The sequence below is a fragment of the Protopterus annectens genome, chromosome 7.part0 (genome assembly GCF_019279795.1).
Source record: "Protopterus annectens isolate FY-2018-M chromosome 7.part0, PAN1.0, whole genome shotgun sequence".
Classification (NCBI taxonomy): domain Eukaryota; kingdom Metazoa; phylum Chordata; order Ceratodontiformes; family Protopteridae; genus Protopterus; species Protopterus annectens.
In genome coordinates, this window is record NC_056739.1 from 74933615 (window position 1) to 75077793 (window position 144179).

General features: G+C 41.2%; 1 protein-coding gene across 1 annotated transcript; it reads left to right on the forward strand.

Moving 5' to 3' along the window:
* Positions 1-22833: 22833 nt before the first annotated feature.
* On the forward strand, positions 22834-117940 carry APOBEC2 (apolipoprotein B mRNA editing enzyme catalytic subunit 2). Its single transcript, XM_044076492.1, has 3 exons — positions 22834-23223; positions 98275-98818; positions 117567-117940. The coding sequence occupies exons 1-2, from the start codon at positions 22937-22939 to the stop codon at positions 98810-98812; spliced, it is 825 nt and encodes a 274-aa protein (XP_043932427.1). The 5' UTR covers positions 22834-22936; the 3' UTR covers positions 98813-98818; positions 117567-117940.
* Positions 117941-144179: the final 26239 nt, after the last annotated feature.

A 144179-nucleotide genomic window follows, 5' to 3' on the forward strand; every position in this document is an offset into this window, starting at 1 on the left:
TTAGGCTTTGAAAATCTGATATTTTTCAATAGGTCACTGCAATGGGGTATTTCCTTTGTTTTTGTAATGTATCTGTCCTGCATTTTATTTAACTGCAGTGGTGGTGCTGCGGTAGCATTGTCGCCTCACAGTAAGACGTCCTGTTCGATTCTCAGCTAGAGCATCTCTGTGTGGAGACATGCGTGAATGGGCGTACCTTCATTGAAGGTTGTGCATCAGAGCTGGCAACTCGGCACGTAAAAATCTGCTGCCAATCATTAGCGGACCGGAGTTCCGCTGTGGCGACTCCTAACCAGGAAAAGCCGAAAGACTTACTACTATCTGTCCTGCATTTTATTTAAGTAGTAGGCTAAAGCCCTCTGCATAGGAATTATGAGGGGCAAGAAAGAATGTGACCTTTATAACTGGCCAAAGACCATGGTGACCTTTTTTTCAACCAAAACTATATGTATTAGCTGGCCTTTATGCTACCATCCTACAGACAGAGGTAGATCAGCTTGTGGAGTGTTCCACTTTTGTAAAATTGAAGTTCCAAGCATAAACTGCACCTCAGTGTGTCCACAAAGGTATTTGATTCCTCCAAATGTAAACTCTCAGAGAATTGTGCCCCAAATGGTATCTGATGTATCGCATATGAGCTTACCTTCTCAGAGAAATGTGCTCCAAATGGGATCTCATGCATCACATATGAGCTTACCTTCTCAGAGAAATGTGCCCCAAATGGTATCTTTATCAGATATGAGCTTACCTTCTCAGAGAAATGTGCCCCAAATGGTATCTCATGTACCACCTATGAGCTTACCTTCTCAGGGAAATGTACCCCAAATGGTATCTCATGTATCACATATGAGTTTACCTTCTCAGAGAAATGTGTCCCAAATGGTATCTCATGTATCACATATGAGCTTACCTTCACAGAGAAATGTGCCCCAAGTGGTATCTCATGTATCACATATGAGCTTTACCTTCTCAGAGAAATGTGCCCCAAATGGTATCTCATATATCACATACGAGCTTACCTTCTCAGAGAAATGTGCCCCAAATGATATCTCATGTATCACATATGAGCTTACCTTCAGGCAGGAGTGAAGTTAGTCCTCAGTGCTCATTCAGGTGCAACATTCATGATTCCCAAGCTCATTAAAAGAGTAGTAGGTTTCAAGAATTCCTCCACAACCTGCAAAATCATCAGCACCACCACAGCTTTAAGGGTGAAGCTCAAGCCAATTTTCTGTGATGCTAAACCACAACAGACCCAAAATGGAAGCCTTGCCCTTCCAGAGGTCTGAGGGCTAAAGGAAAAGCCCATATCCAAGTTGAAATCCACCAATGCCGGAATCAGCAAAAATGGCTCAAAACAAAGCAAGAGAGCCAGGTGCAGATAACTGTAACATTTTTGTATTTTTTTAATGAAGTAAAGACATGGACATGAGGTGATGTGCCTCTGACTCATGGACTTTAATTTTCAGACTGCAAAGAGTATAGAGAAACAGACTGTGATTTAGTACCTGTTGTTATTCTTAAAGAAACAGTAGCATACATTATACCCTTAGTTTTCTGACAATAAAACTATACAATATTTTGAGGTAGACATTTGCATTAATATATATTTTAAACATTTTTACACTGTTTCATGTATACATCTAAACAGAATCTAATATATAAATACAAATTGTCATACTGTAGTTATGCACTGATAATATAAGAACACATTTATGTTATTTCAGCAGCACTGAACACATTTTACTGTCAGTTAATTAACTGACACACAGATGAGCTTGCACTCGCAAAGGTCTTTTAATTATGGAGTAGCTCAGAGATAAGGAAGCTGATATGTCAACGAAACCTGCAGCTGAAGATGGATTTGGACTCTTATCTGGTGATCCCATAAATACTGATGACACTTCTGGGGGAAGGTCTCTCAAAATACCTGTCATAAACACTTTGGTGGGCACCACTCAGATCTGAGGTGTCACAAAGTCTGTGCCCTTCGCTGTCATTTTAGGATTCAATACTAATTTTCAAGAGATGTCTCACATTTGTTCTTGGTACTCTGCATTTGAGGTTTAAAAAACTGCTTCTGTTTTGTCTTTTTTCCAGGACAACTTCATTCAAACCAGAAAATGTTCAGTTTATCTGCTGTAATAGAATTTGTACCCTGACTGATTCTTCTTCAGTCTATAATGTACCTGAATAGCAGTATAAATGAGGGGCACATAGGGAGTTTGACTTTCTATATAAGACCCATTGGTATTTGATAGGGACATTGAGCAGTTCCTTACAGTGGAGAATTTATGTACTCTGGTAAAGCAATATGACAGCCATCATTGCCTCTTCATGGCTTCTTCAACAAGCACTTTACTGTTTGAACAGCTCCTTCAGCATGGTCATATAAATGTGCATAATTAAGATTCACAGTAAACACTACACAGATAGTTCTGTGAAGGACTGTTGAATTCTTCTCTTGGGTACTATGATTCATCATTGCCTGATGTGAAAAACAAGAGGAAGATTAATAACGCTCTAACCTTAATATGTAGTATGACTAAAATTCATGACTTAGAAATACAGAATAACAATAACAATCACTACACATCATGTCTGGAAAAGCTCCGTGCCAGCTCTGAGTCACTGTCTTCCTGATGGCAACACTGGTTCCCTTGGATTATTATTGTGACACAGAATACACAAAGCACAGTTTTGCGTAACTTGTTATATCTGCATGGACATTTCAAGACAAAATAATATATCACATGCAGTTTCTAGGCATGTGCCTTCTCCCAATTGGGACTCATGCATTCTCACTAACAATTTTCATCAAAACTGAAGTGGAACTATCAGTTTGTCTGCTTCGAGCAATAAGTCTTCCATGTCTACTCTATGAACAAAAAAGTATGACTGTTCTTTACAAACGGCATTTATCTGTTCTGCCCAACCTATCATAGATGCACTTTTTTGCAAGTTCTTCTGGGGTTTCCTGAGTGAATCTCAAACTCTTTAAGCTTCTTTTCTAGCATGGATATATTTGGTATAAGCCAGATGACTTCCATTTTATCTCCCAGCAGATCCTCTTTCTGGTCAATTAAGTATGAATGACTCAGGATAAGTAAACATGAATCAGTTAGCATGTACCTCTCAACTGTACAGATTTTCACAGCATGTCCAGATTTTTGGCAAATCACTGGGATGATCTGTAGATTGAAGTCACTAAATAATTAACTGCATTTGAGTTTCATACTTCAAATCCTTCAGAAAATGTATGTCAAAACAAACCCTGTTACTCTAGCAACATTTTAAGTTTATAAGACCAACATTTAAAATATGTTCCTATTTTTGGCCTTTGTCCCCCCATTTTGTCAGGCTTTGTCCAGATTTCTTGCACTAAGAGGTTGAGAGGTATGAGCATGTTTACTGTATGCATCTGACCTCCCAGCTTATAATTCACTTGCAAGTCATATTTCAGTTAATATAGAAGCATTCTTTGTAAACTTTGGGGCACCTTATGCAAGAGCTTCTTTATTTCAAAAAGAAACGTCTTTATTAAATTATCACTTTTGACATAAGCAATCATGCATTTATACAAATGAAAACAAACCAAACTGACATATTTTCAGTTACAAACATTATATATCACTTATAATCTATCCAGTCATTGTCACTCAAACTTACAAAGCTCATTCAATTTGTGCCTTCCCTTAAACCTCATTCATCCTCCAAAACATTATGCTGCATGTATTGCCCCCACAATTCCGACTTTTCTATATAATTTGTTCCTACCCTTTACTAAAGATCCCAATTCCGGCAGTTTTATATCTGTTGTTATATTCACTACTTCTAGCGCAGTCGGTTTGGACTTTGATTTCCAGTTTTGAGTAACTGCTTTTTTTGGCAACCACCATAATTTAAATCAGTAAGGCCTTACTGTCTAGGGAATTCTGATTTTGTATCACAACTCCAAAAATTCATTTCTTTAGTTAACATCAGTTTGCTCACCCAGTATTTCTAATAGTGCAGTCCTGCAGGGATTTTTTAAAGTCTGTCAACTCATTACACTCCAAAAAAATATGTTCCCAGTTACCACTTTCTTCCCCCTTCAAACCTACAGCATTTGCTGTTTAAGAGGAACACTTGCTGTCTTCCTTGTACCTGAGGAAAAATTCTTTGGAGTGTACTTGGGGTACAAAAATACATATGTAAACACTTTCTAGCAAAGATCCTAAATTTTTTAGACTTTGTTGCATATTTGGGAGACATACATATATTCCCCCATTGTTTATTTGTGAATCACTTATCCAGTCTGTCTTCCCAATCCTTTCTAACCTCCTCGGATTGATTCTTATATTTATCATGCAATATTTTGCATGCTCTACTAATTATTCCTTTAACGGCAACTTCTATTCTACATTCTATTAAAAACTCTACCAGTGCCAGTCTTTCATTTAGGACCCCACCCCTATTTCTTTCTCTTTACCTATGCTCTGATATCAATCCTTGATAGGAAAGGCAATCTCTAACCTGCAGTCCAAATAAGTTCTTGGCATCATCCCATTTTATTACTGTTCCCTCTGTAGTTATTTGCTCCCAATACCTTGGTTCCTTTGCCAGTTTTCTCCAATAAATTCCAGCCTCCTCTTACCTATTGTCTATATCCCTAGTTGCAATCATTCCTATCAGCAGAGGCTCCTTTCTCCATTCCCGTGTTGGCTTAGTTCTTAGAATACTTTCTGCTACTTTAATAGTACAATATTCTTTATGATTATTGTTATTCTCCTTAAAGGTCTGCATCCAAAATCCCAGTCTCTCTCATTGTTTCTTGAGCTTCCCCTGTTTCATCATCAGCTCTTTCCACCACGAATTATAGTTTTCTGCTTGTGCTATGTATAGGAGCCTTAACAACTGTGTTGCTCTCAAATGCCCCTTCAAATTGAGTAATCCCAATCTGCCTTGTTCTATTGAAAGAATAGGCTTATCCCCCTTGAATCTTGCCGTCTTCCCCTCACAGATAAAATTCTTCAGCTCTTTGTTAATTGCTATCGACAACCTCTCGGACTGATAAAAATATGCCTGATCTCTGTATAACACGAAAGGGACTAAAACCATTTTGACTGCTTGTATCTTACAATCAATATCCATATAACACAGCTTCCATTTTCTCATTTGTTGTATTGTCTTTTGTTTAGTCTCTTCCCACATATCCTTAGCTGCCACACCAGAATCATTTATAATCCATACTCCTAAATATTTCATTTTATCATGTCCCCATAAATATGGATATTGCTGAGCCAATTTGTGTGTGGGTACATAATTTACTACTGCCTTTTTTAGCTTCATTAATTTTGTATCCAGAAAAGATTTGAAACTGCCTCAATATGTGGCACAACACTGTAATTTCCCCTTTCTGGTTTTGTCAGGTATAAAGTAATACCATCTGCAAATAGAGCCACCTTTTCTTGACTATCATATCAGTTATATCATTGGATTCCCGAGCTCCTAATTTGCTTTGCCAATGGTTCTACATATAATGCAAACAACATAGGGGAGAGAGGACACCCCTGCCTAGTTCCTTTGCTCAATCAGAAATTATCAGAGAGAACCTCACCCACTTCAGTTTTCGCCTCTGATCCCTCATATATCCTCCTAATCAAGCTTATAATTTTATCAGGAAATGCAAATACTTCCATTGCTCTGCTCATAGAGTCCCAGCACACTCTGTCAAATGCTTTCTCTGCATCAAGACCCAACAAAAACAGTGGTATTTTCTTACATTTTGCTTCCCTCTGGATCATCAATGATCTGTTAATGTTGTCAAATGTTTGCCTCCCCTCCACAAAACCACATTGATCCATAGCTATCAATTTTGGCATCAAGTTTGGCATTCTTTTAGCCATTATTGGCATAAACACTTTATAATTATGGTCTAGTATTGAAATGGGCCTGTATAAAGCTGGATCTGATGGATCTTTTCCCTCTTTAGGTATTACATATACCACTGCTTTCTTCTGGGATGTTGGTACTTCTCCCCCTCCTTTTAAAATACTGTTAAACAAAACCTTTGAGATATTTATCAGTTTTTTCCCTTCCTAGCTTCTAAACCTCCACAGGAATACCATCTGTTCCTGGGGACTTTCCTGTAGATTAGTTATACATCACCATTTTTATCTCATCTCCTCCTGTCCTAACTGTTAGTAATTGAGACTCCTATACCTTTAAGCTTGGCATATTTAATTCTTTGATAAGCATTTCCATTTGCACCTTTTCTTGGTTTCCATATTTATCTGCTTTATACAGACTTTCATAGCATTTCTGAACTATTTCTAATACTTCTACTACAGGGTCCCTTGTTATAGGCTCCCTAAGCTTGGTGACAGCCCTTTATACTTTCTATTGCTGGAGTCATTGTGCTAAATGTTTTTGTGCTCTAGAGTTATTATCAAAAAACAGTTGCTTAACAATAATCCTTCCAAACTCATGCACATTATCACGGTAACATCACTCTAAGTAATCAGCTGCAATAACACCTTTATCTTTCACCCGACCGTTGGATACATTGTTATATGAAAAGCGCAGTCTGGGTCTGAACTGCCTGCAAACACAAACAACTAAAGTTAACTTTGTGTATGTGTCTACCTGTTTGAGCTAATATTCATTATCCCCTAGACAGAGCACTCTGCTTTGGCTTGTAAGCAGCCCCCCCACGACACACACACACACACACACACACACACACACACACACACACACACACACACACACACACACACACATTTTCCATTTCTCTTTTATTTCCTTCTGTTAGCAAATAGTATCCTTAACTGATCAAATACTGTGTGTGTTTGTTAATTTAATTGAGAGCACAGTAGCCTACAGATACAAGGTTATGCTGTTTTTTCCAACTGGTAAATGGTTAAGAAATGACTTAAGCTTCACAGCAGTTCTTGATCAATTCTGATTGTTTTTCTTAAACACCAGCTTGCCTTTGCTTGGATCTTGGCTCGTCCCGCTCCGTTCGCCGTCACTATGCTCGGGCTCACTCTGCTCCCCTCCCTGCCCCTATATCCTACCCACCCCCCCAATACCTGTAATTTAAACTTGACCAAACTACACCCACCAGAGTTCAAACCACCCAATCTGCTATAGTAATTACAACTAACCCCTCCCATTACAAATTACTAGCTATCTACAATACATTTGCACACACACACAGAAGTGACTACCCAATAGAAACATACCCTGTAAACACCCCAGACATTTCAGACATAACTTCTAACATTGAATATGTGACATAAGACACCAATACCTTAACAAACAAGAATTTATCTTCCCTCAATAGCAATCATTTTTCAACGTCCACACTTATAGCCATAGCACCACTCCCACACCCAAAAGGTCCAGTCACAAGCTTATCAGCCTCACCCACACAATCCCCCCACTCCCCTTAGCTATCTTCAACTAGAACTAGCTTGACTTATCCCATAGCCACTCTACTTTCCACTACAATTTCCCAGTACCACAATACTCAATCACCATTGTGCCTCTAAAACCCACCTCCTTTGTACTCCTTCCTCTTCCTCTTCTCTTCCTAACCTACCTTCACCTTCACACCAGTCCTCCAAATTCTAATCACTCTCCCTCCTTTCATATAACTTCTACATACCCCACATAATGTTAAACACCCCACAACCACTATATTCCCTCATCTCTATTTCTTCAATAGCAACCTCCTATTCCCTTATAAACTCATTTGTGTTCACTGCTTCTCATTCCCCAATCCCTAACAACATGGCTATAACACAACATCCAACTCTCAAACAGGACACTAAGCACTCTAAATTCCCCTTTTCCCATATTCATCAACTTATTACCAACCTTCCCTCTGGTGACATTTACCCAAACCTTGGTCACGCTCCCTCACTTCATTCAAACCCACCCCTTCCCTCTCCCCCCTCATCTTGCAAATCCCTCTTTTTCACTACATTGAATGGTCGAAGCTTATGTAACTAGATTCCAAACTTCCATGCCTGGCTCCCACATAACCACCCAGATATCCTATCCATTACTGAAACCTGGTTAAAGCCACACATAAAAGATCCTGAAATCAATCCCCCTAACTCCAATATAATTAGAAATGACAGGACCCTCAAAAAAGGTGGTGGAGTAGCTCTTCTCTACTCCTCCTCCTTTACAATTACTCCCTTTACCAAACCCATACCCCAATTCACCAATGCCGAACTAACCCTGGCCCTCCTCCAGATTAATAGAAATAAACACATATGTATAGCCACTCTTTACATTCCCCCAGGAGAAAATATCCCTATTCCTGAGGATATGCTTGTCTGGTTCTCCTCTAACATTACCAATGAGACCATAATCCTTGGTGACATGGTGATGTTAATATTAACTGGACCGATATTCAATCTCCTTCTCCACACAACATAAACTTATATAACTTCTCACAACTAATAAACACTACTACCAGGCCCTCAAAACACTTCTCCTCTGGTACTTCTCTTGACTGTATTCTTGTTTCCTGCTCCCGAAACATCTCTAACAGCGGTATCCTACCTGACACTCTTAGCGATCATCTTCCCTCTTTCGCTCGTCGCCTTCCCACCTCCTTACAACTATCCCACACATATCTCCTCCTGCTCTCTCAAAAACGTCAACCCTGAAACCTTCTCCATCTCTCTAAAACACACAAACTGAAGTCCTCTGAAAACCCTCTTCCTAGATAATGCAGTAGCCTACATTAATACTACATTAGACCTGTTCAATATCCTTGCTCCCTCCAGAACCAAAATAAGTAAAAGTAAAACTGTCCCATGGTTAAGCAAATAAACTACAACCATTATGCATCTCTGTGACAAAGCCTGGAAACATTACCAGAAAAATAAAACCCATACCACTCTGACTGAATACAAGCTACTATGTAACAAAGTAAAAAAATGTATTGCGTCCGACCGCAAATCCTACTTCATCCTTCAAAATAATCACAAGACCAACCCTAAAAAATTCTGGAATGGCATCTCCACCCTCCTCAATTCTGCCAAAAGAGACAACCCCTGCCCTGACCCAAATGTCCCAGACCTCTCCTTAGCCACCCAATTTAACTCCTTTATTGATTCTATAGCCAAATTATTTCCTTTCCCAACAAAGCTTCACTTCCACCTCCTACGTCTTCCTCCTCTAACACTACCACCTCCCAACCCCCTTCCCTCGCTGTCAAACCCACTATCTCCACCATAAAAAAATCCTTTGGAAACTGAAACCATACTCAAATGCCCCTGATGACCTTCCTTCCTACTTCCTTAAAATTGCTGCTGATGCCATCGCCTTTCCCTTCTAATAAACCACTCAATCCAAGAAAACTATGTATCCCTACTCTGGAAAAAGGCCTATATCATTCCCCTTCACAAAGGAAGTAATAACAACATTCCTAAGTTCCAACCAATTGCTGTCTTATCCCCTATATCAAAACTTCTAGAAAAGTGTATCCACCTTCAACTTCTACCCTACCTCATGGACAACAACCTACTTACCCCCACACAGCATGATTTTAGACCTGGCCACAGTGCCGCAACCACTCTCCTCTCCTTCCTTGAAACCGTCAACAAAGCCCGGGATTTCAGCTGTCTAGTGTCCACCCTGCTTCTGGACTTATCCAAGGCCTTTGACACGATCTCCCATAACCTTCTCTTATCTAAACTCTCTAATCTAAACCTATCCCACTCTTCTGTCAACTGGTTTTCTAGTTACCTCTCCAACAGACAAGCTGTCAAATGGAAAAAAGTCGCCTCGTCCTTCCTTAATACACCTACAGGCGTACCCCAGGGTTCCATATTGGGTCCCCTACTGTTCAACATTTTCATAAATGACTTCCACCAAAACATTCCTAGTGCTAAACTGATTCAATACACAAATGACTCTACAATCATCTGCTCCGCCACTTCCACCTCCACTCTCTTGAAACTAACAACTCAGGATGCTTTCTCTTATACCGAAAATTGGATGACAGACAACCACCTACCACTGAACGCATCAGAAATTAAAATGATGTTATTTTCCCCTTCAAAAAGTACCATTATAGACAAGAACTCATTCTCCATTACTAGTCAAAACAATACCTCTCTCAGGGTAGCCTCCTGTGTAAAGCTTCTAGGAGTCCTTATTGATGAACAGTTAAAATTTGATACCCACCTACTAAACAATATAAAGAAAACCCACCAGACATTAGGCATGCTCTACCGCTATAACTGCTATATCACTCCCACTATTAAACTTGTACTCTCTAACATCTTCCTCATTCCTTCTTACCAACCTTCAATATTCTCTAAAAACAAAGCTATCCTCCTGTTATAACAAAATTTCTAAGTTTGCTACTGGTTATAATTCCTCCTCCCACCACTGCAATGCCCTACACAAACTAAATTGTCTCGAACTTCCCAACCATCTTACCTACATTCAACTTACTCATACCCATAAACTCATCTTTAATCCCTCCATCTGCCCCTCACTTGCCTCCTCCTTCAAAATGTACCTACCCAACAGACTTCTAAGATCCAATAAGCAGAATTCGCTTGAACTGCACAAGCCTGCTCATCCTTGAGGAAAACACCTGCTTTCCTTTTCCCTAGCTTGCCTCTGGAACTCCCTGCTACCTCTTATTCGTAATATAGCTAACTACTCTACCTTTAAGACCGTGCTTCATTCCCATCTCAAAACCCTCTGGGAATGTTCCTGTGCTCATCCCACATGACTCACCTCTTTTTTCCCCATTTCTCACACTCCTTTACTTCTCTCTTCTCTTCGTCCTACTGAGCTTCTCTGACTACTGCCATCTTTATTTTTCTCATTTACTCCTGCTCTTGCTCTACTTTTTTTTCTTATTGCCAACCCTTCTTACATTTAACAATTAACACCTCTTATCCCCCTATCCTACTTTAACTCTGATAAGATTTCACGTAAAACTGTAATGTCAACCCTGTGTTATTTCACATTGTAACAAATCTAACAGGATCATGCACCAATGGATTTTTCTTATTTTAATTGACTTGTGTGTGTGTGTGTGTGTGTGTGTGTGTGTGTGTGTGTGTGTGTGTGTGTGTGTGTGTGTGTATAATTTTACCTTTTGCTTTTCTGAATGTATTTTCACTGCAATCATGGATTTTTTTGTCATTGTAATACCATCATTCATCAGTAGTATTACATAAATGTAAATGCATTGTCTTCATATTATATTGTTGTTCATGGAACATTTCTCCCCGGGACTCCATTGAAAACTGGCTGTTCTTGGCCCAATGGACTATGCCGGTAAACAAACTGTAAAATTAAATAAAATAAATAATCCCTTATTTTCTGTTTAGCATTCTGAAGGTGCTTCTCTTCTTGTTCTATGTGATTCCCCCCATTTTGCAATACTTTAACATTTGTCAGTGTCTCTAAATAATTCTTGTTACTTCTTAACCATATCTTCCTTTCTTTTATGTCCACCTTACTTCTAAACTCCACTTTAATTCTATCCCACCCTAGCTATATTTTCAGAAGAAATTTCTATCTTTTCTAATAGCTCCTGAATGATTTTCCACTACCTATTCTTTAAATTCCTCTTTCTTCAACAGATAGGTGGGAAAGTGCAAGCGTCTCATTTTTGTTTCATTACCCTGTGTGTTTATTTTAGTTATTATTAGTACATGATCTGAAATATTTACTGGGTGCATATCACAATCTTCAATTAAATGCACGTTCCTGTGAAATGCAAATTCTGCCTAGCATAGACCACCATATTTCCCTTTTATTTCCACCCTATTTTTAAACTCCACTTTAATTTTATCCCACTCACTAGATATATTTTCAGAAGAAATTTCTATCTTCTCTAATAGCTCCTGAATAGTTACCACTACCCATTCCTTAAACTCCTCTCTTTTCATCGGATAGTTGGGAAAGCCCCAGTGTCTCATTTTTATTTCATTACCTTGTATTTTTATTTTAGTTATTCTTGGCACATGATCTGAAATAGTTACTGGGTGCATATCACGATCTTCAATTAAATGCATATGTTCCTGTTAAATGTAAATTCTGCCTAGCATAGACTGCCATATCTCCCTTTCTTTTATTTCCACCCTATTTTAAACTCCAGTTTAATTTTATCCCTCTTTCAAGTTTTCAAGAAAATTCTGTCTTCTCTAATAGCTCCTGAATAGCTTCCACTACTCATTCCTTAAACTCATCTCTTTTTAACAGAGAGGTGGGAAAGTGCCAGTCTCTTACTTTTATTTTATTACCCTGTGTTTTGATTTTTCTAGTAAACTCTTGTGCTTTTTTCCTTCTCTCAAGCATTTTCCATTGAAACACTGGAAGAGGTTTCACTGGCACAGTCTCTTTGTGGTCTTTATGACCAGAAGAAGAAGCAGAATCTCCTCCTGTTTCACAGCTCACTTTTTGTTGGACAAACTTTTGTATTTCTTCCTTAGCATGTACTGCATCAAAAAATGATTTTGTTCCTCCAAGGAAAGTATTTTGAAGATAGCTAGGTATAGCAGTTTGAATCTCATACCTGCTTCTCAACATTCCCTGAATAACTGAATACATTTATGCCTCTTCTTCCTGATGTACAATGAGTAGTCATTCTCCACAAAGACTCTGCTGTCTTCTGCTTTTAGTACTTTGTCCTTCTGCCAAAGTTTTGTCAGAATAAAATACTTCTGCTTGTAAGATTGCATCTTTACTATTAAAGGTCTACATCACTTTCTCATAGCCAAGTTTGGAGGATATTCACAATAAGCCCTTTCAATTAACAATTCCTGTTGTGGAATACCAGTCCAGTTGCTTATTTGTGCTTTCATAAAATTAAAGCAGTCTGTTCTTTCCAGCTTCTCAGGTACAGCAGAAAATCTCAGGTTTTCCCTAAGTGCTCTGTCCTCTAATTCTATTATTTTTTTAAACATTTCTTCTTGTACAGTCTCATATTCAGCCAGCCTTTTCTTCATTTCAGCCTCTGTGTTTTGCAGTTTTATTAACTTATCTGACCGTTTAAAGCTTCTTCCATTTTTTCCAGCCTTTTATTGTTTGAGTTGATATACTATATCAGAGTTTCATTTATTTTAGTCAGGTCTGTATGCAACTGCCTTATACATTCCTCAAGGTTACTGGAAGTCATGTCTGGAGTTTGCAGTTTTTTTTTGCTGAACAGCCACAGTATTTTTCCCAGTCAGTGATTTTTCCTCATCTTTTGTAGCTGATTTTCATTCAGGCCCTCTGTATTTTTTTCCTGGCATCCAGGCAGTGCACTTACTAGCCAGTTACTGAAATTACCCAGAATTTAGGTCCATGGGCTTTCTCTACTAAGTTTCTGTTTTCACACTAGGAGAACTAGAATTAAGTTGTTACTCAATGTGCAGCCATCTTGGAAGTCCCTTTATCCATTGCTTTTGGTAACTTTTTTGAAGAAGTTGACCAGTTTAAGTAAAAATTGATTTGCCCTTCACAAAACTGAACTGGCTCAGGTTAAGAGTTTGCAGGCTGCCTATGTCCTTATTTATCAATTCCATAATGTCCCCTTCCATAGCCTTACAGATGAGGCTGGTCAGGCTTATAAGTCAGTAGTTGCTCGGGTCAGTTGACACCTAGTCTTTGTGCAGGGGATGTCTGCTGCAGTCCTCCACTCATCCTGTACAAACCCTGATTGGAGGCTGAGAGTGAAGAGCCTCTATAGGGGATTTGACAGGTTCTGCTTCAGGTTGACCAGTAGGCATCCTTTTATGTTACCAGGCTCCATAGAAACAGTACTCTTGGCCATGGATAGTGCTTTGAGAACCTGTTCCTGGGAGATTTTGATGGGGTGTAGCTGCTTGTATTTGATCTGGGAATGTGGTAGGGAGGGGAGATGAAGTTAGCTAATATATTCATTGGTTATTTCTTCAGGATTAGAGTATGTAATATCATTTACTATTAGCTGTAAGAATCAAAACTGAAAATAGAGTCACATCAAGGAATGCAGACAGAAAAAAAATGGGAAGAAGAGATATATTCTGGTACCTCATTACCAGAGTTAGAAAACCAACCTCAATTTTGTTTAATCTTGTTTTATTTGATATGGATTCTTACAGCATGACAACTCTGGTCTCCACTCTCTATATAATGCATGTATATATTAGATATATATATTTTTTCCCACTCATTATTGCCTTTATTCCCTGAAGCCAACTCCGACAATCACTTATGTATACATATATTGCATTTTGTCATTCACTCTGTATGTAATGTCATGTAATTATTAAGTTTTCTCTGGGCTAAGACTGAAATCAGTCAAAATGGATCAGTGCTGTATCTCGGTTAACAAATTCAAAATAAAATAAAATATATTTTGCTTGTATATCTCTGAAGAAAGTGACATTCACTGAGTGTGCAACATAGCACAGACAGAATTACTCCAGCAGGATGTAAAGTACTCAAAACAGCAAGAAGAGCTGAATGAAGCTCCTGGCAATGTTGACTTTATGGGTCTAATGGACCTATCGAGTTTGGAAACAGTGCTGGCCTGAGATCATACCTGACTTTCCTAGGAAGTGAAGCACAACAGCTGGTGAAATTTATGGCTGGAATTCGAAGACACAACTATTAGAAAAACCTGAAAACAAAAACAGTTACTGTACTGATGAAATGCAGCCTTATCTAAGAATGGCTGTCACTTTACTTACCATATTAGTAATCTCTAACTTTTGGCATAGTACCTCTCTGTAGCATAAACATACCAGTTCCTAAAATTCTCAGTCCAAAAGATGTTAATGATTATACACTATCTTAGTTTCTTGAGCCACAACAGAAATTCTATACAGAATAATTTAAAAGCAACTGCTGATCCGAGTTTCAAAATATGACCTACCTGCTTATACTCAGTTTCAGAAAAGGCTTGTAACAAAAAAACAGCTTTTTATACCATTACTGACAAAATGTGCACAAATATGAAAGAAGGTCTACTAATTACTGCAGTATTTTTTGTCAAGAAGAACATTTGAACAGATGAATTATGCTTCTGACAGGAGTCCACAGCTATGCTGTTTTGTATCACTCAAAAACTTTTGCCTGCATATTTTATTACTTGTGCGTCAGGGCCGGCAACTTGGCATGTAAAAATCTACTGCCAGTCATTAGCGGACCGGAGTTCCGCTGTGGCAACCCCTAACCGGGAAAAGCTGAAAGACACAACAACCTAACAGAGTCTCTTAAATACGCAGATAAATAGTTTAAATGCTTAGGCTTGTAGTTAAACCTCAAACTATCCTTTAAATTGCACACAAAGACTATTGTAGGAAAGAATAAAATGCAGCTTAATGTGTGCTAAAAAATACCTAATCTTGTAATACTGGAAGCTAGGAAAGCAACTAGAATCAGTCCATTTATTACAAGATTTGAATACGCTCTTCTACTACGCAGGATATGCCACTTTGTCACGCTTTCAGAATCAATGGAACATCAATGTTTTTTCTTGAAAAAGTAAAACTGGCTCCTTATCTCAGTTACAGACACTATTATTATTATTATTATTTTTAAATATGTTCACATTTAAATAATTAATACACATGCATCGACTTCCTGTAGCCCAAACAGTAAAATGGCAACTTTATGCTATCCACTTAGAGCAGGCACCCTTAATCTGAGAAGGTCCACATTTATTTACCCTTGCACTGAGGGAACAGTCTTTCAGGAAAGCTTTAGTTTTAAGATGGATATGTCCACCTGTTAATACTAGGAAAGAGCAAACCTGTTTACATTCAAAGACCATAACTAAGATATTATAAATGGCAATGCTACAGACATAATAGCTATGGTTGGGTAACATAGACCACTATATTGATACAGACAGTATTTTCAAGGAATATTGTTACATATGAATTGTAGTGCATTTTATTACCTACATCTATTATAATGTGATTTAATAATTCTTTGTTTTATTATGTGTATGCGAATGGGTGGCAAATATATAGATAGATATATTTTTCTGACATTTTATTTCCACTTGCCCAGTTAACAAATAATAATAAATATAGATAAAACCCTAATGTTATCATTTACCATCTCAATGACCCTTACTGGCTAACATTATGAAGAGATAAACACAAAGTGATATGCTACTAGTTCACAGACTTTACTTAGACTTCAGTAGCACAGAAAAACAGGCACCATGGCTGAATACGTCCTGGTACTCTGAAACTACAAAAGGTGGTTATCTCTTAAAGAAACAGTACTATTTTTGCATTGCAGAACTCATGTATGTAGACAGGTCATCAAGACAATGAGCAATGTTACTGCCATCAGCCTGAGAAAATATGTCTGTACCCATCTATGTAATCCCCTCAGGAGAAGAGATCCCTATCTCTAAATTCTTAAGCCATGTCTAGGAAAATTTAGCCACAGCTCCAGTAAGAGTCCAAAATCATCCCTATAAAAGGAGTGGACTGCACCTGGAGCAGGGAGGATTCCTCTCATTTAAAGGCAATACCCAGACTAGTACAGCCATCATGCAGTCTTGGGTAATGGCCACCAGCAACCAATCTTCTATGTATGGAGACACAAAAATGCTTCCTTCTTGGGAGACCTTTATCATCATGGGTAACATCATAGAAGCAGGTGAAATCACAGATGACAACACTCTATGCTTAAAATGCTGTCTACCCACTGCAAAGTGCAGCAATCTCTTGTGTGGCTTGTAATGGTTATGTACTAACAGATGTTTGTCATGCGTACTGCAACAGCACAAAGGTCCTGTGAGTGGAAGCAAGCCCTGAAGACTAAACCATGCAAAACTTCACATAAATGATTTGGAGGTTTAAGACTGTCAGATCCAAAACTGGGAAGGAGGTGCAAACCCCACAACTTCTTGAGGACTAGGAAAAGGCAAAGGTAGAATTTACTTTCCTCTTTTGGACAGTTTTTACAGTCCGCTTGACATGAATGGACTGAGATTGTGCCATAATCTCACCTAAAAACAAATGCTATTCTAGATGAGAACACACAAGGGGTGGTCAGAACAACTTCAGTATGTGTCATCTTTTCATAATGTCTATTATCCAGGTCTATATCACATCATCGAACTTCCAAAATATCAAACACCATAAGCTCGAACTTGGAAGTTCAAAATGTGATATCATCGAAAGCTCAGAACAGTGAATTTCGCCCCCCACACCCCTGACATGGGGGGGCTGTGCCCCCACACACACCCCTACTTAAATATACCAACTCCAAGATCACACCACAGTGGAGGAAATAGCAAAGCCACGGAATGGCCCACCGAATTCTTGTCCTGGGTAAGAGTTCGATGTTCCGCGGCTTCGATATTATCAGCATTTGCAGTTTCGTGTTCGATGCAATGCCATTCGAAATTATGCACTTTCACAGTTATGATATACACCCTATTATCCATATGTCTAAAATTCCAGCTTTTCAAGCTGGAAGAAACCCAGAGAATCAATCTATGATCAGCATGACCTCAAAGTGATAGGACTGCTGGAGGTCCAACTTCATTGAAGTCATCTTGGTGGAGTTGGTGTGGTACGTAGCAGGCTTAAAAAAAGACCATAATAAGGGAAAGGCAAAAATGGTACTTAGCAGGCACATTCTCCTGCACTTGCCAATTTTCTTCCTCCTAAAGTGCTTGGGAGCTACCGAGAAGGAAGATGAAGGAGGAGGATTATATATAATCTATAGGATAAAAAGGCCTTGCCCTTCTTTGATCATATAAAAATTCCTGATGGGGTTTTCTAAAAGAGTACCTCACCCTTAAAAGAAGCACCAAGGATAGCCTACTACAGCTATGTGGTCATTAAGGAAGTCTGAGTCATGCTGCCATGTGCAAACTGTAGCAGTGGTTGCAGGCCTGACAACTGCATCTGTGGTATGAAATGTACAGCAGGTTTGTAGAACCATGCAGAAGATGCAGTGTTAAGGGTTTTTCAGAAGCCTCCCACTCATCTCAGTAACTAAGAGTGAGCAGTTTGTTCCATAGCTTATTCAAATGAAGTCTGGAAATGAGACATGAGACACACAGTTAAAATTCCACAGAGCCAAGGAAAGAAAACAACAAATATTTTTGGAAAACCTGTCCATAGCCTTTCACCCAACTTCAAGGGAGTGGCCAAATGATGGGACTTCTGTGACCTATCCAGCAGAGAAGGAGAGCTAAGTGTCCCTGTCATTTTTCAACACTGGAATGGCTACCCCTCGCATTCATCAAAAGTTAAAGATCTGGAGAAACATTGGTTAGCACCTGTAAGCCCACACTTAAGCTCCTACCACATGGGCAACAGAGTAAGTATAAGCCAAATGTTGCATTATACAACATGCGGTGCCAGCTGAGCGTGTGAGGGGAAGATATACACATGTTACGCTATACAATATGCATTGCTAGCTGTGTGTGTGTGTGGGGGGGGGTATACACTTGTTACACTATACAATATGTGGTGCCAGCTGAGTGTGAAAGAGAAGGTGTACACATATGATACTACACAATATGTGGTGTCAGCTGAGTATGTGAGAGGAAGGTACACATATGTTACACTGTACAATATGTGGTGCCAGCTGAGTATGAGAGGGGAAGGTGTATACATTTTACACTACACAATATGTGATGCCACCTGAATGTGTGAGGTGAAGGTATACACATTACACTACACACTATGTGATGTCAGCTGAGTGTGTGAGGGGAAGGTATACACATGTTACACTATACAATATGTGGTGCCAGCTGAGTGTAACAGGGGAAGGTGTATGCATGTTACGCTACACAATATGTAGTGTCAGTTGAGTGTGTGAGGGGAAGGTATACACGTTACACTAAACAACATGTGGTGCCAGCTGAGTGTGTGAGAGGAAAGTATACACATGTTGCACTATCCAATATGTGGTGTCAGCTGAGTGTAAAAGGGGAAGGTGTATGCATGTTACACTGCAAAATATGTGATGCCACCTGATTGTGTGAGGGGAAGGTATACACATTACACTACACAATATGTGAGGTCAGTTGAGTGTGTGATGGGAAGGTATTCACATGTTACACTATACACGTGGTACCATCTGAGTGTGGAGGGGATGGTATACACGTTACACTATCCAATATGTGGTGCCAGCTGTGTGTGTGTGTGGGGAAGGTATACACGTTACACTATATAACATTTGGTGCCAGCTGAGTGTGTGAGGGGAAGGTGTACGCATGTTACACTACACAATATGTGGTGCCAGCTGAGTGCGAAAGGGGAAGGTATACATGTTACACTACTCAATATGTGGTGTCAGCTGAGTGAGGGGAAGTTATGCACATGTTACACTATACACGTGGTGCCAGCTGAGTGTGAGGGAAAGGTGTACGCATGTTACACTTCAAAGTATGTGGTGCCACCTGAGTGTGTGAGGAGAAGGTATATGTATCTTACACTGCACAATATGTGGTGCCTGCTGTGTTTTAGAAGGGAAGGTATATGTATGTTACACTACAAAATATGTGGTGACAGCTGTGTGTGAGGGGAAGGTTTACTCATGTTACACTATACAATATGTGGTGCTAGCTGTGTGTGTGAGGGGGAAGGTATACACATGTTACACTATACAATATGTGGTGCCAGCTGAGTGTGTGAGGGGAAGGTATACATATGTTACACTATACAATATGTGGTGTTAGATGAGTGTGTGTGAGCTGAAGTTATATGCATGATACACTGCACAACACAATATGGGATACTATCTAAGTATTAGAAGGGAATGTATACGAATGTTACACTACACAATATGTAGTACCAGCTGTGTGTGTGAAGGGAAGGTGTGCATACGTTACACTACACAATATGTTGTGCAAGCTTGTGTGTGTGTATGTCGGGAAGGTATACACGTTACACTACACAATATGTGGTGTCAGCTGAATGTGTGAGGGGAAGGTATACACATCTTACACTACACAATATGTTGTGTCAGCTGAGTTTGTTAGGTGAAGGTATAGACATTAAACTACACAATATGTAGCGCCAGCTGAGTTTATGAGGAGAAGGCAGGCACATGTTCTGGAGCCAGGTGCATGAATGAGGCAACATGCTCTCCAACACTTACTCAGCCACCTTACAATGTCAGCTGAAATGGTTTACAAAGTCCATTGTGGGGACAAGGAAAGCTGAATGCCCTTCAATGTTTGTGGAAAGGCCTTATGGGGTTGTCTCAATCCTTACATTCAAGAGTAAGGAGTCAGCTATTTATATCAAGGCAGTGAAAGGAATCAGTCTTCTAGGCATAATTTCAGGTCAAGAAAAATGTCCTGGGCTGCATACTTGTGAAGCATCAGTTTAGCAAGTTGGTAAAGCAAAGTTGCAGCCAAATCTGAGGTATTTTTCTCAACAGAAGCTGGTCAGGGTGTCTCTTTCTAACTGACATTGTGCCAATCTCTATCTGTAACCAGTTAGTGCAGAGAAATAAAGATCCGAACTGTTAATAAGCCACTTCTTGCACTCATAGTACAGGGTTTGCGTCCTTCCACCTTCATTTACCTACTGTCCAGTGGGCTTACCTGAACAAATAGATAAAATAATAAATACAATCATATCTCTCTAGATTTGTAGGTAGCCTCTGGAGTTGCGATTTTGGAAATGAAGCCAGACCTGAGCTCACACCCAGGCTGTAGAATCTAACTTAAATGAAGCCAGTTCTGAGCTCACACCCAGGCTCTAGACTCTAACTTTCGGTCTTTAGAGCACCTGCACAGGATGACAAGCTGAGCCCTGCAGTTGTCCTTTCTGCAGGTTCACTTGCATTAGTGCTAAGCAGTGTGCATTGAAGACAGCTACCCACTTCCCTTAGACACTGGTGAGTTGTGAGGTCAAAGCACTGCACATCCAAAGAGGAAAAGCACCTCCTCTGGTGGTCCTGAGATGTAATTTGTTGACCACAGCTACACTTAGAAAGCCTGTGCTATCTTGGCATTGAAAGCAAAAACTTTCCAATTATACATACTATAAGGAAATCAAAAACTGAAAGACCAACCAGAAGAAAAGTAGGAATCCTCGCAGCACACATGTCCCTTTTTCATAAGCATAAGGACATAATGCATATGCCAAATGGAGTGTTTGTTTACTCTGACAGTAGGAGCTCTTTTTTTGGTCGTTCATTGTGCCCACTGCCACTGACCTCAAGACCCTGTCTACAACTATTGCCCCTCCTCTTAAAATCCCTTACTTGGCAGCTCCTTGGTGTGAGACACACCACGAGGGTCTTCCTAGAAGTACAGCACCTGATCATGGAGTCCTTCTTTTCCATTTCAGGCTCATTGGGTAACAGACTAGCTAGGAAAGTGGAATGAGATGAAACAGACAGACCACCATACTAAGGCTCACGGTGTTTTATTAGCCCTACATAGCCTTCTGCCAGATGTTGACATCAGTACATAAGACTTTGGTGGGCAACAGGGAGCAACTCTGGGCACGTGCCTGTCCCAGGCCGACAGGGATGCCAAGTCTTCTCAGTCCTCCCACCTTCCCTGTCCAACATCATCTTGCTGAGCTTCAGACTACACTAGAACTCGACTAGAGAGCTGTCCGGCATGACCCCTGCCTTGTAGAAGAGGCACGGGCATTTTCCCTGCTTCAATCATCAAGTACCTGAATTGCTGATTGAACTTGAATTAAATGGGTCAGAGTCAGAGCTTTATCCCTCAATGCCACTGGTGAGGTGAAAGACGAGGCTTATGACTTAGAAAAGAGCTACAAAAAGGGGCATAAATAAGTACCCAAGTGTTCTGTTTTGTTTATTGGACCTGCTAGAATAAGACCTGATGTTTCAAGAAAGCTATCCCTCACTGAGCTGGAAACCAAAATGCAAAATGAATACATCAGTGTTCCAGTTCTTGAATGTTTTTTGCTTTTGAAACTGCTCTGAGTAAGAGCAGACACATCCTAGCTTATAAAGCCTCTCAATATACTTGCTGCCAGGTTGTGGAACAGCCTGCTTTCTCAAGTATAAAAAGGAAAGCAAAAAGGTAGAGTATATCACCTATTTTCTTAAGTATAGTAAGAAAAAAATAACATGGAAGAAAGGGTATTATCACCTGCTTTTACAAGTATAGTAAGGAAACATGAAAATGGAAAGGTGTCTGTTTATGAAGGGCACATGTTGCACCAGCAGCTAATGCCCCTGCACAATGGGCACCATTTTAAGCCCCTGATATAACCTGCTATATCTGCTACTCCACTGTTGGATTATATTCACTTACTTCCATGGTGTAACCCATGTTTTTTAAATGGCCTGTGTCCTAACTGTTGCTATTAAACTGCTTATATTTATTGTGATGTGACCTATCATATGACTGTCTCTGTTAGAGCTGTCCATGTTATATAACATAATGTCCTGCTTCATTATTGCTGTAGTTATTGGTTGTCAAATGTCGGTGCCTTCCTTAACCATTTGTACCTCTGAAGTCAGGCCTGAAAAAAAGAGTTCAGTGGGGTCAGTAACTTGTCAGAACTGTATAATTAAAATCAGTACACCAACCCAGTTACTAAAAGAATGCATTACAAAATACTACTTAAAGAAATACAGCGCCATGAGATCAACTTCCAAACAGCTCAGAGTAATAAACAAATAAAGATAAAACACCTGTCATTTAATTTGAATAACAAATGTAGTAAGGACAAATAAGATGCTTGTAACATGGTGCAACAAATATTTTCTGGTGTAAAGCACAACTATTTTCCTGGTGACTACAGCACCTCTGCAATGTCAAAATCTACGCCCACTCCCAATGTCCCTGCCCCCTGCCCCCTGCCCCTCCTCCTTTCCCTGTTCCTTATTTAGGTCTACAAGTGATACAGAACAGTTGGTCAAAGACATCAGGTTTTCAGTCTCTCAGAGAGGTTTGGTCTGCACTCACCCGAGCTGTCAGGAACATTCACACATATAATCTATATCTAAAATGGCTGCAAAACAAGACAAAGTTAAAGTGGGTGAGAAATCAAAAGTAGCAGCGAAACCAAAAGGAAGTGAGAAACAGAAGGGCAGTGAAAAAGCCAAGGTAACTGAAAAAATGAAAGGTACTGAGAAATCAAAAGGAAATGAGAAAGCAAAGGTATCAGAGAAGCCAAATGCGAATGAAGTACCCAAGGCTGCAGAGAATGCTGAAGTTGTGGAAAATTCAGAAGGCACTGAGGAGACTGAGAAGAAAGAAGAGCTGGAACTCCCTCCATTTGAGATAATAACAGGGTATGTGACCTTTTATTTTATGTATGTATTTATTTACTGTATTGAGGAATTAATCCTGTACCCCCCCCCCCCTTTTTTAAGGTATATGTGTTGGAGCACAAAGTTTAGAGTATATGACTGTGAACAAGCAAGGGATACAAGTATGAATCCCACAAGTGTGCTGACACAAGACATTTTACTTGCGTAGTCACTACACCTCAGGATGATATCCTGCACTGTATATTCAGGATTGTATAATAAACACATTTATCACTGCCTATGAGTACACTAAAAAGGGAGCATGATCTGTAAATGGCCAATGTATTTGCCCCTGCAGTGACATGCAAGAAAGTGAGGCAAATGTCTGGAGCACTGGGGAGCGTTCATTTGACATCTGTTTGTAGACAGTTCTTAAAGGGTAGCAGATGTTAGCTGGAGATAACCAGCAGTAAATCCTAGATTTGCAGTATCCCTGGGGGAATCAAGAAGGATATGTATTCCCACTCACTGTGCACCATCATAACATGTACCCACATACTTACAGAAGCTCCAAGATGGTAAACAAAAGTGTAAAGGGTCTGCCATCTGTAGAAGAGCAGACAGTGGTCAGCCTAATAACACAAGCAGCTGTATGAACAAATTCTTCTACTGTTAACTTTTATGCTGGTGTGAATCTGTCAGAGAGAGTGGATGGAACTCACTAGCTCAGCGCCACACAAAAATACTTAAATTACTGTCAGTGTACATTAGTCAGGCCAGAGATCTTCTGATAAAAAGCAATACATTCTTTTCCTGTTTTCTTGTTATTCTGGAATTAATATACATAATTATGCATATTTAAAAATGCCTGCACCTCTGTTATTATGGTTAGAGAGAAAGTACTAAAAAGTGACAGTACAACTTGTAACTTGGTAATTACAAGTCTAAGGCAAGTATTTGCTCCGACACTGAGCCCACACTGTGAAATCAGGGATGTGCATTCAGACTGCTGAGAGGTATCAATTTTCAGCGATCTGTCTCACTTTTTTCGGTACATTTCCTGGAAGAAAATCTACAAAATATATTGCAAACATACCTTATGAAGTTCAAAATAACTGTGGATGACATCATAACATACAGAAAATTAGGTTCCCTATTACGCCATCACAGACGCAGGTTGTTGAATGCATCCTTGTCGAACAGTAAAGTGCGAAAAGGCAAAATGGCTTTTGCTACTTTGCCTTTTCAGCACTGTAGTGCGATCTCAGAGTTGATATATTTAAGTAGGGGGTGTGCCCCCCACGACGGGGGTTGGGGGTGAAGCCCCTCACGTTAAGTAATGTTTTACTGTTTTTTTTTTTTTTGTTTCGGAACAGCGATTGTTTTCCATTGGAAAATAATCATTGTTCTGAAGTTTCGACATTGTAAGCTTTTGCTTACATGGGGTCGATTATCTGTCGTTAGCTCTTCTGAGCGTGCGATATGATAAAATAGACCTGAAAATTACACATCAGGACACTTATGCAAAGATATGTCAGACACACAGCTTGCATACCTAGTAATCATGTGGTAAACTTAACATTCAAGTCTGTTCATTTGCAGTACAGATTGCTCAGATACACATATAAACTGTATTGGTAATATGAAAGTAATAGTTACAATGTAGAGCCAGTACAAAGAATATCAGCCAACAGGTGTATCAGAAAATATTATGGTTAGGCACGTGGGTACGGGGCTTCTCTTACCTCAAAAAGGTGTGGGGCATAGCCCAATGTGAAAAATCCTGTACAGCGCTGTTTTGTTTGCCAAAGTTCAGTGTTCGGTGTACAGACTATATGAAATGTACCATGTAAGACATGCCACAAGATCCCTCCAACCAGCAGACTACTAGGAGACTAGGTATAACCATGTGCCAGTGCAGAGTCTGTCCTGCCTTACTGCCACTTCTGCACGGCAGGTGTGTATCTCTTACAGTGTCTGACTGCCTCAAATGCTATAGCATCACCTGACAATCCATAAGTTCCCTCCACTCATGTTTGACAAACTCCTAGAAAAAATGTTTTCCCAGAATTCACATAAGTATAGCACTGCTCCATCAATCAACATCACTGTTCTTAGCTGTCTAATGATCACTCCAACACCCTCAAAACAGTTTATCAGTGAAGTAACTACCCCAACTAAACCTCCAACTAATGCAGTTTGTCAGTGCTACAAAGTGGTATATTGATCCCAATAGACACCCCCACAAACATACACACACGCACGTACACAAAAAACAAAATTGTCTTTAAGGGTGCAATGATCCACCAACTACCACAAGTAACACGTTGTCAATACTTCTAGCAATATAATGATCCTAACAACTTTGCCCAAAATAAAACAGTAGTGTCCCTAGAGATGCAAAGTTCCACCAGTGTCTTCAAACAGTATAGTTTGTCAATGCTCCATGTGATGTAATGATGTCACTCTCCCCTCTTTCCCAACATCCACAGTCTAAACATACAAGGTCCATGGCAGTTTCCCTGTCACCCTCCATCCAAGATGCAGCCAGCGCACCTATACATTATGTAAAAAATGCAATAGCTAATGCATTCCTTACTTTGCCATACTAGCTGAAACTAAAACAGCTGGCATCAGCTGTCGACTGCTTCTGAGGACAGTGTAAATGGTTTAAGGTAAAGTCATTCTGAGCTGATATCACAAGAATATCCTGAACCTGCAAAATACTTATCTTTTTTACACTCGCTCCTTAAAGCTGACCATCAGCTGCCACCATCTTCTCTTCTTCTTCATTGGATCTACTGGGTCCACTCTAACCTCCCCCAGGCTCTGCCCAGAGCTGCTGAGGAGACAGGGGACACTGTTGCAGCATCATACTGCTTCTTGGGAGGAGGTTTGCCCAAATTCTTCCCTCTGGTATGACGTTGCAAACTCCACTATGCACAATCTCTGAACCAAGAGGCATACTGCTTTCACCATGGACCACATCTGGATCTTCACAATGAAACTGCAGTGAGCCAGGCGGCCTCCCTCCCCCAAGATGGGTGAGCCTATGTTGGCTGCTCACACCCTTCCTGCCACAACTAGTCCTTCCAGTCCTCATGCTGCTAGCCAAGCATGAATAATCTGTTGTGCAGTCAGAACTTTATCCCTCTGAGCCATGAGACTGGGGATTTGTAAAACACCCACCCTGAGGATCAGAGAAACTGGGTGAGATTAGGGAAACTATATCTCCAGGGAATGCTGATAATAGTTATCAGTTTCATACACCAGTGACAGTTAGTGGCAAAAGCCAGGAACTCTGACAAACAACTTTACAGATCAGGGATATCAGGTATGTGTGTGGAAGGGACAATCAGTAATGTGACAGGAAATGTGTTTTAGTAGTTCATGAGCACATGCAAAGGCCTATAATTACTATTAAGATAGCTATGCATTCCCATACGTATGGACTCCTAAGGGTTTACAAAGAATGCATATGACTTTCACTGCTTCACAACTGGCCAGGGCATCTATCTGCAAGGCATATCTTTATGTGTCTCTGAGCATGTCTATGAATCACTCCTTCACAGTCTTGTAACTTAATGGTGATGAGTGATACCAAACTTATCCAGAAATCTACAGATCTGAAAGCGTAGAATTACGAAAGTTCAGTTTAGCAAACTACACAGCACCAAATAAAAAGCAAGCAACATAAAAAAGTAAAACACACACATTCTCCAGCATATTTGCAGGGGGGCAAGCCCCCCCCCTGCACCCCTCATACCCCCTGCAAATTATATATGCCAACTCCGAGATCGCACTACAGTGACAGCAAGGGTAGATTTCCCTGTGTGTACTGTAGTTTGATCTCCATTTGAAACCAAGGAGCAGAGTTAAAGTAACATACCACAAGCTCAGCATTGCTGACACTAACAACACATCCATCATGCCTCAAAACTGCTACAGAATACAGAAAGTCACATATACACTTCACACTTCTACCTCTCGCACTGCCAGCAACACAGTGCCTCTATCGATGAAACATAATTCACTAAACTGAACTTTCGTAATTCTGCGCTTTCAGGTGAGTGAGTTTAAGTAACGTCTGGGAAACTGTAAATTTGTTCAAATAAAGTAGACACATACAAACATCCACAGAGAGACGGAATGAAAATGTGGTGTAGCCAATGAATCAGCATATTTTTGGGAGGTGGGAAGAAAGCTGTGTATTTGGAGAAAACCCACAAAGAAACAGGGAGCAAATGCAAAAGTTGTGACTGAACCCTTGATTTTAAGCCTTGAGTTTTTAAAAGTACCAATTTCCAAAGCATTTCACCTGCACTAATACTGATCTGAAGTGCAAGCTTATTTGTCCAATAACTGAAATCTTATAGTGACATAAGCAGCTACATAAATTGTATAGTGTAAGTAATTCTTTACCAGCTACAAAATGCAACCTCTTCTAAATAAAAAGTCTCAAACATAAGACAGCATGCACTATGACTGGTTGAAAACTCTTATCTCTTTCATTATCGCTGGTTAAAAATAGTTAAGACTATCTGAGGTGCTGATTGTATTTACTAATGTGAACACCAGTGAATAAGAATTGAACTTGCACTTTTTTCATACGGTGTTGGTCTACATGAAACAGGCAAAGACACTAACAAACTGTCCTGTTGTAAGTATTGAACCTGTCACTACAAATTAATGGCACATATATCCCTTTAAATGCAAAACATGAGAGACAGGGGTAATATAACTGAACAGGAGCTTGTCTGAGGCTTGCATCCAAAGATTCCCTTTCAGAAATGTAAAACGCTAGCAAAGGGGAAAGGGGAAGTCTGATAATGCAGAATACAACTGGCTTTTCTCTCTCAGAACATATTTGAAATGATTCCAAAACATATCAGTGAGAAATTCCTGAAGCAGCTGCAGTGTGGCAGCGTTCACTGAGCTAAATATAACTAGCATGAATGCCCTGACTGTTGCCCTTGTAGCAGTGACTAGAGGTCAGATTCCTGACTCTTCAAAAGACTGCACTGAAATCCACAATAAGAAAGGGTATAGTGACAAGTGATGGACAGAAGAAGTAACAGAAACAGAGCATTGCCTGCTCAGACTTACAGTTTGTATGAGTTCAGCACAAACCAGGAGCATAAATACCAGTTACCACCTGCGACACAATCTGAGCAATGACAGTGAAAGGTACTATTTTGGGATGTCCCTACATGTAATCCACAAAACAGTGTTTAAAATAAGGTTACATACTCTTACTGGCCATTTGGACATAATAGCTGCTAACAAAACAAAGGAGAACACTAGTGTTCTCCTTCCTAAACAATACACTGCCTGGCATAATTTGTTTTTTTAACTTAATTTCAATCTGTAACATGGTATTATATAGGTCTATATTAGAAGGATGAAACAGCTTTTGAGCGAACACGTAAAAGACGACACATATTCATCGAACTGTATTTAAGCGATTCAGTGAATATGTCACAGGACAATGAGGTAGTTGGCCAACTACATGGAGTTGCCCTTTCCTTCGCTATAGTGCAATCTCAGAGTTGGTATATTTAGTTAGGGGGGGTGGGGGCACAGCTCCCCTACATTGGGGGTTGGGGTGGGACAAAGCCCCCCACCTGATGGTTTTTAATTTTTATTTTTTCTGAACGGCCATGTGAATTTTTTCAGTAGGAAAAAATTTGATTTTGTGCCCGTTTGCTATTTACAGGTTTTGCGTATTATGTCTCAACTTTTATGTAGTCGCACATATGCACTTTCGTTATTCTGATATAGACCCATTATACACATTAATTGAAAAGAAAACAAACAGTAATAAGTTTTAGTTCTTATTGTCATGTAATATACATATGTATTTTCTATTTAACAATTTTCATTCACTCCAGCATTTCATAAGTTGCTCAATTTCTGCCTTCTCTTAAACCTCACTTCTCTTTCTGAACATTTTTCTGCATGTATTGTTTCTACAAATTCCATTTATTTGTATGAAAAATTGCTCCTTCCCTTTACCAAAGACCATATCACCATTTTTTTCCCCTTTTTCTATATCTAGAAGTTCCTTGATGTAGAAACAGATTTTGACCATAAGTTATTTCCTTGAGAAGTAACAAAAGACACTAGGTTCACAGTTACTATGTTCCAAGAGCCTTCTTTCCCTTGTAAAATGAGTGGGAAGCTCCCCAAGAAAAAATGAAAATATGAGGGCAAAAAAGAATGAAAAATAAGACATGGTTCCAAAAAGTCAGCCTAGGTTCTGTTCCCATTGCCAAGTTATGTTATACATGGAAAAGAGTAACCAAGACACTAGCAGAATGTTAACTTCCACTAGCAAAGGAAGACTCTGATACAGTATACAAGGAGAAACAGAACACTGCCAGAAAATTAAGGGGAAGTAGCTGTAATATGGTCCACAGGAGCAGTTTAGTGCACAACATTAAGGCTTTGAGCTGCAAACAAGCTTAATCCTATAATCTTGGATTTGATTTCCTCAGTCTGCATTTGTCTACTATGTGACTCTGATATGTTTCCTTAACCAGACAGTATTCAAGGCCTCCACTTAAAATGGGCTTCAGCCCAGTTGGACAACTAAATTAACAAAATCTGTAAATATAAATTGTGATGATATGAGGTAGCGCCATCTGTGCCAGGGAGACTAGGGTAGTGCATGTGTAACATATGCCAGCATAGCTAGCTGGAGTTTTGTACAGAATTTTATGTCATTTGACTATCACACTGACTTGTACAGATGCTTGTGTTAAAATGTATTTGTAAAGTTGCTTGTGTTAAAAATGCATCAACAGTGGGTTCTGCTGGACAGAAGAAAGATATACATGTATGTCAGACAATATTATAATTGATTAAATGTATATGTTTTAACAGAGAATTCTGGAAGGGAAGTGGTTAATCTCAGTCCAGCTAATTCTGAAAAAAAAATGATTAAAAATGACATGGGTTGGTTTAGGTCATAAAAATTTTATCTTACAGGTCTGATTGCAGCCAGAGATGAAAATGTCTGGGAAAACCATGACTCGGAATTTTACTGTATTGTCCTTAGGTGTGAACTAATTGCTACCCTGGAAGGGTGGAAGCTTTTGAAATTGTTTTATAGCTTTCAGATTCTGCAACACATCTTAGCAAAGCTATGGGCGTGTATTGCAGTGATCAGATGTGATGTCATTCTATAACCAGCACTGATTTAGATATTAGTGAGAGATATGACAGAACTGTTGCAGCAGTACTTTGTTCTTCAGAACCTGACAGAAAAGATCTCTCACAAATATCTCATACAACCTCACACCTCATCTTGCCTTGCTGTAGTAAGTAACTTAACGAGGGAACAGACATTCTTTAATCGGTCAGGAAAATATAGTGAAATTAGTAAAGTATTGCTTTTCTGCATCTGTGTGAACTTAACTGTGTTATTTTTTATATCTCCTGTGATTGAAACTCGGGTGTTTATCGTAACTAAATATTCAGTATTCTCATGTTTTCTATTTTATGTATTATTAAATACTTCTATATCTTTCATTGTGGCTGGTCTTTTAGAGAATACTTTTAACATCTTAAGAGTACTTATGCTTATTTTAGTGATACTGTGGCTGCTCCTGAAAGCCTTGCTGCATTGGTCCAACTCTGCCATTTGTATTAGTATTAATTTTACTCAGTATAATTGGGTACCCATGTAAGAGCCTTAGAGCAGCTGGCTGGTGGCAGCGTAATTACCTTATAGCTTGGGCAGAGGGGGAACAGCTGGTAAATCTGTGCCAGCCTTTCACAGGTGTGTGTGTGTGTGTGTGTGTGTGTGTGTGTGTGTGTGTGTATGTGTGAAGATCAAATATCCAAGTGTGTGTGCCAGCTACTTGAAACAGGGACACAGAACTCCAAAGTGGTCAGTGTGGGGTCTTGTTTGGGGCCTAGAGAGAGGGAGTCCAGCCCCCAGGTCTGGAGTGTGCTCCCTGTGTGCTCTTAAGGGAAATCATGCTTGGTGCAGAGAGCTGCATCTGAAAATAGTGTGTATCTAGTTTTGTTCCTAGTGGCCGTCCCTCACCGGTGTCAGTGGTGAGGATTGAGGCTCCTTGATTACTGGCCCAGAGTAGGGACCATCACATAAATAACTAAAATCAACAAACACTGTTGACTCTGCATTGCAGGAATCTACAGGCCTCCCCAGTACAGGGAAGGAGTTTACCACATTACTCAAGAATACAGGGAGTACACATAGGAATTCTCTTGACAGTATGATTTTAGGTATGTAGGGTTCATACTTCAGTTGTCTCTGATTTTGCAGAGCATCCCTGATTTTGCATCATATTTCTTCCCTGTCCTTGTAATGTTTTTGATTTTCTAGCAAATCATTGAAGATTATAGTTAGTAATGCCAGACACTGGAGTTTCACACTTTTTATTATTCATAAAATGTTGGTTGATGGAAAACCTGATGATTAACTTTTTAAGAGAGTTAAAGTAATATTTAAAAACTGTCCCTGATTTTGGGCCGTTGTCCCCCAGTTATGTTGGTCTTTGTCCAGAATTATTTACAAAGGGACATGGGTGCCAAACCCAGTGTAAATTTCCTATTCCCCATCCACTTGTTTAAGCACAACCTAGACAAGTGAATGTGTAACAGGAAATTTACATGGGACCTGGCACCCATGTCCCTTATGGACAGAGGTAGTTTATAAATGCCTGGTCTTCAATGTCCTATTTGGATACAGGACATCATTATTCTTTGGGGAAAACTTGGCTAGGCTTAGAAAGGTCCCCCCCCCCGGGGTTGTTAGCTGAGTCACAGTCTATGAATCTATATGATACTATGGTTTGCATGTTATCAGTCAGGTATGAGAAATGGACACAATGGGTAGGCCAAGAACCCCATGACTATTGCCACAGTCTATGTTTCTACTCATAGATGGCATTGACAGAGTAGCATAAAATCAGAATTATCACTGCTTGGAAAAATAGGATGCATTGCCTGTATATTTGTGTGTGTCTACTTATTTCTGTGTCTTTATCGATAATATTTATAGTAAGGTCTGTTTAGTACTATGTTCTTTGACCTGTTACAAGCTCTCCTAGCAGTACATTCCGGGCATAACTTTTCAAATAAAACGAGATTACATAGGGCCTTATATGTTAAACAGAGGTGAACACTAAGTAAACTATAGGAATCAGAATGTAATAATTCCTGAAGACTTTTAAGAATTAATTTTCCAACCTAATGATTTTGCATATAATATGTCATTATACCACTTTATTTAAAGGTTGCAAACTTTAGTACTGTAATCATTAAAGGGCCAGATCAGTAAAGTATAAAACGACACAGTGATCTCCCGAGAGTGACTAAACAAACCCTATACAAATTAGAGGGCTTGCATAATATGCTTTCCTTACTTTGGTAGATACACAATGGTCAAAGTCCAAGACTCAAAGGTATTTGCTGCACAGTTATACACAGGATATACAGGAAGGAGGTATGATGGAGCATTAGAAATGCTAATTACACAAGAATGTATAGCCCCTAGCACTGTACAGCATTTAGTCCTACTCAGTTTCAATATGATAATTAGTAGCAGTAATGCAGAACAACAGTAGGTGACAGTGTGGCTGTTATGGCATGTATCAGAGCAGTGCATCTTGAACAAGTACAATAGGCCTATACAGCTGTAACACACCTGACTCTTGCAATGTACCAATACTGGAAGGTGGGATTGCATACAGTACTTCACTCCACTCCACAGTACCTCTGGTCACTAAGCACTAAAAAGTGCAGTGTCCCTGTGAAAGGCAGTGTATGAAGGTTGTCTGTGAAGTGGCTAAATCATATGGTCACTTTTATCACTAAAAAATGAGGGGGAAGTGTGGTGCGTAGAACAGTAGGAAGGGGAGAAAAGAACAAGGGAAAAAATAGGACAGTGCTAGGGGAATGGGTAGGTAGGGCACAGTTTTTTTGGGGAGGGTAGAGCTGCTTTCATTTGCATAAAGGGAGAGGGAACAGGGTACAGCATGCAGAGGAAAACAGGTATGGAAAGAGGTTGTGGAATAGTTTGCAGAAACAAAGCTGAACGTGAAACAGTACAAACAAGACTGATTTAACACACAGATAAGGATGGGGTGAAAATGGTTGTATACACACACTATTAGTGGACAAATGGCGAGAGGGAGAATTGGACAACACCAACACAAGCTATGGGGCAGAACACACTAGAAAGAGTATTACACCCTGTAGTGTCACGTTAGAGGCTGACACTGATGGTGGGGGGGGTGCCAGAGCAATTTAGAGGGCAGTGTACATAGAAGCATTACCAGCTAATGATACCATGTAGGGCTGTCAGGCAGTGATGGACCCACCAATGGCCAGGGCCTGCTGCTCCAGTGAATTGTCTGCCTGCTGCAGGAGGACCTGTATATGACCAATTGGCCAGCCTGAAGCTTGAATGCATCCTCAACCATCTGCTACAGTCGTAGTTGGTCAACAGGTGTTGGGACATGGATGCCCACCTTGTAGGTGTCTCCACCCCCTCACCAGTGAACCACCCACATCTCCACTGTCAGACTAACCACAAGTTACAGTAGAATGGGGTGATGATAAAGATACTTGAGCTTCCCCATCCTCATCTTCCTCATCACCTGGACCTGCAACGTAGAGACTCCATGGAGAAAGTTCCATAGATGTGATAGGTATTTGAAACACACTCAGCTCTGAGGTAGATTTTTGTATTTTGTCTTTATTAACTGAAAATATCTGAGTGAGCAAGGCCCACTTTCAACAGTGCCCAGGGAAAAAAGTTCCATTAAAAATACAATAACATGCAGTACATGATACAATAGTCATTTTACATGAAGAAATGTAAATATATTGGTTCATAATTAAACAGAGATTTACATATGTTGACTAAACATAAAACAGTTTTTATACACTTCTAACATGAAAAGTAATAAATAGGTACAGAATACTGCAGTAGGTATTACAGCAGATAGGAGTAACTGATATGAAGAAATAGGAGTAGTTAGAGATTAAGGTAAGGTATGCAAAGGGTGGCAATTAGTGGAACAGAGGGAGAGCATATAGAAGTGAAGTGTTTCTCAAATGCTGGATGTGACTGAAAGTGGGTAATGTATCATTCTGTGAACTTCTGAGATATCTAGAGACTGGCACAGTACTGAGGAGGGCTGAAACGCAAAGAGGTAGTTATACTGATGGCAGAGAGCTCTGCACAGGAAAAGAGGTAGTTATACTGATGGCAGAGAGAGCTCTGCACAGGAAAAGAGGTAGTTATACTGATGGCAGAGAGAGCTCTGCACAGGAAAAGAGGTAGTTATACTGATGGCAGAGAGAGCTCTGCACAGGAAAAGAGGTAGTTATACTGATGGCAGAGAGAGCTCTGCACAGGAAAATAGCTAAGTGAGGAGGAGACCCTATCCAGTCAAACCTATTACACATCCGCAAGTCCAATGGTATCATAAACACCCACTCAAGGGTCTCAATCTATTTTGCAATCTAAATGGAATATGTTGGAGGGATAGGTTTGTATCCTAAAGAGTATCACTTCTATGGAACCGTATTCCACTCCACATAAAGCAGACCACTTCTTTTACTCTATTTAAATGTAGTAACTACCATGGGAATGTATGACCACACTTCTTAAGATCCTTAGAGATCAACAGACCAGCAAGTACCTATGAAATTATTAACGTGTGTATCGTTTAAATGTTTTGGACAGACAGTGAAGTCGTAGAACGTTTGGCAGGAGAGTAAATGTGGGAAGGATATCAGTTTTAGTTAGTGAAATGTATAGATAGGAGCAGATTTATTAAGGAGGGTTAGAAAGCAAAGTAGAAGTTAGAATGGTTTGTGGAGAAGACCAGCCAGGATCATAACAGAGCCAGGCTTGGTGTATGCATTCTTTAAACATGATTTTGCATTCATTTACCTTTTCTACCTATTTTGAATGTGTATGGGTTTTGTTCCAGAGTTCTGAGAAATAGTGTTAGTAGAGAGAATCTCAAACAATGTTAGATGACTCACTGGTAATTACTCGTAGTAGTAGTTTAGTTTTAGGTCTCTAGTCAGATGTTAGTACAACAGTGTGTACTGTAATGCAGGGCATCAGACTGAGGCATATAACAGGTTAAGTATAGTGATTAATTATGGGTAGATAAGCTGGTTAGGAAGGATGAGCCCCTTTAGTTGTTTTAATACCAGGCAGTGATGTGCTAAGTACATACTGTGGGGTTGCAAAGTTTGCTACTTTGTAGTAAGAGATGACCAGTTTAGTGTGAAGTATGTGATGGTCAGACTTGACATCATCATTAATTATGACTCCATGTAGTTTTGTTTAACTTACAGTTACCGTTTTAAGTATTGTTACTTGAGATAATTTGAAATGTGTGTTTCTGGTTCAGGCATTGCTTTGTAGTCAACAGCATTTATTTATTTTTTGGACTGAGAAGTTTAAAAAGAAGTTATGCTCTTACCATAACATTCCATGTGAATTGTTCATCTCGCCTTTGTTCTTACACACGGGTTCGGAGTCGACTCTCAGCTCCGAGTCGGCCACATTGCAAGCTCTGCATCTAAGAGAAGCTCGAGGCACAGTCCCTATCCCATGATCCCCTGCTGCTATCCCTCAGATCTAGTTTGCTAAGAAACCAGACTTCAGGAACATAACTGACCCCCTTGCCTACGCTTCCATCCACACGAGATCGTAATACTCAAATTATATATAGACAGGCATACAGTAATGAGCACACCTAAAAAGAAGCAGGTAGTGCCAGGTAACCCCAAGAAGGTAACCAGACACCAGTCGTACTCGTTCTTCCAGGACAAGGAAGGGGACGGAGGGAGGGAATGTAAGAACAAAGGTGAGATGAACAATTCACATGGAACATTATGGTAAGAACATAACTTCTTTATGTGAAATTGTTCGATCTCGCCGTTTGTTCTTACGCATGGGTAGCGTCCCTAGCACCGCAACCCTGGGTAGCTCACGGAAGAACATTCCTGAGAACCGTGGAATCAAAGGAAGCCCTGTCCCTGGAGGTCCTGTCCACTTTGTAGTGAGTAATAAACGTATGAGTCTTGGCCCAAGTCGCCGCTGCACATATGGTATCCAAAGGCAAACGATCGGCGTGGGCCAGAGAAGTGGAAACAGCCCTGGTAGAATGAGCTTTAGGTTTGAATGGAAGAAACTGCTTGGAGGATGAATAGACAAAATTTATACAGTCTGACAGCCACTTAGATAACGTGCATTTTGTTACTGCCAGTCCTTTCTTATTGTCTGCATAGGAAACAAAAAGTTGATCTGATTTCCTACATTCCTTGGTTCTGTCCAGATAAAATCTCAGCTGTCTGTGGACGTCCAATTTGTGCAACATGTATTCCAATTTATTAGAATGGTTCCTGAAAAAAGTGGGAAGCTCAATGGATTGATTAATATGAAACACTGAACATACTTTCAGCAGAAAGGATGGATTAGTATGCAAGGTGTCCCTGTCTGGGTGAAAGACTATATACGGGGGTCTAATCGACAATGCCTGTAGCTCTGAGATTCTGCAAGCTGAAGTGATTGCCACCAGAAACAGGGTTTTCCAGGATAGATACTTAAATGGACACATCGAAGCTGGCTCGAAGGGTTCCAACATGAGTTGAGACAGCATTAAATTCAAGTTCCAGGGAAATACTGGGTTTCGTATGGGTGGCCTGAGATGAAAGGTACCCTTCATAAATGCTCTACAAAGTCTGTGGGACATAACTGTAGCTCCTCCTTCACCCACATGAAAATTTGATATGGCAGCTAGTTGAACTCTTATCATGGACGTCGAGGCCCCTTGATGAAAGAGTGTGGAGAGAAATTCTAAAATTTTGTGAATAGGGGCCACCAAAGGGTCTATACCTTGTCTGGAGGCCCAACACGCAAAACGTTTCCACTTGCTCCTATACAGTTTTCTTGTGGAAGCTTTGTGGGAAGAAACTAAAATGTGTTGCACTGCCAGGGATAAAAGGTCCGACCTGGCTAAGTTGGGAAGTGGAGCAGCCAAGCTGTCAGTTGTAGGAACTGAAGAGATGGGTGAGGAACTCCTGACGAGTGGGTCAGCAGGTCTGGCACTGGGTCCAGAGTCCAAGGTTCCTCCATCTGGTGAGCTTGAAGAAAGGGAAACCATATCTGTCGAGGCCAAAATGGTGCTATCAAGATGATCGTCCTTCCCAGACCGTTGGCTTTCTGTAGAAATTTGGGAATCAATGGAACAGGAGGGAAGGCATATAGGAGACCCGGGGGCCAATCGTATACCAGTCGTCCTGGGGCACCCCGCGGAGGAAGTAGGGCGAAGTAGCTTCTGCATTTGGCGTTCAAGGGGGAAGCAAAAAGATCGCAGCAAGGCTGGCCCCATCTGCGGAAGATCTTCTCCGCAACTTGATTCTTGAGGGACCACTCGTGAGGCAACAGGATGGCTCTGCTCAACCTGTCCGCTATGACGTTGGATGTTCCCGGGATGTGCATTGCTATTAGAAAGCGTCCGGTGGACACAGCCCATTGCCAGATTCTCAGGGCCTCTCTGCATAAGGGGTAAGACCTGGTTCCTCCCTGTTTGTTTATGTACCAGACTACTGACATATTGCTCGTCTGAATTGCCACTGTTCCCAGAGGTAAGGAGTCATGAAAGTGTTGCAACGCCAGGAACACTGCTCTCAGCTCCAGGACATTGATGTGCAGATTGTACACTATTTTTGACCACTCTCCTTGGACTGTTCTCCCCTGAAAAAGTCCCCCCCACCCTATCAGGGAAGCGTCCATGGTTACTGTGGCTACGGGGGCAGGGAGCACAAACGGACACCCTATCGTCAATTCCTGATTGTTTATCCACCAACGAAGGTCCCGCTTGCAAGTTTCCGTGATCAAGACTCTGTGTGACAACGGTAACCGTTGGAATGACCACTGAGCAAAGAGGAGCCACTGGAGGATTCTCATGTGCATACTCCCTAGGGGAACCGTAATAAGGGTAGCTGCCATCATGCCCAATACTTTCAAGACCTGTAATGCGGGAACTTTTTTGTTTTGAAGAAGAATAGAGACCTGATCCCTCAGGACTGACACTCTTGCCTGAGGAAGTCTTATCAGTGCTACGGAGGTATCTAACTCCACCCCTATGAATAAGATATGCTGTGAGGGCGACAAGGTAGATTTTTCGAAGTTCACTGTTATTCCTAAGCTGGAACAGAGATTGATTGTATAGTCCCTGGCTTGTAATAGGTGATGCTTGGTGGTGGCGGTAAGGAGCCAGTCGTCCAGATATGGAAACACCCGGAATCCTCTTCATCTCAGGTGAGACGCCACTACTGCCATGCACTTGGTGAACACCCTGGGGACTGAGGTGAGGCCAAAGGGCAGAGCTCGAAACTGAAAATGACTGGCTCCCAGCCGGAAGCACAGGTGATCTCTGGATGGCCTGGTCATTTTTATGTGGTAGTACGCATCCTTGAGATCTATAGAGCACATCCAATCATTCATTTGAAGAAACGGAAGAATCGATTGCAGCGTGACCATCTGGAATTTTTCCTTCTTCACGAAGGTGTCGAGTCTGCTGAGGTCCAGTATTGGCCTCCAGTCCCCTGTTTTCTTTGGAACTAAAAATAACCTTGAATAAGTTCCGGATCCTATTTGGTCCGCCAGGACTGGCTGGATAACTCTTTTTTCTAACAGCCTTTGTATTTCTATGGCTGCCTGATCCCGCGGAGTGGGTGGACTATCTGGGAATCTTTTTTGCGTGGGTGGATTGTTCAGAAAGGGGATATTGTATCCTCTGGTTATTATGCTTTTTACCCAGGAATCTGATGTGAGATTTAGCCAGGCCTCCGGGTATAAAGCCAAGTGACCCCCGACTGCCTCCAGAGCAGGACAGCCGGGCCTCCACTCAGGAGTGCTGAAAAGGCTTCCCAGGGACGGTATCCCTGTCGCCCTGGTTTTGCGGACCCCCTCTGCCGCCTGGGCGGCATCTTCCATTTCTTCCCCCTCCTCTGCCTCTGGAGGAGTTATCACTAGGTGCAGACTGGAAAGCTCCGAGTCTTCCGGAACCACATTTTTCCGCCTCTTTGCCCTTTGGGGTATGGTCTAGAGGGGGTGGAAAAATGAACCCCTACGGCAGACAGGGTCTTTCCTTCTTGCTCACACCTAGTGAGTGTCTCCTTCACTTTGGGCCCAAACAAGGAGGCGCCATCAAAGGGGGCATTAGCAAAGGAAGACTTAAAGGCTTCCGCAAAGGAGCAGAGGCGCATCCAGGATTGTCTCCACAGAGCAATCACTGAGGCTGCTGCCCTACTCAAACCCTCGGCTGCATATGAAATGAGCCTCATGGACGAGTTAACTATTGAAGTAAGGGTGTTGAGCTGTGCTGTCACCTTGTCTGAGACAGCAGCATCTGTGTTACCCTGGAGAGTATCTCCCAACTCCTTAATGAGATCTCTCTGAAGGCGCGTAAAATGCGTAAGGTAGTTCAGTGATCGCATGGCAAAAGTCGCTGAGCTAAAAATGCGCTTCCCATACCTGTCCATAGTCCTAGTATCCTTGTTAGGAGGATGGACAGAGGAAGATGCTTCGGACATTTCCTTCTTGGTAGCTGTTGCCACCACCATAGCATCAACTGGGACTCCCTTGGCAAGGTAAACTTTATCTTGGGGGGCAGTAATATATTTATTTGGTCTCCGAGGGACTGGTTCCATGGTACCAGGAGCCTCCCACGCCGTTCGAGCTATTAAATCCATTAACTCGTCGAAGGGCGGAGTCACCCAGGAAGTGGAAGGTTGAGTGCCAAAGGCCTTCAGCAACACGACTCGTCCTCAGTGGGGGCAAGTGTCTGCCAGCCACCCCTCTGTTTAAGAATTTCTAGGATGTCCGCAAATGAGACATCCTCGGGGGAGGACCATGGGGACCACTCTGACTCATCCAGGTCGGTGTCCGATGTCAATGATTCCTGTGGGGAATCAATGTGCCTCCTCTTGCACAATTTCTTCCTCGGGACTTCATCAGAGGTGGCATCTGGTGAAGCTTCCGAGGAACAGGGTACACCCTCTGGGGCTGGCTGAGGCATTGGGTCTCTACACTTGGTGGGGATCGAAGGTGCAGAAACAGAACTCGGTCCCTTCAGGGAAGGAGCAGAGGTATCCGATGATTTGAGTGTCTGACCAGACAAAACCTTCCTCATGGTGTCAAAGGCACCGGAGCCCCAGGCTGAGGACTACACCGGATCCGAAGAACATGGTAGCTTCCCAGGCACCAGAACCACGGGCTCTGACCCAGAAGACGGAGCTGAACTAATCTGTGCCGAGGCCCCAAGGGGGAGAGTCAGCACCGAAAGCTCAGTTCGACTCTCCACCCCCGAACCCAGGAGAGAACGTCGGCTCTGAGACCCCTTGATGGGCTCCGAGGGTGTCGAGGTTAGTGGTGCCGAGGATGGCTTCGGCTCCGGGGGATCCACAATTATCAGCTCCTCATCTCCTGGCTCCGATGACTCGATGGGTCTCGAAGGAGGATCTATAGATATGACGGGGAGGGCTTCAAGTTTCCAAACCAACTGGGACGAAACCGCAATAAGTCTAGATAGAGCCGTGTTCTCCATAAGCTTCTGCACCACTCGATCCACATCAGTGTCCGACATCGCCCTGGAAGAATGGGTCGAAGGGGCCGAAGAGGTCACCGAGTGAAGGATTGAAGACGGAAGTACCTCTGACACTGGCTCCAAGACTTGGGCCTCGAATCGAGACAACCGTTCGATGCTCGGTTCCAAGGTCTGTGGAGCCGGCGACTGAATCTTAGCTGAGGTACTCAGAGTCGAAGACCTGGGCTCCGATACCTTCGAAGACTTCGACCCCTTCGAAGACTTCGATGCCTGGTCTGCCTTATCTAAGGTCTCTTGAAATTCGGGCTTTAGAAGGCCCCTCTCATTGAGCTTCCTGCGCCTCTCCATCATGACCCTTCCACTAAAGGAGTGACAGATGGAACAATCCTCCTGAAGATGGAGAAGGCCAAGACAGTAGATGCAGGAGGTATGATTGTCCGTAATGGACATTTTCTGACCACATTGACAGCGCTTAAAACCTGATTTGGCTTTCTCTGACATGTTTAAAGCTAAGCACTAAGAAAGTATAAATGTATCTATTATTGCAAAAACAACACCACAAAACACACTAAACTGTAGGAGTAAATACAAGACAGCAAACACCCTGAGTAAATATATATATATATATATATATATATAATATATAGCAAATATATATAAATCTAAGAAAAAATTCTGCCAGAGCCCTGACAGAAATAAATGGCCTAAAGCCTAAGAGCAGTCACTCCTACAACTAAGACTAAATATCAAGGAATATATATATATATATATATATATATATATATATATAAACACACACACACTATCTAATCTCTACTAAACTTTTACAGTTTTACTGGCCCGAGCTTTCTCTCGACGTGACCTGTTGCAGCGGCAAACTAGATCTGAGGGATAGCAGCAGGGGATCATGGGATAGGGACTGTGCCTCGAGCTTCTCTTAGATGCAGAGCTTGCGATGTGGCTGACTCGAAGCCGAGAGTCGGCTCCGAACCCGTACGTAAGAACAAACGGCGAGATCGAACAATTTCACATCAAGAGTTTTTTTATAATTTCTTGTAGTTTAGTTATCAGTGGGGCAGAGCACATAAGGGTTGAACTGCTGGCAAATTTCCCGATAGTGGCCAGTTCAGTAGCTGTATGAAGTTTACTTACAAAAATGTTAAATAAAAAAGGGGTCAGTTATTCACCTTTGGGGGACAGACAGACAAGTTAAAATGCCGAGAGACCTTGTTTCCATTTAATTGCCTACTACCAATGATACACTCCATCGTGAAGCCAGATTCCTGCCTATTGAGACATATCTTCCAACAAGCTAATGATAAATGTGCACACACCAAAAGTACTTGATGGATGGGTATGCATTCAGCTTGGGAAAAAAAATTGCATTTACAATATAGCTCAAGAAATTATCTTCACACTTCAGCCTCCCTTTCCTATGTATCAGTAATATAGCAGCACAAGTCTTCGTAATGATGTCTCCATTATTGTGCAGACCACTGGATACCTGTAGCCTTGGTAAGCATACGGTCCAGGTCATGCTAGGTATGGTACCTTTCTGATGGGTCCCTTATGCTGACCCTGAGGTTGCTGCCTGAAGTAGTAGTAGGAAGAGGCATGCAGAAGTAGACTGTTAAGGTACTTAAAAGGAAGGACTCCCCAGGCTTACGGTCTGCTTCTGCTATTATGCAAATACAATGTAATGTAATGCAAGTGCATTGATGGTCTCTGTATACATTGTACCTTGTCTAGAATCTTGACTACCCATCCAAGTTTCATGGGTCTTGGTCCCTGTCTGCCTGACCTCATCTAAGTCTCACTCATCTATCCTAGGACTTCGTAGCTACAGACAGGTAAAACTAGTTTCAAATTTCACCTAAGTTTAACTTTATGGAAACAGATATAGATTCATAGAATGAGTTACCATGTACATCACAAGAATATACACTTCCTTATAAAGGCATGGGAGGCTTGAAAGGGGAAGATGGGGTCATCATGGAGGGGCAGTTAGAAGGTGTTAGCTGCATGCATCAGTTAGCTGAGACATTTAAGCCAAATGCATCTGCCAGGTGACATATATACATTTTACACTGGCCTTCTTCTTCTGTATTTCTTTGACGAATGTGATTTGTGTGAAACATTCTGGAATATTTTTGGGACTGTTTTTGTGAATTGCATAGCTCCCGACTGGCCCTAAGTTTGCAGAATGTCCATGCTTTTGCCTTGTATTTTTGGTCTGTTCTTCATAACGTTGTGGGTTTTCCTTCATATTGTTGAGGATTGCAATCACTAAATAATGACAAGCATTTCCGATTCAGACTCCATTTCCTTCAGAAAATGCATGCTAATACAAAAAACTGCTATTTTATCAACTTTCTAAATACATTAGAGCAATATTTAAAATCTGTCCCTGATATTGGGCCTTTGTACTTCATTATTTTTTACTCTGTCCCTCAGCTTAGACATTTGGCTTCTTAAACAGTGTCTGTGATTCAACAGGTTGCACTTTTATGTTTGGTGTTGGCAGATGAGAAAGCTGTAGGTTCTATTCTCAACCCTAGTGACCGGATTAATTTGTACATTACTAACACTTCAGTGCATCATGGGGGGGGGGGGTGTGCTGTACTCCTGAATGTACTGTCCTTCAAATGACACATTAAACCAAGGTCCATCTGCCTGCCTGAGTTGGTGGTAGATGAGGTAAAAGGGACAGAAAAGTCTCTCAGCGCTTATTGAAAAGGCGAGGGGAAGAAGAAAGTATGAATACCACCTTGATTCTAGTGGGACTAATCTAGATAACAAAGTTGAATGAAAGAAAGAAAAATATTGTTAAGATAAAGTACCATTGCCATTATTTTGTGCCAAAGTAAGATGTCTAAGGTGCTGAAAATCAACAAAGTAGATGTAAGTACTGGGTGTGTTTAGGAAGGTGCTGTCTGTTAAAGAAGCTAGTAACAGACTCTTTTGCCACTTATTCGGTTTAAAGAGTCATTCAGCTGACTTTTTAGGAATAGTGCAGGGGGTGCCTGTGTTGCAAATGATTGAGCTTGCTATCGTGCTCAGGTTAAACAGTTATTCAGATTTTGCAGGACTAATGTGTATTGTTGTGAAGCAATTTGAAATAGTTTTACTGTGGTCATTTTTATCACTAAGACATTTGAGGCATACATAGTCCAAAACTTGCATAATTCATGGCTTTGGTAGCCACCTGTGGATAAAATGGACTTATCCCTGGTATTGTTGTTAAGCAGTCACGGATCTGGTATGTAGGGTGTCACATGTTCCACTGTACTTAATGAAATCAGTGTAAACCTATCACTACTGTGGTTTATGATTATATGTACATTTGGGTGTATGTCTGTAGGGCTTACTCTGATGCATTTAAAAGTAAGAAGTTGGTCATAATTTCTTTCACATTTCATCACCTCGGACATCAGCACTATATACAATAAATCACTAATTGTGCTGGTCCGGGCAGGATGTATATGAATGAAACTGATCACTGGCACAGCACGTTGCTGTATTGCAGCACTTGGTTGTCTGGTTGAGTTATTGGCCATGGCTTCTTATGTGTGGATTCTGCTTGTTCTCCCTGTATCTATATGGCCTTATTCAGGCAGTTTGGTTTCTCCAGCACGCCAAAGACATGAACTGGAGTTTCTCCAATTTGTCTGTAGGTAAGTCTCTAGTGTTGTATCTTCTGACAGATCTAGTCTGCCAAGGGCAGTATAAGAGGAGCATCCGTGTGCATGCAAAATCAGTGCACCTTGTATGTGCATGAGAGAGAGTGTTTATGTGCAAAATAATGTCGTTGAATGTCACCTGAGGGCACACACAATATTGACATTATCCAGTTGAGCATTTGGTGTGTTTCAACTTAACAAAGTGTACTGAAGCCTATGGACTGCACTGCCTACCCAGTGTGACCCTCAGTACCGCCTCTCTTCCTTGTTTGGTTATCTGTGTTGCTGCTTTGATCCTTTCTCCTGTGTAGATATTGTATTTTACATATCCCCTTATTTTCCATAAACCATGCAGACTTACTGTGTTGGCCTCCTAAGCCAGGGATTGTGGATTTAAGTCCCATCTGGGGTGATATAATCTTAAAGGGTGAGTTTGGCATAATGGTGAAGTTGTTGACCTTCTAGAAAGAAAGTACAGGGTTAGAGTCTAACCTCAGATTATTAACTAAGCTTATAATAGCCCTTCAGGACAGTTAGCCTATTATTCACCTATGAACTTGATATTTGTATACCACACATTTTGTGTTCATGTTTCTGTTAATGCTACAATACCAAGGCTATGTCCTGCCACAACACTTTCTACAGCCTATTGTTCAGACAACATAAGGATTAGATAGTGAGCAACAGTATTCCAGCCTCTAGTTTTTTCCTTGCCTTTATTTACTGTATCCATGTATGTATCACCTTTACCTTTTCCTTATTTCCACTTATTTATTCCTTATTCTGATTCCATTGTTGAGGTATCACTAAAAGGTCAAGTTTTCCATGAAGAGTTTCCATGCTTCCTTCTTTCCATTTTAAATACTTGTTAATTAAGCTCCGAATCCTCTCACTTAATATTCTAGATTCCCTCTTAGAGACAAAGAGAGACATCTACCACTCCAGGCTAGTATCTTTCCAAACAGATTCACAGTCACTAGTTAACTCAACACCTTGAGCTTGGCACTAGTTCTTCAGATACTTTATGAATCCTATGATAATGTGAAGGGCCCTTTCCTCACCTATGCTACAGTCTAGCCAAGGAGCTCAAGTGAGAATTTTACAGATCATGTTTTTTGTCTTGAGCCCTTCCCAGGTTTTCCAAAGTCTTTGTACACCACTGTAGCCCCTTTTCCAGTGTGGACATTTATTCACACATTACATATTTACTTACATATATTTGTATGCATGTATTATTTGGTTTTGTTTACTGGAAAATTCTAAATGGGGGATGAAGTCGATTTTCTTTGAAGGTTCATTGGGAAAAGCTCCAAGTTTTAAAAGCAGAGAACAGTTTACATTTTGCAGACAAAATGGTAGTACAGTTAATAACAAAGTTGTCAAGGTTATTATCTACAAACATATAGCAAAAGGTTAGAATACAGAAATACTTAAATTAAATAATTAGAAAGTAACTATATTTAAGAAGAGGGTAGGAGAGAACTTAGATTCAACCATTTTGAACACATTTACAGGAGAGTTAAAAACCCTATATGCTTCGTCAGTTAACAATTCCATAAAGGTAATCAAATATTTGGTAACTATAGCAGGCTTGGAGAGTAGCTGGGGGAATGGTGGTTTAATTGCACAGCAGTAAGTGGTGACGAGAGCGACTTACTGATTCATTAATGCAGTGGATGTGGAAAAAGTACAGTTGTGTACACTTACCATAAATGTAGATGTTCGAGTGTATTCACTGTTGCAGTCATTACATTTGGGGTAATCTGCTGGCAGGTTGCCCTCAGCCTGAATAACAAAGTTTTGGGTCCTGCGTTGGTTGCGGTCTCCTCTTTCATGACGTCAGGTCATCAGGGGTATAAAACATGCAGCCGTTGCCATTTTATTCAATTTTCCTTGCCCCAGATGTCAGGTGCCCCCCAAATGGGGAGCAAAATAAATAAATAAATACAAATACATATATATATATATATATATATATATATATATATATATATATATATATAAACAGTAAATATTTATAAATGCACTTTTAGAAACATAAACTTTACCTTCATCTAAAAGCAAATACACCACAAAGGCTTTTGAGTATAGTGAAGGAAAGAAAATGTATAGAAAGGGGGATAGTGGGTGGGTAACCCGGACTGCAACAGTGAATACACTCAAACATCTACATTTATGGTAAGTGTACACAACTGTACTATGTTCTTCGTGTTTCACTGTTGCAGTCATTACATTTGGGTAGAATCCCAAAGCTATGGATGGGAGGATGGAACTAAACAGCATTAGGAGCGGCTATAAGGCCCTGCAGAACTGCAGTGGCAAAGCCTGCCTTGGATTTGGAGAACAGAGGCAAATGATAATGCTTTGTGAAGGTATAAACATAGCTCCAAGTAGCAGCTTTTAGAATGTCTTTGGTTGGAACCCCTCTGAGAAAATCTGCTGAAGTAGAGGCAGCCCTGGTGGAATGTGATCTGATCCCCTTGGGCACAGGTTTACCATGGTGCAAGTAGCAGAAACGAATGCAGTGGCTTATCCACTTAGAAATAGTCTGCTTTGATATAGCCTTTCCCTCTGACCCTGCAGCAAATGCTACCAGTAGTTGCTCAGACTTTCTTAGAGATTTGGTTCTGTTTAAGTAGAATCTTAGCTGTCTGTGTACATCCAATGAATGCAGAATCTGCTCCCCCTTGTTCTGCGGATTAGCGTAAAATGTTGGCAGGTGAATGGTCTGGTTAAGAGCCACACTGGATACCACCTTAGGCATAAAAAAAGGATTGGTCCTGAGGGACACCCTGTCCAGGTAGAATATAATAAAAGGCTCCACTGCCATGAGAGCCTGTAGTTCTGAAACCCTTCTTGCTGAAGTGACTGCCAAGAGAAAAGCTGTTTTCCAAGATAGAAATTTTATATCTGCAGTAGCTGCTGGTTCAAAAGGAGGCAGGGTGAGTTTTTCCAGCACAAAATTGCAGTCCCATGCAGGAGTTGGTGATCTTCTGGGAGGCCTTACATTTTTGGCCCCTCTAAGATACTGCTTAAGCAGAGGATGACAAAAGAGGGGAGGCTCTGTGTTGTAATGAGCCGAGATGGCAGAGGCATGAATTTTTATTGATGAAAAAGATAGGCCCTTGTCAAGCATCTCAGTCAAATATTGTAAAATCTGAGGAATATTGGGCTTTGCTGTGTCTGTTCTTTGTGCTTGCTTCCAAGCACAGAATCTCTTCCATTTATCAGCATAAGATTTTCTAGTACTAGGCCTTCTGGCTTCCAAAATGACATCCATTACAGATTTACTGAGAGGTGTTGTTTGAATAATTAGTTGATCAGCCATGCTGCAAGATTAAGAGTTTGGTGCTGAGTGTGCAGAATTTTATAGTTCTGCTGAGACAGTAGATGAGGTATTTGAGGCAAGTACCATGGAGGAAGCTGAGACATATTCCTTAGAAGTGGGTACCAGTGCTGGCGAGGCCAGTCCGGAGCAACTAGGATCATTTTTGTTTTTTCCTGTCTGACTTTTAGTAAGACCTTGGAGAGAAGAGGCATAGACTGATAGGTTTTTCCAGCTGAAGGATAGGGCATCCACTTTCCATGCTTTTTTGTGATGAGTTCTTGTGCAGAATTTGTCCCACTGATAATTTTTGGGGGAGGCAAATAGATATATGTCTGGGCTCTCCCATTTCTGTGTTAACATGCTTAAGATTTGTGGATCCAGTTTCCATTTGTGCGGGTCCATAAGATTTCTGCTTAGGTCATCTGCCAGAATATTTTGCTTTCCTGGCAGGAACTGAGCTTGAAGATGTACTTGGTAAGTCAAGGCTGTGTTCCATAAGGCCATGGCTAGTCTGCAAAGGGGGTAGGAATGTGTACCCCCCTGCTTGTTTATGTACCACATAACTGTGGTGTTGTCCGTCTTTATCAGCAGTTGTTCTGGATGAAGTAAGTCCGTGAAGGCTGTCGGAGCATTCTGAACAGCTAGCATCTCTTTCTGCTTGATATACAGATGCATTTGGTTTGGGCTCCATTTGCCCTGAATGCATCTCCCTGCCAGGTGGGCCCCCCCCAAGCATAGTCTGATGCGTCTGTAGTTAGGGTCTGGGTGGCAGGGGGTACAGTGAATGACAGTCCCTTGTTTTGGTGACATGTCTCTGCCCACCAAAGAAACTCCTGTTGAAGGCAGGGAATGAGAGGAATCATTGTTTCCAGACTGTGACAATGTTAACTCCATAAACTTTTTAGGTATCATTGAAGTTTCCTCGTATGCAGTCTCATATGGAATTAGTAGAATGCAGGATGCCATGAACCCCAAAGCCTGCAGAATTTGTCTTGTAGATAACTGGGTTTTTGTTACCATTTGTTTGAAGTATGTTGTCAGTTGCCTTTGTTTGTCTGGCGTGAGGTAAGCCAGCTGGGAAGTTGTATTCAAGCTAGCAACCAGGAATGTAATTATTTGAGAGGGTACCAGTTGTGATTTCTTTTCGTTTATGGTGTACCCTAGGTATGTTAGAAGCCTTTTTACAAACGCCAGATGTTGAAGAAGCGTGTCCTTGTCCTCTGCTTGAATGAGACAGTCGTCCAGATAAGGATAAATTTGTATGCTTCTTTGTCTGCAGAATGCAATTACTGGTGCCAGGCACTTTGTAAAGACCCTGGGTGCAGTAGATAAGCCAAAGGGCACTGCAGAGAATTGGTAATGCAAAAAACCTGCTTTGAAGCAGAGGTATCTTCTGCATGATTCCCTTATTGATATATGAAGGTATGCCTCTTTTAAGTCTAGAGTTACTAACCAAGCATTCCTGCCTAGCATAGGCAGTAGCTGTTGTAAAGCCAGCATTTTGAATTTTGGAATGTCCAGGAACGTGTTCAAAATTGTTAAGTCCAGTATTGGATGCCATGTATTGTCTTTTCTGGGTACCAGGAAAAGTCTTGAATAAAAACCTTGTCCTTTTTCCTTTTCTGGTACCGGTTGAATAGCCCCCATATCCATGAGGGACATGATTTGTTTCTGGGCCTCCACCCACTGGGTTTGTGGCAGATCCGGCCATCTGTTTGAAATTGGCAAAGTATGGAAATTAAATCTGTACCCCTGGAATACTATGTTTAATGCCCACTTGTCCCGGGTAATTAACTGCCAATTTTGAGCATGAAGTGCTAGTTTTCCTCTCAAGGGGGATGCCAAAAGATAAGTGCTTGGTGATGGTAGAGGAAAGTCATTGAGACTGCTTACTGTAGGGTTGTGCTTTGTTTCCTCCAGATTTGGAGGTGGAGGCACCCCATTGCTTTGACCTGTAAGAACCCTGCAAATGGTATCTGGAGCCTTTTGAGTGCCTGGATTTGCCTTGAGTGGCTCTGTTGGACACAGGAAAGGACCAATTTTTAGTAGGCCAGTGTCTACTAAACCTGGGTGGCTGCACTTGTAAGAAATCTTTTACAGTTTGCATACATTTAGCTTTGTCTTCCATTTTCTTTAAAACATCTTCTGCCTTATTACCAAACAGAGTATCATGCTGCAAAGGGGCATCCAACAATTTAGCTTTAACATGATCAGGCAGATTTTGCTCCTTGAGCCAGGCATGCCTTCTAATCACAGATCCAGTAACGACGGCCCTATAAGAGGCCTCCAAGGAATCAAAACCACATTGCAAAGTATGCTTTCCAACCTGTTCTGCTGAATGCAATAATTCCTGTAACTCTTTATTTTCAACACAATCAGAAATCAACATCATTTTCTGTTTCAGTAAGCCCATAACATGCTATTGATATTTAAGCATATGAAACTGGCAGTTTAAGACCCTGATTGCCAAGGTTGCAGACGTATAAACCTTCTTTCCCCATCTATCCAGCGCCCTGGAATCTCTATCACAGAGGGGGTAGGATTTTTGGCAGTAGAAGCCTTTACACCATTGGGACCCTGAGAAATAGTCTCAGGATCAGCAGTAGGATTTTTGAATAGAAATTTGTGGGAGTCAGGAACCCTGTAATATCTGTCTGGCTTACTGCAGGGAATCAGGAGCCATGCTTGATTCCGAAAACACATCATCAACAATGTCTAATACAGGAGGTATTGCCAAAGGCCTATGCTGAGGAAGAAGAAGGAAATCCCTAAGCCTCTTTTTTGATTCAGAGAAGTCCTGACTCTCCCAGTGAAAATGTTCCCTTAAAGTATGCAAAGTCTCTCCAAAAGAGTAATCCTCAGGAGGAGATGCAGATGGGATGGATTCCTCTGCATCAGAATCCTCATAGGGTGGAATGGAAAATTCCTGATCAGAAGAGGAATCAGAAGAAATGGAAACCTGACCTGAAGATTCATAATCAGTGCCTTGCCTAGGCCTCTTAGCAGGGAGGTGGGGGGTAGGAACCCCTGATCAAGGTAATTAAATCCTCAGCCATATTGATCATCTGTTTTTTAGGCATAGGGGCCTGAGCACGTGGCTCATGCATTGTTTTTTTAGACATAGAAGATGGTTTTTACCTTGTTTTTGTTGCTGGCATCGGTTTAATATAAAAATGTTGAGGCCTGAAAACACCCTCAGAAGCCGGTGCCTGCTCAGTGGCTCTGGATCCATCCAAAGGAGAGACATCCGCGGGTTCAATACTCTGAGAATCTCGCAGCATACCGGACTTCGAATGGGTCTTGGTAGAGGCCTGCGACTCAAAAGTAGCGGGTATCAGGGGCTGTGAAAGCGCCTCATTAAGTACCGGAGAACCGGCAACTGGCTTAGAAGAAGCTTCATCATCAGTTTTGGACCTCGACGGTCTGTCTCTGTCTTTTTCTTTGCGTTTTTTTGTGAACTCCGGTAGTCGGATTGCTAACAGACAACATTTCAGGATAATTAAATCTTGAACCAAAATATGTAGAAGCAAAAATATACTAACGCTTAATAGTGCGTTGGTTAAGTCTAGCACAAAACCGGCAGCAAGGCACATTGTGATCTGGGCCTAGGCAAGGAATACAGTACAAATGAAAATCCTTATGAGGTATTTGCTTCCTACAAGTAATGCAATTATTAACTTTTACTAACATCGGTAAGGAGCAAGAAAAAGTTTCCCCAACAGAGTACTTAGCTTTAGTTTGAAGACTTCGGTTCTGAAACTCGAAGGCGGAAATTTCAGGAGTCGGCCAACCGGCACTTGCGAATGCTTCTGCTTCGGGCACCACGTGGCAAGAAAGACTGAATAAAATGATGTCGACTGCATATTTTATACCCCTGATGAGCTGACGTCATGGAAGAGGAGACAGCAACCGACGCAGGACCCAAGACTTTGTTATTCAGGCCGACTGAGGGCAACCTGCCAGCAGATTACCCCAAATGTAATGACTGCAACAGTGAAACCTGAAGAACATCAATAGGTTAACACTGTAGCGACAAATCTTTTAATGGTAAAGAACCAGAAAAAGTTAATATTGCTTACATTATATTCAGATGTTGGACAGTTATGTTCTGTCACTGCATTAATCTCAGAGTTACAACAACAGTCAAATCAGTCATTGACAGAACCTGTAGTACATCTTGTTACAAAAGAATTTAATAGACGTCTAAAAGACAGACAAAATTAGTTCAGGAAGTTTAGACAAGTTATACATTTTTTTCAAAAGTGCATAGGAGTTTTAGATTCAGCAGAGCATGTTATTGAAACATATCAGGCAGCCCTTGCAGAAATACAGAAAGAAATTGAAACTTGAAACTCTTAAACAGGAGTCACAAGACAAATCTAGTTAATAAAGAGTTAAAGAAGCAGCAGTTACAGGATAATGAAATAAATTAGGTGAACTGGCAAGACTAATTTACAGCACATATCAGCTGAGCTTAAGAAAATAATGCAAAAGAGCAGGAAACTATAGCTGATCTGTTCAAAAAAGGCATATTTTACAATATGTTTGCGTTTCAAAAATGGTTAACCATACACAGCAGGATCTGATGTATGGACAAAATCATTGCCAAATGTTTTAAAACTCATTCAGTTAAAGCAAGACATTATCAGTACTTCAGTAAAGTAGAGCATATGACTGCCATTCTCATAGCATAGTCAAAAGGTACACAAAACAGTTCTAGTGCATAAAAATCAAATGAGAGTAGTTAATAACAGTAACAATTTGAAGTCACAAGACTGACATGCATGTATTTTTTTCATCTAAAGTACATCCGTTTTTAATGCACAAGAGCAAAAGGTAGACAACAGCAAATATAAGCATTTGCTAGTTAAGCTAATATCTATTTTGTTTTTTTATAATTTTTTATAATTGTATAACACCACACCAAACAGTAAAAGCTCTGATAGACAATTTTAAAAGAAATAAAATCACAGATGGTATTAGTCAAGCAGTCTTTGTAAAATAAATGGCAGGATAAATGCATAGTGTTTTACAACTGCATGCTACTATCAAGCTACAAGTGTATTAACAGATGGCTAAAGAAAAAAGTGCTAAAAGGGTTAACTATGGTCTACAGAGTCTAAAATGGGAGCCCACACCTTCCCAGGCTAAATAAACAGTTACAAAAAATGTTGGGCAGATAAGGTAAAAAAAACAAACCTGATTGCCAGGCAAGTGGCTTGTGTTTTTTTAAAATATTATTATTATTAAAACATAATTAAGTGTTTGCATGCAGCACTGTTTGGTAATTGTAATAAAATGTCACAATTGTGCATGCATGTCAATGATAATCTGTTTGCAGGTAAATGTTAAAAGTAAAAAAAACCTCAGTTAAATCAAGTACAGCCAGCAGATGGGCCATAATATATACACAGTTCAAATAAATTATGCAGGAGGGTACAAATACCTACTAGAAGTTGTAAACAGCAAAAGCTTTATAAAAATTATATTCTATCATTGGGAATGGCCAAAACATTTTTTTTATCAAATCAAAGGTCTAAAGTTTGTTAGTAACTCAATAAAGCAAATGTATAACCAAAGTGTTGGCCTGGCATACATGCTATTCTCACAGCATAAAGCAAATAAACAATACTGCAATACTACAGGGGAGGAGCGCACTCTCAATGTTGCACTGACTGTGTAAGCAGTACTGCAAAAGGGTCTAAAACAGAGCTACAGGAAGAAAAAAAATATCTCATTCCCTCTTGATAATACTGACTGTAAAAAAAACAAAAGACTCTTTTAGGGGGGAGGAGAAACAGGCTTAAGTGCATTAGAAACACTCGTAAACAGATTAAACCTGACAGGCAAATATATTTTACAAGTTTCTAATAGCTATCATGCTAATTATTATTGTATTGCTTAGTATTACATTGTATTTACAACCTGTTTAAATGTAAAGCTATATGAGAGAGTACAAATATGTGAAAAAATGAGCAATACTGGTCACCATCCTTTAATGTTTTTGGCAAGACAATGTTGGTATGCAAAAAGCATGAATATTAGCAAATTTGTAGATCAGACTAAATGTACTTTGCAGTCTTTGTATGTACAAATGCATAAGAATTCAGTATAAATAAAATTAATGTCTAAAAAATATGTGTGAAAAAACATGGACTGAAATGCATGAGTAGCAAACAGTCTGTGTAGATATATACTGTGTGGGACACATTGTAAAGTAACAAGTTCATTTTATTAGTTGTAATTTTATCACTGTTTTTTGGACCACCATTTTATCTGTACCAGTATTGGTTACCCCAGTTAAAAAAATATATTAAAATATTGTACTCGTACAGCTAATGAACTAGTATATAAAAAGCATTCTTCCATGTATAAACCACATTTTTTTTAATCCTCAAGTACTAAATATACTGACATTCAAATATGTAAAGTGTGCGGACAGTTCAGAGACATGACACAATGTTATGGTTAAATTACATTGAAACTGTTTATTTTCAGCACTAAATAACACTCGCAGTAGCACATAGTCCTTGCTTCTTGTACATATTAGTCTATATCTAAACTGTTGGTATGAAATGATTAGTAAAAGTAAACAGTTAATTCAACAGTTGCAAAAAGTTAATAAAACAATTCTAAGTCATGAATTAAGTTCTGTGATTGTAAAATAACACATTAATCAAGTTAGAAAATAAAACTATAGCAGACACAGCTCATAACTGATGGAATATTTTCACAGAATGGTCTGCAAAAGAAAAAAGTTGTTAGATACACTCAATTCTGGTGGTAATATGTTTTATCATTGTATTAACTATGTAAAATTGCATTTTGACTTGTTCTATCAAAAAAAAGACTAAAGGTTTTGTTTCCTAATGTATTTTCTGTATAATCTGACCAAAAGATACATATCAATATAAACTGTTTTAAAATAAAGAGAGGGAATTGTTAGTGTGTGTTAAACAGTGAACAAAAGATTGAAATTAATTCTGCTGTAAATACACTGAAAGATAAAGCATAACATAAAAAGTTTGTTAATATAGGAATGTAGCTTAGCAATGTAAAATGGCATTCATACTATGTGACATAGCTCTGGCTAAAATAAGTGAAAAACAAGAAACATTTATTAATGGACATGCTTTTCCTCAAAAACATGTTTTCTCAATATCAGCAGAACGGTTTGATGTGTTCTCACAGATGCTTCCTTACAGACTTCTGTTAATGGACATGGCTTTTTATAGAATCAGCAGAAAACAATTCTGAAAAATATTGCATGTATTCTCACATCAGCAGAAGTGCTTACAAATAAATATTAAATGGTTTCACAGAAGGCCAATAGAAAAGTATACAAACAATTTGTATGTGCTTTATTAAAAAACATTTCCTTAAACAAGTCTGGAAAGTAAAGCATCAGCAGAATACATATTTCCGTATAAAGCCCAAAAAGATACCAAGAGGAAAACAGGATCTAAAGTGCATGAGAAGAACAGTAAAAGTAGACTGTAAAATTCAGCTGTGTTAGACGTATTGGTAAGAACACACTTGTTCCGAGGTATTGTATAGGAGAATGGAAAGTTATTTTCCATGCTGATCGTAAAGTAAACTTTGTACATCTATGATACAAGCTGTCAGAATTGTACATGTCGTTTGTTTTAAAAATAAGTTATTTATAAGTAACTGTGCTTATAGTAAAATAGTATTGTGTTGCAAAGTGTATTTCTTCATCAGAGTGTAGTCTGCAAGACTCTGTGTTAACAGCCAGCAAGACTGTGTGTCTTAAGAAGACTTTGGTTCCAGTACAGCATGCAGCACCAGCATAATTAATTTTTCAGCCTTGACTGGCCTGAGCCTAGCCAAAAGTTTAGCCCATGTTTAGACAAGTCAACACCCGATGCCCCTGTCCGGCAGGGACATGGATGGAATCCAAGGGATGCATTTTCTGTTTCCCATCCAGTTATCCAGGTCGTGCTTAAAAGGGGTAAAGAGGTACTCCGCTTGATATGGAGAGGGAGTCTATTCCACAGATGGTGGAGTCTCTGGGACTCAAATCTGTCCCGCTAACAAGTCCTATTGATGTCACAGACCGGGCTAAGGCCACGCATGTGGGTTACTCGAGTCCAGCTTGACTTGCGTATATGCAGCAGTCCCATCAAGGTGGAATTCGAGATCACCTTGTATGCCAGATAGATGTCACCTCTGAGTAATCTGTATAAAACTGAGTAGAGGGATAGGGCTTTTAGCCTGTCTGTGTATGGTAGATTTTTGAGGCCCTGGATTCTCCTGGTGCGGAACCTCTGTGGTCTCTCCAGTTGCTGCTTGTGCTTATGAGGTACATACCGAATGGGGCATTGTACTCAATAATGGGCCTTATAAGGGAAGAATACAGGGATGTTATGACCTCTTTGTCCCTGGATGAGATACCCTTACTTATGAGGTGGGCCATGTAGAAAGTTTTACGTACAATGGAAGCAACATGGTGGTCAAAAGTCAGGCTGCTATCAACCTGGGTGCCCAAACCCCTCATGACTGATTACATGCTTAGGACATTGTTATTAATGTGATAATGGGGTGTCACTCTCCCCAAAGGGGATGATGATGCATTTTTGGTATTCAGCTTGAGGCAATTTTTCTGGCACCAGTCATTTGATTGGGTGAGACCCTCTTATAGGATGTCCATATCACTAGGGGACTTGATCTCAGCACCCAGCATGCAGTCATCTGCAAACCTGGTCAGCCATAGCCCACTGGTTTTGGCCTGCACCTCAGAAAACTATATCTCAAATAACAGAGGACACAAGGTCAAACCCTGTAGTATGCCACTTGTTACGAGTCTACTGCTTGAGGTGGCCTCTCCTATTTTGACTAAGTGGCATCTATCCATGAGCCAGTTAGCTACCCATCTGGTAACATAAGGATTGAAACCTATTGAGAGAGTTTATCTTTTATACCAGTGTGGGGAATAGTGTCGAAGGCTTTGGCCATGTCAAGGTAGGTGGTGTGCACCATTTTCCCCCTCGTCCATGGCTGTGCTGACTGTCTCAAGGAAGTCAACCAAATTTAACAGGCATGACCTCCCCTTGATGAAGCCAAACTGCGTGGGACTGAGTGTTTGAAGATTGTCAATGTCCTTGTTAATAAGGTCCATGATAAATGCAAGAAAATGCAATGTAAGGTGAAACAATGAAGACACGGAGGGAGATTCAAACCAACAAGTTCATTCTGCTCTAACATTAACGTTGACACAATTCGTTGTCACAATACGTTTTCATTTAAAGTTACTTCATCAGATGTGGGCGTGCAATACTGAATCAAACCCGAGCTGAGGTAGCACCTTCATTTGGAAAAGTTTAATAGGTCTGAAAGTTGGATATTATTTTTTCATAAACATGAAGTTAAGAATCTGCATTTTGATCCTGGCTTCTTTCCTGACTTGTGAAGGTTTGATTCTGTATTGCACACCCATATCTGACAAACTAACTTTAAATGAAAATGTATTGTGACAACGAGTTGTGTCAATGTTAATTTATAGCAGAATACACTTGTTGGTTTGAATCTCCCTCTGTGGCTTCATTGTTTCACCTTACATCGCATTTTCTTGCATTTATTAGTGCCGTTGTGCTTTGGTGATCACTTTTGGTTAAAGATCCATGATATTCCATTCCATGGTGGCCTTGTAGATCAGGCTAGTTAGGCTGATGGGTCTATAATTTCCTGGATCGGTGGACGCTCCACCTTTGTGCAAAGGGATGACAGTAGCTGTCCTCCACTCAGCTGGAATGAAGCTAGTACCCAGGCTTTGGTTGAATAGGGTGCCTAATGGTGCTGTAAATTCCTGCCTGAGTTCATGTAGGATGCAGCCTGGGATGTTATCAGGTCCCATGGAGGCTGTATTTTTTTTGCCTTTGAATGAGCAGTGATGACCTGTTCCCTAGATATAAGAGGAAGAGGGCAGGTACTGTGGATGTCCCAATTTACTGATGGGGGACAGAGGGGTGAAGTGTTTGCTGAATCTGTCAGCCAGCAAGTTTGCTGCATCTCCGGCATTTGTAATGTGGTGTCCTCGACCACCAGTTCTGAACAGATCTGGGTGCTTGCTTTGAGATTGCGGACATATGTGAAGAAGGCCTTATGATTGTCTCTGGTAGATGTGGCCAATTTGGACTTGAGGTTTGCTTTGGAGGATTTCACTAGTGCTCTTATTTGCTTGTTCAGGCTAAGGAGAGATTGCTTCCAATTGGGCATCCACTCCTTCTTGGTCCTGGACAACAATTTTTTCCTTTTGCTATAGAGTTTATTTATTGCAGATGTCCACCAGACAGGTTTACTTCCTTGCGGAGGATGATTTAGTCCTGTCTGATATTCCTGATTCCATGCATCTATATAAATGCTCGTATAGTGCTTTGATGTAGTTTTGGATACTCATGTCAGTTCCTACAGATGGGGAGGTGGCTGTGAAGCTATTTATACCATCGCTCAGGAGGTTGTAATCAGCTCTGGAGAAGTTTTTTTGTTTGATCATAGCTGGGGGGGGGGGGATCAGGGGAGATGGTGACTTTGAAAGCAATCGCTTTGTGGTCGGATCTTACCTGGGAGGATGATACTGCAGGGATGATGCAGTGGTTACTCATGTTGGTTAACAGCAAGTCCAAGGTATTACCAGCTCTTGTGTGGATATCGACTAGCTGTTCCAAGGCATTTGCAGTGACAAAATCTAGGAATCTCTAGGCATTTGTGTTCTGGCATGAGTAGTTCTTCTAGTCTATGTTTGGGTAGTTATGTCACCCAGGATCAGGGAAAAGGCTTGAATCTTGATAGATTCGAAGAGGTCCAGATAGGTGGATTGGGCATCTTGAGTCAGATTTGGGGGCTGGTAGCTAGGTATGATTTGTATAGGGGTCTTGTCAATGGTTAACTACACCTGGAGTGTCTCCTGTGTGTCATACTGTTTGACCAGCCTGGAGGTGTGTATGTCTTTAATGTATATTGAAATTCCACCTCCTTTGGCTTTACTGACCACAGTTTGGGGTCTGAATGTATGACAGGATGAGTAACCAGGTAAGTATGGGGTGCTCTCTGCAGCTTTGAACTAGGTTTCTCTGACTGTGCAGATGTCAGCATTTTCCAGGGTCAAGAATACTTGAAATGAGTGCAGTTTTATGTTCAGACTACTAGCGTTTAGCAGCATGACCTTTAATTTGCATTTTGTTGAAATTTTTATGTTGGTAGTTTTAACCTTGTCACTTTTCCTAAAAAAGGCACTATGGGGGAGGCAAGAGCCTTTGCCAGAAGCCTAAAGCCCAAGTGAGATAGATACAGCCCATCTCTGGCAAAGCATCGTGGTCTGTCGATCATATCTTCCCAGGCTGTCAGGTACTGGATCCCCCTGGAATGATGCCAGAAACTAAGCTAATTGTTAAAGTCAATCCTTTTCTGTTTGCATTGCAGGATCATTCTGGGTGACAGTAGAATGCTGCTTAAGGCTAGGGGCATACTTGCCTGGGACACACATTCAGCGAGTTCAGTCATGTTTTCTTCATATAGTCCAGGGAGGTACATCTCAAATCATTCATGCCAACATGGACTATGAAAGAGTCTTAACAGTAACTGTTGTTGAGAGACTTGAGTGCATATGTGATATGGCAGATTCTGGCCCCTGACAGACAACTAACCGTTACTTTCTCCTTATCCAGCCTGGTGAGAGGCACATCTGTTTGTCGCACAATGGAGTCTCCTAAGACTAATATTTTGGGTTTATGGTTAAGCCTTAGTGGCTGTGAGACACAGGTGTGTGGACTATGCCTGGTATGTAGTATTGAGGGTTGTGGAATTTGTGTGTGTTTTTGCCTCTGAGGTCTCCTTTGTTTGGGTTTGTTTTTGCTGAGAACCTCAGCATATATGGGTGTGTGTTGTGTAGTTGTGGGTGGTGTTTGAGATGTAGTGACTGTGTTGACAACATTCTCAGTACCAGATATACTGGCTTGTGAGGGAGAGAGCATAGACTTTAGGTTCCTAATGTAATTGCATCTCTAGCAAATTGTGTTCCTAGGTGGTAGTAGAAGATGGTTGTCTGTCATACCTCTCAACCTCTAAGACCAAGAAATCTGGACAAAGCCATATATAGGGGGGGGGGGGCAAAGGCCCAAAAATAGGGACAATGTTTAAATGTTGCTCTTACAAACTTTGAAAGTTGATAGAATAACAGTATTAGCATGAATTTTCTGAAGAGTATGAAGTCTGTAACTCAAATGCCTGCCATTATTTTTACTTTAATCCTCAGTGATGTGCCAGAAAACCAAAATTTTAAGAGGAACAGAGTAAAAATAAGAATAAAAAGTCTGGACATTCTGCGAAAATCTGTACAGTTGAGAGGTATGTGTGCATGAAGCAGTTTCCACACTGTCTCAGGATGCCCATATCAACCAGACTGGCAAGAGAAACTGTAGGAAATTGACCATCCATATTTGTCAGAATCTGAGGGAGAAAGACCGGGGAGAGCTAAGTGTTAGGCCTAAAGCCCAAGTGCTTAAACCAAAACTAAGAGGCTTAGAATATCACAATTTAAACAGGCAATAAGCAAGCGGTAATAAATGCAACAGGAAATATCTTTTCAGGCTTGTTGGCTGTTGGTGAAGCACCCACCAAGAGGAGAAAATGCTGAGAGAAGAAAGGAGCCACTTTTGAGACTTTAAGTATTTTTCCTCTGTTTATTTGCTAAGTTTTTCTGCATAGCCGCCTATTTTGAGCATTTTCTGGCTTGATTTCTGCATTAGTAACTGTATTTAGAGCACAACCTAGAGCTGTTTACTGAATTTCCTGTTTGCACTTATTTTTAAAATCGTTTTTTTCTCAAAACTTGCATTTTATCTGTCTTTGGCCTAGCACTCTTGTGTGGGGTCATTTACTGCACTGTTATACTTGTGAACCTCTGCTATCTCTGAAAAAAACAAAAAAAAAATCTTGCTTTTTTCCCACTTTTCTGAGATTTAAAAAAGTTCAGTTACAGGCTTGCTGTTCTTGAACTGTTTGTAAGTTTCTGTGAGGCCATTTTTGCTTGGGCTAAAGGGAAGTCTCTCTGTTGATCAGTGGCAGTGAAAAACATTGAGCAGCCTGCCTGCCCCTGTGGGAGTGGTTACTGACTTGAAACTGTAGTTTTATTGGCCATTTTGGGTCAATTCCAAATTTATATTAGGTTTGTCTAATTTTTCAATAATACCAGCATGGGAAACAGTGTCAAATGTTTTGGCTAGGTCATGATTGTTCATAGGTTAGTACTAGTACTAGTACTAGTGATAAGCAGTACATACAGCAAGAACTCAGTCCCCAGCCACATATCTTTTTCAAAGAAGTTTACTAGGTTCATGTTTAGGAGACAGGAACTGCCCCTCACAAAATCAAACTGGAATTAGATCAGTTATGTTGCCCATGTCTGCATAAATGAGTTGTGTTATGATACCTTCCATGACTTTACATCTAAGGCTATTAAGGATGAGGGACCTGTATTTACCAGATTCTATGGAAGCACCCCTTGTTTAGGGGAGTCACAGTGTTGGCTGCTCTCTAGGCATCAGGCACAAACCTTGTAGAAAAGCTAAGGTGGAACAGTTTAAGGAAAGGCTCTGATGCACCATGCCTAACAGTGAGGAGAATGCATGTTGGCATGTTACCTGGTCTCATGGCACCATGCTTAGCAGTGAGGAGAATGCATGTTGGCATGTTACCTGGTCTCATGGCACCATGCTTAGCAGTGAGGAGAATGCATGCTGGCATGTTACCTGGTCTCATGGCAGTATTATCTATAGCCTTTAACAGAATTTTAGGCATACCTCTCAACTGTCCAGAATTGTGCAATACATTCCCAATTTTGCCTTATATCTTTGCCCTGTCCCTTACAAAAGTTTTGATTTCCAGTAAAACACCAAAAATTACCATCAGTAATGCCAGACATTATAGTTTCATATTTGTTATTGTTTGGAAAATGTATGTTGATGCAAAATCTGTTGTTTTATTAAACTGACAAATGAATTACAATAATTAGAAACTGTCCCTGATCCGGGCCCTTTGTCCCCAACTCCCATTATTTTTGGCATTGTCCAGAATCTCTAGCAAAGAAGTGGAGAGGTATAATTACTTTATTAAAGATGACTTCAGGGGAAACTAAAATTTTCTGGCAAAGGAGATGCAACAATATGAGTAGACAGGGTAAATTTAGCACTACATTTGTGTGTTAATATGCTATATATGTCATTGGAATCATAATGTGTGATATTATTGTTATGGATGAGCTCAGTGCATTTTTTGGACATTATTCCTTAACCTTTTTGACATAAATGTAGAAAAATTTGCAGTTTCGCTTTGGTAGCTGTAATGATCTTGCATTTCTAGTCCATGACATGAGCTTAACCTAAAAAGGTGCCATGGAGCACCATGGATTTATCCAATAGATAAAATCAGTGAGGTGAGAGATAAAGGACATTACTGGTAAAGCAGGAGGGACTGCTAACTCTTCTATAACAAACCGCCACCTTTTAGATCCATTTGGAATGATGCCAGGTAACCAACTGATTATTAAAGCCAATTATTTGGCCTCTGAATTTAAGCATTATTCTTGGTGAAGGCAAGCTCCTTATGTTTCTTGAATAGATGAGTGGATAACTCAATTGTGCATCTCTGCATAGCCCTTAGAGAGGAAGAGCCATGATCAATTACTCCCACATGGTGTGTATGAGGTCATATTCATATTTGGGATGGTAAAGGGTCCTGAGGGCTCTAGTGACACCCGTAACTATAGCACCCAAGAGGGAACTGCATATTTTGCATGTGCCACTCACTGATCGACTATGTTCTAGACATCAGTCCTGACATTCTCATTTAAAATGCTATTGCACTGTATCCTGTGGATTAGCCCTCTGTATACAATACCATATCTACAGATCCTGCATAAAACCTCTTTCCAAACTGGCCAGTATTTTAGCTTCCAAAAACTGATTTAACATTTCTACGTCTAGACATCAGTCCTGACATTCTCATTTAAAATGCTATGCACTGTATCCTGTGGATTGGCGCTATGTATACAATACCACATCTACAGATCCTGCATAAATCCTCCTTCCAAACTGGCCAGTATTTTAGCTTTCAAAAACTGATTTAACATTTCTACGTCTAGACATCAGTCCTGACATTCTCATTTAAAATGCTATTGCACTGTATCCTGTGGATTAGCCCTATGTATACAATACCACATCTACAGATCCTGCATAAAACCTCCTTCCAAACTGGCCAGTATTTTAGCTTCCAAAAACTGATTTAACATTTCTACATCTAGACATCAGTCCTGACATTCTCATTTAAAATGCTATTGCACTGTATCCTGTGGATTAGCCTTATGTATACAATACCACATCTACAAATCCTGCATAAAACCTCCTTCCAAACTGGCCAGTATTTTAGCTTCCAAAAACTGATTTAACATTTCTACAACTGTATATGAATGATACCTTCTAAAATAATACAAATAAAACTGGGACCTGGTTGCTCCCATTTTTAATATGCTCACAGGTACATTACAGTACAGCATTTTCAGTAGCACAGACCTTCTAACTATGCAGTATGCAACACTAACCATTCAACAGCTTGGAATTAGGAAAAATCTATATTTGGGAGAAGTTCATTTAACGAAGGAGGAGTAAGGATGAGAATCCCAATGAACTGTTTACTTGTCAGGGACCAGGGTACATACGGCTTGCTGCAGGGGCCCTGAACACCTACAGGCCAACAGCAGGTGCCAGCAACAGGGACTAGCACCCACAGAAAGTGAGGATGACAACTAGAGCTGGTGCACTGATTATGAGGGAAGCTGCATCACAATTGTAATGTATGGAAAACCCACAATACTGAACACCAAAATGCTGTCACCCCACAGTGTGATTGAAATGAAATTACTCACACCCTCCTCTTCCTGGGGAAATGCTGCTGCTAGGTCTCCTGGAAACACCACAGCCCATGTGTTTGCTTGCTGCCAGTGGTGCACACTCAGAAATGTGTTTATCTTGCTAGTGTACCAGACGACTTCGACAACAAGTCTCTTGTCCTTGTAATCTGTCATGGCCCACTTGAAGTGCATGGACTACGGAGCCTACAGACAGTGAATCATTCCTGACAGTCAGACATGCATGCTGGTAATGGACAGGGCATGAGGGATTACTCAATCAATCCTTCAGCCAAAATTATTAAAGTGTTCCATTCTAAGCAGTTTACGAAATGTATGTAATCCATATGCAAGTGAAATAAAGAATGAATAAGCTATACAAGTAAAGAACCGTATTATCCAATTCAAACACTTTTCAAATGTAAAAATGGATCTTTATAAATCTACAGGAAATGAGTCTTTTTTATCAAATTTAACTTTATTACATGTTTCAATGTACAAGAAAAGCAAAAAAAAAAATGCACTCACATAAAACAAGCAACTGGTCTAGCAGGTATCTAAAATATTCAAAGAAAACTTAACACTGGCTAACTGAGAATAAAATAACCAAAATGAATAATTTGCACAGTATTTAAAATAGAAAGTAACAACTTCCTCAAATTTAGTAACTGAATATAATATAAAAATCCAGGTCCAAGTTATGATATTTTCATGGTAATTTCATGTAAATTTCTCCATGATGTCTTTCAGTCAGTCATTCTTAGGATCATAGGAGATTGCTAGGCTATTGACTGGGAGATCATTTTAAGCCTAGCCATTTCAACCCAATGTAATACTGTAGAGGTACTAGTCAATACCCAAGATTGGATTTAGTGATGACCGCCCATGTCCAGAAGGGTTGTAAGCGCTATTCCCAGTAAAAATTTACAGTGCCCCATCCACTCATCCAGGTTCCTCTTGAACATTGTCATAGAGGTGCTTTGTTTCACATGAATTGGTAGCCTGTTCCAAAGATGTGGCAGTCGCTGGGAGATAAATCTGTCTGTTCTAGCATGTCCTACTTAAGTCGCAGGCCATATTTAAGTGCTTGGATTGGGTATCCCTAGACCCATTTAATTTACGGATATGCAGTAAGTTCATTAGGTTTGGGTATTCGTTTGCTCTGTAGGCCAGGCATAAGTTTCCCTTAAGAAGTCTATACAATATGGAGTAGAGTGACAGGGATTTTAGTCAATCCGTGTAAGGCACATGCTGGAGGTCCTTGATCTTTTTTGTTAGAAACCTCTAAGGTCTCTCTAATTTCTGTAGATGCTTAGTACTGTTCATACTGAATGGGGAGTTATACTCAATTATGGGCCAGATAAGTGCTGAGCATAGGGGGGTTATAACTTCTTTTGCTCTACAGATGATGCCTTTACTAATCAAGTGAGCTCAGTGGAAAGCTTTCCTTAGAACAGTAGGCATGTGGTGGTCGAAATTAAGGTCACAGTCAACCTGTGATCTCATGTCCCTTACCACTTCATGAGTACTTATGGTATTGTTATTGATTTGATAGTGTGAAGGGACATTGTTTGTGCCGAAGGGAATGATGATGCATTTCTTTGCATTTAGTTTGAGACCATGACTAATACACCAGTTGTTGGTCTGTGTGAGACCATCCTGGAGTATACTGACATCATCTGGGGATTCAACGATTGCACCTAGTTTGTGGTGATCTGCAAACTTGGTCAGTCACAACCCTTTAGTTTTGACCTGAACCTTTGGTTATATAGGAGGAAACACTTGTGTAGGAAAAATCTTGCAAATTAGTCCACAGAAGAGTTATTTAGAGCATTACTAAAGCAAATAGTGTTGTAGCCAATAATACATTATCTTTGCTTTCAAAGTTCAAGCCTATTTAAGATGTACTGTTCCCAGGACATATTGTACGTTATAATATTGAAGTGGCAAAGTTTCTCACTAATGCTAGACGATGATTTTTCACAGTGGGACAATGTCAAAATATATTGCAAAATGTCCTAATCTAAATCACTGCACAGTAAACAGATACTAAGTAAATTTGGGTAAGAGTTAAATAATTGTTGATGCAAATAATAAATTATGCATAAAAGAGCTTAAAAACTGGGAGGAAATCTGAGGATATTTCCCTAAGTCTAACTACATTTTATCATTTGTCAGTAAAACATCAGGCCAGTAAGATGAATGAAAAAACAGTGTTTTAACTTTTAAATTCAGTAAGAATTTCTATGTAAATGCAACTGAATTTGGATCTATTAATTTATCTTTCAAAGATGATCTTCTTCTTTCGGCTTTTTCCCGGTTAGGGGTCGCCACAGTGGATCACCTGTCCGCTCATGATTGGCAGTGGAGTTTTACGGTGTTGAGTTGCCAGCCTGGTGCCCAACCTTCCACAGAAGGCACACACAAGCATACACTCACACCTAGGGCCAATTTAGAGTATTCAATCTGCCTACAGCAGGTCTTTGGGATGTGGGAGGAAACCGAAGCATCCGGAGGAAACCCATGCAACCACAGGGAGGACATGCAGACTCTGCACAGAAGGCACCCCAGCTGAGAATCGAACCGGAGAACCTCTTGCTGTGAGGCGGCAATGCTAACCGCTGCACCACCGTGGCCGCCCTTAATTTATCTTTCAAAGATAAAAAGGAGAAAATGCTTCACTGGCACATTGCAAATGACTAAGCAAAACTTAAACATTATCCAGAAAATGTTAACATTAGCAACTTATGCTTCTGAGAGGTGATATAACTCACAAATTTCAGATGCTAAAATAAAGAAATCATCTATCAAAAGCATCTTAAAAGTGGAAAGTCGGATACATAGAACCCTTAATTGAAATATTAAGATTTTTCAAAAATGGAAATTTAGAACAGGTTACTTTCACAAAACAAACTCTGAAACATTTCAGTTAACTGTACCAAAATAGTGAATGCTTGAAATTTCTTTAATAAAGTTGTAGACATGAAAGGTATTGTCAGTTAATTATACCATACTAGTAGTACAGATTTTATTCATATTTTACACCAAGATGTAGGCCAGATATAATTAATAATGTTAGGATGAAGAGAACAACATGTTGAGGATTTTAAAATCCAAAAATAATTAAAAATAAATAAATAAATAATAATTTGGAAATTTCAGGCCATCAGAAGATTTAGCTTAGCAAACCAAATGAACTGAAATTTCCTGATGTACAAACAATATTTTTAATGCTTGACTGTAGATGATTGTCCCTATTGAAGTGACACTCCAGCCCACCTGTGCAAAACTGGAAAAAAAGGGGTTGTGGATGGATGGACAGATAGACGGATGCATGGATGTGGATTTTGTATAATAGAAAATTTGAGGGGGAATGTTCAGTTTAATTATGGCAACCTTAGAAGGTAGGTCAAATGTTAATGCTTTTCACCTCATTATATATTACTGAGACTACATAAAGAATACTTAAAGTAATCCAGATGATCAGCATTGAGCAAAAAATCTGAACTCAGAGCAGACATCCTGTTCTGACTTAGCCAGAACCAAAATTAGGCTCAAAATTAATCAGGACAGAGCCTGAGAAATAGTCATTCCATGTTTTGACTGGCTCCTTTGTCCACAGGGGAGAAGTCTTGACTGTGGCCCATGCAACATGGATTCAGTTAGTGATCAGAGCATTGGAGAAACTGGCCACAGATGGTGGAAGTGAGTGACCACTGTCAGTTCCCCCAAGGGAGACTGTTTTATCAACAGTGGTACTAACTGCTAGTGAAGCATGAGAGAATCCATCAGGAGGCAGGAGACACTGGAACAATCATAAGCACAGCAGGCAAGCAAAAAAATAAGTTATGTACTTATCATAACGTTCAATGTTTGTAGTCCATCTCGCCTACATTTTTGCTGGATGGGTTCAGAGCCGATATTCGGCTCCGACTCGGCCGATATTAAAGCTCGAGAGCTTTTACTGGCTCGAGGCTAACCCTTATCCCATGGTGCCTCATGGCAATTCCCCAGATCTTGTTTGCAAGAAAGCAATAAGTACCTAATAGTTATGAAACTATCAATAACTGTGCATACAGACAAAACATTCTGTAACATTATCCATGCCAGGTGGACAACAACTACAACCAGGTCAGACAGCATAAGTTTAGTCCACCAGATCCTCCAGGAACAGGAAGGGAGCAGGAGGGAGGGACCCTTTATCCTGGGTGGCTCAAGCGAAGAGACTCTTCAGCACAGTGGATCCAAAGGATGACCTGTCCCGGGAAGCCAAATCCAATTTGTAATGAGTGACAAAGGTATGTGGTCTTGCCCAAGTAGCTGCTGCACAAATAGTATCAATTGGGAGCCTAGATCTAAAGACACATGAAGTTGATACTGCCCTTGTAGAGGGGCCTTTTACTTTGTTGGGTAACTGTTTGATGGGGAGCCTAGATCTAAAGGCACACGAAGTTGATACTGCCCTTGTAGAGGGGCCTTTTACTTTGTTGGGTAACTGTTTGATGGGGAGCCTAGATCTAAAGGCACACGAAGTTGATACTGCCCTTGTAGAGTGGCCTTTTACTTTGTTGGGTAACTGTTTGCCAGTAGTCTGATAAGCAAAGGAAATGCAATCTGAAAGCCATTTTGAAATGGTAACCTTAGAAACAGGCAAGCCTTTATTTTTGTCTGAAAAGGAAACAAATAATTGATCTGATTTTCTAAATTCTTTAGTCCTGTGTAGGTAAAACCTGAGAATTCTGTGGACGTCTAACTGGTGTAGCCTGTATTCAGATTTATTAGAATGATTTGGAAAAACACTGGTAGCTCAACAGAAGTGTTAAGATTATGTTCTGAACATACCCTTGGGAAGAAAGGAAGGGTTAGTCCTAAGTGAAACTCTGTCCTTATGGAAAACAATGTAAGGAGGTTGAATAGTAAGAGCTTGCAATTCTGAGACTCTCCTAGCAGAGGTTATAGCTACTAAAAATAGTGTTTTCCAAGATAATTTCAGATCTGATGAAGAAGAGGGCTCAAAGGGGAAAGAAATTAAAGATGTCAGAACTAAGTTTAGGCCCCAGGGTTCTGGTGGCTGTTTGATTGGAGGCCTGAGAAGGAGAACTCCTTTCAAAAAGGTTTTGCACAAAGAGTGGGACATGATGGGATTTCCCATGTAGCCAAAATGGTAATTAGAGATGGCAGCTAACTGAACTCTAACCATAGCAGCTGCAGCTCCTTCATGAAAGATGGACGCAAGGAAGGACAAAATAGATTCTATAGAAGCTGTATGGGGATCTAAGCCTTGTTTTTTTTCCATTTGCTGGAGTATAACTTCCTAGTGGAAGGCTTGTGGGAAGAAATCAGAATATGTTTGACTGAAGGTGAGAGGGAAACGCACCTGGCTATTCGTGGAACTGGAGCAGCCATGCTGTCATATTTTAGGGTATGGATGTTGGATGGAACTGCCCTGATTGATGAATCAGAAGGTCTGGAGATGGTTCCAGAATCCATGGTTCCTCCAAGGGGTAGGGCCACAGGAAGGGAAACCAGACTTGATGAGGCCAATAAAAAGCTATGAGGATCAGGGTACTCCTCAACTGTTTTGCTTTCTGTATCACTTTTGGAATGAGAGGAAAAGGTGGGAAGGCATAATGGAGTCCCGGGGGCCAATCATGGATTAGAGCAATCTTGAATGGGGAATTAGGGCAAAGTAGCTGCTGCATTTGGTGTTCAGGTGTGTGGCAAATAGGTTGCAGCAAGGCTGGCCCCATCTGTGAAAGATCTCTTTCACAACTTCTGAATTCAGGGACCACTCGTGAGGCATGAGAATTGCTTGACTGAGTTTGTCTGCTATCACATTGGACTTCCCCGGGATGTGCATTGCTACCAGAAAGTGTTGTGTCCATCGCCCATTTCCAAACTCTTAAGGCCTCTCAGCAAAGCAGGTAAGATTTGGTTCCCCCTTGCTTGTTTATGACAAACATGTTGTCTGATTGAATCGCAATTGTCCTGGTGGGAAGAGAACTGTGAAGTGTTTGCAATGCATAAAGCACCACTCTCATCTCCAGAACATTGATGTGCAGGTGGTTCTTCTGGTTCTGCCAAGTACCTTGGATCGTCGTTCCCAGATAATGCCCCCCCACCCTATCTGGGAGGCGTCCGTGGTCAAAACTGCATTTTCTTGAGGAGGAACAAGTGGACGACCTAAGAGAAGTTCTGTATGCAACCACCATGTCAGGTCCTTCTTGCAGGTGTTTGTGATGAGAATCTGATGAGACAGGGGAAGATCCTGCATTGACCATTGGGCAAAAAGTAGCCACTGAAGTACTCTCATGTGCAGGTGGGCTAGGGGAACTGATAGAATGGAGGAAGCCATAGTCCCTAGGACTTGAAGGACTACCCTGGCCTGAACCTTGTGACTGTTTAGCAAAGATCTCACTTGGTTATGCAATGATTCTACTCTTTCTGGTGTTAGTCTTGCTGTCATGGTGGTTGAGTTTATTTCTGAGCCTAAGAACACAATGTGCTGTGATGGAGATAGGGCTGATTTTTTTTTAGGTTTACTGTGATGCCTAATATGGTGCGCAAGGATAGAGTCTCGTCCCTGGTTCTGATCAGCTGATGCTTAGTCGTAGCAGTGAGGAGTAAGTCGTCTAGGTACAGAAACACCTGGACTCCTTGACATCTCAGGTGAGCCGTTACCACTGCCATGCATTTGGTGAACACTCTGGGGGTTGTAGTGAGGCCAAAGGGCAGTGTTCGAAACTGAAAATAACTGGCTCCCAGCCGAAAGCGTAAGTGTCTTCTGGAGTGCCTGTCCATTTTGATGTGGTAGTACGCATCCTGAAGATCTATTGAGCACATCCAATTGTCTTTCCCGATAAAGGGAAATATCAACTGCAGAGTGATCATTTGGAACTACAATTTCTTTACAGACTTGTTGAGTTTGCTGAGATCTAAAATTGATCTCCAGCCCCTGTCTTTTTTGAAACTAAAAAGAATCTTAAGTTCCGGATCCCATTTGCTCTGTGGGGACTTCTTGGATGACTCCTTTTTGCAGCAACGAGATGACCTCTGATGTTGCACAGTCTAGTTGAATGGGTGGCACGTCTGGAAGAGACCGGTTTACCGGGGGATTGGAAACAAAGGGAATCAGGTAGCCTCTGGATATTATGTTTTGTACCCAGCAATCTTGTGAAATGTTTAGCCAGGTGCTTAGGTACAGTGACAGACGACCCCCGACTGCCTCCAGAGATTGACAGTTGGGCAACCCCTTAGGGGCGATGGAAGGAATGGTCAGAGAAGTTTTCTCTATCTCCCTGATGTTGCGGACCTCCTCTGCCACGAGGACGGCGTCTTCCTTTATATCCTTCCCCTCTGCCCTAGAGGAGGGTTGACCTTGTGCCTGAGGGAAACCTTTTTGGGATTAAAGGAACCACATTTTCCCTCCTGTTTGACCCTTGGGATAGGGTCCAGAAGGAAGGGAGAAATGAACTCAGACAACAGATAAGGTTTTCCCTTCCTGCTCGCACCTGGTCAAGGTCTCTTTCACCTGAGGTCCAAAAAGAGTTGAACCATTAAAGGGGACGTTGGTGAAGGAAGACTTAAAGAATTCTGTGAAGTTACAAAGACACATCCAAGAATGTCTCCTAAGAGAGATTCCTGCTGTGGCTGCCCTGCTCGCTCCATCTGCTGCATAGGAAATCAGCCTCATGGAGGAGTTAGCTATCAATGTAAGGGTGGAGAGCTGCGCAGAAACCTTATCCATGGATCCTGTAGCTACTGAACCCTGAAGGGTATCTCCCAACTCCTTCAGGAGATCCCTCTGTAGTCGAGTAAAATGGGAAAGGTAATTCAGCGATCGTAAGGTAAATGCTGCTGAAGAGAAGGTATGCTTTCCATTCCTATCCATTGTCCTGGACTCCTTGTTAGGAGGATGGATATTGGAAAATGGCTCAGACAACTCCTTCTTGGTGGCTGCTGCTACCACCATAGCATCAACAGGAACCCCTTTGGAAAGAAAAGACTTATCTTCTGGTGCAGTCATAAATTTTTTGGCCTCCTCAGGACAGGCTCCACTGTGTCTGGGGAGGTCCAGGCTTTCCACGATATGACCCCCCCCAAGAGCTGGTCATAAGGCGGTGTCACCCAGGAGGTGGAAGGTCGGGAACCAAAGGCCTCAAGATACACTGATTCATCCTCAGTAGGGTTAGAGGTCTTCCAATCACCCCTCTGTCTAAGGATTTCCAGGATGTCAGAAAAGGAGACATCCTCAGAGGGGGATCAAGGGGACACTTCTGATTCCTCTAAATCAGTGTCAGACATGACAGACTCAGGTGAGTCAACATGCTTCCTCTTACAAAGTCTCTTCCAAGGGAGATGTTCACTGGGATAATCTGGAGAGGTCTCAGAAGAGGGGGCACCTCCAATGGGGACTGCTTGAGTCTTTGGTTCCCTATGCTGTGGGGGTGGCAGGGGAGAAGAGGTTGCTGCCGGCTGCTGGTGGGACACCGGTTCCAAAGGTATGGCTTTTGCAGAGGATAAAGTCTTCTCTATTGCTTCGAAGGCCTTTTCTCCCCACTGCGAAGATTTCCACTCCAAGGAGACGGATGGTCGGCTCTCAGCAAGGGGGACTGGCTCTGAAGCAGATGTGGGAACCGAGCTGAGTCAAGCCGAAGCGCCGAGAGGGAGGGTCGGTTCCGAAGAAAACCCAGGGTGACTACCCCCCTCAGAGTCAACTCGAGAGCGTCAGCTCCCAGATACCTTGGCTCCTGACTGAGCCGCTGAGGATAGAGTTATCGGTTCCAAGGAAGCAGAAGACTCCTCAGAACTGAAGGATCCAACATCGAGGAACCTGAAGTAATTGGCTCAGAGAGCGAAGCAGTCTGAGGAGGAGCAGTGGATTGCAAAAGGGTCAGCTCTGAAGCCTTTGGGTCCGGAATGGCCAATTTTCTTGCCAGAGCTGAGTCAGAAAGCAACCTCTTCACCATCTACTCGATGTCCTCATCTGAGTGTGTCTTGCAGGATCGGGTGGAGACAGGAGATCTCCTCCTCTCCAAAATAGGAGATCTCAAGGTAGGTGAGACAGGGTCAATCTCAGGTAACTTTCTTGGTACCGAAGGTTGCCTCGGCACCGAAGAGACAGACAGCACCGAGACAGAAGAAGCTGAATCGGAGCCAGAACTCCTTGGCTCCGTCGCTTTGGACTTTTTCGATGGTTCCAAAGCTGGAGCTGAAGATTTTCATTTGGTAGTCTTAGGAGCTGTCTGACCAAGTTCCAGCTGTTTTTGAAAGGAACTGGTCATAAGACCCCTATCTATTAATTTGCGTTTCCTCTCATTCAGAACCCTGGTACTGAAGGCATGGCAAAAGGTACAGGGTTCTTGTAAGTGGGCTTCACCTAAGCAGTACACACAGCTAGTGTGACTGTCTGCCAATGACATCTTCTGTGAACATTTATCACATTTTTTAAACCCTGAAGGGCTATGGTCCTTGTGTTCTCTGTCCTTTTCCTTAGACATGCTAACAAGAACAAACTAATAAAGCTATCTAGAAAAAAAGACAACAACGCTAACTATACTAACAATACTGTCTACTGAGGTAAAAATACCAACAAACAGTAAAGATAGAAGTATGGAAAGATTCTATTTCTATATATTTTTTTTTATGAAGTAACATGCAGGGAGGAAAGGCCCTCTAACTTAAACGGGCAACTACGGCCCTCTAACTGAAATGGGCCGTACAATCCTATGGGGGGGAAATAGGGGTCAAACACTCAGTACAATCACACAAGAAAAGCTATTAACTACAAGGAATAAAAGATGAAGAAAAAGGTGGTGAAAAAACTAGATTTAGTAAATAAATCTTCTACTTGGCCAACGAGCCAGTAAGGAGACAACCTCAAAGCTTTCACAGCAAACAAGATCTGTTGAATTGCCATGAGGCACCATGGGATAGGAGTTAGCCTCGAGCCAGTAAAAGCTCTTGAGCTTTAGTATCGGCAGAGTCGGAGCCAAATATCAGCTCTGAACCCATTCAGCAAGAATTACGGCGAGATAGGACTACATAGCATCATTATTTCTAGCCAGGGGAATACAAACATGAAAGCAGGCATGGAAAAGTGGGTCAGACATTCTAATCTCCACTTTGGTGGAGAATGTGGGGTAAGAGGTAGGACCAAAAGCGGAAAATACTACAGCTCCCTGTATGATAGCCCAGTAATCATGTAGCCTACACTGCTGATAGCAGCCACAATGGAGGCAAAAGAATGTAAACAATGCTTTTCTCCAAGTCTGAGTTCAGGCAAAATTCATAGTCAGCCATGCAAGATCTTGGCAGTTGTCCGAAGTTCAAAAATGTTGCTGTAAATTTGACGGTGGTACAGTAACATACAGACCAAATTCAAAGACAAAGCCACTCCAATACACTACAAGGTCCAACAGCCCAAGACTGTCAGAGTTTATGAAGTGCAAAAATTAAGGGATAGAAGCTAAGAGCAATAAAACATAAGCTCCTAGCAGAGGACCTTGAGAACAGTGCTAATCAGTCTCTTAAACAAAGAGGAAACAGTAATAAAGTACCAGTGGGAAATATCTGAAGCTCAGCTGAAACCCAAAGGCAACAAATATCAAATCTATTGTTGGCTAAAATTGATCTCCCTACATATAGCTTACTGTCTCAAACACGAAACATTAAACCAGTGGTGGGATACAATCATAATTCCCACAAAGAGACTAATGTAACAGAATAAAAGCAAACCAGGAAGCCAAATGAAATAGTAATATAAGAAAAGTACAGCTGTAACTGTATTATTACTGAACCACAAAACAGCTGAAGAACTATACAGCAGAGTGCCCAAAGACGAATAATCTGCAAACACACCTCAAAATGCAGGCAGTGGTGATCATATAAACACACTGCATTTAACCCCTGGCAGACAACTCATTTTTTTGGATCATTTAGTTCGATGTGTACCTAAGTCAAAAAAGCAACTGAACCAGATCCACCGCTGCATGACAGTATATGTTCTACTATAACCATTAGCAAACCAAGAAACTTCTGAAAGGTAGTGATCAAACATACCACACTACTGACCTAAGACAACAACAATTACTATCTAATGCACTTTCCTATACTATAAAGAAGTGGGTTTCTAGACCACTGATTTTAGTTCCAAGGATATTGAATCTCTGCTGCTCTCTACTTACAAAAAAGCAACAAGTTCTCATCTGCCAGTAACAAGACCACATATTCCCTTACAGTCTACTTCTAACCCAGACCCAGACACTGGAGTTCAGAAGCACCAATTAAATTCTGATGGATGATACAAACAATATTTTCATAACCTCACTGTGCAATCTTCACTGAGCTGACAGTTTTCTAAACCATTTCAGAATATCAGTAAAAGTCCTTCTGTAGTGAGTATTAAGGCCAAGGCAGCTATTCATCTCCAAACAAGATCAAAAACAATAACTTCACTTTCAAAGCTGTCAACAGATAATAATTGTCAGAAATATACAGACTCAATTTCAGCATATAGTATTTGCAAGATATTCTCAGTCCAACATGTAGGAATAAAGCAAATGTGTTGTATAATTACTAAAAATAAAATAACACGAAACACAGGCGCATTCAGAGTGCTGGAATGTTTGTCAAAATCCAGGCCAAGCTCAACAGTTCAGAGTTTGACACATTCCTTTTGTTAGTTCCAGTCCATTTTCATAAGGCAAACTCATTTATGTTTCATAGAAAAAAAGTAGTCTTGTTAAAAACCAAGTGCTGATTCTTCACTTCCCTCTGCAACAGGAACCCCAGTCTGGTATTGTTATAAATGTTTTGTACAATAGGGTTACTCTCTGCATCATCAGCACAAAAGAGTGACTTGCTAACAGTTCTGAATATCTCAAAGGCAAGTCCACATATAGGATCAGGGTATCTCACTATGGAAAACAGAACTTTACAAAGCATTATTTAACAAGCTAATGGATTGTGCATTTATACACATCATTTACTCTGTGAATAAGGCCAAGCAGTCCTACTCAAATGCAAATCATTCATGAACTGCTGTTAGGAATACAGGCTGTCACCGCTGTAAATGGACTTGCAGTGGCTATGTTTCACAGGACATATGCATATTAATATTTTTAATTTATTCAACATCTGTTTCCAGTCTGTGCAAACAAGGCTCCTGCAACCCCACATGTGATCAGTCATTAATCTCCGATACCATCAAATTGTGCAGGGTGGATTAGTGTAACACACCATGCACCCAAAATTAAATCCTTAGTGAGAAATATAGAAGATTATGATTGGGTCGCCCATCATAACCTGCTTATTATGTGTTCGACACATGGATGCCAAGAAATTCAATTGAAGAGCAAAACTTGAGTGGGGTGAATCTTCGCATCCATGTTGACAACACAGAATTAAAGGTTATGATCGAAGACCCAATCATAATTCTTTGTAGTCCATGGAGCTTTTTATGCTCCATGTTCAACTAGCTACAGAAAAAAAAAAGAAAAAAATTCTACATGTTTTGGTGGATTTCAAAGCTGTAAAGCCCTTAGTGAGCACTGTCAGGACAGTGTAATACAGTTTCTTAGTGTTTATACTCATCTAACCATGCCTCTCAGATGTCCAGATTTTCACCTCATATATTTGCTCTGCTCCTCATAAAATCTTTGGTTTTCAAGCAAATCTCAGAGGATTTAAGTCACTAAATGATGAGATACATTTGAGTTTCAGACTTCGTATTTTGCAGAAAATGCAGGTGAGCACATCCTGTTATTCTTGTTCCTTTCTACGTTTATAACAAAATGTCAGGGACACGTTATCAGCATGGACAGCAGGCAAAAACAAATCTTTTTTTTTTTTTTGCTACTGTCTTTGCTGGTCAGTACTGGCAGATTTGACGGCCTAGCACAAGACCTACCTTAACATCTGTTAAGATTGTGTTTTGTGTTAACTAATTTGCCTTTTTCCTTATATTTGACCATAATCACAGCTCTCCATGCACTACATATAAATTACGATTCCTGGCACCTGCAATAGGTAAAGTAGCAAATGCATTTTTGTAAGCAACAAGATTTTGTTTATATCACTTGATTAGCGGTATTTCTGATAGCAGACAAACTATGAACATACAATTCCAGCAAGCTTTTCGGAGTAAATGGAATTTTAAAATGTCTTAAAAGACTTATTGGCAGTGGTTGATGAGTCGCAAATGCACAGCCTAACCCTGTTAGTCCTCTCGCCAGTTATCTCAGCAACATTCTGTTCGACAGTGTAGGTTTCTGATCACTTCTTGTGCAGTAATGCCTTGTCATAATGGGAGTCTGCCAAACATTTTGCCACTTCCCAAAGTTCTTCATGGCTATCTGGTAGTAGTCTTCCCTTGTGTTTTTTAACAGTGTAAGGGATTCATCTACTTAGCCCATATTAAAGGCAGCATGCTGGCTGGTTAAGATCTCTACCTTACAGTGGGTACAGGGCTCAGTCCTGTGGAGTTTATGCCTGTATATAAAGTTTCTTCAGGTACAACAGTTTCCTCCCTACCTTACAAAAACATGCTGACTGGTTGCTGTAAGCTGCCTAAACCCCATTAGGGGTAGGAGTGTGTGCACAGGTGTTTTGGGGTTAGAATTAGAGTAAAGGCTAGGTAAAGTGATAGATTTAGTGTTGAGCACGTGTGGTTATGTGATATGAGTGTGTTTTGTGTATCAGTACAGTTAGGAAAACAGTTTTTGATTAGGTACTGTGCAGAGATGGAATTGGAATGCCTCTGTTGTATATTATTTTGTATTTGGCTTAGAATTCCTGTGTGTTATGTTATAGTCATTTTACCCCTTTATGGCCACTTACACATTTGTGTATCAATATACTTCAGTTTGTTTCACCTCTATTCTCCCATTTTGTATTGACAAATAGAATTTTGTTATCGGTGGATATGATCCTTGGACCAGACAACCTAACCAATTATCAAATAAATAAATAAAGCAAAGCAAGTTCATCAAGAATGAGAAAGGAATTCCAAGATAAGAAAGCAGACACTGTAAATTATTTCCTAGTTTCTGTGTTCACAAAAGAGAAAGATACATGAGAGGAAACTAGAGCAACTGACCAGCAGAGGATGGAAGAATAACTGTGAAGTTTTAGAATAATGGAATTAATGGAATTCTCATGACAGATCTTGAAATACAGCCAGTGTACTGGCATAATCCAAACTGGAGCTGTTCAACAGGCCGGAGGCTGAGAAACTCCCAAAGGGTGCTATTCACAAGGGAGTAGTCAGGATAAGCACAAAATAATACTACAAGCCAATAACCCAATAAAGAAGGAGGGTTATATAAAAGATACTGACACACTGGTGACATTCCTGGAAAACAGTTCATCTAGGCATGGGAACTGTCCTCCCCCTGAACATAAAGCATTTGTTGCAAGGCCACAGTGTCTGCATGGAGGATGTGGGGACTGTTTTCCCCATGAACAGAAAGCATTTGTTGCAAGGCCACAGTCTCTGCGTGGAGGGTGTGGGGACTGTTCTCCTTCTCCCCATGAACATAAACCATCTGTTTTTCACTCAGTTTTATGCCAATCATCATTTTTGTCTATTTCGATCTTCTAACTGCATTTGGTGAACTCATTTGCATGAAACTATCCTACACTGCAACCTGAGTGCAGAATACAGTTCTAGAGGTAACTCAGAGAAAAATAAATCAAAATGCTGGAAAAATATGGAAGGTGACAAGAATGATCAGGATGGGTAGCAAAATAAGGAAAGAACAGCTAGGATTCTCCTCTTCATGAGTAAGGCCCACAGTTTTCCGCGGGCTGCGGAATTTTGAGCTGAGCCGCGGAATTTGTCCTAAGTCGTGGAATTTTCACTTTTACGTGGGAAATTGAATGAACTTGCAAAACAGACTAACAACAGACAGCTGTCAGTGGGCGGCGCATAGGAGAGAAGAAAACCAGTTCCTAGTCACTCAGTTTGGATTTGTGCTGACATTGGCATACTGTAGTTTATATTTAGTGTACTAAGCGTTACTTCAGTACAAATTAATAAGCATTCAAAAAGTGCAAAGCATGTGACACCTGCTAGTCGCGTTTCTGATTGGATCATGAGTTTTTACAGCAGAAGGTAAACTACTAATGTGCAAAATGTGCAACGTAACTGATCGACCATCACTGACCACTTGCAGTCAAAGCATCATTCTGAATGTGCGGCCAAACGCAAAGCTGACTGCGATCTGGGAATCACTCCTAAATGGCAAACTACAATTGACGGATGCAAAGCAAGGCAGACGGCAGTGCACAATGCTAAAGAGGATTTGATTGTTGGGCTTGTGAAGGCGTCCGTGTCTGCCAACATTCCGCTAGAAAAGCTGGATAATCCTCAACTGTGAACTTTTATTGCAGACATCAAGGATGGCGGTGACATACCATGAGCCAACTAGCTTCATGAGCATTATGTACCAAAGGTATATGCCACCCTACAGCGAGAGCTCGTTAACAATTTGGCTGGTCAGAAAATTGCAATCATAGCAGACGAAACGAGTGATGTTGCCAGGCGCTATGTGGTGAATATACTGTTACAACCACTGAATGCCTTTGATGCAGACGATTGCAAGGCAATGCTTGTTAATACAGAATTTTTGGAGAAAGTAAATAACGTCTCAGTAGTTCAAGCCATAATTCGCACTCTCACCAACGCAGGCATGAATTACAACAATGTGCTGGCTTTTGTCAGTGACAATGCCGCCTACGTGAAGAAGTGTTTTAATGACGGCTTGCGAGGTCTGTTGCCAAATGCCTGCTGTATTACCTGTTGGGTTCATATTTTATCGTTGGTGGGTGAGGAGTTTCATCTTGCACTGGAATTCACTTACAACTTTGTTGCAAGTATAAAGGCAATATTTTCAAAAGCACCTGGCAGACGAGCTCGGTATCTAACTCACCTTCGTGTATGTTCAGCCAGTGACATAATGCCACCAACTCCCATCGTCACTCGGTGGAATACCTGGTTTAGCTCAGCACTTTACCATGGGAAACATGTTCAGTATTATCAGGCATTCATTGAAAATGAAAATGTCCAGGTAGGAGCTACAGTGCAGCTACGAAAATTACTGGATATTCTGAGTGGAGAAAGCTCCCTAGTATTGCAAGCAGAGTTGGAATTCCTGGCTGTACACTGCAAGCGTTTGATAAACACTTTGAAATGTCTTGAAGGTCGTGAACTGCGTGCTGTAAGCATCTTCAATACTGTTTTTGGCCTTTTGTCATGACTGCGTAACCCAGGTTTTCCATATGCAACTGCAACTTGTGAAGCAGCAATGACAAATGCTGCAGCTAAATTGGCAGAATATGTTGAAGGAGACAAGCAGCCTGCTCGTGAGTTGTTCAAGGCTGTTCAAGTATTTGACCCATAGCAGATTTATCTCAATCTGGCAACTGAGCAGGACTTACCGAGGGACGTCATCAAGTTCTGGCATGCAGTGGAAGACAGGCTACCAAAACTGGCAATGCTAGCAAAGGCTTACATTTCTTTTCCTGTAGCCTCAGTTGATGTCGAACGGCCATTTTCCAAGTACGGATCAGTGCTTTCGCCACTGCGCCAGAGTCTCTCAACTGACAGTCTGCGAGCCTACTGTTCGGTTTTCTACAACAACTCAGCCAACTGACTCAGTGATTGTCTGATTGATGATGATAAATAATTAATAACTAAGTTTTTGTTTCATTAGAGTTTTTTTGTGTGACGTTGCAGGCCTACATTAAAACATTTGTTTCATAATTATTTTTCATTTCATTTCATTCCTATTAGTATCACATTCTCTTAACTGTGTTTATAATAAGTAATAAGTTAATAACAGATGAAAGGCAATATAGGCCTACTCCTGAAGTGGTAACTTTGCTTAAAAATAACACAAAATCTTATAGAACTTTGTTTATTTTGCCATGGTAAGCGTGGAATTTTACAAATGACCCTGCGGAATTTGACAAAATTTTCCGTGGAAAACTGTGGGCCCTATTCATGAGGCTATTTTAATTTCCGTTTTCCTGGGGAAGTGGACTGATCCAAAGGGAACTATTTTAGACACAACCTAAGAGCATTCTCTGGGTAAATGGAGGCTGAGGGAATAAAACCCTGTACTTGAAGATGACATTCATTAATAGCTATCAGCCTTAATCCTCTGTGCTGAATAAAAAGAAGTTATGTACCTACCATAACATTCTATGTTAGTTGTCTTCATCTCACCTTCCTTCTTGCTGTTTGGGTTTGGAGCCGAGAAAAGAGTTATAAATTACCTGGCATGTGAAGTAATAAAAGATGCTCAGCCAATGAAAACAAAAAAGAGAACTCCTCACAATCATCTAGGAAGGGGGAAGGAGGGAGGGCCTGTTCTCTGAGCAGATGGAAGGCGAGATGAAGACAACTAACATGGAACGTTATGGTAGGTACATAACTTCTTTATGTTAAGTTGTCCATCTCGCCTTCATTCTTGCTGTTTGGGACAGCATCCCTAGCACCTAAAATCCCGGGTGGCTCATTGGAACAGACTCTTCAAAGCAGTAGAACCAAAGGAAGCTCTGCTCCGGGAGACCATATCTACCTTGTAATGAGAGATAAAAGCATGAGGGTTTGCCCAAGTGGCAGCTGTACAAATTGAGTCTATGGGCAACCTAGACTGAAAAGCTACAGAGGTGGCTAATGCTCTAGTGGAATGACCTTTAGGTTTAGCTGGTAACTCCTTATTTCGTAACTGATAAATAAAGATAATAGTATCAGATAACCATCTGGATAAGGTCACTTTAGAAACTGGAAGGCCTTGTTTGTTGAAAGCATAAGAAAGAAATAACTGGTCTGACTTCCTTAGTTCTGTGGAGGTAAAAATGCAATTGTCTGTGTACATCCAATTAGTGGAGCTTGTATTCTGCCTTGTTGCTGTGATTAGGAAAGAAAACTGGGAGATCTATGGATTGATTTAAATTGTTCTCCGAGCAGACTTTAGGAATAAAGGATGGACTGGTCCTCAGATAAACTCTGTCCTTGTGAAACACCAGGTAAGGAGGACGAACACATAGTGCTTGAAGTTCTGAGACATATCTAGCTGAAGTGATAGCAACCAGAAATAGTGTCTTCCAAGAAAGAAATTTTAAAGAACATGATGCTGCCAGTTCAAAGGGAGGCAAAATTAAGGAAGCTAAAACTAAATTGAGATCCCAAGGAGGAGGAGGATCTCTAACTGGGGGTCTAAGAAGGGATGATGTTCATTGTGTTTCACTGTTGCAGTCATTACACTTGGGTTATCCTGCTGGCAGACTACCTGCAGTCGGCCTGAATTCCAAAGTCCTGGTCCGGCGTCAGTTGCTGTCGCCTCTTCTCTGACGTCAGTGCACCAGGGGTATAAAAGATGCAGCCGACGCCATTTTCTTCAGTCTTTCTTGCCGCGCGGTACCCGAAGCAAAAGCAGTTCGCAAGTGCCGGTCGGCCGACTCCTGAGATTTTTGTAATTGAATTTCAGATCCGAAGTCTTCAATAAAGCTAAGTACCCCGTTGGGGAAACTTTTTTCTTGGACTGATGTCAGAAAAAGTTAACAATTGTATTTCTTGTGAGAAGCAAAATACCTCATAAGGATTTTCATTCTTACTGTATTCCTTGCCTAGGCCCTGATCACGACGTTGCTAGTTTTCGGATTTGTGCTAGATTTAACCAACGCACTATAAAGCATCGGTACGATTTTGCTTTTCATTACTTTGGCTGAAGGTTTAACTATATAATGCCGTTGGAACAACTGACTACCGGAATTCGTAAAAAGCACAAGGATAAAGAAAAGGACAAGCATCCGAGGTCCAAAACCGACGACGAAGCCTCTTCTAGGCCAGTCGCCAGTTCACCGGTGCTCAGTGAGGTGCTTTTGCAGCCCCTGACTCCCGCTACCTCAGATCCACAGGCCGCCTCCAACTACCATGTGGAGACAACTAGGCCTCTGGATACTCAAGGTATTGGCCCTTCGGAAATTAATCCCTCAGATGGGTCCGCAGCCACTGAGCAGGCATCGGCTTCTGAGGGTGTTTTCAGACCTACACAACTTTATATAAAGCCTACTTCAGCATCCAAGGCAAAGTCTAAAGCAGTTTTAAAGACAAGGAAACAAGTACAGCATTCTCCAGGACAGACTTCCATGCCTAAGAAACAGATGCTCAAAATTGCCAAAGACCTAATTACTTTGATCAGGGGTTCCCATCCCCCTCCTGAAAAGAGGCCTAGGCAAGATACTGAACATGATTCCTCTGATCAGGTTTCCATTTCCTCTGATTCCTCTTCAGAACAGGGATATTCTATTCCTCCCTATGAGGATTCTGATGCTGAAGATTCTATTCCTTCAGCTTCTCCTCCTGAGGATTACTCATTTGGGGAAACCCTGCATACCATGAGGGAGCATTTCCACTGGGAGAGCCAGGATTATTCAGATTCTAAGAAAAGGCTTAGAGACTTTCTGTTACTGCCTCAGCACAGACCTCTTGCAATTCCTCCTGTTCTAGACATAGTAGATTATGTATTTTTAGAGTCCGGCCTGTCTCCAGACTTTTTACCTCCTGCACCTGTTAAGCCGGACAGATACTACAGGGTTCCAGATTCCCATAAATGTCTATATAAAAACCCTGCTGCTGACCCAGAAATTATCTCACAGGATCCCAAAGGGGTCAAGGCTGCTTCTGCTAAAAACCCTGTCCCCTCAGATAGAGATTCTAGGGCTCTGGACAGATGGTGGGAAAAAGTCTACACTTCTGCTACCTTGGCTGTAAGGGCTTTAAATTGTCAGTTTCATATGCTCAAATATCAGCAATACTTAATGTCTTTGTTAAAACAAAAAATGTTGACAAATTCTGAATGTTCTGAGAACAAAGAATTGCAGGATTTATTGCATGCAGCTGAACAAGTGGGAAAACATACTTTGCAATGTGGTTGCAATGTGCAGGGCCGCAGTTACAGGTTCTGTTATTAGAAGGCATGCTTGGTTAAAGGAACAGAATCTGCCTGATCATGTCAAAGCAAAATTATTGGATGCTCCTTTACAAAATTATACTTTATTTGGTGTTAAGGCAGAAGAGGTGTTGAAGAAAATGTAGGATAAAGCTAAATCTATGCAGACAATAAAGGATTTCTTACAGGTACAGCCACCCAGATTTAGCAGGAACTGGCCTTCTAAGAATTGGTCTTTTCCAGTGATAGACAGACCACAAAGAGGCAGATTCAGACGCCCTAGAGGCAGGCAACAGCCCCAGGGCTCATACAGGCCCAGACAATGGGGTGCTTCTACCTCCAAAAGCGGAGAAGACAAGTCACAGCCTTATAGGAAACAGTCCCAATGACTTCCCTCTGCCAATGCCAAGCACTTATCTTTTGGCAGCTCCCTTAGGGGGAAAGCTAGCACTTTTTTCACAAAACTGGCACAGGATCACCCAGGACAAACGGGTCTTAAATATAGTCTCTCAGGGCTACAGGTTCCACTTTCACACCCTTCCAAAGGCAAAAGGTATGCCAGACCTGCCACACAATCAATGGGCAGAGGCACAAAAACAAGTTTCATCTCTCATGGACATGAGGGCTATTCAGCCAGTGCCACAACAAGAGCAGGGACAAGGATTTTACTCAAGACTTTTCTTAGTACCAAGAAAGGACAAAGCCTGGAGACCAATTCTGGATCTGTCTATTCTAAACACTTTTCTGGACGTTCCAAAATTCAAAATGTTGACTCTGCAGCAGCTTCTGCCCATGCTGGGCAAGAAGGCTTGGCTTGTAACTTTGGACCTCAAAGAGGCATACCTGCATGTCCCAATCAGACAATCTTGCAGAAGATACCTCAGATTCATAGCTGGCTCAATGCACTACCAATTCTCTGCACTGCCCTTTGGCTTATCTACTGTGCCCAGGGTCTTCACTAATTACCTGGCACCAGTAATTGCATTTTGCAGACAAAGAGGAATTCAAATATTTCCCTACTTGGACGACTGCCTTATTCAAGCAGAGACCAAAGACATTCTACTAAAGCATCTGGCTTTTGTAAAAAGATTGCTAATTTGCCTAGAGTACATAGTAAATGAAAATAAATAAAAACTAGTACCCTCTCAAGAGATAATAGTCTTGGGTGCAAGCTTAAATACAACTGCCCAGATGGCTTATCTCACGCCAGACAAACAAAGGCAACGGATTTCTTACTTCGAAAACATGGCAACAAAGACCCAGTTATCTGCAAGAAAAATTCTGCAGGCTCTGGGCTACATGGCATCCTGCATTCTACTAATTCCATATGCAAGACTGCATATGAGGAAACTACAATAGTATCTAAAAAGTGTTTGGACTCAACATTGCCACAGCCTGGAAACATTAATTACTCTCATTCCCTGCCTGCAACAGGAGTTGATGGTGGGCACAGGCCTGCCACCACAACAAGGGACAGCCATTCGCTTTACCCACAGCCAGGCAGACATTAAGAGCAGATGCATCAGATTATGCCTGGGGGGCACACATGGCAGGAAAATGTATTCAGGGCACATGGCCCACAAGCCAAATGCATCTTCATATCAATCAAAAAGAGATGCTAGCTGTACAGAATGCACTGACAGCCTTCAAGGACCTACTTTATCCAGGAAAACTGCTGATAAAGACGGACAATACTACAGTCATGTGGTACATAAACAAGCAAGGAGGCACACATTCCTACCCCTTTTGCAGACAAGCCATTACGTTGTGGAACACAGCATTGACTTATCAAGTATACCTGCAAGCACAATTCCTGCCAGGAAGGACAAATACCTTGGCAGACGAACTAAGCAGAAACCTCATGGATCCTCACGAGTGGAAACTAGATCCACAAATCTTCAGAACGATAACAGGGAAATGGGGATGCCCAGACATAGATCTATTTGCCTCCCCTCACAACTGCCAGCTACAAAGATTCTGCACTCGGACTTATTACGAACAAGCATGGAAAGTGGACGCCCTTTCATTCAACTGGAAAGCCCTCTCAGTATATGCCTTCCCTCCTCTGCCTCTCCTCCCCAAGGTACTCCTAACGGTCAGACAAGAAAAGCTAAAAGTGATCCTGATTGCCCCAGACTGGCCACGCCAGCACTGGTACCCAATCCTAAAGAGCTTGTCTCAAGGCCCAGCCTGGACATTACCTCAAATTCCTCATTTGCTTACCCAACAAACAATCAGATCCTACACAGCCAACTCAGAACCCTAAGTCTGGCTGCATGGCGGATAATGTAACCATTCAGAATACACCTCTCTCTAAAGCAGTTATGGATGTTATTTTGGAGGCCAGGAAGCTCAGCACCGGAAAATCTTATGCAGAAAAATGGAAGAAATTCTGTGCTTGGAACCAGGCACAAGGAATTGACACGCTTGCTTCAAATATTCCTCAGATTTTACAATACCTGAGATGCTGGACAAAGGCCTAGCCTTCTCATCAATTAAGATCCATACCTCTGCCATTTCAGCTCATTACAATACGGACCCACCTATTGTCTCTCATCCACTGCTAAGGCAGTATCTCAGAGGGGCCAAAAACATAAGACCTCCAAGGAGAGCTCCAATACCTGCATGGGACCTCAATTTTGTCTTGGAAAAACTCACACTGCCTCCTTTTGAGTCAGCCAATACAGCTGAGATAAAATACTTATCATGGAAAACAGCTCTTCTCCTAGCAATAACCTCAGCAAGAGTCTCAGAATTACAGGCTCTAATGGCTGTGGAACCTTTTATTATTTTCCATCCAGACAGGGTTTCTCTAAGGACAAACCCAACATTTATGCCTAAGGTAATGTCCAGTGTGGCCCTTAACCAAACCATACATTTGCCTACCTTTTATCCAAAACCACAGAATAAGGGGGAGAGACTTCTGCATTTTTTGGACATACACAGACAACTACGCTTTTACTTGGACAAGACTAAAGCTTTCAGAAAGACTGAGCAACTCTTAGTGGCATATGCTGCAGGATCGCAAGGGAAAGCTATTTCAAAGCAGACTATTTCAAAATGGATAGGCCACTGCATTCGTTTCTGCTATTCACAACATGGCATATCAGTGCCAAAGGGCATTAGACCACATTCTACCAGAGCAGCAGCCACTTTAGCAGCCTTCCTCAGAAGAGTACCAACCAAGGACATTTTGGAGGCTGCGACCTGGACTACAGTGCACACTTTCACAAAGCACTACCACTTAACCTCTTTACTCTAAATCCAGAGCAGGCTTTGCCACTGCAGTTCTGCAGGGCCTCATAGCCACTCCTAATTATATTTAGGACCAGCCACCCAACCTCAGCTTTGGGATTCATCCCAAGTGTAATGACTGCAACAGTGAAACACGATGAACATAGTACAGTTGTGTACCTACCATAAATGTAGATGTTCGAGTGTATTCACTGTTGCAGTCCAGGTTACCCTCCCACCACCCCCTTTCATTGCTAGGACTTATCTGTGCTTCTCTATTCTATATAACCTATGTGGTGTATTTGCTTGTAGATGAAGTTTATGTGCATGCTTTTTTATGATCAGAATTTTTTAGCCTACCCTTTTGGGGGCACCTGACATCTGGGGCAAGAAAAACTGAAGAAAATGGCATCACTGCATCTTTTATACCCCTGGCGTACTGACGTCAGGGAAGAGGCGACAGCAACCGACGCCGGACCAGGACTTTAGAATTCAGGCCGACTGCAGGTAGCCTGCCAGCAGGATAACCCAAATGTAATGAAGGCAACAGTGAATACACTCGAACATCTACATTTATGGTAGGTACACAACTGTACTTTCCTTTCATAAAGGCCTTGCAGAGCTTATGAGACATTATGCTAGAATTAAACATACCGATATGAAAATTAGAAATGGCAGCTAGTTGTACTCTAATGGTAGCGGAAGCCGCACCAGACTGAAAAAGATGAGTTAGAAATTCAAGAATTTCATGGACTGGGGCTGAGAAAGGATCCAAATTTCTAGATTCTGCCCAGTAAGAAAACCGTTTCCATTTACTAGCATACATTTTCCTCGTAGTAGACTTATGTGAGGAAACAATAATATCACGGACTGCTGGGGCGATATTAGAAAGCCTGGCTAAGGTTGGAAGTGGAGTAACCAAGCTGTGAGCTGGAGAGTTTGAAGGGATTGGTGCAACCCACCAGACTAGTGAATCAGAAGATCTGGAACTGGGTCCAGAATCCATGGTTGATCCAGAAGGTGGAGGTGTAGGAACGGGAATCATATCTGTCGAGGCCAATATGGGGCAATGAGAATTCATTTTGCAACCCAACGATTTTGCTTTCTGTATGAGTCTTGGAATAGGGGAAAAGCGTAAAGGAGTCCCTGAGGCCAATCGTGGACTAGAGCATCTCTGGGTATATGACCTGGAAGAGGAAGCAGGGAGAAGTAGCTGCTGCATTTGTTGTTGAGAGGAGTGGCAAATAGGTCGCAGCAAGGCTGTCCCCATTTGCGGAAGATAAGATCCGCAACTTCCTGATTCAGAGACCGCTCATGAGACATGAGGATAGCTCTGCTGAGCCTGTCCGCTATGACGTTGGATTTCCCAGGGATGTGCATTGCTATCAGAAAACATTGGGAGGAAATCGCCCATTGCCACAGTCTGAGTGCTTCTCGATACAAGGGATAAGACCTGGTCCTGCCCTGTTTGTTGATGTACCATACCACTGACATGTTGTCCGTTTGGATTGCAATGGTCCCGGAAGGAAGAGAGTCTTGAAAGGCTTGCAATGCTAGGAGAACCACTCTCATTTCTAGGACATTGATATGCAGATGGTGTTCGTGAGGTTGCCAAGTGCCTTGGACTGTCCTGCCTAGATAATGCCCCCCCATCTTATCAGGGAGGTGTCCATGGTCACTGTGGCTACCGGAGGGGGTTGTATGAAAGGTCTGCCCTGAATTACTAGTGGGGAGACCATCCACCAAGAAAGGTGCCTTTTGCATGTTTCTGTGATCAGGATCATGTGAGACATGGGTAGTTCCTGGAAAGACCATTGCGTGAAAAGAAGCCACTGAAGGATTCTCATGTGGAAACGCACTAATGGGACAAGAAGAATGGCAGCTGCCATGGATCCTAGAGCTTGGAGGACATATCTGACTTGAACCCTTTTGCTCTGCATTAGAATTAATACTTGTTGACGAATAGTGGAAACTTTCCTGTGGTAGTCTTGCAAACATTTCTTTCGTGTGTTTAACTCTGCTCCTATATATGTGATAGACTGACAGGGCAACAAGGCAGATTTTTTGAAATTTACTGTAATGCCTAGTTGAGTGCATGATGTGATTGTATAATCCCGTGCCTCTAAGAGTTGACGCCTGGTGGTAGCAGTCAGGAGCCAGTCGTCTAGATAGGGAAACACCTGGAATCCTTGACACCTCAGGTGAGCCGTGACTACTGCCATACACTTGGTGAACACCCTGGGGGCTGAGGTGAGACCAAAGGTCATAACTCTGAACTGGTAATGACTGGCTGCTACCCAGAAGTGAAGAAATCTCCTGGAGCATCTGTCCATCTTGATATGGTAGTACGCATCCTGAAGATCTATCGAGCACATCCAATTGCCCTGACCCAGAAAAGGGAAAATGGACTGCAGTGTCACCATCCGGAACTTTTCTTTTTGTACAAATTTGTTCAATCTGCAGAGATCCAGTATTGGTCTCCAGTCCCCTGTCTTTTTTGGTACTAAAAAGAATCTTGAGTAAGTTCCGGATCCTAGTTGGTCTGCGGGGACTTCTTGAATGGCTCTTTTTTCTAGCAGTCTTGAAACTTCTGTGACTGCTTGATCCCTTACATTGGGTGGAACATCTGGGATGTGCTTTTTTGATTCTATGGGGGATTGATGGAAGGGAATTTTGTAACCTCTGGATATGATCGATAGTACCCATCTGTCTCTTGTTATATTTTGCCAGGCTTTTGGGTACAGCGAAAGTCTTCCCCCGACTGCCTCCAGAGGTGAGCAGTTGGGCAACCCTTCAGGGATGCTGGAAGGGTTTGGCAGAGGAGGTTTCTCAGTCACCCTGGTTTTGCGGTCCCCCTCTGCCATGAGGATGGCATCTGTTATTGTTGTTTCCCCCTCTGCCCCTGGGGGAAAAATCACCACGTGTGTCAGGAAAAGGTCCCTGGGATTTTCGGAACCACATTTTTCCGCTCTTCTGACCCTTGGGATAAGGTCTGGAAGGAGTGGAAAAATGGACTCCCACGGCAGAGAGAGTCTTCCCTTCCTGCTCACACTTGGTCAACATGTCTTTCACCTGAGGCCCAAAGAGAAAGGAGCCATCAAAGGGAGTACTGGTGAAGGACGCTCAAAAGGGTTCCGCAAACTGACACAGCTGCATCCAAGCATGTCTCCTGAGAGCCACACCTGTGCCTGCGGCTCTGCTCACTCCATCAGCTGCATAGGAAATCAGCCTCACGGAGGAGTTGACTATGGAATTAAGAGTCACAAGCTGAGAAGCTACTTTGGCTGGTGCTCCCTCAGCTGTAGGATCTTGAAGGGTATTCTCCAAGCTCTTTCAAGAGATCCCTTTGAAGACATGTAAAATGGCATAGATAGTTCAGGGACCTCATTGAAAAGGTCGCTGAAGCAAACATTTGCTTTCCATATCTGTCTATCGTCCGAGACTCTTTGTTCGGAGGATGAACAGATGAACAGGTTTCTGCTAACTCTTTCTTAGTGGCTGCTGCTACCACCATGGCATCAACGGGCACACCTTTGGAGAGGAATTGCTTGTCCTGGGGGGCTGTAATAAATTTGTTTGGTCTCCTCGGAGTAGGTTCCACAGAATCTGCAGCTGACCAAGCCTTTCAAGCCACTACAGACATGAGTGGATCAAAAGGAGGAGATACCCAGGAGGTGGAAGGTCGGGAACCAAATGCATCCAGGTATACAGACTCATCCTCGGTAGGGGCTAGGGAAGTCCGGTCTCGCCTCTGTCTAAGCATTTCAAGGATGTCCGAAAAGGAAACATCTTCAGTGGGGGACCTTGGGGACCCTTCTGATTCATCCATGTCTGTATCTGAAGTGACAGACTCAGGGGAGTCTATGTGCTTCCTCTTGCACTTCTTCCTAGGAGGCTCCTCTGAGTGATCAGGGGAGGTTTCAGAAGAAGAGGGATCACCCAATGGGGTGACCTGGGGCATAGGTTCCCTACACTTGGGGTCTGGAGGAGGAGTAGAGGTTGGAACAGACACCATGGGGGGAGGAGCCGATGGAGCTGGCAGTAGAGCTGTTTTGGGGGACAGTACACTCCGCATGATCTCGAAGGCATCCCGACCTCTAGGCAGAGAAAGCTCTGGCTCTAAAGAAACAGGAGTCTTTCTCTGCATCTAGGGTGATGGCTCTGAGGCCGATGTTGGAGCCGAGCTCACCTGCGCCGCAGCTCCGTGGGGGAGAATGGGGTCAGACAAGGGTCCAATGCCACTTTCCCCCTTGGAGCTGACGAGAGAGCCTCGGCGCCCAGATCCCTCGATAGAAGATATAATCGAGGTAATTGGAGCGGACGTCAGAACCAAAGGAGAGATGATGATTTGCGCCAATGGTTCTACTACCTGCGGATCCATGGTCTCCGACTCCGTGCTAAATGTAGTCTGAGGCGGAACATGAATAGAGGCGGTTGGAGCAAATACCTGTTTAGGTGGGCTGGACAGAATTTTTGCCAGTGCCTGTGACTTAAGCAACCTACTTACTACTCTCGCCACATCATGATCCGATAATCTAGAGGATCGAGAGGAGCGGGAAGAATGATGGCTATGTTCACTCTGCAGCAAAGGTGACTGAGGTGCCGAGTGGATGGACTCCAAGGACAGAGACCTCAGTCTCTTATGGCTTCGAGATGGCTTCAAAATAGCAGATGGAGCTGACAAAGGGAATGTCTTGTCAGTGCCATCTGGCACCGACATTCTTGGTTGGTCAAGTAAAGGAATTGGCTCCGAAGGTGGAGCCGACGGTTTGACAGACTTAGGGGATTTCGCTGGCTGAGTACTTTTAGCCAGGGAATCCTGAGGCTTCAATAATCCCTGAAGGATTAATTTGTTTTTGCGCTCCTGTAGGACCCTTGAACTAAAAGCGTGACATATAGCACAGGAGTCCTGCAGGTGAACAGTGCCCAAACAATATACACAACTAGTGTGCACATTTGTCAGAGACATTTTCTGACAGCATGAGTCACATTTTTTGAAGCCAGATATCTTGGTATCTTTAGACATTATAGTAACAATAACCACAACAACAATAATAAGAAGCTATACTACAAAAAACAAGAAACAAATAGACTTTTATGTTTTTTTTTTTTTTTGTTTTTTTTTTTTTACAGTTAAGGAACAGAAAAGAAAGTCTCTAATTTTTTTTTTTTTTTTTTTTTTTTTTTATAGTTAGGGAACAGAAAGGAAAGCCTCTAATTTAAACAGCTATCCTAAGGGGGGGGGGGACTCTCTAATTTAAATGAGTTCAAGGGAAACAGAAGGCCTTCGAGTTATGGAGCAACGGCCAACAAAGCTAAAATACACAAGAAAGCGATAAGGGATAAAGGAATATTATCTACACAAAAAAATGACAAATACTTAACAAATTTTTAAGAATAAACAACAATATATAACAGAAAAACTATACTAATCCTGTGCCAGTAATTGAAGAAACCTCGCAGCTGAAGCGGCAAACAAGATCTGGGTAGCTGACGCTGGGTATGCTGGGATAAGGGGTAGCCTCGAGCCAGTAAACAGCTCTTGAGCTATAGAAGATGGCCGAGTCAGAGCTGAGGATCGGCTCCGAACCCAAACAGCAAGAACGAAGGATGACGTAATGGAACCACAAACTAATCATAAATGAGCTTGAGTGAATTCAGCCAAAAAGAAATAAAGGGAAGCATGAGGGATCAAGAACCTTAAATTAAGGAAACCTCAGTCTGAAAAAAAAAGAAAATATACTTTATAGGAAGAGTGGTGGACAGCTGGAATAAGCTATCAGACTGGGTGGTACAGAGAATGAAAAGCAACTCTTTCAGAAGGGATGAATGAGAAATTGGAAGGCACATTAAGGGGAGCTACAGAGAATTAACTGCATTAATCAAGCCTTCTGCCAGAACACATATGTATGTATGCAACCCTGACAACTGTGCTTAATAAGAATGTTCCTGAATGCATTAGGAATGCCCTCACTCACTAAAGGAACTGCTGAATAACTCACAAATTAAGATTAATACATCATGAATGACCACACTTGCATACTTTTATATGATAAAAGCTTTAGTTTCCGTAGTGTCTGTAGACTGATGTAAAAACGGATCAATTTAGTTCACAAAGCCTTATAACTGAAAAAGAGTGAAAATACATTGCAAATCAAGGTTTCAGGGACTGTGAGGATTGGGGATTTATACAAGATGATCTCTGGCCCTGAAAAAGGTTGTGCAGGGGGCAATGATTTTTTTTCTGTTTTCTGCACAGAGAGGCTAAGAGATTTGGCCTCAAAGCAAGAATAGAGACCAAAACATGTTAAAATACATATGGCGATGTGGAGGGGAAGGCTGAGAGTAGATTACAACCACATATAAATTTCTGAGTATTCCTTAATTTATTTATTTATTTTTTTACTATGTGTTATGTTCCCATCACCTGATGACATCCAAATCACTGGCCACACTTTCGCCAGACTTATGTGTCCACCACTCCTCTCATCCTATCACCACAATCTGTAGTGATTAGCTTCCTCAGAGCATGGAAGGTCTTCTTCCAGTATCCAGTCTGAAGGCAGGAACTCCCAAGTCTCTACTGAAGTCTGAATGCTATTTATATATTTCTCACATAGGATCTTCGGCAGTCTATAACCCCAGCATGGTTCCTGGGTTAAACCTATATCTGAAACTGGTCAGTAATGACTTCCTTTTTTGTTCACAGTTTCAGGAAGCCTAATGATATAAACATCTCCCTCTGCTGTCCTCTTTCCCAGGCATTATAAGGTGAAAGTCTCAGCAGTGACTCCAGACCTTTCACAAAGGCACTGTACTCCAGAAAGCCACATTTACTGCATGGAAGGAAAACTTTCTAGCACTTCATTTCCTCCTACCCTAGTGCCATTCTGATGAGGTGAATCCGTTACTGACCCCTGGTCATGGGCAGAGTGACGGAAGTCCCACCTTAGTGCCAATTACCTAGAGGGGGATTAAGGAATCAGTAGAGAATGTATTTACTCCTTTTAAGTTAAATTTTAATTATCCTTCTGCATTATTAGTTTGGATGCATCTTGTAAATGTGCCACTTTAACATCCATTACTTTTGCTGCTACAAAAACATGCAGCTCAAAATGTACTGTGCACATATCAGGGCCGGTCTTCTGGATCCTTATCAGATTACTGAACGTCCAGAAATTTGAAAGTCATATGGCCAAGACCATATGATTGAATTTTTGGAAGTTTGAGACAGCAGAACTCCGTAATTTTACTCTGGGAAAGGAAATACTTGGCCACTACTACAATACTACAAAAAAACAAACTGAAGTAAATCAAACCCACCCAAGTGAGGGAGGGGGTTCAACCCGTCACACCCCCCCCCAAACTAAATATACCAACTCTGAGATTGCACTACAGTGGGGGAAGGGGCAAAGTTCATCATGTTGGCCGACTGCCTCTTTCCCAGAGTGAAATTCCGGTGATCCGACCATTCAAGAAAGGAAGTTTTTGGTGAAGTCATCTCGTCCTTTTAACTTTCTGGAAACTGTAATTTCGAACAAGTAAAGGGGATCCAGCCTTATGCATAGGCAAACTAGGTGACTGCCTACAGAGCTGTACTTTTAGAGGTGATCTTTCTTCATTTATTTATTTATGAGAGCAATGTTTCTTTGCTCTAAAAAGCATAACAAAAAAAAAGAAAGATAACAAAACTGCACTCACAAAACAGAGTGCATTCTGGGGGTGGGCAATATTTAAATCAGCATACGTTAACCTTAAATGTTGCAAGGTCAGGAGACATTGCATCACATCATTCAAATGTAGGTCTGAAGCTGCCTGAAGGAGGTCTTTTTTATTGTGTTTTATTTACAGAACAAAATAAAATGTAGGACTTTCTGCAAAGTTCTGGACATAGACAAGAGGAATGGTGCAATGAGTTAAGTATTATTGCTATTTTTACAATACTGATGGCTGTGATTAGACATATATATTTGACAGTATTTATTTCCGGCTTTGTGATGTATATGAACACTTGAGATGAGAGAAATTGCATGGTAAGATTAGTGCTATTATTTTTGCAGCGGTGGCAGTGATCAGATATTTTTCGCATTATTTCTCTGGCTTTGTGATTTGTGTGGAGCAACCTGGATTGGAATACTTTAATGCGTGGCAACTTGTCTGTGTGGACTATGGAGGTGAAATAATATTACACAGTCATCAGACATCAAGGCTGCAACTGCTGGGTGAGGTTAAGGTTGCTAGATGAAAGTAACTGACCCTGTTGTCATTTTCTCAGTTTAAACAGGCACTATCTGGCAATAGGACTAGTGTGAATTTATGGGAAGAAAGATGGACTACTTAACTGGACACCTGACATGCACAGAGCAAACAGGGAAGGCATAATTGCTGGGATTATCTTCTGCGAGGCTTTTTGCCTAGGGTGCCAGTTTACCTACGACTGGCCCTGCTTATCAGGAAGAGCTAAATTGATTTATTTATTTTTTTTGCACTACAATAATAATATTTCTCAAGGGTTGTAGGGGTATCCAAATACATTGCTTAAGGAGTTTTTTTTTTTTTTTTGCTGTAGTCCTTATTGCACAAGCTCTCATAATCTTAAACACCTTCATCCAAAGTTACTTTTCTGCTATCCTTTACTCACAAGCTGGGTAGGTTAGTTTTCTACAATCTTTTCACTCACGAGCTGGGTAGGTTAGTTTTCTGCTATCCTTTTACTCACAAGCTGGGTAGGTTAGTTTTCTACAATCTTTTCACTCACGAGCTGGGTAGGTTAGTTTTCTGCTATCCTTTCACTCACGAGCTGGGTAGGTTAGTTTTCTGCTGTCCTTTCACTCACAGGCTGGGTAGGTTAGTTTTCCTGCTGTCCTTTCACTCACAAGCTGGGTAGGTTAGTTTTCTGCTATCCTTTCACTCACGAGCTGGGTAGGTTAGTTTTCTGCTGTCCTTTCACTCACAATCTGGGTAGGTTAGCTTTCTGCTAGTTTTTACTCAAGCTGGGTAGGTTAGCTTTCTGCTAGTTTTCAATCGAGCTGGGTAAGTTAGTTTTCTGCTATCTTTTCACTCGAGCTGGGTAGGTACGTTTTCTGCTATCCTTTCAGTCAAGCTGGGTAGGTTAGTTTTCTGCTATCTTTTCACTCATGAGTTGGGTAGGTTAGTTTTCTGCTATCTTTTCACTCACGAGCTGGGTAGGTTAGTTTTCTGCTATCATTTCACTCACGGGCTGGGTAGGTTAGTTTTCTGCTATCTTTTCACTCACGAGCTGGGTAGGTTAGTTTTCTGCTATCTTTTCACTCACGGGCTGGGTAGGTTAGTTTTCTGCTGTCCTTTCACTCACGAGCTGGGTTGCCATCACCATGCTGCATTTCTGCCTCAACAAAAATATACTAAAATAGGGAGTGAGTTACCACTGCAATCCTGGAGTCTGAAAATCAGCAAGGCGAGTGTAAAGTCATACTAAAACTAAAAATGCCACCCATTTCAGAATAACATGAATTACACACAATTATGTTCTCAAGTTTCCATGAAAATGAGTCCCCCCACCGCCTAGAACGGGCAGGCTATGCTATTAAATTAATGAGTGCAACTGTAGTGGTATAACCTGCAAGTCTTAGTCAGAGATACAGCTAGCCAGGTCCTTGGCACTAACAACTCTAGAGTTTATTAGAGCAATATTTAAAATCAGTCCCTATTTTTGGGCCTTTGTCCCCCCATTATGTCAGGCTTTGTCCAGATTTCTGGCACTAAGAGGTTGAGTGGTATGAGCATTACAGACTGACTATAATCCTCAGCAATTTACCATAAAATCAAAAATTTTGAGGAACAGGGTAAAAATATGAAACAAAATTAGGGATGTTCTGCAAAAACAGGGACAGCTGAAAGGTGTCTTGCACTACACACAATATCGGTTCTACTTGTTCAGTGCTGTTTTGTTCTTGTTCTCAGGCTGTCTCTGAAACTGGGACCTACCCAGTTAGCAAATGTGAATGAGATGAAGAAATTTTGAGTTGCTGCAGTGGTATAGAGGGATAAAGCCCTGACAATTGCCCAGCTGATCCAGATTTGATTAGCAGCTCAGGTATCTAATGGAGCGGCAGGAAGGGATGGACATGTCCATCCCAGGTGGGAGTGTGCTTGTTGATATGCTCCTAAGGGAAGACATGGTCCAAAAGAGGGGAGTAGCCCACAGATGTAATGAAAAATTGTGTGGGAGGGCAGGAAAATGGAGTGACTATCAAAAACAAAAAATCCCCCCCCCCCCGATAAAACCATAGATGAGATGAGCCCTTGAACACCCTCAGGATCCATGATCAGCCCCAGCAAATGTAAAGTAAGTCCAGGGGAGCTGGAGAGTAGTTGGTAGACCTGGCATGGACATTGAATACTGGGGGCTGGGCCAGTAACAATGAGGTCCAGAGGGACAAAAAATGGTAAAGACATTTTGCGGAGGGCTGGCTGCCTGGATAAACATCATCTAAAGACAGCCCCATTCCACCAAAGTAAGCAAATCCCAGTTTCTGTTTTTTTTTTTTTTTTGGGGGGGGGGGGGTCTACTAAAATCAATGTGTTCGGTTTCTCTCTCTCTGTCTCTGTAAGCAAGAAACTTTGGCTGACGTACTATATGCTGCCTTGGAATTCTTCCTGTGCTCAAGTTATTTCCCTTCCACAGTCCAGTTTAGAATGCTCTGATGTGCTATAGACACGATCATAATGTAATGCTTCCACAAACTGAGCAGTCAGCAGATGTGCCATATTAAGTACCATAGCAGGCTTTCCAGTCAAGGCAGTCCGTTTGCACTCAAGGACAGCTGGCCTCCAACCACACACTCCAAATGGACCTTTCCCATCTGTGCCTATCAGTTTTCATTCATTTTTTTTTTGTTTTGTTTTCCCTTCTTCACCTTACTAGGAAATCCCCAAATCAATTTCTGCCACTATATCCTCCTGCTACTAGCTCTGGCATTCACTTCCCAGCAGGACTGCTGTGTTTCCTCCTGATTAATTTATGGCTCTAACAGAGAATGGAACCTCTGCTAGTAGTAAGTTTGCCAGATTTTTTTCTACAGGTTGCAAATGCACAAGTATTTTTGCCTGGATGATGACAGAGACAGTTGTCATGCCTGTTGACTATCCACTACTTATGTTTATTAAACACTGACCTTTAGTGGTGACTGTTTTATCCATAGAAGGTATAATGACTTTTTCATTCTAAAACTGATTTACTACAACTTCTCTTTGAAGAAAGTCCCAGGCTCAGTGTTATGCAAATCTGTTCTCACCTTGAAATAATTAGTAGAATTTTTAACCACATAGTTCACATGCTAATAATATACATTCTCTTTCTATTTCCTTTTTCTAGGGAGCGCATTTCTCCCTTTGTTTTCAAGTTTCAGTTCAAGAATGTAGAGTATTCTTCTGGGAGGAACAAAACCTTCCTGTGTTACACAGTGGAAATCCATGGGGATGAAGTGGAAAGTTTCAGTGGTTTTGTGGAAGATGAGCATATTTCCTCACATGCTGAGGAGGCCTTCTTCAATGACATCTTACCTCAGTTCCAAGCGAATCGCAAGTACCGTGTTACCTGGTATGTCTCTTCCAGCCCATGCAGTGCCTGTGCGGCCAAGATAGCAAATGTGCTTCGTAAAAACAAGAATTTGCAGCTCACCATTCTGATTGCCCGACTCTTCATGTGGGAGGAGCCAGAGATCCAGGATGGTCTACGTAAGATTAAAGGAGCTGGCTGTAAGTTGAAGATCATGAAGCCTCAGGACTTCAGCTCCATGTGGTCAGCATTTGTGGAACAGGATACCGAGGAGCAAAATGTGTTCACTCCCTGGGAGGACATCCAGGAGAATTTCCAGTACTATGATGACAAGCTGGCAGAAATCTTACAGTGAAATCAAGTGAGTCTTTCTTTTTACTTTATCGTCTTATGAGATTATTAAATCTAGGAAAAACTAGTTCTCAAATCCCAAAAAGCTCACAATCAAGTTATACCACTTTTATTGGGGGAGGTGTGCATGTGTGTGTGCACGCGCGTGTATTTATATATGTATGTATGAAGTCTCCAGATGCTACATGGGCAGATATATTCCTACTTCTTTATCAGTGAGTCAACCAAATGTGACATAGGTGTTTGGTTACTAGTAGGTGAGCTGGTCATCATAACATTTTCAATCACAACTTGGACTCATAGTCTTGGTGTTTTATTTTGTTTTTCTGGTAGTAGACACAGAGGATTACGATTATGAGTTACTGACATGCTGTTTCCTGCGGTCTGTGTTTTCATTCCCTCATCTTTCATTTGCCTAATGTGTAACTGAGCATATAATTTAACCAAACAGTACTTTATAGCAACTAGGAAAATGGGCCAGGCTTCTCAATAGTTTCAGACTGCATATCTAACTACCTTTGACCTATAAATAAATATTTACAAGTAATTAAACAAATTATGGAAAATATAAAGCATAGTCACATGCATCCGATTGCTGGGGTGCCTTCTGTGCGGAGTCTGCATGTCCTCCCTGTGGTCGCGTGGGTTTCCTCCAGGTGCTCCGGTTTCCTCCCACATCCCAAAGACATGCAGTAGGTGGACTGGACACTCTAAATTGGCCCTAGGTGTGAGTGTGTGTGTGTGCCTTCTGTGGAAGGTTGGGCGCCGGGCTGACAACTCGACACCGTAAAACTCCACTGCCAGTCATGAGTGGACAGATGATCCGCTGTGGCGACCCCTAACTGGGAAAAAGCCAAAAGAAGAAGAAGTCGCATGCATCTGATTACATCCTCAGATAAGATTTATTGAAGCATATTATAGTTAGATCTGTACACTTTGGTGTTACATAGTCACTTATATTCTGATCTGTGTATGTTCACAGTAAGTGGTACATTATTCAGTAATACATACAGTTGCATGACCACAAAAGGCTCCTGGCATTATGCTTAAAAGACACACTTTTGGCTTGCATGCAGCCTGGAATGCTTAACATCCTACTACATCTAATCAAATAATATATTATGATATACAGAAAGACAGACTTGAAGAAAGACCACGCACAAATTTACAGCAGTATCCTACTATTCTCAGAAGTAATAGAAACCCCCCTTTCCTGTAACTAGTTTAGTCCAGATACAGATTCTTAGTTTTAGCACTTGAATTTGCTTATTCGTGATCAACACTTGTTGTAAGCACTAAATAAACTAATTACTACAGCACTCAACCTTCCTCATTACCTAGAGGAAAACAGTTTTGGTACTTACTTTCCTCCCTTGCTTAGAGAAAAACAGCTCTTGTGCTCACTTTCCTCACTTATCTAGAGGAAAATAGTTTTTTATTCAGGCATGTCCAAGGGTCAGCTTCCAGTGTTCTCTCCAGTCTATCTGCTGAATCTGGGCAGCTTGGGGCATTGTAGAAATTGCCTCATGTACACAGACAACCCTCTCTCCTACCACCCAACACTACAACCTGTGAGAGATGCACTTATCTAGCCAAACTGGAGGTAAAGCTCTCTCCAACCAAGACTGAACTTGACAGTCAAGAGGAGAAGGTAAACACTTGCACCACACCACACTCATCACATAGTCTTACTAAATCTACACCACCAAAATCCACACATAGAAACAGAAAAACACTTGCGGAGGCTCTCAGTAATAATCTGCTCAAGCAACAGAGACCTCCAAGGCAGAAATGCAAGCAACCCCCCCCAACACAACCCAAATGATACATAGCCCGCAGACTCAGTGTGCCACTCAACCACAAACTATAAGGCAAAACAACGTACCAAACACACTAGTCATAAGTAACTCTATAGTCAGGCACACTGATGTCCCACTCACCAGGCTAAACAAGGAGAATGTTACTGTCAGCTGCCTGTCGGGTGCCAGGGTCCGCCACATAACCCAAACACTCAGGTCACTCCACAACAAGTACAAATATGACTCTATCATTGTCCATGTTGGTGTGAATGACCTGAGATATATCTCCCTGGACTACATGAAAAGAGACATGGAAGAGCTCTCCGATCTTGTAGCCCAGGCAGGTGTGACCCTAGCTCTGAGTAGCTTTCTGTCATCACCCAGAATGATGCCACAGTACAAGGACAAAATGATTGACTTCAACAATTGGCTTAGCTTCTGGTGTCATTCTAAAGGGATCCAGTATTTGTCTGCCTGGGATGACATGGTCGACAGACCATGATGCTTTGCTAGAGATGGCCTGCACCTGTCAGTCCTGGGATTCCGGATACTGGCTAAGGTTCTTGCCGCCCCTATAGTGCCTTTTTTAGGCAAGGTTCAAATGACAAATTCACCGCCATAACAGGAACAGGCAAGCAAAAACTGAGGGTGATGCTACTCAATGCTAGAAGTCTCAAAATGCACTCACTCGAGGCACTCCTTAAAATGGGGAACATCAATATTTGTGCAGTGACTGAGACCTGGTTCAAGGCTCCAGAGAGCACCCCTGCACAACCAGGCTATAACTCATACCACACTTTTCGGCCATGTAACCTGGACCGGAACACCAAAGGCAGAGGTGTGTCCATAGTCATTAAAGATATCCACACCTTCAGGCTAGTTGCTCAGCATAATGCCTCCAAGGTTATCCAAGTGCAACTAACACTGGGCAAAACTACAATCCAAACTGTAGCTTGCTAGAGATCCCTCACCATGCCCCAGGATTCCCACTCCTCTTTTCTTGATGTACTGGAAAATATTAGGGTTCAACCAAACACCCTAATAATGGGCAATTTCAACTACCCCACCATTAACTGGGAAAACTACTCATGTACCAACTCCTTCACGCAACGCTTTCTGGAATTCATAAACTCCAATGCCCTGGATCAACTTATCCACACTCCCACCAGGGGGCAACAATATCCTAGATCTAGTCATTACCAACATGAGTGACCGGTGTTCCACACCTGAAGTCAACGCCTCATTGGTCCACTCTAACCATAAGCTAATCACCCTAGATATCCACATCCCGCCCCCACCCCCATTAAGGAAACCACGGTAAAAAATTTCTCCAAAGCCAACTTCATGCTTCTTAAGATAGAAGTGGTGAACTTCATTACACCCATGCAGATGGACAATACAGTTACGACTATTGAATCCTACACAATTGCACTTTATAAGCACTTACACGAGTGCATGGATCGTGCTATCCCAAACAGAACCAAGATGCTATCCTCCAGAAAAAGGAAGCCAATCTGGTGGTCCCCTGCCATAAACAAACTGTGCAACAGAAGGAAGAAACTGTTGCAAAAGAGAGTAAAATCCCATGAGTGGAGGAGCTCCCTGGTCAGCCTCAGTAAGAAGCTGTGATCCCTGATAAAATCCTCCAAAGCTAGTTACAAAAACAAAATCGCCACTGATTCTAAAGACAACCACAAAGCATTCTACAGCTATGTCAAGAATCTCAATGGCAACACTCAGATCTGCTCTGAGTTACAGCACAATGGCACTAAGTATACAGACACAACTGATATTGCCAACATCCTGGCAAATAGGTTTGGTGCTAACTTTACCCCCCTCTAACCCCCTAAAGGGCCCATCTCTATACCGGAAGAATGTAAGGTTCCTGTAATCATGGCTGCACAGGTAAAAACCACACTCTCCAAAGCCAAGAACATAGCATCCATGGGACCAGACAACATCCCAGGCTGCGTTCTACATGAACTACAGAATGAACTGGCACCACACCTAAGTACCATGCTCAATCATAGCCTCACCTCAGGCTTTATGCCCGCTGAATGGTGCACAGCAACGGTTATCCCACTCCACAAGGTGGGAGCCACCATGGACCCTGGGAACTACCGCCCCATTAGCCTGATGAGCCTGGTCTGCAAGGCCATGGAACGTATCATCATGGAACTTGTAAACAAAGACATTGGTAATCTCCAAACTGGATCCAACCCAGTCTGGGGTTGTAAAAGGCAGATCATGTCTCCTAAACCTGACAGACTTCTTTGAAGCAGTCACCTGCTTCTTTGAAGTGTGGGAGGTTGGCATAATAGTTAAGGTGCTTGCCTTACAGACACAAGGTACAGGGTTTGATTCTCACAGGGGGTAATTGGCTAGGCTTAAAATGGCCCATAAGTGCAATTAGCCTAGTACAAACCTATGAACTTATTCCTATGAACCAAAGCCATAGACAAGGGTAAGGTGGTTCACACAGCCTATCTAGATCTTGCCAAGGCTTTTGACACCATCCCCCACTCTGGAATTATAGATAAACTCACTAAACTAGGTATAAATCCCTATGTCACAAGATGGGTTGCCAACTGGCTCACTAACAGAACTCACACTGTGAAAGTAGCAGACTCCAAATTCGACTTCAGACCAGTGACAAGTGAAGTACCACAGGAATCAGTCCTGGGTCTTCTCCTGTTTGGTATCTACTTCTCTGAAGTACAGGCTAACACAGAAGGTCTTTGGCTAATGAAGTTCGCAGATGACTGCAAACTAGGAGCCATAATCAAAACTCCTAACTAAGTGGACATCCTACAAAAGGGCCTCACTGAGACAGATGCCTGGTGTCAAAGCCATGGCCTCAAGCTCAGTGCCAAAAAGTGCACTGTCATCCCCTTTGGTAAAAACTCTTTACCCATGAACTACAACGCAGGCGGTAGTAAACTTAACACCAAAAGTGTGATAAGAGACTTTGGGACACAGGTGGACAGTAGTCTCTCCTTTGATAATCACATCGCCACAGTAGTCTGGAAATCCTTCTATGTGGCACACCTCATCACAAAAGGTTTCTCATCCAGAAAAAAGAGGTCATTGTTCCCCTCAACTCTACTCTCATTAGATCCATTATAGAGTATAACGCCCCTTTTGGTATGTACCTCACAAGACATCTACAACAACTGGAAAGGCCGCAGAAATACCTCACAAAGAGGATTACTGACCTCAAACAGATGCCCTACGCAGGCCGTCTCAAAAAACTCCAGCTTTACTCCATCGCATATCACCTACTCAGAGGTGATCTCTGCCTAACATACAAAGCTATGTCAAACCCAATGCAAAATGCGTCCCGCATTCTATATAGGGAAAACAGATAGGAAAGTGCGGGAAAGAATATATGAACATCTATACCACATTGGCAAACTGAGCGAAGACAGTGCCCTAGCTAAACTTATCCACGAATACATGGATCACAGGTTTATGTTCAGGGCAATAGACCAAATTGTACCCGATAACATGGGAGGTCCAGTTTCACTGGAGTTAGAACATTTAGAATTAATATGGCAGTTGAACAACAATGCAGGGCAGTATCCAGGTCTAAATGAAAGATGTTCTACTGTATGTATTCTGAAATTAAAAAGCCTTACTAGATAGGGTTTTATGTATAGTATGTATCAATTGTACATAAGATCTTAAAAATCAACAATAGTAGGAACGAATATGGGTTTACCAAGTCATTTTAGTATTTTAGATATTTAGTACTTGTAAAGTACAAAAACCTTTGTAGGTATTTTATGGCATATAAGAACATTTAGTATTGTTTCTTCTGTAGGGTTAGGGTTTTAGTTTTGCATGTGGGTGTGTCTAAATGTGTTTGTGACACTTTTGTAGTCTTTAGAAACTGCAGTTTCTATGAGTACTAGTTTTCAATTTGTTGTCAAGAAGAATGAAATGAACTGATTAACTAATATTGGTTAATTACCTAACTAATTAACTACTGCTCACTGATTACTTAAGGGCATGCTCTCAATGTTGTTTTTATCTGAAGAAGTCACAGTATTTACTGTGATGAAAAGCGCTTCATTTTGGATTAAACTGCTTGTTCTTACGTTTTGTGTTTGGTGCCTTCCTTCCTGCAACCAGTTTTCAGTTTTGTGTTCTTTCATCGGCTTGTGTCTTTTGTTTTTGGATCATGGATGTGGAAGGAGCTGATATCACCAGCACAGTCATCACAGGAAAATAGCAATGACAATGGCAATCTAACGTTGCTTATCGGTCTATTGACCCAACGGATAGAAGACCTTACGGACGAGGGGAACCACTTGTCCAACTCTTGCCCTAATACTACATCAACACAAGGTAACTCAACTAATATTGTTACAAATACTATACCATCTACTTCTGGCATTAATAATGTCAGTATTCTGCCTGCTAACAACGTTTGTTTACCTCACTGTCCTGGCGGGAACCGAACTGCACAAATTCAAACTGTTAATAATAATTCTCCGGTTGAAAATGGTTCCTCGAGGCTTATTGGTTCTCCGGGTGCACGTACATGGCTCAATGAGCTTTTAAATTTGTTCTCAGAGGAAAGTGAATAGGAGTTACTGGCTGGAGGAACATCAAGTACAAAAAATATAGTTTCCAACCTGCAGAAACTGGACTCATGTATGCTTAAACATAAAAAGTTACAGTTGGAAATTAGCTATTTCCGCCAGTGCATAAGTGAGAATATTGTCCCGAAGGGGCTGAGAAGGCAGTATCCCACTGGTCTGGAGGAGGGGTCAGTGTTTCACCAAGAGCTCATCGAGCTCTTTAACATACAAGGGATTGAACTGTTGCAGGTCGTGTGTAAACATTACCAACGATCCATCGACAAGTTGATGGAAAAATCTACTGACATTGATCCAGCTATTAGAGCTAGTAAAGATTTTGAAAGATACCAGTATGACTACAATAGGACTTTCTCTAGTATAGAGCAGTTCATTAACAAATCAAAGTCTATCAAAATAAAAAATTTGAACAGAGACCGGGCAGCTTATAACAAATCAGCGTACGCGAAACCGCCCACATCTCAGCAGTGGAACTCTATAAGCCAAGAGAGTAGCAGGGGTGTGTCTACTATGAATGAGGAGGTTGACAACCTTGATTTTCATGATGAAGAGGTGGCAACACAGACTGTACCTCGTAGGAGTGAAAGGATCCACCAGCAACAAAAATCATACTACAACACATCTAATAATGACAGCTCACACAAAACACATCTAATAATGACAGCGCGCACAATGGCCAAGGTGAAAATTTTCAGAACCGTTCACTAAACCACAAGCCCCAGCAACCAGCACACTACCAGAATCAGAGGAAGAACAAGAAGGGGAACAGAACAAGGAAGTGAATGTTGATGCAGGTAGCAGTTTTTGTAAATTGCTTTACAACAAAGAGAATGACTTTATTATCTACAATTTCTCTGGCGTGACTATAGATGGAGCCTTAGTGGAGCTATTTGCTAAAGGGTTGACTTTTGTGCCATATTACTGAGCAAACCTTGCCTCTTCACTTATAGACCTAAAACTGTTTGTGCGTAAATTTAATCTAAATCTCATCTTAGGAGAAAATACTACCAGAAAAGATGAGTTTCACATGCCTAGTACATTCAATCCACCCTTGCACCCAATCTTAGACCTGTTCAAGCAAATTTGTGAGTTGGACTTCAGGAATGAATTGGTGAAAAATAAAACCAACAGGAATTTTGTAAGAAATATTACTGTAAGAGAGAGGCAATTATTAGATGAATTGCAAATGGCCGGTTTGAGAATAATGAAACCTGACAAGGGAGGGGTACTGGTTATGATGAACATCAGTGACTATAGTACTAGAATGTTACAAATGCTCAACACAGATGCTTATAAAGATGTTTCTAGAAATGAGTTAAATACAGCTTACAGTCATGTTAAATCTTTTATATACAAATTGTTCATTGAAAGCAGAATAGATATTAATCTATTCAACTATTTATCTATGCCAGTGCCCAGAATACCCAATATCTTTGGGGTACCTAAAATGCACAAAGATATAAGCAACCCTCCCTTGCGACCACTAGTTGACGCCAGAAACAGCATAACATATGCATGTGCAAAATATGTGGATTCTGTGCTACAAAAATATGTAACTAGTGAGAAACAAATTTGCAAGGACTCTTGGTCATTCCCACACTGTCTAAATAATTTACAATGTGATAATAGTTACAATTATTTTAACAGTAGATGTTAAGGACTTGTATACGTCCATCCCACACATGGAGGGCATAGAGAGAATTAGCCACATTCTGAGAATCAAGGGCGTACCTAATGATACAATAAGTTTGCTTAGCGATCTATTGAACATTATTTTGTCCAATAACTATGTAATCTTTGAAAAAAGATTGTTTTTACAACTATCAGGGATAGCCATGTGGTCCCCTTCTGGCGCCAGTTTCGCCAGTTTAGTAATGGCTGACTGGGAACATGAATTCTTCCTTCAGAACAACTGGATCCAAGACAAGGTACAGTACTACACTAGATTCTTGGATGACATATTCATGGTGATAAGGGGTGACAACGACACAGCTAATGCAATTGCCAGTTACTTTAATGAGACAACTGACTTTTTGCAGTTTACATCACGTTTTGGTGCAAATTCCATGTTTTGAGTTGTAAAGATGCAACTAGTGAATGCTACAATGCACGTATATATAGAAAATAAACTTATTCTAATAGTTTCTTTCACTTTTCTAGCTGTCACCCCTACCACCAGAAGAAGTCAGTAGTAAAAGGACAGTTGGTTAGGGCAGCTAGGATGACCTCCCTAGATAGAGACTTCTACTTAGAATGTAACAACTTGAAGGAGATGTTCACTACGAGGGGTTACCCTATACAGATGTTGAATCTGCTTATTGAAGAGGTGATTCACAAGCATACGAACGGAGTGTACAAACCTATTTTAAGTCAAAATCGAATTGATATTCCACTGATACTATAGGTATACATATTGAAGGGAACACTGACAGTAATGTACTCCAGAATTTTAGTCATTTCAATAATTTCATTATTTCATTCAGTGTATATGCTCTTGACTTATGTGGGATCATCAGGGACCTACTACGGTCAGACACCTTTATAAGTAAGAAAGTGTCTCACACACCTAGAATTACCTTTAAAAGAGGAGCCAATTTAAAAAATCTAGTTGAAAGAAACTCTAATAGACTAGTCAGTAGATGTGGGATCTATAAATGTGGTATGTGTAAGTACTGTAAACATATGGATGTGGGTCAGAAGTTTAAGATCAAAGGCACTCAATAAATTACCAGATTTAGATTAAACTGCCAGTCTAAAGGGAACATATACCTAGCCCAATGCCAAATGTGTCCCGCATTCTATATAGGGAAAACTGATAGGAAACTGCAGGAAAGAATACAATTTTTCAAACTGTGTGTGGACTAATATTGCTACATATTCAAGTGTGCCAGCTTGCACTGCATGAGAATTGTATTTACTACTGCTTTTGCTACTTTTCTGAAAAAAAAAAAATCATCTGCTTTTACTGTACTTGTGTTTCTTCCTACTTTATTTTGCTTTTGCGTCATCTTAAAAGTACTCAATTGTATTTATTACTGCTTGGTGTAACTCATTCTAAGCCTTTTAGTTTCAACACTTGGGCTTCAGACCAGTTGTTTTATATTGAGAGGGTTTGTGGTCTGCACTGTAGTGGCAGAACAGGTAACTTACATCCTTCTAAGTTGGGAACTGCTGATTGAGGGCTCAGTGTCTGTTATTCTAAAAGTGTATTAATTCTGGTTTAAGCACTTGGGCTTTCAGGCCAGTTATTTTACATTAAGAGGGTTCGTGGTCTGCACTCTTGTGGGATGAGAGGCTGGACTCTGCCCTTCTGAGCTGGGAATTTCTGGTTGAAGGCTTATAATGCATGCATATCTGAACTGCTTCTTACTGAAATTGGTACACCTTGTTTGCTGTAGCATAGACTAGATCCAGGCCTGCTGAATCTAGCTTTGTTTGTATAACTTGAGCACTAATCCAGGCATTCTTTAAAGTATTCAATTGTATTTATTACTGCTTGGTAGTAACTTGATTAAAGTGTAGCTATCATTCTAAGTATTTTGGATTAAGCACTTGGGCTTCAGACCAGTTGTTTTACATTAGGAAGGTTTGTGGCATGCACTGTGGTGGCAGGACAGGTAGCTTTCATCCTTCTAAGTTGGGAACTGCTGATTGAGAGCTCAGTGTCTGTTATTCCTAAAGTGTATTAGTTCTGGTTTATGCACTTGGGCTTCAGGCCAGTTATTTTACATTAAGAAGGTTTGTGGTCTGCACTCTTGTGGGAGGAGAGGCTGGACTCTACCCTTCTGAGCTGGGAATTTCTGGTTAAAGGTTTATAGTGCCTGCAAATTTGAACTGTTTCTTACTGAAATTGGTACACCTTGTTTGCTGTAGCATAGACTAGATCCAGGCCTGCTGAATCTAGTTTTGTTTGTATGCTTCTTGTTTGTTTGCTTGTTATTTCCTGGAACTCTAATTCCACCTAAAACACGGATTCTCAGTGCTTCTGTGGATCCCTAGTGATATCTGCATTGCTTACTGTACTTATTTCCTTGTTTCACTTGAAAGAAAGTTAATGTTTGTCGTTTTTGCATTTAAGTTACCTGTAACACATTGCACTTAAGTTACCTGGCACTTGCTCAATAAAGCAATTATATAAGTCAGCACTAAAAATTAAAAGCACTACACCCTCACTCCCCATTGGCCCTTGTTTTCAATTATAAAGGAATTCCCAATATTATTCTAGCATGTCCAAAGGTCAGTTGTCAATCTCCTCTCCGGTCCAGCTGGTGAATCTGGGAATCTTGAGGCAATGTTACAACTGCCTCATGTACACAGACAACCCTCTCCTCCTCCCAACAAATTCAACACATGTGAGAGATGCAACCATATAGCCAAACTGGAGGCTAAGCTCTCTCAACTCAGTACTGGCATAACCAGTCAGGAGGAGAAGGAAACCACACTCACTACAATTCCAGTCTCACATAGACCTACCACGACAGCAAACCAAACACATAATCAAACAAAAACATACTCGGAGGCTCTAAATAAAGATCTGCCTAAGCAGCAGAGACCTCCAAAGCAGACACCCAAGCAACCGCTACCTCAAAACAAAACACGTGCAACACATATCTCACAAAGCCAGTGTGCCGAACAGTCACAGCCCATAAGGCTAAACAACACACCTGATACACTTGTAATAGGTGACTCTATCGTCAGGCACACTGACGTCCCGCTCACCAGGCTGAACAAGGAGAAGGTCACGGTGAGCAGCCTGTCGGGTGCTAGGATCCGCCACATAATACAAGCACTCAGGTCACTCTAAGGCAAGTACAAATATGATTCAGTCATTGTCCATGCTGGTGTGAATGACCCGAGACATACCTCCCTGGACTACATGAAAAGAGACATAGAGGAGCTCTCTGAGCATGTAACCCAGGCCGGTATGACCCTGACCTTGAGTAGCATCTTACCCTCACCAAGAATGATCCCACAATATGAAGACAAGATGATCAATTTCAACAATTGGCTTAAGTACTGGTGTCATTCAAAGGGGATCCAATGCCTGTCAGCCTGGGATGATATGCTCGACAAGCCACGATGCTTCGCTAGGGACGGCTTGCACCTGTCACCCCTGGGCTTTCGGATATTGGCAAAGGCTCTTGCTACCCCCATAGTGTCTTTTTTAGGCAAGGCTCAAAAGACAAACCCACCTCCATAGGTATCACAAGGGATAAGAAACTAAGAGTATTGCTACTCGATGCCAGAAGTCTAAACCTCAAGATACATGCACTTGAAACTCTCCTTAGCATGGAGAGCATCGATATCTGTGCAGTAACAGAAACCTGGTTTAGGGCTCCCGAGGGCACCCCAGCACTACCAGGTTATATCTCATACCATGCTTTTTGGCCCCAAAACTTGGACTGAACCACAAAAGGAGGGGGAGTATCGATATTCATCAAAGATACCCACACCTCCAGGTTGGTGGCAAAGCACGAAGAATCAGACACTATCCATGTGCAACTAACAGTGGGTAAAACTGCCTTCCAGTTTATAGCCTGCTATAGACCACCCTCCCAAACCCAGGAACCCCACTCGTCCTTCCTGAGAACACTGGAAAATATGAAGGTCTCTCCAAACACCATTATATTAGGCGACTTCAACTACCCAAACATAGACTGGGAGCATTACTCTAGCTCCAAAACCCTAGCCCAGAGGTTCCTAGAATTCATAAACTCAAATGCTATGGAACAACTTGTTACCACTCCCACAAGAGGGGAAAACATACTGGACCTGATCATCACCAACATGGGGACTCTATGCTCCAGACCAGAAGTGTATCCCTCACTAGTAAGCTCAGACCATAAACTGATCTCACTGGATATTCACATCCTGACCCCACCCCCTGCCCAGAAAACCACAGTGAAAAACTTCTCTAAAGCTAATTTTACACTCCTCAAAACCGAGGTGGAATCCTTCAAAGCCCCCAGGCCTGTGGAAAATACGGCCCAGACCGCAGAATCCTTTATAAATGCATTCTATGAACACCTTCAGGAATGCATGGATCATGCAATCCCAAATAAAACCAAGACCCAATCCTCCAAAGGCAGACGTCCTGTCTGGTGGACCCCAGTCATAAACAAACTATACAATAGAAGGAGGAAGCTACTTCATGATAGAGCAAAATCCCAAAAAGGGAAGGCATCTCTGATCAGTATTACAAAAAACTAAGGGCACTCATAAAATCGTCTAAGGCCAGCTTCGAGAGAAAAATTGCACAGGACACTAAGGATAATCACAAGGCTTTCTTTAGTTATGTTAGGAACCTGGGTGGGAATTCCCAGATATGCTCAGAATTAGTCCAAAATGACAAAAAATACACCAAACCCAAAGACATTGCCAACATCCTAGCTGACAGGTTCAGCACAAAATTTTCCCTCTCCCTCCCCACCAAAAGGGCAAATATCTATCCCAGCAGAGTGCTGCCCCCCTGACATCTCAGATGCTCAGGTAAGAGCCAACCTCTCCAAAGCAAAAAACACAGCATCAATGGGACCAGACAGTGTCCCGGGCTGCGTCCTACATGAACTCCAAGAAGAGCTAAACTCAAACATAAAACTACTGTTCAATCTCAGCCTTACTACAGGATATGTACCCAAAGAGTGGCATACAGCAACAGTGGTCCCTCTCCACAAAGGTGGTGCCTCAACGGACCCTGGAAACTATCGCCCCATAAGCCTGACTAGCTTGGTCTGCAAAGCTATGGAAAGGATCATCATGGACCTCATAAATAAAGATATTGGGGACCTACAGACACTGGATCCTACCCAGTTCGGCTTTGTTAAGGGCAGATCCTGCCTCTTAAACCTGGTCGACTTCTTTGATACAGTCACCAAGGCCATTGACGAAGGGAAGGTGGTCCACACAGCCTACCTGGACCTCGCAAAAGCCTTCGATACAATACCCCACTCGGGCATTATAGATAAGCTCACCAGCTTAAATATAAACCCCTATGTCACTAGATGGGTTGCAAACTGGCTCAAGGACAGAACCCACATGGTTAGAATTGCTGGAGCCATGTCAGACTCCAAACCAGTTACAAGTGGCATCCCACAAGGCTCAGTCCTGGGACCTCTCTTGTTCGGCATATATTTCTCGGCGGTACAGGCCAACACAGAAGGACTGTGGCTGACCAAGTTCGCAGATGACTGCAAACTGGGCGCCATAATCGACTCTCCAGCCAACACAAGCATCCTCCAAAAGGGCCTCACAGAAACAGACAACTGGTGCCAGAGCCATGGCCTCAAGCTAAACGACAAAAGGTGTAGAGTCATCCCCTTTGGCAAAAACAAAGTGCCCACAAATTACCACATAGGTGGTAATCCATTAAGTACAGAAGAAGTAATTAGGGACCTGGGGACCCAAGTTGATAGCAATCTCTCATTTGACAACCACGTGGCCAAAGTGGTTAGAAAAACATTTTATATAACCCACCTAATCACGAAGGGATTCACATCTAGATTAGGGGAGGTCATCGTGCCTCTTTACTCATCCCTCATCAGGGCCATAATCGAGTACAATGTCCCTTTTGGGATGTACCTTACCAAACACCTGCAACAACTGGAAAGACCCCAAAAGTACCTCACCAAGAGGATCAAAGGGCTCAAACAGATGCCATATGCTGCCCGGTTAAAGAAACTCCAGCTCTACTCAGTGGCATACCACCTGCTCAGAGGCGACCTGAGCCTGACGTATAAAGCCATGTCCAACCCGGAATTAAGGGACATGCTGCACCTCAAAAAATCCAAATCCCATCGAGCTATACGCTCGAGAGACTTGAACCTCAGCACTGAAATAAATAGGACATGCTGGAGGGACAGATTCATAACCCAGAGGCTCCCTTCACTCTGGAATAAAATCCCAGTCCAGTTTAGGCAGAGTCCCTCATTGACCTCATTGACTCTCTTCAAGAGGAATCTTGATGAGTGGATGGGAGATCATAGGTTTAACCCGGGTATCACTTCTGTGTCACTGTTAGACAGAGGCACAGTATACTAACCTCGAAAAAGGGCATAGCAAAATTAATTTAAAATGGGTGGCAAAAGCCAAACATACTCTGGCTAGGCTTATAAATGCCCTAGGGCAGATAGCCTAGTATGAACCTATGAATCTATGAACATCTATACCACACTGGCAAACTGAGCGAAGACAGTGCCCTAGCTAAACATATCCGCGAATACATGGATCACAGGTTTTTGTTCAGGGAAATAGACCAAATTGTTCCCGATAACATGGGGGTCCAGTTTCATTGGCGTTAGAATGTTTAGAATTAATATGACAGTTGAACACCAATGCAGGGCAGTATCCAGATCTAAATGAAAGATGTTCTATTGTATGTATTCTGAAATTAAAAAGGCTTACTAGATAGGGTTTTATGTATAGTATGTATCAATTGTACATAAGATCTTAAAAATCAACAATAGTAGGAACGAACATGGGTTTACCATGTCATTTTAGTTATTTGGTACTTATAAAGTACAAAAACCTTTGTAGGTATTTTATGGTATATAAGAACATTTAGTATTGTTTCTTCTGTAGGGTTAGGCTTTTGAGTTTTGCATGTGGGTATGTCTAAATGTGTTTGTGACACTTTTGTACTCTTTAGAAACTGCAGTTTCTATGAGTACTAGTTTTCAATTTGTTGTCAAGAAGAATGAAATGAACTGATTAACCAATATTGGTTAATTACCTAACTAATAACTACTGCTCACTGACTACTTAAGGGCATGCTCTCAGTGTTTTTATCTGAAGAAGTCATAGTATTTACTGTGACGAAAAGCGCTTCATTTTGGATTAAACTGCTTGTTCTTATGTTTTGTGTTTGGTGCCTTCCTTCCTGCAACCAGTTTTCAGTTTTGTGTTCTTTCATCGACTTGTGTCACCTATCTATATCAAACAAAGCTCCTCATTAGCACTCTTCAAGAAGAATCTTGATGATTGGATGGGAAATAGGAAATTCTCCCCGGGGATCATTTCTGTGGCTCCGCTCGGCAGTGGCACAGGAAAATAATTTTCTTGGGTGGCAAAAGCCAGGTACCTTTTTGGCTGGGCTTTTACAGGCCCTAGTGCTGATAGCCTAGTACCTACCTATGAACCAAATGTCTCTGCAGTAAAAAATAAATAAATATGTAGTGCACATTTTATAAATGCATCTGTATACCATGGGCTGGGCCTAAAATTGGTCATTGTTGATCAGTGCCCTAACCTGGTAAACAAACTTAAATAAACACATGCATATATACCTAAATAAGGCTCTCACACCTCTGCAGTATCAAAATAGTTCAGATTACAGCAGCCTGGCCAAAAAAATATGTTTGCTTACAATGGAACATGGATAATTGATCAATGAAAATGTTATCAAAAGCCATTTCATCCTGATGACAGTGGAATGTCACACAAGTAGGGTCCCGATATATTTGGCAAAGCCACTGAGCTCAAGCTTAGAGTTAGTGTCTTGGGTAGGGTTAGATTTAAATTTATGAATGTGTTTTGTAAGGTTTATTAAATATGTTTTTATAACATTGAAAAATGTTTTGCGCATTTCTATTCAATATGTTTTGCAACAAACTGGTTTTCAGTCTTGATGCTTTCTGACATTGCATTCATATTATAGCCAATTTTAAAGGACACCATGTCCTAAGTAAGGATTGTGAAATTATCACGAACGTGCTTTCACAGCATGGATTACGTTACTGCTGAGTTAACCTATCCGTAAATGTACTATTTTAAACATACACCACCACAAATGACAGCATGCACTTGATTCTGGGATCAGAATTGTCAGCTTGCAAAAAAAAAAAAAAAAAAAAGATGCAGCTTCATATAAAAAAAAACTTTTAACTTGTAAATGAACAGAAAGATTACATGAAATGCAGTCTTGGTTTCATGAATACATTTCTGTGATGCATACAAAATTTTGCAAGTGTCTAGCTTAACTGTTTTGCATGCTGTTATTTCACTCAGTCTGAATAAAACTTAGGATCTCAACATGTAGACAAGTATACAGGGTTTGATTCACACCTTTGAAGGGAAATTGGCTAGGCTTAAAATGGCGTGCAAGGTCAACTAGCCTAGTAGCTGCCTATGAACAAGCAGTTAGCCATCCATGGGATAAAAATGTATATTCAGATTTACAAGTCTGTCAATAATGCCTGCATGGGGAATAGCGTCAAGGACCTTGGCCAGGTCTATATATGCTGTATGGAGTATGTAACCACTATCTATTGCTTTAGTGACTTTTTCAAAAATGTTAATGAAATTAAGGAGGCAGAGCCCACCTTTGGCAAAGCCTCTATATCTGACAGATAATCCAGTACTCAATTTATTTAGTAGTATAGCCTTCTTGTGAACAAATACTGAGGACAAAAGGGATAGGATCACTTGTTTTGCCTTTTTATGCCTGGGGTTATAAGCAGGAACTTGGGTGCAAACTCTCCACCCTCACCCTCAAGTCAAAATTTGTAGCACATTTTGTTGTAAAAACTGCAGTTTCTTAGGCATTTTGACTTCTCACTGCCTAGACAGCCCATGTAGCTGGCTTGCACACTGAGAAAAATTTGGGAAATAGTAGGTACAGCACAGCCCCCCCTCCGAAAAAAAAAGAACTAGGTTTTTGTTCCCCTTCAGAAAGATACTGGGCTCAACATCCTCTGCCCCACACCCACAAAGAGGTGCTTCTAATACTTTCAGTTGTTTCACTTAACTGTACCACTGATGAATCCTGAGTCACCAGACTGACAGATGCTGATCCAACTTCTGTTCTGATGAGACAGTTCAATTTTATCTCCTAGCAAACATTCTACTGTGTATGCACCTGCACTCAGTATGTGTACAGTTAGACGGTGGCCTCTCAGAATATGCATCCTGTTCTTCATAAAGAACAGTACAAAAACAGAAAATAATTACAAGTAACCCCTCCTGCACAGAGTCCAGATGTAAAGCCAGCAAAAGTGCAAGAACATAAAGTCCACAAGTTATTTACAACAGAATTATTAAAATCTTGGGAAAGAAATTGCGCTTAAAATGTTACCAAACTTAGTATACTAAAAGAGGAAATCATCTGATACAGTGGTGGGATTTCCAGCTGTAATACTACTGGACTCACTAAATCACCAATTATTCCACAGCCACTGACCCCTTCATACGAGATGAGGTAGTGGTAGACATCAACTGTGATATCTGGGACCACAGCTGAAACTAGAAATAGGAAAGTGAAGCCAAATGTTTATATATGTTGAGGTATAGTTATGGTATGAGCAGTGGTGTGTGTCCAGTGCATGAAAATAACATGAAAAACTGAAGACAGTGCAAGTCATGCTTGTCCCCAAAAGATAACCTGCAGGCTCATCAGCATCATGAAATGGGGCACCCATCTGCTGTAATGGTGAGGCAGCCAATGGCCTACACCTACCACTAAGGTGGCATATTAGATCTGGACAAGTCAGGCAGTGGCATTCAACAATGCAGAGAAGCTTCCAAAGAGAAAGCAGGAGGCACACAGAACGACCACTTCCACCTTCCAAAGTTTGTGTGTGTATGGGAGGAGACCTTATGATTCTGCTGCTTTCAATTACTATACCTGCACTATAACCTAACGTCCTCCTCCTCCTTATACGATAACTAAACTTTTTGCTACTGATGATATTTTCTCCATAATTATTATTTTTCATCAATTGACACTGGTACAATAATACTGATTAATATATATCTATTTATACCTCTCTGAATTAATCTGTCAACCAACAAAATTCCTGTTTTTATGTATATATTCTGTATATATTACTGTAATCACTATATGTAACACTGTATCTACTTTTGTACCAATTAATGTTTAATATTTTCTGTAACTGTGTTATTGTCGAAGCTTTTCTCCCCAGGCCTCCACTGAAAATGGGCTCTTTTAGGCCCAGTGGACTTTCCCGTTAAACAAATGCAATATATAAATAAATGAATAATTCTTCAAAGACACATGCAAATTATTTTAAGTCAGCAGCTCTACAGGAAATGTTTCTATTTTCCTCTGATCTGCATTACTTATACAGAGGTCATATCCCCTAAATACCATACAGAGTCTGCACAGTACAGCTGTTTGATCACACACACACATATTTAACCTTGAAATGCTTCATGTTTATCTTAAGAACACCACGTTTAATTTGCTGGGTCTGCAATCCAGCCTAACTGAATTACATTAACATATAGCTGTGTTCTATCCTCAGCTCAAGCTATTTACAGTTTGCCTTGCTACATATTATAAAACAGCTGACAGCTAAATGTTGCTAATGTTAACCACTCTTTTTCCTTTCTTTAAATGTAGGAAGCAGGAACAGCAGCTGTCTTCACCTCCTTCGACATGCTGGGACATCTGGGGATAATGTCCCATGCCCTGCACAGAAGCTGAAGCTACAAGGAATTAATAGCCTTTCATAGATGTGCCAGTACCTCTGAGCAGCTAAACTCCAACATGACTTTTCATCTTTGACACTCCCTGGACTCCCTGGTTTGCACTACACTTTGCTCCGTCTGGGAAGTGTCTCACTCTGTCTATAGTATTTTGTAAAACAAAGAAACAGTTGCTGACTTTTTTCTGATGACTGGCAGAATTTATCATCTACCATGAATATGAAGCTTAGTTTTTGATGCTGCTTTGAAATAATTCAGTTAGTACTAGTATGCCATCAATACATCTGAGTGAAAAATCAGTTCAAGTTTTTTTGGATAAATTGTCTTTACCAACTGGGAACTCCTTGATATCTTTGCTGGATTCAAGAGCTGAGTTAAACAGAGGCCCACCCTTTTCAAACAAGGGAAAGGCTATATCAAATGATAAAAATTTCATCTGCTCAGTAAAGGCAGACAGAGTATTTTGTTACATTTTATTAAAGAGGGCTTGGGTTCACAAAACACTGCTATCTGCAAATACAGAAATCCAGTCATTCTTTTGGTTAATAAAAATTGTATATTGTTGTTTAAAAGTCAGAAACTACTTTTTTTGAAAATCATAGAATATGTACCTAAACTTTCGTTTACATGCTGTGTGTCTTTCTGTTTGTGTATTTTTTATCTTTATGGTAACTTTGTTTTCCAATGTATTCCAGTCAGCCTCAGAAGCATGATCTTCAAAGCCTAGATCAGTAATCCATTATGCAAAGAAGTGACATTCCATCTTGTGGCTTTTCTCTCTAGAATGTTCCATCATGACTCCTGACTAGCAGGAGCACTTCTACCCCAAACTGAAGTGATGGGAGCCAATGTTAGAGATACACAACCTGAAGTAAGGCATGAAGAGAAAAGTATCATGTGTGATACAGAATCAATCCCCTTGTTACAGGCCTTGATCTCAGTCATGCTAATCAGGCTTCAGACTGTGTGAGAACACTGGTAGTCTTCTGCTTCCCCATTGGCCATATCCACAACTGCTGAGACTGATCTCTGTAGGTAAGTTACTGGTACTACAAGCACAGTGTAAAAGACCAGTTACCATTGCTTAAAACTGCTGCATGTGTACCTCATGGTATCATTTTGTAATCCTGTTCTATGCCCTGTACAACACATGATTAGTAAACATGTGCCTTAAAGTCTGAAGGCATGAAATCCAGAATAAGTCCCATTTTTAAAAAAAAAAAGTTGTTGATATTTAGTATTACCAGAGAATTGCACTGTCTGAAAATGAGTCCTGGGTCTGTGTACTGCAGTACACTGGTGGGTACCAGTCACCTAGAGATGAGCATACTACAATGACTGCTGCTAATGGAACTGCTTATCAAGCAATCTGTTAAACGTGCAAGGCTTTGCTGATGTGCTTAATAAAGTCACAGTAATAAAGTTAACACACATGTTTCACTAACTTTGGACATTTATCGTGTTTTTATTTCTGTATGTGCTGATCAAGTAAGTGGACAGACCAAGAGGACACTTTCAGCCATGAAGCCACACAAACTACTGTACAAAGTCAGTGAGTCATACAGAATAAGGACAATAACCTAAATAAAGACAACAAAATACATCACCTCCTATCAATTGGCCACAAAGGCAGTAGATGCACCTGCTTGGCTGTATCTTCTACTTAGAAACAAGAATCTGTAGCAAAAGGCATTTATAACATTCATCAGGGTATCAGCACAGAGGAAAACTGCATGACTACTGCTCTTTTACTACTGTTAACAGCATCAGGCAGTAACAACTCATTCTCAATTTAGAAAGAGCTACCTTTTTATTTTTAAGGAAAAAGCACCTACAGCACAGGAAGGAATCACATATGTTATAAACATAATGTCCAGCATTAAACATGGGCAGACTAAGTAACCGTCTAGGGTGCTCTTTGGCTAGGGTCATCCTTCCAAGTTTATTATATTTATTCCATTGCTTTTATGAAAAGAGAAAATTGTGCCTCTAGCTGAAGGGCATCCTATAGCTTTACATAAAGCCTGTTGTCATGTTAACTTTGCTGTCTGACTTTCTAGTAGTTGCTTTGTGATTGCAAGGATTTAAAAAAATCCACAAATTGATTTGCCAGTTGTACTGTACCTGGCTAAACAATTTATACAGCTTGTTACTTCCTGTAGTCAGACAACTACTGAAAGCCTGCACATATTAGAGATTAAAGAAAAAGGACATAGGTAGAAGCTTTAGGTGATAGCACAACATTTATTAAGGTTTTGTTTTTCTAAAGCTCCTGATTGGCAAATGGATAAAGTAGTAGACACATTTGCAGGGTGAACTGGTAGTAGGTACTCCATTTGCCCTGCAAATGTATTCACTACCAATGGCTGCCATTTTCGCAATATCCCTATCCCTCTAAGCCTTACCTGATTTTGGCATCATATTTTTCCCCTTGTCCCTTCTAAAATCTTTGACTTCTGGTAGCTTACTGTGGACTACAGTCAGTCAACAATGCCAGACAGACATTTAGAGTGTCTTACATCTTCATGTTCAGAAAATGCATGTTGATGCAAAAGCTGTTCTATTAACTTTTAAAGTAAATTAGAGTTCTTCTTCTTTCGGCTTTTCCCAGTTAGGGGTCGCCACAGCGGAACTATGATTAGTAGTAGATTTTTACAGTGCTGAGGTTTTAAAGTAAATCAGAGTAATATTTGAAAATTGTTCTTGGTTTTGGGCCTTCGAGCCCCCCACCAGTTATTTTTGTATTTGCTCCTGATTCTTCAGCAGAGAATTTGAAAACTATGTTATTGGCTGACACCGATTTTTGCAGAACATTCTTGTATTGGTTTCATATTTCTTCCTGGTCCCTCATAAAAAAATATCTATTTGTGGTAAACCACTGAGGATTACAGACAGTCAGCAATGCCAGACATTAGAGTTTTATACCACTTCCTATTAAGAAATGCATGTTGATGCAAAGTCTGTTCCATTAACATTTTTAAATGCATTTGAGTAATAATAACTGAGGATTACGATTAGTTAATAATACTAGACAGTAGAGTTTCAACTTATGTAAAACCTGTTGTTATTGTGGCGCCCCTGCACTGGCCCAGTAATCAAGGAGCCTCAATCCTCACCATTAGCACCAGTGAGGGATGTACACATTGGGAGGAAGACAAGTACACACACAGTAAAGTCCAATTTTCCTTGAGAGCACACAGAGATCAGTCAGTCTGGGGCTGGGTTCTGCCTCTTTCTCCAGATCCCCAATAAGACTCCCCACTGGCACAGCTATAGGGTTAAGATTTCAGCTGACTGGTCAAACCAAAACCCTCAGCACCCTCTCTTTCTAACCAGTTCTTCATGTCCCTGCCCAAGTAGCTGACACACACATTTTGAGACTTGGATTTATATACAGACAGACACTCGTGGGGAAGGCTGGCACAGGTTTACTAGCTATGCCCCCTTCTGCCCAGACTATAAGGTAGTTATCACTGCCACCAACCACTACTTATCAGCTACTCTAAGGCCCTTACAAAGGGTGCCCAATCCTAATGTGTAATGTTACTATTATCCAAATGATAAGTGTGACCAAGATCAAGGCTATTGGGGTGGCCTATACAGTGTCACCAAATGCATATGCAAGTACTCCAATATATATCCAAATATCTCTAAACAAACCAGCCACAATTAAAAGGTTTAAATATATTTAATAATAAATAATAAAAGAATAAAACAATATTCAATAACAAACGCAGTCACTTCAGAATCACAGGAAATATTTTAAAACATTGCAGGACAGTCTCAAATAAATACAGAAAACATCTAAACTAATTTCTACTATATTCCCATCTATATCCAAGACATACTATGCTCTAAATAACTTACTTACAGAGGAAGGCAAATGCAGATAAGTGGATGTTCTTGCTAGGTCCAAGACAAAAAACAAAGTGCCCAGTCTTTCTCTGAGAGAGTTTTTAAATTAATAATCAACATTACTGCTGGGTTAGCTCGGATGAAATCACTCGGTCAACTGACTTCAGTTCCCAGGCTAAATAGATACTTAGAATTTAACTAATGCTATGGAACCTTGCTGGCTAGGCTTACGTAGGCCCTTGGGCCGATAGCCTAGTACCTACCTATGAACCCATGAACACTTCTGTGTCAACAATACATCTCGCTCAGAAGTGTGCAGCTGCTAGGAAGACAGAGCAATAAAAACACTTCTACATTTGAAACCTAATAATTATTTCTGTTTCAAGACAATAGGAAAACATATAGCTCTAGACATTGTGTTTGCTTGAGGTACTGAAACTGAGATAACACAATCGTAAAACAGTTTACTTTTCAACTTCTTTTCTTGAAGCTTTGCAAGTTAACTCTGTATGTTCCAGCTTCTACTATTAAAAGGGTCTATATTATATCCTCGAATGCTTAAAAAAGCGAACGCTGATTGATCGAAATTATTTTCGCGAAACTGCAAAATATCGAAGCAGCAGAAACTCGAATTTTTTCCTAGGGAAAGAATTCGGTTGTCCGTTTCTGTTGCTTCAGTATTTTCAGTGTTATGGTGAAAAGTTACCGGTCGGATTCAGGTAAGTGTGCGATTGTGTGGATGTGAGTGTTAGGGTGATTTAGGTGAGTTAGAGTTAGGGCTTGGGTTAGGTGTGTGTGCGATTCAGTGGACATGAGGGTTAGGGCAGATTTAAGTGAGTTAGGGTTAGGGAGCGGGTGAGGTGAGTGTGCGATAGTGACGGACCTTAGGGTTAGGGTTTGGGTTAAGTGGGTAGTTAGTGGTGTGTGCATAGTTTAGTGTAGGGTTAGGTATCAGATTTTAGGTGTATGTGTGTGGATTTCTGTTTGTTTGGTGTGCTTGTGTTGTGTGTATGTGTTTTGGATCAGCAATTTTTTTCCCTGGGAAAAAAATCGCTGATCTGACAGTTCGAGATTGTAAGCTTTCGCCTAAACTAGGTCGATCAATCAGTGTGATGATATAATATAGACCCTATTAAAACATACATTTGCACAGGTATATAGTTAATACACATTTCTGTTCTCTTCCAGTATGTATGGTACACTGTTGTTACATTCTTGAAGCTCAGTACATAGCATACAGTTCTCTCACATGTGTAAGACAAGCATATGTATAATATTAATATTCACAAATGACATATTATTATTTACAAAATTCCTGATAGCTGGGCTGGCAGTGTCACGGTTATATTAACTTTGCAAATGAATTAAAACTCTCCCTTGATTTTGGACCCCCCCCCACTTATTTTTGTATCTCTGTTTGATTCTTAAGCAAGTAAGTTGAGAGCTGTGAATGCTCCTCAGATTATCTTTATTATTGGTTTGTCCATTGCAAAGTGTGTGTGTGTGTGTGTGTGTGTGTTTATTCTCCTAACTCACAGAGTGTTGCAAAATAATAACATACATTTGAGTTTATGATTACCTATTCTGCAGAAAAAATAATGCTATGTACACCTGCTATTCTGTTAGCTCATCAGGTATACACGAGCAATATTTAGACTCTGTCTCTAATTTTGAGCCTTTTTTCACAACAGTTTTGGCTTTGTCACTGATTATTTCTTTGAGAATTTGAGAGAGCTTTTTTTCTATTTTTATAAGAGCTGGACATGTATGATGTACACAGGAAAATTACCTACAACTGCTGGGGCTGTCTGTGGAGGAAAATTAACTGCTGTTTGCTCTTTATTCTGACTTTGCAAGATTAACCTGATTTGACTGAAGAACAGGGAATACTATTACTGAAATTCATTATGTGGCCATCACTTATTAGTCACAATCACACATCTGAAATGCATACAGAAGAGGCCTTAATGGTTGGGTTAAGGTAGGTGCTGTCCGTGGATGAAAGCAGCTGACCCTGCTGTCATTTGCTAAGTTTAAATAGTCACTGATATGGCTTTGCAAACAGTCTACATTTGTGTGAAACAAGGCAGAATGCTTGATCACTGTGATCATTACTTAATTATTTAAGGTGTACACATATCTCTATACAGATCAGCCACAATGCAAGGTTTAAATATATTTATTAATATATAAAAGAAGACAATACTAAATTTTATATATATATATATATATATATATATATATATATATATATAGAGAGAGAGAGAGACAGAGAGTCGGTCTATGTCAGTTCTCCGAACGCTTAAAATGTCGAACGTTACATGGTTGAGACCAAATGTTTGGAATTTTAAGTGTTTGAAGACTGAGTTTTAATGGTGCCGTACAGTGCAGAATGGGAGAATTTCCCATTTCTGCAATGAAGTGAGGTCTCGGAGTTGGTATATTTAAGTAGGGGGGTGTGTGGGGCACAGGGGGGGGCTTGCCCCTCTGTGCTCACACTAAGTTGTGTTTTTCCTTTTTTTTTTTTTTTTTTTTATTTAATATTCGAACATCCAAATGAACATTTGGTCTCGACCATGTAACGTTCGACATTTTGGATGTTCGATTATTTAACATAGACAATATATATATATATATATATATATATATATATATATATATATATATATATATACTGGTCCTAGTCTGACTATCGAAAGTATGTTTAATTGAAACATAGTTGAGTAAATTCACTTTAACAAAAGTGCATTTTATCAAAAATGCACTTTCACAAAAAAAAAAAAAAAAAAAAGAAAAAAACAACATTCAGTTTGCAAGTAGATTTAGTTGTACATCAACATGTAGTGTTGATTGTACAACTAAGCAAACATGGGGGGGTGCAGGGGGGCCTGCTCCCCTGCATAAATGTGAGTAGTGTTTTATTTGTGTAGTTTTTTTGGAGTTTTTTTTTTTTTTGCGAAAGTGAGTTCACTCATGTATGTTTCACTGAAACGTACTTTTGATGTTACAGCATACATATATATATATATATATATATATGGATCCCTATCAGATGATAGAAACTTCATATGACTGAAACTCATTTGACTGAGACCATAAGACTGAAATTTCAAAATACTGAAAAAATCACTTGACTTTCCCTATCAGATGATAGAAACTTCATATGACTGAAACTCATTTGACTGAGACCATAAGACTGAAATTTCAAAATACTGAAAAATCACTTGACTGAAACCCATAATATTGAAATCTTACAATGCTAAATTTCAACATAATGAATTGTAAAGTGGATGACATAAAACAAGGATAGGTGGGGGGGCTATGCCCCCCACAAACCCCCCATTGTGGGGGCTGTGCCCCCACATCCCCCTAACTATATATACTAACTCCAGGATCACACTGCAGTTGGGAAAAAGGCTTATACCTTTTTCCCCACTGTAGTGCAATCCTGGAGTTAGTATATATGTAGTTAGGAAGGAGTGGGGGGCACAGCCCCCAACTATTCTGGTTTTATATTGTCCAATTTACAATTCAGTATTTTTGAAATTTAGCATTGTAAGATTTCAGTATTATGGGTTTCAGTCAAGTGATTTTTCAGTATTTTGAAATTTCAGTCTTATGGTCTCAGTCAAATGGAATTCAGTCAAATTAAATTTCTGTCATCTGATATATATATATATATATATATATATATATATAGTCACAGTGACAGAGTTCAAAACTACATGAAATATTTAAAAATAACATTGCAGTACAGGCTCACACAAATAAAGAAAAAAATCTAAACTAAGCTTCGCTATATTTCTGACTGCATCTAAGAGAGTTACTAATCTAGCAACTTACTTAGAGCAAGGCAAATGATGTGGTGAATGGTTCTTCTTCTTGTCAGGTCCAAGACAATATAGAATGCTCTGTCTTACTCAGACTTCTCAAAATAATATCTAAACTATTACTGCTGGGATAAGCTTGCAGAATAACATAATTTCTGGTCGTCTGACTTCTAGTTTTCATGCAAACCCCACTGCTGGCAGTATTTATCATCTACCTGCAAAAATACCCAGACAAGGGCTTTTGCTCAGATCTTTGGCAGGTGCTGGAAGTCATAAAACAATTGCATTCCTTCATGCTTCCAAATTAGCAATTAGTTCACCCCAAAGACAATACAGAAAGCTTCCCAGTACAGACTTTGTGTCTCAAGCTGCATTGAAACATCTTTATGGCCTAGCCTATAAAGTAATTTAATTTCAGATATTTTTCTAAAGTTTGCTGGATTGAGGTTAACCTCCTGTATTCCAGTTTCCACTGTTAAAATATATACATTTAAACGGTTACAATAGTGCATGTACATTTCTATTCTGTTCCAGAAGGGCACACTGTGGATACATTTTATGCACAAGCACTTTACAAATACCTTTTCTAGGTTCATAGGCATTTACTAGGCCAACGACCACAAGGGTCTTTTTAAGCCTAGCCATGCATCCCAAATCTCTGACAAGTTCTGATATCCTTGATAAATGTAAGCATGGGCCTGGGAGATGAACCAGTTACAGATTATCTATCTGCATCAGAGACACAGGTGCCAAACCAGGGATGAATTTCCAGTTTCCTATCCAATTGTCCAAGTTACACTTGAATTGGATTAGGGATGAACTCTGCTTCACATTGATGGGGAGCCTGTTCCACAGATGGAGTAGTCCCTGGGATACATACCTATCTCTACAGCAGGTTCTATTTATATCACAGGCAATGTTTAAGACTTTAGAATGGGTAATTCTGGTAAAGTTTATTTTGTGGATATGCAGGAGGTCTATCAGAGTGGGGTCTGACGATTTCCTGTATGCCAGGCATAGATCTCCCCTCAAAAGACTGTAGGAGACAGAATACAGGGATAGGGCCTTGAGGCGGTCTGCATAGGACATATTACTTATGCCCTGTATTCTTTTAGTGAGGAACTTCTGTGAACATTCCAGTTGTTGGATATGCTTGGCTAGGTACACACCAAAGGGGGCATTGTACTCACTTATAGGTCTGATGAATGCCGAATACAGTGGAACAATGACTTCCTTGGACTTAGATGCCATACCTTTGTTTATAAGTTGTGCAATATAGAATGATTTCCTCACCACTGTAGACATGTAATGACCAAAGGCTAGATTACCATCTGTGTGTGTCCTTACATCCCTGACTACTGGGTCAACTCTAAGGGGTGCATTGTCAACATGATAGTTACCAGGGATGGATGACTTCCCAAAGGATATTATGCATTTCTTGGCATTTAGTTTTAGTCCATGACTCTGACACCAGTTGTCTGTCTGTGTCAGCCCCTCCCGGAGAACATTTGTGTAGGTGTGAGATTCAATGACCGCTCCTAATTTGCAATCATTTGCAAAATTAGTCAGCCAGAGACAACTGACATTGGCCTTGACTTCTGAGAAGTAAATGCCAAAAAGGAGCAGTCCAAGAACTGATCCCTGAGGAACTCCACTTGTGACTGGCCTCTTTGTAGAGGTGGACTCCCCAATTCTAACTTCCTGGGTCCTGTCTTTGAACCAGTTGGCTATCCACCGGGTGACATAGGAGTTTGTACTTAACCTCTTGAGTATGTCAACAAATCCCAAGTGAGGTATTGTGTCAAATGCCTTGGCCAGATCAAGATAGGCAGTGTGAACGATTTTGCCCTCATCCATTGCTTTGGTGACCTTCTCAAAGAAGTCCACCAGGTTGAGCAGGCATGATCTGCACTTTATGAAACCAAATTGTGTTGGGTCCAGTGGCTGAGGTTTACTACATCCCTATTGATCATCTCCATGATAATTCTTTCCATGGCTTTACATATAAGACTAGTATGACTTATGGGTCTGTAGTTTCCAGGGTCTGTAGATGGCCCACCTTTGTGCAGAGGGATGACTGTTACCTTTCTGCATTAATGAGGCATGAAGCTTGTTTGGAGGCTACAGTTAAATAGTAATTCCAGAGGCCCTGGTAGGTCATGTTTCATGCTGTTTAGTAGGCATCTTGGGATATTGTCTGGGCACACTGACGCAGTGTTCTTGGTTTTAGAGAGAGCATTAAGGACCTATTCCTTAGTGATAGCAAGGGGAGTTATATCTGATGATATTTCCTGAGGGAAGGTTGAGGAAGAGAGGAGTAAAGTTGGAAATTAATTTATCAGCCTGCAGATTTGCTACATCTTCTGGCTCAGTATAGGTAGCTCCATTTACAACAAGTTCTGGACACAATTGTGTATTGCCTTTGAGATTGCGGACATAGCTAAAAAATGCTTTGTGGTTGTCCTTGGCCTGGGAGGCCAAACTTGCCTCAAATTTGGCTTTGGTAGACTTTATTTGTCTGCTGAGTTGTTTGTTTAGTTTAATGAGAGTGATTTTATCCTGCTTGGTGCTCCACCTCCTAATTTTTGCCATGATTTTCTTCCTCCTGTTATACATCCAATTGATTTTGTGATTCCACCAAGGTGGCTTGTTTTTTGAGTTAGTTCTGTACTTCTTCCTGGTGGGTACAGCTGCCTCTCCGCAGCTATTAACATGCTTTTCAACACAAACATATGTACACAGCAGTCTGACACACACATGACATACAGTTCTAATGCATTTGTAACACAAGCATCTTCTATAAATTAGTTTGATATTCACAAATGACATATATAATTATTTACAAAATTCCAGCTAGCTGTGCTGGCAGTACCTCCTCTTGTCACACACCTCCCCCCTTCGAAGACTCAAGCTAGTTTTTCAAGTGACCCTTGAGAAACACTGCTTGAGAGGGATAAGCCTATCTGGGAATACATTACCATGTACCCTGTCTTGACAGCTCGTCTAGTTTGGCATTGCTAACCCCACACAGTGCTGCACTGTCATATCACATACCTGCAACTGTAGGCTCCAACTTAGTAGCTTCCCATTTTGATGGCTGGCTTGATGTAGTCATAGATCCCCCTCAGCTTCCTCCTGCCTCCTACTGCAAATACTCAGCACAAGGGCCTCTTTATCATGGTAAGATTTCATCATGTTAACATGGTACAGTTTGTGCCCCTGCCACCTGTCTAGCAGTTCTACCATCTAGTTAACATCACTGACCTTCCTTACCACTTTGAAGGGTCCCTCCCAAGCTGCCTGCAGCCTATTGTGCCTGACAGGAATGAGAACCATAACCTGCTACCCCACAGCATACTCACTGTCTTGAGCATTCCTGTCTTATCAGACCTTTTTCTGCTGTTGTGCTTCTCCCAGGTTCTCCTGGGCCAAGCCCATGAGTTCCCCGAGCCTTGTCCTGAGGTTTATGACATATGCCACAACAGACTCCTTGTGGGATTCACACACATCCTCCCACAAATCAAATCTAGAGGTCCCCTCATCCTATGTCCATACATCAACTCAAAAGGTGCGAAACCTGTGAATTTCTGGGTCACCTCTATGTAAGAAAACAACAGATGGGGCAAATTTTTGTCCCACTCCCTCTTAAACTGCTTTGCAAATGCCTGTAGCATGGTCTTTAGTGTAGAGTTTAACTTTTCCATAAGACCATTAGTGTGGGGATGGTAGGCGGTGGTCTTTAGGTTCTTCACTGCACAGTGCTTCCACAGACAAGCCAGCAGGTCTACATGAAATTGTCACTTCTGTCAGTCAGTATTTCTTTTGGGAAAAATACCCTGCTGAAAATCTCTAACAAAGCATTTGCCACCTTTTCCACCTCAATGGAGGACAGGGCCACCGCCTCAGGGTAGCTGGTAGGGTCTATATTAGATTTGTGAAACGGCATTACAGCGAATGCCATTTTGCCAACACATGTAGACCAAAATCTGAAAATAGCAAAGGCCCAGGTCAGCGATTTTTTTTCCCAGGGAAAAAAAAATTGCTTAGCTTGAGCCATGACATCGCCCTTTACCCACTGTAGTGTAATCTTGGGGTTGGTATATTTAGATAGGGAAGGTGTTGGCGGGTGTGGGGGGCAAAGCCCCCCACTTAGTGATGTTTAAAGTTGTGTGTGTGTGTTTTTGGTACTAGTGTTTTTTTTCCCAGGGAAAGACATCACTGTTTTGAACGTTCGCGGTTTAGTGCGGTCGGTGTTTATGCTCTGTTGAAGAGGCGTTTGATGTAACTCCTCTTTGACCCTCTTGGTAGGGTCATCTACTACCACTAGGATATACTTTTTCCCTGTGGACCCTGGGGAACTAAAAGGACACACAATATCCATAGATACCTTTTGAAATGGCTCCTCAGTCACAGACAAAGGCATCAAAGGGCTTTGACTTCGTCTCCTGCCTTGCCTACCTTTTGGCACTGTTCACAGGTCCTGCAGTACCCTGTTACATCTCTGGAAATCTCAGGCCAATAAAAGTTCTGCATAATGCATTTCTTGGTATGCTTTATGCCCATATGACCTGCAAAGGGAATGCCATGGGCTATAGTTAGAGCTGCCAGATGGTAGGCTCTGGGCACTACCAACTGCAGTATTCTCTCACCTTCTAGCCCTCCTTCAGGGGTCCACTCTCTGTACAGTTACCCTTTGTCCCAAGATACAGATTCCCCCTTTTCTTGCCAATCAGGTGCCTCCCTAGCTATCTCCCTCAAGCCTTGAAATGTAGGGTCTGAGAGCTCAGCCTGTCTCAAATCTCTCTTTGTAACCCTTCCGGGTTTCCCTTCCACATTAAGTCTGGTATCCTCAGACAGCAGTGCCTCACTGTCACCCTGGTTATACTATTTACCTTTGTCCATGCAGTCACTCTGTCCAAGAGAACATCAGTACCCACCAGCACCTGTGGCTCACCTTCAGTCTCCCTGCTACAGGGTATCTCCCTCTCTGAAGTAACCACCTCACCAGCCTGGCTTCAACAGTGTGGTCTGTCTGGGTCCCCCCACGCTACTAGACCCACATGATTGTGTCCAAGCCTGACTGCATGTAACTGCATGCACACAAGGTAATGCATTATCAAAATCATTCTCTATCAGGATGTCTGTAGGGATATCCTCAAACACGCCTAGTTCCTTGCTTCCTTTTCCACCCTGCCACTCAAGGTGAACCCCAGCCAAAGGCATTTGGAATGAGGTCCCCCTCCTAAAGCTCTGATTGGAGTAGACTGCCCAAGCAAGTAGTGCTTCTCTTTAACCACTGCATGCTTCACAATGGTTAGGTCAGAGGCTGTCTCTCTCTTAGCAGTGGCCTGTTTTCCATCTACTAAGACAGGATATAACCTCTTTGGTAGTTTGGTACTCTTGTTGTCTCCAGATAACTGACTGCTAGCATTCTGCTATTCCAACTTGCTGGCTCCTCTACCTTTTGTTCCCCCACCCTGCCTCCATGGACATTTATATGCTACATGGCCCTACTTGTTACATTTAAAACATTTAACCCTTGATCCCGGCCATGTAACTGAACTAGTGGCTTCCCCTGTTACTGGTGGACTCTGTTGGGATGGTTTAGGCTGTCCACCATGGGTTCTCTTAGACCCATGTGCAACACTGGATATCCCTTTCCTGTGCAGTGATGCCCTGCTTGCTAGGTATAGTCTCCTTTTTTTCCGCAACTCATCTGTGGTGTTACATTCTCTGTATGCCAACCAGATCCTCATGTCCTCAGGCAAAGTGCTAAGGGCTAGTTCCCACACCAAAAGGTCTGCCAGTCCATCAAAAGTGGTGCCTGACACCCACTCACCCACCTACGAAAATAAGTGCTTAACTCAGCAATATAATTACACACATTTCCATCTGCCTTGCGTCTATGCTCACCAAACTGTTTTTTATAAGCTTCATGTGTTAACTTAAAACACTCTAATAAACAATTTTTAACTGTATTACAATTTTAAACAATCAGTATCAGACAATTTAGAAACAGCAGTTACAACTTTACCATGGAGTAAGAAGGTCAGGAACCATACCCAGAGCCCCTGGTCAACATTATACTGTCTACACACCCTTACAAACATATGAATGAAACTATCACAATTATTACCCTCTGTAAATTGTGGAAGAAATTTACTGACCTTTATTGCTTCTGGGGTTCTGTTACTCCCTTCCCTGTTACCTCCATGACCCCAGTGAAGAGTCAGCATCTCCTTTTCATGTTGCCTCTCCCTCTCATTTTCTTCGGCTTCCAGACATCTCAGTCTCCCTGCTGATTCTAATTACATTTGTTTCTCCTACCACAGTCTCTCAGCTGATTCTAGTTCCAAATATTTGGCCTCTAGTTCAAGTCCTCCAGCACCCTCTCTGTCCAACCAGTGCTTCGTGTCCCTGCCCAAGTAGCTGACACACCCACTCTTTGAGGTTTGATTTAGACACACTTACACACACACCTGGGGCAGGCTGGCACAGGTTTACTAGCTATTCCCCCTTCTGCACAGACTATAAGGTAGTTACCACTCCCACCAGACACTCCTTATCAGCTACTTTAGGGCCCTTAACAAAGGGTATCCAATCTTACTGTGTAATATTAATACTAATACAAATGGTAGTTTGACCAAGAGCAAAGCCATTATAAGTGGCCCACACAGTGTCACCAAATAAATATGCAAGTACTCTCAAAACTTGAATATCTCTACACATAACTGCCACAATGCAAGATTTAAATATATTTAATAATAAAAAATAAAAGAACAAGACAATATTAAATATATACATATATATTCACAGTGACATCAGAGTTCAAAACCATAGGAAATATTTAAAATAACATTGCAGCACAGACTCACACACAAAGAAAAACAAAATCTAAACTAAGCTTCATTATATTCCTGACTGTATCTAAGAGAGTTACTATACCCTAGCAACTTACTTAGAGCAAGGCAGATGATTTGGTGGATGGTTCTTCTTGTTGTCAGATCCAAGACAGAATACATAATGCTCTGTCTCACTCCGAGACTTCTCAAAATAATATTGAAAATATTACTGCTGGGATAGCTTGCAAAAGGACATCATTTCTGGTCATCTTGACTTTTAGTTTTCATGCAAACCCACATTGCTGGCAGTTGGCAGTATGTAGCATCTACCTGTAAAAATACCCAAACAAGAGCTTCTGCTCAAATCTTTGGCAGGTGCTGGAAGTCATAAAACAATTGCATTCCTTTATGTTTCCAAAGTAGCAATTAGATCACCCCAAAGACAATAAAGAAAGCTTCCTAGTACAGACTTTGTCTCCAGCTGCATTGAAACATCTTTATGGCCTGGCCTATAAAGTAATTTAATTTCTGAAATTTTTCTAAAGTTTGCTGGACTGATGTTAACCTCCTGTATTCCAGTTTCCACTGTTAAAATATATTCATTTAAACAGTTACAATAGTGCATGTACATTACTGTTCTCTTCCAGTAGGGCACACTGTGGATACATTATAAGCATAAGCACTTTACAAATACCTTTTCAACACAAACATCTGTACAGAACAGTTTGATATACATATGACATACAATTCTAATACATTTGTAACACAAGTATCTTATATAAATTAGTTTGACATTCACAAATTACATATAATTATTTACAAAATTCCAGCTAGCTGTGCTGGCAGTACCTCCTCTTGTCACATAGGGCACATCCTTTAGAGTTCTCTACAAATTTAACAGAGTAAAAAAATAATATTTTCAGGTTTTCTTATTCTGTCATGTGTCACAAATATAATTAATACTTTGTAATCCCACATTTGTCAACTTCTGACTTGCTAGTTTTACTCCTGTTGATCTCTGTCTCCCAAGTCCAGTCTTTGCTTCATTTCCAATGTACTCCTGTGCTTTTTTCTCCCGCTCAAGCATTTTCCATTGAAACATGAGAAAAAGGTTTTACTGGCACAGTCTCTCTGTGATCTTTATTACCAGAAGAAGAAAAAGCAGAATCATCATCTATTTCATTACTCACTTTTTATTGGACAAACTTTTGTATTTCCTCCTTAGCATGTTCTGCATCAAAAAATGCTTTTGTCCCTCCAGGAAAGAATATTCTGAAATTAGCTGGGTAAAGCAGCTTGAATATCCTGCATGCTTCTCGACATTCCCTGATTAGTAGAATAAATTTATTTTTCTGCCTGGTGTACAGTGAGTAATCATTTTCCACAAACACTCTGCTGTCTCCCACTTTTAATAGTTTCTCCTTCTGCTGGTATGAGCGCATATTTACAATTAAAGGTACAGTTTGCTTTCTTATGGCCAGGTTTGGTGTGTACACATGACATGCCCTTTCAATTAACAAGAACTGCTTTGGAATACCGGTCCAGTTGCTTATTTGTGCTTTTATAAAATTAATACAGTCTTTTCCTTCCAGTTTCTCTGGTACAGCAGAAAATCTCAGGTTTTCCCAACGTGCTCTGTCCTCTAATTCTATTTATTTTCTGAGACATCTCTTCTTGAGCAGTGTCATATTCAGCCAGCCTTTTCTTTATTTCAACCTCTGATTTTTGTAGTTTTATTACCTCATCTGAATATCTTTTTAAAGCTTTCTCCATTTTCCAGCCTTCTGTTATTTAGTTGATATACTCCTTCAGTGTTTCGGTTATTTAATGAGCTCTGAGTACATTTAATTTATTTTTTCCTCTAGGTCACTGGTAGTCATTTGACATATTTTTCTTCTAGGTTACTGGAAGTCATGTAATGCACCAAAGCTGGAGATTGCATTGCTTTTTGCTGAATAGCTGCAGAATTCTTCCCGGTCATTGTTTTTTCCTCACCTTTTTGTGAATTATTTTTTGCTGGCATTCAGTCACTGCATATACTATGCAGTTACTGAAATCTACTCAAAAATATGACTTTACTGGCCCTCTTTTGTGAGTTTTCACACTGGGAGAGTTGAAATTGAGCTGTTACTCAATGTGCAGCCATCTTGGAAGTCTAACAGAATTCTCAGTTGACCTTGGTTGCCTGGTCATATTTTGCTGTTGTTATCCTTAATATAGGTGCTCCTATGCTATCATCATGAGCGTCATAAGCCTGGTCCCAAATTTTGGGGCATATTCCATAGCAGTTTCTTTGTGGGAATGACAGTTACCCTACCACTCAATATGAATTAAATCCAGGAAACACCCTTACCTTCTGACCAAATATCAACTCAAAGGGTGAAAGATCTGTGAATTCTTGGGACACTTCTCTGTATGCAAAAAGGAAATGGGGCAGGTATCTATTCCACTCCCACCTGAAGTGGTCTATGAATGCTCTCGATATGATCATTAGTGTAGAATTCAATCTGTCCACTAGAACCAGTCAGCACTGCAATATATTCCATTTAGCTTAGGAGTATACGTGATTATATACCAATTAAAAATAATACAGCTTCAGGTCTTGTTTCCTGTTATTTATTTAGTTCATTTCTTCAGAATTCCTAACTAGCTTACTGAAAGTTCATTGAGTCTAGTCACAAAAGTTCTTGTGAAAAAAAAGAAGGAAAACAGGGTACAACAATTTTGGTTATAATGCCATTCCTATATGTAAAGCTGATCAGTACATTTTGCCAAAAACTATAAATTAACACCAGTATTTAAACATGTATTAATGTAAAACATATTTGGCATCTGTCCTGGTGAGAAAATACTTAACTTCTTCAAGCAATTTCAACACATAAAACAGGTGACGCCCCATGAGATTATATGGCATTCAATACTATTAACAGGGCTTATACTTTACAGGTTTTACATTACTACACAATTCCACGACCATGTACAGTAATTACCCAATATCTATTTATATATATATATATATATATATATATATATATATATATATATTATTTACATATATACATACAGTAAGGCATGAGGGTGTGTTCATGGTACATATATTATGGCATGCTTGGGGATGTCAGTCCCTGAACATGCGGTAATAATTTACACCCCCCCCCAAGTACCGTACTGCACTTATGAAATGGAGATCTATATTATTTGCAGTTTGAATTTTACATTTAATAGTTTATGTATGGCATGTTCTGTAGTATATTTTAGCATAAAATGTTTCTTCCACCTATTTTAGCCAACCGATAGTGGTGCAAGGTTACAAATTTTTCAACTGTGGAATTTTGGTCTGAAAGTTTCAGGGTACTCAACTGTCATGTGCTACTGCACAGACCAGTTTACAGAGAGCCACTGACACTACACAATAATTCATCTGAGTCCCTGTAGGTGAGTAAATCCATATTAACATGTCAGTAACACACTGCTTCATAAACACGGATTCTTCTTTCCAAGTAATGCATCCTGAAACAATATTCACAAGAGTAATTATTTTGGTAGCAACTTCAAGAACTGAAAGACACATATATGAAAACAGTAATGCTCTCCCTTCCCTTGTCATTTTTAAGTTAAATTAGCAGATATGCTTGTTGCAAATTGAAAATATTAAAAGGCAATCGATTCTGTGACAACTCCCAAGAACTGAAAAAATATGCAAACAGAATTACTTCCTCCACCCCCATCCATGTTCTTAACTTGGTTTAGCTGACAGTATCCTTGTTGCCCTTACTTAACTGGGTTTCTGAGGTAATTTTTGTTATTTGTTTTATTTCTATTTTAACATGCATTTGTATACATGCACTGTTTTACTTCTGTGTACTATATTCTCAAATGTATCTGTTAGGCTAAACCATGACTGGCCAATTCTTTCTACTGAAGTCTGTGCATGCACATACATATAATCTGGCTCCAAGTACGAAAACTGCTTTCTGTTTCCATGGTGAATGTTTTTGCTTCAAAACATTAATCACCTGTCTCTTCCTAATGTGCCTCATTTTCTGTTTCTGATGTTTATGCTTTCAGCTTCTTCAGGAGAATGTTTTTTCACTTGATTGGATGTCTTTTACTGTTCTGATTATCAAGATTTTTTAAACAGATATAATTCAGAGCATCTAATTAATACAGGGAGTTTACTCCGCATACATACCATAGAATGTGATAGAGACTTTGCTCTAGCAACAGTTCTGCATCTTGCAGTTTTATAGGTTCATAGGTATGTACTAGGCTAATGGCCCTGGGGCATTTATAAGCCGAGCCCATAGGATTACCCTGGCATCATGCCACCCGACCTTAGTTCCTAGTGCCTCTGTTGAGTAAAGCCACTGGGGTGAATTTTCTATTTCCCATCCACTCATCAATATTTCTCTTGAAGAGGGCCAGTGAGGTGCTCTGCTTGACATGTATGGGAAGTTTATTCTATAGCATGGGCATCCTCTGTGTTATGAACCTGTCCCTCCAGCATGTTCGGTTGATTGTGGTAATGAGGTTGAGGTCTCTTGAGCTTGTGGTGCTGAGGGATTGGGATTTCTTTACATGTAGCATTTTTAACAGAGCTGGGTCAGACATGGCTTTGTAAGTCAAGCAGATATTGCCTCTAAGGAGGTGATATGAGACAGAGAACAGTTGGAGATTTTTTTTAGTCTGTCCATATAGGACAAATGTTTAAGGCCTAGAATCTTCTTTGTGAGGTACTTTTACGGCCTCGCCAGTTGTTGCAGGTGTTTAGTGAGGTACATGCCAAATGGGGCAATGTACTTAATAATTAGCCTAATGAGGGAAGAGCAGAGGGAGACAATGACCTCTTTCTTCCTGGATGCAAAACCCTTAGCAATGATGTGCCACACAGAAGGACTTTCTGACCATAGTGGCAATGTGGTGGTCAAAAGAGAGGATGCCATCAACCTGTGTTCCCAGATCTCTTATAACACCTTCTGTGTTCAGTGGACTACCATTGATGTGGTAATTCATGGGAACTAGGTTTTTCCCAAAGGGGATGATGACACATTGTTTGGCATTGAGCTTAAGGCCATGGTTCTGACACCAGTCATTGGTCTCAGTGAGGCCTTTCTGTAGGATGTCAACATTACTCGGGGAGTTAATAATAGCTCCCAACTTGCAATCATCTGCAAACTTTGTCAGCCAGAATCCCTTTGTGTTGGCCTGGACTTCAGAGAAGTAAAAATCAAACAGGACAGGACCCAGGACCAAATCCTGTGGGACTCCACTCATGACTGGTCAGCAGTCTGACTTGGAGTCAGCTACTTTCACACTGTGGGTTCTACCTGTGAGCCAGTTTGCAACCCACCTAGTGATATAGGGGTTGATGCCTAGCTTAGTGAGTTTCAATAGTTTGATTTTTAAACAGTCACATCCCCTAGTAATCTGAATAGTCACACCCCCTAGTAATCTGAATAGACTCTGCAAGCTCAATGTTTAGTAATAATCAGATATCCTCATTCCTTAATGCCCAATAAGCTAGGCACAATGTTCCTTGCATAAACCTATAACTTATGGAAAAAAGACCTAAAACTTCCAATCTAGCTTGATATGGAAGATTTTTCAACCCAGAAATTCCCTTTGTAAATTTCCTCTATATTCCTTCCAAAATTAATAAAACCCATTTGGAATATGCACAAAATATCACATTAAATTCAATAATAGGTCAAACATATACAATAAATATATTTTTTTAATAATTCTGTATTCCTTGAAACAAAGTTCTTAAAATTAATAGTACAGCTTGTAGCATTTTGGTTTTAATTATTTGGACATGTGATCTAAATTTAAAATTATTACAAACTCTAATGCCCAAGTAATTATATTCTGACAAATTTATAAAACTGTATTTTTTTTATTTCACCTTGACATCCAAACTAGGTTTGGCAAAGTGAAGGCCCCCACATTTATTTTTATTAATATTTAGCCAATTCTAGTTTAACAAAAAAAACTACTTCACTCAAGTACAGATTGAATTATCCTGCATCCCTTTATGTATGTTATAACTTGTCCAAATTTTATATATTCAGATTATTTGGCCATACAGATAGAGGAATGCTTTGGTATTTGAGAAAAAAAACTATATTAAATAACATTGGGCCTAGTAGTGAGCCTTGCAGGACCCCGTTAAGCATGTCAGCCCAATTAGATAATTCTTAATTCTAACTTGCTTTCATGCATTGTGTCAATAATTACATATGAGGAATACTGTCAAAAGCACTAGAAAGATCTATATATACCACAACAAGAGATAAATCCTGATCCAAGGGCAGAGTAACAGCATCATAAGTGTCAAATTAGTAAATGACAAAGACATGCATTTGGAGCGTTTCTCCCTGGGCCTCAGCTGAAAATTGGCTCATTCCAAGTCAGACCTTCCTGGTTAACAAATGTTAAATAAATAAGTAAAATAAATGTTGATCTATTATAGATAAAACCATGTCAAAACAGATCCAACAGATAATCCTTTAAATCAGTAGTCAAGATGGAAAGTAAACATCTCTCAAAACTCTTACCCACCAAGGGACTTAAGAGTAATTGGCCTATAATTGGAGATATTATCCACGGAACCACCCTTATGAATAGGTATAACATCCTCTCATTTCCAACTTAAAGGGACATAACCATCAAATAACACTGAATAAAAGAAGCATGCAATAATTGTAGAAATTTAGCATAAGCAACCCAAAAGCATCCTGGCAAGTTGTTTGGACCCAGAGAATTGACTGTCCTGTCTTATACAGCCCAATGATTTTCTTACAGTGTCCAATCTAAAAAAATAGATACTCCTAAACATCATCCTCTAACATATCCCTAAAACAGCAGTCAATCCTACTTGTGGAATCACTTGCAAGAAAATGTTTATTAAACAACTCAGTGTGTTCCATTTGTGGGACAGTCCCAAGTCCTGTTTTGTTTCATTTTATTTTTATTTTTTATGCAAACTTAGCAATGTGCTTGTGTTGAGGATCTGTATTTCTGGTATCTGATTTTATTTTTTACCATGTTTTTTTGCTGTCCGTGGTTGACAATTAGCTGTCTACAGTTCATTTCCTTATCCACAGAGTCTATTGGATCTGGTTTAGCCTCCAATGGCCAATATATGGCTTTTGTCCTGGGATGGGGAGGAAATCAAGGACAGTGGGGCAATCTCATACTGCTGTGAGCGAGTGTTTTGTTCCTATTTTTCCCACCCCTTGTGCACATCTAGTACCACTCTGTATGTGCGACATGCAATTGGCATCAGCACTGAACTGCCCCTTTATCAGCATCAGCATAACACACATCCCATCCTTGAGAAGTGACTTACTGCTGTTTTCCCAGTCTCCAACAGAGAAAATGAACTGCATCAGGATCCTCCCTCCCCCTCTATTCTACCCATGCTCATCCTTCCTTCCCTGCAGGCACTTCAGATGCTTGAGCTGCTAATCAGATCTGGTTAGGCTGGGATTCAGTCAGGGCTTTGTTCTTCTGTACTATGACACCGTCTTCGTGTTTTTTTTTTTTTTTTTTATTGATTTTCTGGTCTGCTTTTTGTTTATGAAATACTTGTGTTTGACAGTTTTCCCTGGCTGAATGATATTTCAAGACGGTGGGTGGGTGTTGAATTCCAAAGCATGTGAGAGAATAGGGATTTTTTAAATAATGTGAGGTCCAGGTGATTTGCAGTAGCTTCTTCCTGTGCATTGTACACATCTGATTCACATGTAGTTAGCAATTTGAATGGTCAATTGTCCCCTATCATTTTCAGCTTTTAAACTGATCAACAGAACTATGAATCCAAAATTCATATAATTGGTTTTAGAGCTGTGTTAACAATTAATCCTTCTCCATTTTGAACAAGTTCTATCAGGAATCAGAACTCTAAAGACAAAAAGACAGCATAAATTTGATAGTCAGATAATATGTTTATAAAATGGACATAGAAGAAATATAAAAAAGTAGAATATGTTCTTACCATATCAGTTTATCTTCTGGGGAGCCTCCACTGTAGGTCTGCACTTTACATCATCTTTTCTTCTCCTCTAATTTTTCTGTGATGCCCCTGGGATCAGGAGAGTTAAAACATTACTGCAATATGTTGAGATTTGAGTTACCACAAAAGGGGTGTGTGGCTAACCAGAGTCTGCCAGTTTGCACCAAATGCTAAGCAAACACTCCTCCTGGAAAATACAAAAAAAAAACAATGAAGATTTGGCACTTACATTGTCACATTAATATATAAATGTCTAATTACTCAACTTACAAGGAACTTTCCAACATCAGCCACTGAATAAATGAGTTCTTTAGACATATGGTGATGGCAGGTAGATATTTATGACCCCTCAAGGAGGATTCCATCATAGAATATTTAATACAATACCATATTTGCCTAGGAGGGATTATACTTGGAAAGAATTCCAATCAGCAAGAAATCCTTACGAGCCGAGGTGATAGACACTAGGAAGGCTGTCTTCCAAGACAGAAACTTAAGATTTACGGCTGCTGCAGGTTCAAAGGGAGGGGCAACCACAGCTTGAAGTACCATAGTAAGGTCCCACGGGGGAATAGGATCTTTGACTGGAGGACATAAGAGGAAGGTACCTTTGATAAAGGCTTTGCACAATCTGGAAGAGGCCAAAGTGAGTTCTCACCAACGTGAAAATGAGAAATGAAGGCTAGTTGAACCTTCACTGTAGACGAGCTAGCCCCCTGTTGAAAAATGTTTGCCAAAAAATCAAGGATAGCTGGAATGAGAGCCGTGAAAGGATCTAAATTCCTTTGAGAGGCCCAAATGGAAAAATGCTTCCATTTGCTACGATAAATCTTCCTGGTGGACGACTTATGAGCTGCCATCAGAATAGTCCTGACCAAAGAAGGCAACCCAGGAGTCCTAGCAATTAAGGGAACTGGAGCAGCCAAGCCGTGAGCTTCAGACTGTCCAGATTCATATTAGAGACCCACGAAGGGTGAGAGATGAGATTCAGAAGGGGATCCAAGGAGGCGCTAGAAGATGAGACCAGAGGAGGGAAACCATACCTGGCTAGGCCAAAACAGGGCAATGAGGATCACTTTGCTCCCCAGTCGACGAGCCTTCTGGAGGAACACTGGAATAAGGGGTACAAGGAGGGTAAGCATAAAGAAGACCGGGAGGCCAAGCATGGACTAGAGCATCTCTGGGGGATTCCCCCAGCAGGGGGTTCAGAGCAAAGAACTCGCTGCACTTCGAGTTGGAAGGAGATGCGAAGAGATCACAGCAAGGCCGACCCCACTCTAGAAAGATCTGCTCCGCTACTGAAGGATTCAGAGACCACTCATAAGGAGTCAGAATAGTCCGGCTTAGTTTGTCCGCCAGAATGTTGGACTATCCCGGAATGTGTGTTGGTACCAGAAAACGACCAGTGGAGATCGCCCATTCCCAAACTCTCATGGCCTCGTGACAAAGGGGGTAAAATCTGGTCCCTCTCTATTTGTTGATATACCAGACCACCGACATGTTGTCTGACTGAATTGCAATGGTTCCCAGAGGTAGAACGACATGAAGGGCCTGCAACGCTAAAATGACCGCCCTCATCTCCAGAACGTTTATATGCAAATTGGTCTCGACCGGGGACCACATGCCTTGAACTGTCCTTCCAGAACAATGCCCCCCCCCCTAGCTGGGAGGTGTCCGTGGTCACTGTGGCTTGGGCAGGGGCTGTGACAAAAGGTTGTCCTTCCAAGATTTCCAAAGAATGCATCCACCAGAGAGGGGACGACCTGCAGGCTTTGCTTATGTGTATCGGGTATGACAATGGAAGATCCAGCATAGACTATTGCACAGCTGGAGTCCACTGAATTACTCGCATGTTTAAGCAAGCACACAGTAGGAGTATGATCATTACTGCCATACAGCCTAGGGCCCTTAAAACTGACTCTGCTGAGGGGAGATGAGACTGATAAATGAAAGCAACATGCATCTGTAAGCTTTGAATTCTCTCCAAGGTCAGGAAGACTTTTGTCTGTAACGTGTCTATCCGTTCTCCTATGTGTTCTATAACCTGGACAAGGTTCAGAAAAGATTTGTCTGTGTTGACTGTAATTCCTAGATGGTGTGCAAGGCATGTGAAATAGTTTCTGGTCTGGCAAAGTAGATGCTTGGTGGGAGCAGTAAGGAGCCAATCATCCAGGTAAGGGTAGACCTGAATTCCATGAAGCCTCAGGTGAGCCGCTACCACTGTCATCACTTTGAACACCCTGGGGGCTGTGGTGAGACCAAAGGGTAGGGCTCAAAACTGATAATGCTTGGCCCCTAGCCAGAAGCAGAGAAACCTCCTGGAGCTTCTGTGCATTTTTATGTGATAGTAAGTGTCCTGGAGGTCGAACGAGCACATCCAGTCACTCTCTTGCAGGTATGGCAGGATGGACTGTAAGGTGACCATCTGGAACTTCTCTTTGGCAACTGACAGGTTCAGAGTAGACAGGTCCAGAGTCCCCTGTCTTTTTTGGCACCAAAAAGAACCTGGAGTAGATGCCGGATCTGGAGTGATTTAGGGGGGTGGGTTCGATAGCTCGTTTCTTTAGCAGCTTGGAAACCTCTAGTGTTGCTGCCTCCCTTTGCATGGGTGGGACGTCTGGGAAGTGTTTGGAAGGGGTGGGGGTAACACAAACAGGATTGAATAGCCTCTGGATATTATATGAAGCACCCAACAGTCTGATGACACGGACTCCCATGCCATCAGGTGCAATGACAGGCAACCCCCGACTGCCTCCACAGTAGAGCAGTCAGGCAACCCCTCAGGGCTGCTGCGTGGGCCTGTCCGAGAATGGTTCTCGAGACCCAACATTCCTCAGACCCCCTCTGCCTCTGGGCTGGTGTCTGTCCTGTCCCCCTCTGCCTCTAGGGGGAAGAAGGGCCCTGAGTGTCCCAGGAATACTGAGGCTTCCGGAACCACATCATCTTTTGCCTTCACTGATTCCAGGAAAAGGATCTTTGAGGGTTCGAGAAGGGGATTCCGACAGCAGACAGTGTCTTCCCTTCTTTCTCACTCTGGACCTAGGTGACACGGACGGTCTTTCCAAAGTGGGAAGAACTGTCATAAGGGGCATTCACAAAAGATGCCTTGAAGGGTTCCGTGAACTGGCACAACCTGAGCCAAGCGTGACGCCTCATGGCAATGATGGACCCAGCTGCCCTAGCCCCTCCTTCAGTAGCGTGTGAGAGGAGTCACATGGACATATTAGAAACCACTCTCAAGGTAGCCATCCTCATGGAGAACATATGCCTGTCCTCCTGCGACATGGACTGTGGGGGTGACTCAGCCAGTTCCTTCACCAGGTCGCGGGCCAGAAAGTTCAGCGCCCTTATAGAAAAGGTTGCTGATGCATACAACTATTTCCCTAGATGATCTATCGTCCTAGACTCATGGTCAGGAGGATGGACTGAGACTCTCCTGGGCTAGTTCCCTCTTGGTGGCAGCTGCTACCACCATAGTGTCTACCAGGAACCCTTTATTCCAAGCAGGTCTGTCCACAGGGGGGCTTAAGATTTTATCCGAGTGCTTTGGGATTGGTTCCACGGTGTCCAGTTCCTTCCAAGCCCGCATGGTGACCAAGTCCACTAATTGATCCATGGGGGGTAGATACCCAGGAAGTAGACAGGCCTGTGCCGAAGGCCTCCAGGAACACAGATTCATCAGAGGAAAGTTTTGGGACGGACCAACCTCCCTGCTGGTGTAATATTTCCATGATGTCTTTGAAGGAGACATCCTCGAGAGGTGACCTGGGGGAACCTTCATCCAAATCAGTGTCCTCAGTGAGGGACTCCAGAGAGGAGTATGCTTGTGAGGAACCTCTCCGGAGTGGGCTCACAAACCACCTGTTGTTCCTCAAGGGAAACTGCCTGGGGCTCCTCGAGCATGGGCTTTCCCTGCGGTAAAATTATGGGAGCCACACCAAAAGCAGAGGAAGTTGGGGAGGAGTCCAAAGATATAGTCAGGG

Excerpts from the sequence above, each read along its gene's own strand:
- APOBEC2 (XM_044076492.1), top strand. The coding sequence starts at position 22,937 with ATGGCTGCAAAACAAGACAAAGTTAAAGTGGGTGAGAAATCAAAAGTA. Across the intron at positions 23,224-98,274 it reads CCATTTGAGATAATAACAGG|GGAGCGCATTTCTCCCTTTG; the intron begins GTATGTGACCTT and ends TCCTTTTTCTAG.